The 104,247-nt window shown below is 44.0% G+C and overlaps 2 protein-coding genes across 4 annotated transcripts; both read left to right on the forward strand.

Moving 5' to 3' along the window:
* The first annotated feature begins 8,075 nt into the window (after positions 1 to 8,075).
* hspb7 (heat shock protein family, member 7 (cardiovascular)) lies at positions 8,076 to 18,070 on the forward strand. The gene is made up of 3 exons (XM_067970529.1): positions 8,076 to 8,437; positions 11,812 to 11,945; positions 14,800 to 18,070. The coding sequence occupies exons 1-3, from the start codon at positions 8,239 to 8,241 to the stop codon at positions 14,983 to 14,985; spliced, it is 519 nt and encodes a 172-aa protein (XP_067826630.1). The 5' UTR covers positions 8,076 to 8,238; the 3' UTR covers positions 14,986 to 18,070.
* A 21,591-nt stretch (positions 18,071 to 39,661) lies between these two features.
* plekhm2 (pleckstrin homology domain containing, family M (with RUN domain) member 2) lies at positions 39,662 to 103,543 on the forward strand. Of its 3 annotated transcripts, XM_067970530.1 has the most exons (21): positions 39,662 to 39,853; positions 61,189 to 61,295; positions 63,785 to 63,894; positions 64,300 to 64,399; positions 66,170 to 66,257; positions 67,252 to 67,438; positions 70,504 to 70,542; positions 73,562 to 73,621; positions 76,305 to 76,533; positions 78,348 to 79,202; positions 80,759 to 80,828; positions 81,906 to 81,996; positions 82,772 to 82,836; positions 83,902 to 83,990; positions 87,779 to 87,911; positions 88,588 to 88,778; positions 90,060 to 90,125; positions 92,787 to 92,946; positions 94,413 to 94,592; positions 96,206 to 96,316; positions 96,998 to 103,543. In XM_067970530.1, exons 1-21 carry the CDS (start codon positions 39,794 to 39,796, stop codon positions 97,133 to 97,135), a joined length of 3,129 nt encoding a protein of 1,042 aa, XP_067826631.1. In that variant the 5' UTR covers positions 39,662 to 39,793; the 3' UTR covers positions 97,136 to 103,543. The 3 variants fall into 3 exon arrangements, with proteins under 3 accessions (XP_067826631.1, XP_067826632.1, XP_067826633.1); XM_067970531.1 differs by lacking the exon at positions 70,504 to 70,542; XM_067970532.1 differs by lacking the exons at positions 70,504 to 70,542; positions 73,562 to 73,621.
* Positions 103,544 to 104,247: the final 704 nt, after the last annotated feature.

Consider the following 104,247-nt stretch of genomic DNA (forward strand, 5'->3'; position numbering starts at 1 on the left):
TAAACTCAAGGGAATACAAGCCAAGTCAAGTTTATGCAATGTTTCATAAAGGTCAAGGAGACCTTCCAAAATCAAAGAGGAGGAAATTGGCTGGGAAAGTGGGATCTTGGCTTTTTATTAGCAGATGATGAAAATTAATTGAAAACCTGAATAACCTCAGTAACTAATGCATCCACATGATACAGGACAGAAACAGAAGAGTGATCTAATTTGTGCATAGCTGAAAACTATAAAAATGAAAAAAAAATCTAAAACTGGACACAAGAGCTGGGATTTTCTGATTAGGTCCGCCCAATTAACACAGAAATCTAGTCAACCCAGTCAAAAAATTGGGTGGGGTTCTGTAATGCCAGATCTCCACTCACTTTTGTACCTGCCCAATTTTCTACCATCATTTCCTGTGGCTACATCAAGAACCTGCCCATTTTTTGGGTGGCTGCATGCAAATGAGGCTAAAATGACAATGTGACGTTACATGCCCAACACTTTCCATCAATTCCACCTCATTTGTACTGTTTCATCTTCTCACCTATTTAAAATGGCCATCGAGGATTGCTGGGCACTTAGCAGAAGGCAGAAAAGAATTTAAAGGGCCCAGTATCAATGTTTGGCAGGATCAGTGCTCACAATTCGCACTGCTTCAGGATCACACCCAATTGGAGAATCTTAGATCAGCAATCTCCCCTGCCCTCTCAGACTTCGCTGTTGTGTAGTCCAGAGGAACCAGCAAGGGGAGAAAATTTAGGGTGAGAAAAGGGTGTGCATATCTTCATCAAAGTGTAACGTACATTTAAAACAATAACTACACTAGAATCATTTTGGACAAGCTTCCACTACGAAGTCTGCAAAAAAGTGTGAAGGAAAAAGAGGCACTGTTTGCAATGAATTCTAATGCTGCAGAATCCCAGCTGAATGCCATTTTGAATTAATTCACAAATGTTTATAGAAACAAACAGAGGAGATGCCAGGAGATGTGTAAAATCTTTAATCTTTAAGATTCCAATCAAAAGAATAAAGGCAGAGTTCACCAAAACAAAAGACAGAGACATAGTAGAGTGGATCGGTAATGTGTATAGGATATCTGTTTCATGAGTATCAAGAAATAAATATCACACCGTAACAGTGAAATTTGGTCCACCACTTACAAAAAGTAAACAGCACTTGAAAATTATTTACAAAAAGAAAATTCCACACATATTTTTACAGCTTTGTCAGATTGCTATACTGATAGTATTTGGAGGGAGGGGGGCTCTGCTCTGGTATGAAGCAGCAGAATTTTCCACACATCCCAACATAATTCCCCTGATAGCACAAGATTGATTTTCCATGAGGTAGACTGGCGACTGGGTTAAGCACTGAGGCTGACCGCAACACAGACTAACCCCCTAATTATTAGGCATACTAACAATAATATAGGCGAACTGATCATATCCTGAGACAATGCAAGGATGACTAGAAGCAACTGTCACTCTCTGGCTGTTTTATTCCAACGTATGCTATTTAATGTGCTGCAGTCCCTCTAACTCAAGGATATGTCCTCTCACTAGCTCTCCTGACATGCTAATTCCAGAAACATTACCAGCTAATCTCCACATGGCACCAATATTTCTTAGATCCACTATTTATTCACCAGATCAGGGACCAAAGACTTTGCTCAAGCCCAGTCAGCCTTGTCTGAAAGTGTTAACATAAAACAGGCAATTGCTTAAAAATTGTGTGAGGTAGGTGGATTCAAGGATGATTGTGTTATGGTTAACCTTGTTGAGCATTGTGTAATGGATAACCTAAAAGTTTATTGTGACAACACCAGCTGCCATTTCGTTTAAGGAAATAACAACACCAGCTGCCAATTACTTAAACAAGCATTGATGGCTTACCCAAGGTTCTTTATAAAGCCTCCATAATGCACAGTTTGAATCATTTCCCAGTGAACTCGAAATATATCACCCAAATCCAGTTCAGACAAAGCAATGTCATTCCATTCAGGTTCAGTCCTCTCCACATGAATCTACAGTGTACAACTCAAATCCATACAATGTCCTTCTACTCCACTCTTGTGACACTACTACTCACTTGATCATTTCCACTTGCGCTGTCTACAACATATCTCTGGTATCAAGTGGTAGGACAGGGTGCCTAACACTGATATTCTCAAACGCTGCACTATAACTGGAATTGAGGCCATGATCAAAAAGGTCCAGCTGCGCTGGTCTGGACGTGTCATTCGCGTGCCTGACTGCAGAATTCCCAAAGCAGTCTCCTTCAGCGAGCTGAGATCTGAATATCATAACAGAGATGGGCAGATTAAATGCTATAAAGATAAACTAAACGCCACCGTAAAATCTTGCAATATTAACCCCGGTACCTGGAAAGACACAGCCACTGACATGCCAGTTTGACTGAATTTGAGGCAGCGAGATCTGGCTGCCAAGTGCCTGGCATGCAAGGAAACTCATCTGTCCACCTCATCTGGCTTCTAATGCGATATGTGCAGCCGTATACGTGCGTCCAGGATTAGGCTCTTCTTCCATCAGTGCATCCACAACTACTAAGACTCATCTATCGACTCAACACGAGACTGCATTAAAAAAAACTGTTCACTTAACACAGCTCTTTTCCACACCACTTCCCAGAATTTCACTTCCTTTGTGATCCACAAACAATCATCCTGAGTTTTGTTTCAGAAAACAAGATACATTTCTGTGTCGTTCCTCACATACAGGAAAAGATCTGTTTTTTTAACAGGGCAGTGGATAAAAAATGGACACCAAGCAGGAGGGAAAAACGGAGAAGAGCATTTAAGGACAAAAGCACAATTGAAACGAAGGGTTTTTAGGAGGCTTTTGATGCAGGGCGATGACATGGTTTTGTGAGGGATTCGAGGGGGTGAAGGCAGCGTGCCTGAAGGAGTTGCTGCCCATGGCGGAATGGGGGAAAAGGAATAATCCAGTGTCAGAAAAGGAGAGAGTGTATGTGGGGGATATACGGCTGGAGGAGATCTCTGAGGTAGGATAGCAAGAGGCCATGAAGGGACTTGAAGGTGAGGGTGAGGATCGCAAAATCAATTCGCTGGGACACAGGGAACCAGTCTCATCCTGATGACAGCACTTTTTAACCTTAACTGAGCATTATTTTGAATTGCAAAAATACTGTTGGGTTTTAGTGGTATTACTTTACACTCATGATTGTTAGTCTGTTTGTTAACAAGGTTGTCAGTCCCACCAGCAATTGGGCAGAAGCGATCATGGAGCCCTGGAAAACTCGAGGAGAGACGGAGAAAGATGGAGTGTCATGTCACTTAAAAGGAACTTAAAGTTAAGTATCCTCATTCCTTCATTGTCGCTGGGTCAAAATCCTGGAACTCCCTTCCTAACAGCACTGTGTGAGAACCTTCACCACACGGACTGCAGCGGTTCAAAAAGGCGGCTCACCACCACCTTCTCGAGGGCAATTAGGGATGGGCAATAAATGCTGGCATCGCCAGCGACGCCCACATCCCATGAACGAATAAAAAAATTTTTAGAAATGGAAATGGCAGAAGCATCAACATCCTAGGGGTCACCATTGACAAGAAACTTAACTGGACCAGCCATATAAATACTGTGGCTACAAGAGCAGGTCAGAGGCTGGGTATTCTGTGGCGAGTGACTCACCCCCTGACTCCCCAAAGCCTTTCCACCATCTACAAGGCACAAGTCAGGAGTGTGATGGAATACTCTCCGCTTGCTTGGATGAGTGCAGCTCCAACAACACTCAAGAAGCTCGATACCATCCAGGACAAAGCAGCCCGCTTGATTGGCACCCCATCCACCACCCTGAACATTCACTCCCTTCACCACCGGCGCACAGTGGCTGCAGTGTGTACCATCCACAGGATGCACTGCAGCAACTCGCCAAGGCTTCTTCGACAGCACCTCCCAAACCCGCGACCCCGACCACCTAGAAGGACAAGGGTAGCAGGCACATGGGAACAACACCACCTGCACGTTCCCCTCCAAGTCACACACCATCCTGACTTGGAAATATATCGCCGTTCCTTCATCGTCGCTGGGTCAAAATCCTGGAACTCCCTTCCTAACAGCACTGTGGGAGAACCGTCACCACACGGACTGCAGCGGTTCAAGAAGGCGGCTCACCACCACCTTCTCAAGGGCAATTAGGGATGGGCAATAAATGCTGGCCTCACCAGCGATGCCCACATCCCATGAACGAATATATTTTTTAAAATGGAAGGAAGAGACGAGCAGCTAATTTTACAAACAGAGTTAGAGTTTCTCTTAAGGCTGAGGAGGGATGCATTTTTTGGAGTTAAAGAGAAAAAGTCTCTTCTGGAGTAGGACTTAAACCCACAACCTTCTGACTCAGAGGCAAGAGTGCTATGACTGAGCCAAGAAAATGGCAGCGAGTGTCACAAGAAATATTTAAATATAAGTTTGCATGCAGCATGAGTGCAGGTACACCTCTGGGACATTTCAACATGTTGAAATGAAATAAAGATTTTTGCAATAAAAATCTTTGTGACAAAAGTGCCATCAATGCACAAAAGAATTAAAAGCATATTCTCATCCCCTGGTTAGATTTAAATCTGTTTCATTCTCTCACAACTACTTAAGTGAATATGTAGAGGAGCTCGGCTATCCAGACGTCAATTCGATCCACAGCGGTCAAGGTTGCTTACAGATTATGAGGGTCACTGTGCTCTGAGGCACAGAGAGCCTCACTGAAGTGTAACTTAATGCCTGGAATAATAAAAGGACAATTAATAATTAAACTATTTAAAATGCAAATTGAACAGGAACACACACACTGCGTTGGCGCTGCTGGCCTGATCACAACTTACGAGTGAATTTTCTGGTTTACACCAAATGCAGCATTTTTCAAAATTTGTCCACATGGTTTACCACGAATGTAACCATATTATGCTATTTGGGGCAGGTTGCCAGTAAATGCCTTGCCTTCTGATTTTCCACTTTAAAACCTGGTGTCATCATGGTCAAGAAACACCCCTGCATTATGCTATTGTATAGTGAGTATAAGATGCTCAGACGGTTTACTAGCACCACAGTATCTGAGAGAACAGGGAGCAAAGGCTAGCCAAACAACTCCTTTGTTCTGTGTAATTCTGTGGCTCTGTTTCACTATTTCTAACCCACAGAATAATTTTCTAATGAATGTGAATCTGCTGCAACCGTTATAGGAATTCAGTATACAGAGACGTCAAACCAGGTGCACAGATCGGTCCCTCCATTAAACCAATAATGACACCGAGAGTATGTGCACTTCCATCAGAGTAACAGTACAATCAGTCATCTCAATAGATTGAAGGAGCTTTTGAGTGACTCGCATTCCAATCATTGTCAAAAGTATGTTTTAGATTTCTTGTGTCTATACTCCTCTCCATCATTTAGAGGCGAAGAAACTCCAGGCTACGGAGGCCCCCAAATCAAGAGTGGCACTGAGGACCTAGATTATAATTCAACAATAAGGTAACTTTTTTTGTTTTTTAATCCTTATAATAGTATACATTCTACAAATTTACTTGACTGCTATTTTCAATATTTCTTGTTTCCATAATCGTACCAAACATTAAGAGGCTTAAAATATAGAGGATTGGAAAGGCAATGGGTTTGAATCTTACTGTTTCCAGGCAGTATTATTGAGACGAGTCTGTCTGAAAGCTCAGTATCACCACTGGTGGAAAGTCAAGGGTACTGCATATGTTTGAACCTGGATATCATTAAACATTACAAACGCATAAATAATGTGATCAATCCAGGGGTTCTCCACCATGCTTGATGCATCATCTGCTGAAAACAGGGGCAAAACTTAAGAAAATTAGTTTAGAGAAAGACTGGAGAAACTTGGGCTTATAAGCATGGAAAGGGGGCGCCTGAGGGGTGATCTTATAGAGGCAGATAAGATTGTTAAGGATATAGAAAAAGTTAACCCAGAATATTACATTAAATTAAACTGCCGGAGAAGAACTAGAGGACACCGTTTCTAACCAGAGAAGGGTACTTCCGTTGTAGAGAACTGCACAAAATTAATCCCCACAGTGAATAGGGTGGTTGTGAGTGCAGTGAGTACATCCAACAGCTTTCATATTTCACATTGGACAGTTGTACTGCTAATACATACACATGTACCACGATTCCCAAAACTAAGACAGACTGCGATCAGATACATTGACCTACAAAAGAACAGAAAACAAAGCCTGTGTTCTCAGTGTATTCTAATGCCCAGTAAACAAGTTTGCCCTGAGCTCTGATATTTTTTAAACAGCTTAAAAGACTGAAAGGGATTGAAATCTATCTTGGGAGGGCGATAGCAATTTGGCAGCCCATTTACAATCCCCATGATTTTCTTTTCTCTAGAAGTCAATGGACTTCAATGATACCTGTATCTGGGTCACTGTTGTGGGTGCTCTCCAGCATGCTGTTTGAACAATTTTGGTGGAATAGTAATGGGATGGCTAAACAGCAGCGAATGACAACATTCGTTTCAGCACTTTAACTTTGGCTTCCAATGTTCACCGTCTTCTCAAATCTTGACTGCCTCTTCTTACCCTGGTAATATGAAGCCGATAAAGCCTAACTGGACTCGTCTACTTCTCTTGAGGAAGTGTCCCATCCTTTTAGCTCAATGCTGGCAAGTAAAACTCAGACTGACCTTACCTTCTCTTAAATCAAGTCAGGGCGCCCTGAGGCCTAATAAAGTCTTGTCGTGAAAAGAAGCTTCTCCTTCTCTCGTCAAGTACAGTATTAATGTAAATAAACAAGCACTCATTTCTAAATCAATCTGTTTCAGTAAGAGTGCAATCAAACATCTTAATAGGTTGAAAGCTTTCTGTGAGTGCCATAAACCTTTATGATTGTCATAAGCATTTTACTTTTGCTTCTCCCATTTTTCCTACTTTGCCCCATGTAGGTACAGGAGATCATAAATATGATCTAGATCGCTAGGTTCATTCACAGCTATCTATTCAGGTTGGTTTACCTCTTCACACACTGTCCTTTCATGCATGTATGCCACCACTTCCATTTTCTTTTATTTTTAATCTTCTCCTATTTAACCTGGTCTAGTGGAAAGAGATCAGATTCCTGCCAGAATAGCCAGAATTAGCCCAATCTCTTTCAGACCAATATCCATCCATTTTACCTGGTGGTCATTTAGAAAATGTTGTATCTCCTGAGCTCTCTCTGGACCCCTGGCCCTCTAAGCACTATTCAGTATGATCACAATGGATATTCAAATTCAGCTTCACAAAGATCAGAATTCAAAACTCTAAGATCCAAGTTCAAATCCAACTGCTGAAGGATATCACATTCACGCTTCCTATGTTCTACCAATTTAAACGTAAGTTTGTTTGAAATAATAATGCTTTTGACAGCGTATTGCAGTTTGTGAAACATCCACGATAGAATGTAACGAGAGATTTTTCATTCTGCTCTGTAATGTAGGAACTGTTTAAACGGGGGTGATTTTAAACCCCAAGAACGGGTAGGTTGGGATTTGAAAACAGTTGTTTTTTCGTGTCGCAACCGCAAAATTTTTGGACTTGGCATTCCCAGTGGGAAGCCTGCACTTTTCCACACTGACGTTAAACCCGGAAATGAAGCCGGGTTGCGGTCGCAGCCCAAAAACAGCTGTTTTCAACTCCCACCCGCCCCCAACCCACCCGTTCTTGGGGTTTAAAATCACCCCCCAATGAGTTGCAACTTTCCTAACAACTTTATTGACTGAATGCACAGTTATTTACGTTCAAAAGGTCAAGTGTCAGACTTTTCTAGAATCTTCACAATTGTCCCAATCAGACACTGCAAGTCTAAATAAAGAATTTTCCAGTTTCTGGATAGCAGAGCTGTAGCTTTAACAAGAATTGCAGTACTGGGAGTCAAATTGCTTTTTAAGGTTCTCCATTGAGCTGGGCAGGAATGCTTGCTATGAGGACACATTCCTGGATCACTCCGTTTGTTTGGAGGACTCTGGCGACCTTTCATCTGTTAGAATTTTCACAACTGCATGCCTGATGTGGCCAGAGCTAAAATTAACATCAAGTTTTGACATCGGCAGTCAGTCTAGTTGGCAGGAGTCTGTATAAAAGCACAGTAGAATACCATCGGAGCACAAAAGACGATTCAGTCTTCGGAAGCTTATCCAGTATTACCTGACCAGTGAGGGTTGCTGGAAAGGAGCCGGTTAATTTGATATTTGAGATTAAAAAGTTATCTGTCTTCCATGAGTGTAAAATCCTCTACTGCTTTCAGATCTGAGCGTAGCTTTCATCAGAACACCACTTCCTCCTCCTCTTCCTCGGGTCCGAGTTTGGATCAGTGCATGGATAAAACAAGGGGTCTCTTTGGGGACGAGTTTGAGAAGTCCTCAATCCTCCATGGAAGCTTCTTGAGGCCACGAAATGAGCAACTGGGATTTTCAGGCAAGTGAGATCTGTCCTGAGCAACAAATACCTTTTACCAACACCAAAGGCGCCGAAGGATATATGTGCTGTCCTAGTTTGGTTACTTAAATTGATATTGCTGTTTAAAATTTGAAATTGTGTCTTATGTGTGTCTTACATCTCCTGAAAAAATGCATACACAAGAAAGATCTAATTCCACAGAAATAGAAAATAATGATCAATAAATCATAGGAAAGAATAATATTTTAAAAAGTGGAGTGATTGTGACCTAGAGTGTACTGAGGACTCCCATGGTATTAAAATCTTTGAAAAAAGGTACATATACAATCAAGAAAGATAAAATTAAATTAAGATTTCTTGCAAGATTCAAATTGATCAAATTCATACTTTGAAACGAGTGTTGTTGTACATTAGCTTATTTAGGCACTATGTGTTTGACTGTACACATATGGTTATGCATATGTATGTATAATCATTTAATTACCTGAATTAATTTTAGGGAACGAATTAAAACACCTAAACATAATTATGCAAAATAAACTGAAATTACTATGGATGTTAACAGTTTACCAACCTAGGGGCGGGAAGCTAGCTAAAGTACAAGATTAGACTAAGACTGTAGAGTATGAACCAGCAGGTCCCATACTGGAGTAGCAGATTAAGCGAGGACAGAGAAAAAGCACATGTTGAAAACTGAGCATGAGGCGATAATGAACAGTACTTTTCAACTGTCTTGATTTAATTTGGGCATGGCGGTTTTGAGAGTGAATTTCAATCATGCCTTGCTATCACAACCTCAGATTGACAGTCCAAATTTTAAAATGTTTGCCAAGTTTAAAACCTTTGGTCCTAAACTTCTTTTTGGAGTTACCGGTGTTTGGGGATAAAGCAAGTCTGAAATGTACTTAATTTGTTTTCTCACATTTCTCAGTTAGAGGGAACACTTTATTGTTTTTGATGGCATATAGACTTAAACTATGTACTATATAACCCAGGAAGATGTAAATCCTTCTGATTGTCAAGTGTAAAAAAAAACAAATTAAGCACACATAGCAGGCTTAAACTCCCTTAATCTGTAATTGTGGAAACCATAATAATGCATTAAACCCATTAGAATCACGATAGTACAAAATCTAAAAATCTGATGGTCTTTTGAATAATCATGGCACTTTTCATGGTAAAATAAAGACTCACTGGTTTTTAATCTTTGTCCCTGATGATTAAGGCCTGTGACCCTGACTTTCAAGTTTGCAGATTACGAGGTAATGTAACGGATGGTCCAGTAGGGATCGAGAAACCTTATACGCAAGAGAAGCCTAAGAGCACCAAAAGTTGCTCAGTGTCTTTCATGCACCGGCATCCAGTTAGAAAAGTCAGAAAGGAATTAGAATGAAATAAGTACAACATAATAAAGAATAAGAAATAAAAAGAGAGTAAAATATTTTTAAAAAGAGAGCATCCCCCAGGATTCAGTGGGTTAAGTTCACCACGTAGTGTAACAATCACACTGACCAGATAGGTCCTAGGTTTTAACACTAGCAAATCTCAATACAAGTGATGGTTGGGGTACTAGTTAGCCTCAGGATCCTCAAGTTTAGAGACTGATGAGGGGGGGGAAAAAATCAGCCAGGATTTCTGCTCCTGATCTCTTTCCTGTGACTCTGCGGGAAGAGTATATGTGGATGTCAGATAAGAAGAGTCAGCTATGATAAGCCTCACGATTCAATATCCCACTGACACTCATTGTTTAGGCTTACATGTAAAAAATGACCACTTTGATGGGACACTAGCAGCATGATTTTAAATGGGAAAAGCGGGTGGGTTGGCAGCAGGGGGGGGGGGGGGGGGTGGGGGGGAGGGCAGTAAAAAATTAAAAAATCTAAAACCTGCCCCCAACCGGCCCAACAGAGGCGGGTTGAGGGCGGGCGACCAACCCACTCTCAGGAGGCAGGTCGGTCATTGAGAGCTTTTAAGGAGGCTGCGGGCCCCAATTTTGGCAGTTTTTTTGCCTTTAACCCCTGGGGGCCAGGATTCCGGGGCCTTCTCTTTCACGCCATATGAGAAGGCCCAAAACTGCAGTTAAGTGCCTTTATAGCACAACTTGTGGGCCCGGTGGAGGTGGAGTGCTTCCCCCAGGCCCAAAAAGCCTACCTGCAGCAACCCAACAAACGCAATCGCCTGACTCCCTCACCATCTCCGACCCCTTCCCCCCGATGATTGACCCCCCCGGTGACCCCTGACCCCCCCAATGACTAAGCCCCCTCCCCCGATGACCCCCAACACCCCCCCATCTAACACTTACCTTTTCACATCCTCTTCCTTCCTCTTCTCCCATCCGCCTGTGCCCAGCCTGTCAATCAGGCCGGCCTGTTGGGCAGGAAACGTACAAAAAAAAGACATCCTTACATCAAAATCGTACGGGCGTTCTTCCGTACCCATACTTCCGGGTTTCCCATCAGGAATTCTACACCGCCCCCCCCCCCCCCAATAAAATCATGCCCTAGATGTCTGCCAGCATCTATGGAACCATACTTAACTGCCTTCAGAAAAGGGAAGCTGAGAGGATTTAAAAAAAACAAAAGTGAAATTGGAAGAGAAAATAAAAATGGAGATAAACAAGTAACTGGGACACAGAGAAGAACAAAGATAAAGGAACAAGCAAAAAAAGATTTTCATTACAAAGAAAACAAGCAAATTGCACTCAGAGTCAGGCCTCATTATAGACTAGCTCTACTCTACTTTGTTTAATTTTGTTACGTTTGTGGATGCAAATAGTTGGATTATAGTTTGTTTACCTCCACCTTGTCTCTGCAGCAGTCTACATCTATTGTGGTATGGTGGGCTCCATTAAAGGGCTTCTGAATTAGATTTGGATAACTCATATTCCAAATTCATCTTCCTGCTCATTTGCTACTATGTGTTACTGCTTCATCTGAATGAAAAGCATGGGTTCTCCATAACCTGCCTGTAGATGGAATGGTCACACAGCTGATTTTAAATTAAAAGTGTCTGAGTATGATAATGACTAAAACTATGCCCAATCTCACACTTCTGATCATAGCAACATACACTGCAAAGTCAGGCTCAATATTGGGAATTCATTCTAATAATTGCACATTCCAAATGGGTACACAGTCGGTGCTTCTTAACATATTGCTGTAAATATCACATTCACATGTTTGATAATAGCTTGGTTTATCATTGCGTTTATAAAGAATTGACCCCAGCATTAAGTCCCAATAACTAAACATCTACATGCAGTGATTTGCCCCTCTGAGGATTGCATCCACATTACAATGGACACAGTCCAACTCATCCAACAACCAGCACTGTCCATTTCACCCAAATACAAACGTCTGATGGGATTGCACAATGTGTTTTACCCCAAATAGGCCGTCCAGGAAACATGGGGAACGTGAAGACCCTGGGAGACAATTACCAGTTCACAGTAGATGTGAGCGACTTCTCACCTGAAGATATTATTGTTACCACCTCCAACAATCAGATTGAAGTCCATGCTGAGAAGGTAAGTCATCTATTATCAACCTCTTGATCTGTGTCACACCTGAAATTCACAGTTGAAGAGATAAAATTCTCATTGGACTACGGTTGAGTCAATTATGCATACTTACCTCCAGGATATATATATTGCTGTACCATTGGTTCTTCCAGTCATTGTATTTAATTCACCCAAGGACTTTCACTTTGACAAGTCTTGTACACCGTATCCTGTCATACAACATACGTACTGTATGATGCTCAAAAAAGACCAATTCTCAAACACACATTCACAACTTTCACAGCCTATTGCAATTGACACTAGCTCAATTGCTAAATTTAAATCTGAGATGGATAGCTTTTTGGCAACCAAAGGTATTAAGGGATATGGGCCTAAGGCAGGTATATGGAGTTAGATCACAGATCAGCCATGATCTTATTAAATGGCGGAGCAGGCACGAGGGGCTGAATGGCCTACTCCTGTTCCTATGTCCTATGTACTGTACAGCCTAATACCTGTAAACCCTGTCCTCTGGTCCCGAGGAGGTTTCGTCCTCTGTTCAGAGGAGGTTGCTGCAAGGTAATACCACCAGTAGCATTTACAGTGCACAGTGGTACTCTGCCCAGAGTACAGAGGTGTGTTACCTCCACACCCCTCACGATGAAGTTTGAATCACACTGGGTTTTTAATTATTTTCCTCAGATCTGGAACTCAAACGTGACATGTACTTTTTCTTTTACATATTGGGCTTAATGAGAAACAGAAGAGCTGTATTTCATCCCTTCTAAAAATAACTCTGGCTCTCTGCACACTGGCCATTTAAAACAAAAAGTCTAAACTAAAACTATGTTCGATCACAGCAACATGCTGGGAATTCATTCTAAGAATTGCACATTCCAAATGCATTTGAAGCCATTTTCAGCTGAAATAGGATTTTTTCCACAATGCCAAATACTCATTAGAACCAAGTATTTCCTTAAATTGATCAAAATATATTTCAGGAACTTTTGTCAGCTTAACATTTTACACCAAAAGACAGAAAATATTGGCTACATGAGGCACCCCATCGGCATCTGAAAGAACCATTTTTTCTGTATAAATAAATTAAGCTTCAATCCGCCTGGCAGCCACCGCCAAACCTGCGCCGACTTTCTCAAGCCTGGCTCAGCCTCACGGTGATTCTCCGCCGACACTTTACCCGCCTCTGCTGCAAACCCCCACCGGCGCAAAGTCTCGCGAAACTGGCCAGGAATTGCCAGCGTGCGGAGGGCGACGGTGTTTGCTGAGAGTGGGTCGTGGAAGGAAAAGTAAGCTACAGCAAGAGACGGCGCTAAATTTGGAGGGGGGAGAAACCCCGGAATCTACCTTGTGTAAACGCAATGAGCGTGCAGTTCCCAAGTGCTACAACTGTCATGCGTGAACATTCCCGCCCAAAACGCCCTCCTCTGGTCAGCTCGGCCCATTCCTCACTTGTCATGGGAGCATGTCCCACACGTTGGCTGTTGTATGGCTGCTGGTGAATCCATTTGTTTCCCATGGGCTATGCTCCCTTTTCCCTCACTCCAAATCCTGGAATTGCCTTAGCGATTTTCCAAAACCCATTATACATGGGTGTGCCGCCTTAAGATGCTTTATATTATCTCACTTGATGCATCTCCATTTTGTATACCAGTCCTCCAGTTTTGCACTCATGATACAATTAAGCAATCTGCTCACGTCTACATCATAACAACAACTTCTACAGCACCTGGAGAGGGAGCACGCGGTGTCTGCCGGTACGCTTGAGGCTTTCCGCGATCGGTGGGCACCGCAGGGGCTGGAGTGCATCCTGGATCCTCAAAATAAAATTATAAGTTGACAATGTTATTTGGTTTGATTTGTTTTATATAAAACACACCCTACTACCCCCCCACCCCACTTCTTAAAAAAAACTTCTCCAGCACTCCTCAATGTAGGAAGGGGTCTCCAAATCTTAAAGCAGTCAAAAACCAGAACTACCTGCTAAGTCAATCAAAGCACATTTCTCCAGTACCCCAGCTCACCAATTATAGCATCCAACTATATTTTGAAAGCCTCCAATGATTTTGTATCTCCAATCTCCCAACTTGCTATAGTGGGAATTGAACTCGCAAACTCTGGGTTACTGGTCTTGTCCTATAACCGCTAGGCTACTGTACCCACCGTATAAGGTAACTAGGGATAGTCAATAAAAACAGCCTAGCCAGTGTCAGCGGCATCCCGAGATAAAAAAGCACTTAAGGGTAGAATTTCTGCTTGCACACAACTGACGCAAAGCTTCATCTGCCGAAATCACATATTGGGAAATTGAACATGTACAGTTCACGATTTTCTGTCTATTAATTTTAATAGGCAGAAAATCATGGGCTGCCATACGTGATTTCCTAAAATGTGCTGCTGGTGGATGTGGCTCTGTGGCCAGGGCACACAAAAAGAAAATTCACCCTTTAGCATGCTCAGTCCTAGAATCACCCTCCTTGATCTTCCCTGGATCTCTCCAGCGTATCGGTGTCTTATAAAGGTGGAGTGAGCAAAGATCATCACATTATTCATTGCATTTGGTCCAAGAAACGTTTCTAGTTTAACACAAAAACAACTCTTATGCCTTTGGTGTGATGCCATTATGTAGCATTGAAAATGCCTTTAATAACATTTCTGCAAAATTGACAGCTCCTGTGCTCCCAAGAAGAGAAATGCTGCAAATTACCATCACTGTCAATACACATGTGAGAGCTCGATCTTGAGGCAGTATAGTACAATTTCAGGTGTGAGTCAGTCCAAATGTGGGAACAGGCCTGCAGTTTCCACATGCTCAAATATCTATCACTAGTACAAATATAAAGTAAATATCTTTCATTTTCAGCTTGCTGCAGATGGAACTGTAATGAACACATTCACACACAAATGTCAGCTACCAGATGATGTGGACCCCACCACTGTGACCTCTGCCTTGGGTGACGATGGGACGCTGACAATTAAAGCGAAGAGGCACCCAGCCAAGCACACCGAGCATGTGCAACAGACTTTCAGAACTGAGATTAAGATCTGAGCAGGGAGGGATGAGAGCTACATCATGGTAATGCGGGGAGGTGTTTGATAATGCCAGTAGTAGTGTATCAGTAATGCAGAATGCAGCGTGTGCTGGTGTTTGTTTAACACTGCACCTTACCAACGTACCATTGTAAAATATCATCTCAACTCTTGTAAGCATGGAAACATTGAGCAAAGCCTGTGCAATAAGATATTTGACACCTCTATCACATTATTTAGTAATTCCATTTATATTATGCATCCATTACTAATCTACGACTCACAATACAATGGCAGACTTGTTTGAATGTTTTCCTGTTCCAGAACGGTTCATTATATGGAGACAATTATAGTAATAATCAATATTCCGAGTTTGTGAATGATCTAGTACTATAAGGTATAAAGATCAATAACATTGGTAGCACATCTTATCAGTTAACCCCTCCTAGATTTAATTTTGCTGTATATGTGTTTTGTATATAGATTTGAATCATTACACTGCATTTTGTTATTTAACAAGATATTAATTTCTGTGACTTAAACAAGTGTAAAAGAGAGTGTATGTTGCTAATAGTATTATAGAGGAATGGTTCCAGAACATAAGGATATAGGGCTCTTCAGGAATAGGAAAAGGCCATTGCACCCAACAGTCCTGTCCCTTTTTAATAGGTGAAAATAAAAATTCTATAATATGCCCAAAAATCAATGTGTGACTCTCCACTTAAGTCATGATGCTACCACCGTACCACAAGCCTGCAGTTCTACTGATGGCGTAACTGCAGGGTGCTCCTCTGATGTACTAAATGCTTAGAAACCTTCAATAAACTAATTTAATCATCAGACCAAAAAGTATACCTGGCAGGAGTGCTAACCCTGTGAAGTAATAACTGTGGTCACAGGTGGTGGTGGGGGGAGGGTGGGGTTTGAGGGGAAGGGCCCTTATTCAGACAACTAAACTAAGCTGATGCCAACTGAGTCTGAGCCGCTCCTTTAATCATTGGCGTTAATGCGTCCAGATAAGCGTACAAGTTCTCAGTTTTTATTGGTGATTCTTTACTCCAAAAGCCATTTGCAATAAAAACAGCTTTATGTTCATTTCTGACGAGGGCAAAGTTCACTCTTTATAAATTACTGATTACAACTCAGAAGCTCATCTTTCTAAGGTGTTGGCCTTGCCTCTGGGTCAGACAGCCATGGGTTCAAGCCCCAACCCACAGACTTACTATACTGAGAATTGAACTGAGGCCCTGTCAGTCCTTTCAGTTGGACATAAAAGATCCTATGGCACTATTTGAAGCTGAGCAGGGGAGTTCTCCTGGTATCCTGGCCAACATTTATTCCTCAACCACCACCTCCACCAAAACAGATTATTTGGACATTTATCTCATTGCTGTTTGTGGGACTTTGTTGTGTGCAAATTAGCTGCTGCATTTCCCCACATTATAACAGCAACTACACTTCAAAAATAAATACTTCATTAGCTGTGAAGTGCTTTGAATGCCCTGAGGTCATGAAAGGTGCTATACAAGTGCAAGTTTGTTATTTCTTTCTGTACTACCCTAGCATTCCCATTATAGAGGCCAGTTGTATTTTGAATGCCCCAATGCTTTTGCCCTAATACCTTACCTGGCAGATTATTACAAACATTTATTACTTTTTAAGTACAGAAGTTCTTCCTAAATTAATTTTTTATTCATTTAAATTATGTCATCTGATCCTACTTTCTAGGTTTACTTTAAATTAGTATTCCACATTTATCTTGTCTATAGCATTTAACAAATGTATCTTGGTGAGGGTCCCCTCAACCATCTTCCTTCTACACTATAAAATTTGAGTTTCATTCACTTTCCTCATAGATCATCCCCTTTATACTTGGGATCAGTTTTATTACTTGATGTAGTTTCCTAGATGCTAACAGCTCTTCAGCAACTCACTTAAAATAGTAACACATATTGTATTAAGAAGTCCACCAGACCATTCTGTATAACAGCACTGGGCATTCTCTTATACCACAGCAGGCATTCTTCTGATTCACGCTTATTACTTAGAGGAATTCCAATTATTCTTGTTGAGAATGCATGGAGTTGTCATGAGTTCTCTTGAAAGTACACAATGGAGTTACAGGTCTTACAGGCTTTCCGTTATTTTATCCTTGGGACATTCATCACTTGTCAAGGCTCTTAAGGCTTCACAATTACCCCTCCCACACACACAATTTGATCAAACAAAATGACACACAACTATGCTATCAAGGGACATGGGGATCAAGCAGCAAAGTGGAGTTGAGGTCGAAGATCAGCCATGATCTTATTGAATGGCGGAGCAGGCTCGAGGGGCCGTATGACCTACTCCTGCTCCTATTTTTTATGTCCTTATGCTGCAGTTTCACATTGTTTTATGCTATTCAACATACTCAGCAAATGGTGCTGTCCTCTGTAAAACGTCTTTGGTCTCTTTTGGAGGGTGAACAAGGTGTTGTAAAGGAAAGCATCATCAATCCAATGCTGACATTTATAAGGGGGCAATTTTAACCTAATCCGCCCATTGGGAAACTGACAAGATTGGGTGCAACTCTAGTTTTACACCCAGCCCGATTTTACTTTCCATAATTGGGAGTAATATTGGGCAGGGTATAAAACCAGCATTCCACCTGATCCCGTGGGTTTCCCGCCCAATGAGTTAGGTTAAAATTGCTCCTTGTTTCCTGCTGCTGAAGTTCTTGATCTGCACTTTTAGCAAGGCCAACCATTGAAGCAAATAGCCACTTCTGTTAAACTCTACAAGTACAAGGGAGGATAACTATACATACGTTTGTCTGATAGAACAGTGTTGATGAATCATGGATGTTACAGGGTATTTGAGATTTATATTGAATCTATATGTGCACTTGAATCCACAAACAGTACAGAATGTGCCATTTTGGAAAAGAAATTCTGGAAAATTCTTCATAGATGCTCATTTTTACCCCATTGTAACGTTTTCCTCACCGATAGTACTACTATTGATGTTACTTTTACATAAATAAATTTGTTTCTTCCTTTCTATTGCATCTAACAGAATTCCACTGTATTTGTGTTTTAACGAATAAATATACTCCTTTCTGATTCTGTGGAAATTGAGTTTCTACTGTTCTGGAGGATATGCATAGCAGCATGTTTTCATGAAACTATGATCTTTACATACATTAACTTTCATTGCTTCAGAATAGTGTGCTTTCATGGTAATTAAGAGGATATCCAAAACGGGGCCATACCCTGATGAGTATTGTCTCCTGTCAATGAGTTCCACATGCTCCTATGCATCAACTCTGAAGCTGCACCTAACAGCTAGGAGCAGTCACAAAGAGGTAAAGCAGTCAAGGGATGAGGGGTTCAGTCTGAAGCTGAGTGCACAAAAGGAAGTGTGGTAAAACTCAGGTACCACTTAGTCTTTACCATGTTGTGCCAGTGTACTGTACTGTCTACCCCTATCTGGTGAGAATGGGAGTGCTCAGTACCATCGCATGATCTCAAAATGTTCACCATCTTCCCAGCACTTACACTTTTTTCCAGCCCTGTACTTTTCTATGGCTTGCTATCAAGCTCCCACTCTTCTACACATCCTTGTATGTCAACTTCAGTTCACTCCTGTTCCATACACCTCTCCAAAAAGTGGGTTATTGGCTTGTAGCTACCTCTCCCTCATTTTCTTACTGGAATTATTACAATTCCTATTATTGCTTGTTTTTGTACCTATTCTGAGCTGAGCAGGAGCTCAAACAATGCTCCCACTCCCTGGCAGGGCTTGCAGTTGCTTATCTATTTAAGGCTGTATTTCTATTTAAGGCTGTCCTTTGCTATCTGACACTTTTATAGGCAAACTGAGAAGCCAATATTTAAGCAACGCAATGGAGGTGTAGGCTAGGCCATGTATATCACTCTCACCAGACTCTACATGGAGAAGGATCCATTCCTCACCCCTGAGTCAGCCCCAGCAAACACACTGATAACATCATATCCTGCCTGAGACTATTACTAATAGCACTGGAACATTACGTGCCTGAACATTGAAGCCAGAGCTTAAATCTTGCATGTGAGGCCACTTGAACTTTGCTGAAGAAGTGAGCTAACTTCTGGCTAGATGTAGCCCTTCAATTGCATTTGCACCCACACTGACCCTTCCAACACTAGTCACACAAACAGATAATTTAGTCCTCACTCATTCCACTTCAGTAAATACCTAATAAGAGAACATTTCTGCTAAGCAAATCAATGACTGGCAGAGTGACCCCCACCTTTCCAACATGGCTCAATGGGTAAAGGCACTGCCACCTGTGGTGCAATGCTAAGCCTTACAGTCCTGAAACTTCCAGCTTGGATTCCATGTCTGCTCAGTTCGCTGATATCAGCCAGGATAGTAACTATAGTGCTCTAATTAATCACTGACCTACAGGAAGAAAAATCAACCAGCTATTGTTCACTATTGCTGTGATGCCCTCCATGGTAAAATAGCTTCCCAACGCTGACTGTCTAGGCTTAAAAGTGAAGAATGAATATTTGGATGAGGTACCAGAGCCAACTTCAGTGGCCCAGGAAGCAGCTGCAATTCATCTGCTGTTCAAGAGGTATTTTCTCTAACTTCTCATTAAGGTCAGTTCCTGCCAATGCTCGTGGAACTGTGGCCCAGGAAGGAATCAGCACTTTCAGGAAGAAGGAGAGAAAATCAGGGAAAAGAAATACAATAACTGGCTTGTGCTGATAGGAAAATACCTAACATCAGATTTGTAATATTGATATCTGTCACTGTGAAGGAAACAGTGGTCCAAAAGCATTCTGGTCCTTCATGTCAACTGGGATCATATTCAGTCTCTGTTGGATAAGATAGGTACCGAATATAATCAACAACACTACCTACCCTGATGGGTTTCCACTCTCTCTGCCTGCCGTGATAAGTTCTCCACACACTACCTGACCCAATCATCTCTCCACACACTCTATTTGTTCTGATAGCCCCTCTAAACTCTCCAGGTGGAGTGAGCACTTCAGGAGCCCAGAAAGCATCTGGAATCCATCTTCTGTACAGGGGTTATTTCCTCTAACTTCTCATAAGATCATTCACTGATTAGCCTCAGCCACGCCCTCAGAATTGCTTAGTCACCTGGGGTCCAGACCCCTGTCATTTTGTTCTAAAACTGTAGAGGAAGTGTTAATTGATTTGAATGTTAGTGAAGAATTCAATTTGCTCTGAAAAGGCTGATGAAATGATTGTTTGCCTGTGAAATCATCACAATCTGGTATAATGCTGTGTGAGAGGCATCGACCCATTTCTGTGGGTGGGAAGGCTGTAGGAATCTGGAACAAGTAGGAAACAGTGTTAAACAAATGTATTATTGAACAAGTTAAACTGCTCTTCCCGGCTTCACATTCAGGTAAATTACTTCACTTCTTTGTTGCTGGCAATCTCTAGGGCTGATTTCCCTGAGTGCAGCCCGCGAAAGTTGGAGGGGGTTCCTCAAGCAGGTGTTAGGCCCCTTATTTGCACATGCAAAGGAACTAATACCTGCTTCTGGCATGGGTAAAGGATGCCTCTTGTTTGTCCTTACACAATATGGCAGTCGGCGCACTTCCAACTGGAAGTGTGCGCAGGCATCCTGCCCACCATTTTGGGGCCTCAGTAAGCTGCATAACGCCTGAAAAATGGTAGGGTCCTCCTTAAATGTGCAGGTCGAGCTCCAATGATGACACTGGGACCTGATCTGTAATTGTAACTGGAGACCTAAATGGGAGAACAGTGGTGGTTTCCTTGCCAGGCCAACCCTGCTGGGAACTGGAACGAGGTCTAGCAACGTCATTTAAAATATTTTTTTAGGTTTCCTTGTGGGCCAGGAGGAGCAGGAGTGCTCCTCTGGGCCCCATAAAGAAACCTTGGGCCTCCCTTGTCCCAGGCCTCCCCCCCCCCCCACTTTCCCCGATCACAATCACCAATGACCCCCACCCCCCTCATCAATTACCTGACTGCCAGGGACCATTTCATGGTGCCGCCCGAAGTCCTGCTCCCTCCTGCCGGCCATGCAGTGATTCCAGCTGGCTTCGGTGGGAGTTGGAGCCTGAATATTTAAATGTGTCCCGGGAGTCAAAATCACTCCGTTTCTTGGCTTGCGAGTTTGTCACTCGCCCAGGACCCCCGCACATACCAATCCCACCCCAACTTAAAATCAAGGCCTCTATTTCAATTCATGGTTTTATAGAATGATTTAACGATGAAAAACAGTAACTATATAATAAAACATTACTAGTTTACACACATGCTCACAGCATAGTGAATTCCAAAGTGATGAATGCAATTCCAGGATTAATGCATGATTTGTGTATCTTCATGCAATTGCAGTTAGAGTACCAGCGATGACTACACCATCAGAAGTGCATTCTGATACAAACAATTGAACCTAGAGTCTTTCAAAAAGTAAATCTAAAAATATTTCCAAAAAATGACAGCGGCTGTTGGCTGTTGGCTGTTGGTAGTTTGTTCAGAAACTTGAAGTTAGATTTGTCACAAGCATAAAAACCACATCAGATCACCGCTGCACAAATCCACAACTTGTTAAACAGACAGTAGGAAGTATGATACTCAAGCTTAAGGGTACTGCAGCTATCAACAACAACAACTTGCATTTATATAGCTTCACAGGAGCGTTATCAAACAAGATTTGTCACTGAGCCACCTAAGGAGATATTAGGACAGGTAACCAAAAATTTGGTCAAAGAGGTAGGTAGGTTTTAAGGAGCGTCTTAAAGGAAGAGAGAGAGAGGTAGAGAGGCGGAGAGGTTTAGGGAGGGAATTCCAGAGCTTAGGGCCCAGGCAGCAGAAGGCACGATCGCCATTGGTGGTGCAATGAAAATCGGAGGTGCGCAAGAGGCCAGAATTGGAGGAGCGCAGAGATCTCGGAGGGTTGTAGGGCTGGAGGAAGTTATGGAGATAGGAGGGGGCGAGGCCATGGAGGGATTTGAAATCAAGGATGAGAATTCTAAAAACGATAAACCACTTGTCCTCTTGGTTTAAAAGATCAGAAACCCTTGATTAATTTACAGCTTCATGAACTCATTCCCAAGCAGACAGATTTTAGATCTTTATTTTTTATTAAATCCAACATAATAATTTTTCTGTATGACAATTCTGCAGTAGATGTACAAGTGACATTTCTTTTGAAAATAATTGGTTTAGCTCACCCTATAAGAGATTCCAATTTAGTGAGTACATAAGGTCTAATAGATAGAAATACATGCCTAAAAACTGGAAATGCGCCAGCCGCCATTTGTATAAGGACAAACAAGATGCGTCCTTTACCCACACCTGAAGCAGGCATTAGGCTCTTTGCATATGCAAATAAAGGGCCTAATGTTAATTGTATCCATGAGATTTATATCAATTAGTGTTAATTGTATTCAGGTCGTGCGTATCAATTGGGAACTCTCTTGTATCCATTTATAAGAGAGCTGATCTAGGGTGTGGTGTGAGTGTAAATGTGGAGCTCTGTGAATAAAGGCTTGGAAGCAACTGAGGACTAGGCTCTAGTATTCTATCCTTCACTACCTGGCTATCCAGTTTGTAACACCTAACGCCTGCTTGATATCCTGCTCCAACTTTTGCAGGCTGCACTCAGGGAAACCAGCCTTAGGGATTGCCAGCAACAAAGTAACTTACCTGAATATGAAGCCGGGAGTAGAAGTTTGACTTGTTCAATAATACATTTGTTTCTGTCTATTCCACTGTTTCCTTCTTGTTTTAGATTCCTACAGCCTTCCTACCCACATAAATGGGTCGTTGCCTCTCACACAGCATTGCAACAGACTGTGATGATTTCACAATCAAACAATCATTTCATCAGCCTTTTCAGAGCAAATTGGATTCTACACTAACATTCAAATCAATTAACACTTCCTCTACAGTTTTAGAACAAAATGACAGGGATCTGGACCCCAGGTGACTAAGCAATTCTGAGGGCGTGGCCGAGGCTGATCAGTGAATGATCTTATGAGAAGTTAGAGGAAATAACTCCTGTACATAGCAAGGTATTGCTGAGAACCCGGGAGAAAAGTACTTCTGTGCTCTGGTTCATGCCTAAGCACCTCCGACAGCCTGAACTGTCAATTCCCGAAGATAAGAAGTATTCCAGAATATTCTGTCCTGTGATTCTGTGTAAGTCCACATCCATAGTCATAAAACAAACTGCTTCAATATGGAGAATGTCTCTAAGGGGTATTACCCATAACAGTGTCCCATGTCCATGATGGATAGCTACTTATTGCAATAAATGTTCCACGCCATAAACTATGAAGCAGACTGCATTGTTGCATAAACCTGTCCGACGCCATGAATGCAGCAGAGAGTGCAATTGAATTTAACTCAAAGGCTGAAGTTAGTGACAAATCTTTCTTAATCTGATTTGAATGGTTGCAGTGTGTTTCCCGGAAGGAGGATTACTTGTTGAATTGTACACAGTGAACATTGTCAAACAGAAATTCTTTTGTTCCTACCTTCTTTTGTATACCATGGATAGTCAATTTAGTAAGAGAATCAACTGCTAAGAATCAATACTTCTAAACACAGTGTAGCCAGAGGACTGAGAATTAGTCATTCCTTCCTGTGTAAGGAAGTTAGGCAGTTAATATTAAGGTGCAATATAAATTGCTGGACTCCAACTAAAGCTATAATCATTTTATTGAAATGATTGAACATTTAAAATAACAAAGGGTTCAAAATGCGATTGTACTAATGGAGAAAATGGCACCTTCCTGCAGCTAGCTCATCAGATTTATAATGCACGATTAGAAGGGTAATTTTTTAACATTTATTATTGTGTCAGCCACCTTACAATACATTTGTGTGAAAAGGCATTTTTCTTTGTCAACCCAGATCAGATAATTGGATGCTCAGTAGATGTGAGTCTTCACTGTACAGTTATATGGAAAGGTGAAAGGAAAATGGGGAAGAGTCACTTGTTAACTGGCTCCTGAACCATTAAAGCAGGTTTGGCCTGAGCTTTACCACATTTTGCTGAAACTGTCCTGTCCAATCTCTGGAGTAAACTGCGCTGCACTGTAGGAATGTATGTCCTGGCATGCCCTGCGAGGCATGGGAAACAGCCACTAGATTGTGTTTCAGACAAAGCAGTAAATCATAAAGAGAAAGTAATTTTGATTTTTTAATTAAAAAAACAAGTTTTTAAAAATTGCCTAAGGGGAATGGACGATTATATGAAGAGAATGGGGAGGCACAAGAAAAAAATTGGAAAATGAAGGCAAAAGGAGGCAAAGGTACTAGAGGTATATGAGAGGAGAGCGGGAGCAACAGATTTGGAGAGGGGGAGGGAAACGAGACTGTCCATGACATGGCTGTGCCAGCACCAAAATATTTTCATCGGACTTACTGTGGAATTTGTGGCTTTCAAAATTTCTGTGCTGGTTAAAGAGATGATGTGGCTGCTGTCTATTTAAGAGCATTATTATCTCAAACTATTCTTATTAAATGAAAAATGTGTCATAAAATATGATTTTCCATATTAAGTTATTTTTTAACTGGGACTTCGCGTTGAAATATTACTACAGTATTTTGTGTCCTGTTTAGAAGCAACGGCAGGCATGTTCTCAACTGAAACTTTAAGGTGTGTAACACCAAATTTTCAGCTGCACAGGAGCAACCATGCAGCAAAAGGAGATGGTTCTGTGGGAGCTGTGAACTTGAGCAAAATGCTAAACCAGACATAAGAGCATCCAACAAGGTTTTAAAAAAATAATTCAGCAACTCACCCTGCCTGGTACCCCTGAGTTTTTTCATATACTATCTGACACCATTTTAAATTCTAATCTCAGTGTGTGTTGAGCACTTGTCTTTGTCAGTGTTGAGAGCTATTTTCAGACCCTGACTCACTTATTCCTTGCTCTATTTTAACATTATCAGCTGTGTTCTCAAGTCAGCTCAGGAATCCAGCAAGGAGACAGAGTCATAATAGAGGCGCTAGTCTTTTGTCTCAAGAGACATATATAAACAAAAGGGGGGAGAGAGAGTGAGAGAGAGGCAGACAGGGACAGGTCACAGACATTATAAGATGCTACCATTTGTAAAAAGAGACAGAGTCACAGAAAGAGAGAGGTACACACAAAGAAAGTGAGGGATGCCAAAAGTGAAACACAGAAAGTGAGAGAAAGTGGCTGGCCCTTGTGAAAGATGCAGCTTGCTGCTTTAAACCACTTGTGTGTTTTCGATGCAAGACACCTCAGGATTGCTGATCTGGTACAGGGCTCAGGATCATGGTTCAGGAGCCGGGCTCAGGAACCTGGCTCAGGAGCAGGGCTCAGGAACAGGGCTCAGGATCATGGTTCAGGAACTGGGCTCAGGAACCGAGTTCAGGTACAGGGCTCAGGTACAGGGCTCAGGTACAAGGTACAGGGCTCAGGTACAAGGTACAGGGCTCAGGTACAAGGTTCAGGTAAAGGATTGAGGTACACAGCTGGTGGCTGAAAATCACAAGGCTTGTGTTTATCCAGTATTGACGGCTCTGGCCAGTAAGCCCTGTTGACAGTGAATGGGTTAAAATCAATATGTGGTTGCTATAAAGGGTACATGCACTGTTCTCATGGTGGGCACAGGATGGAAAAGTACTAAAACTAGATAAGCTTAGAAGAACTGGAGCATGACATAGCAGTTATGTGCCAAAACATGTTATGTGGTATACTGCTGAACTGAGAACTGGTTCATCTCAGAGTTAGACAAGGGGATAGCACATGGTGCTAGGGTCACATCATATCTGACCAAAGTAGGCATATTTTAGTGAAACATATAAATATGGGATAGAGACGTGAATTCTTTGTTACTCAAAGCCAAGGGCTATATTGGATTGGGGCAGCTCTTAGTCCCCGATGAATATCCTACTTGTGAGTATAGTAGACGTATTTGCTTGCTTGTAATCACGTGTAGGTTCAATAAATCTCTAAAGTTAACTTCTCTCTGGTGTCCAAGACAATTTATCGCAAATGTACACGTCACGATTTTCTGGCTGAAAATGATGGAGAGTGCACCAGCAATTCCCCAATATGCACTCCCAGTGGGCAAGGCTCCAGGAGCACACATTCAGAAAATTGCACTTTTAGTGTTAGCAAGCTCTTTGATCGTGGGAGCGTTACAGCCAGGCCTGATCCTGTCCTCACCCCATATCCACATACACAATCTTTCCAGCAGAAGTCACTGGATAGAGATCAGGAGCAGGAACCCTGGCCTATTCTTCACTTAGCCCAGGGGCTCTGATGCCAACTCTAGTGCTCCTACTGCCACCCTAGCAGAGGTCAGCTAACTAAGCACAGACCAGAGAATCAAATTGGAGTCTTCCTGGTCTCTCAAGAATAAATTCAGCACTCCCAGCACTCGAAAGGAGCATAGGCTGGAAGCAAAAGGAGTACACCATAGCACCTATTCTTTGACCTACATGCCCTTAGAGCCCAGCTCCCTGCTGGATGCATTGAATTTACCCTTATATCTTAACATCACACTGGGCAGTGCATTCATTGAGCACTGGAGAGTGTTTTTAATTTAAATGTCAGTGTGTACGCACACACATTCTGTAGACAGGCCACATTCGGATGAATTATCAGATCTGTCTCATTTCTGGTAATATATTTCATATCCACAATGTGTTGTAAATATTATTTACTCCAGAGCCAGGCCGGCATATATTAGTGACATCCCAGATACCAGGCCTCCAGTGTTATAAATACATGCAACTAACCCCAACAGCCGGGCTATCGTGTTAATGGAAGGTCAGGCTCTGTGTCTATTCCTGACAAGTGTATATAGTTGCCTAGTAACATGTTATACAACATTAACAACACCACTGACTGACAGGCAGTCTAAAGAAGCCAGTCAGTCTAGATTTGCATTTTGTACAGGGGCCCTGTAATGGATTGGAGGAACCCCTTATTGGATTAGCTCCAAGGGAACAAATTGATGCATTAGGATGTGCACAAAATGTGTGGGGCACTGTGAGGTGTCAGGATTTGCTCAACACTGTTCAACTGCTGCAGTGGCACATTATTCTCTTCAACTAAATAAAAGGTACAGTTTCACAGCAACACCCGGCCCCAACTCTAACCAGCAATCCCAGCCCTACCGACTCTAACCAGCAACCCCATTGACTCTAACCAGCACAACCCCTGCCTCCACTGACTCTAACAAGCAACACAAGCCCCCACCGATTCTAACCAACAATCTCTGCTCCCACCAACTCTAACCAGCCACCCTAGCCTCATATCATTTGACCAGCAACCGTAGTTTTACCAACTCCAACTAGCGACCTCCAGCCCCCATCAACTTCAGCATCAACAACTTGCATTTATGTAGCGTGGTAAAACATCCAAAGACGCTTCACAGGAGCGTTATCAAACAAAATTTGACAAGCAACCCCATTCTCTCTAACTGTAACCAACAATCGCAGCCCCCATCAACTCTAACCCAACCTCAGCCCTGATGAACTCTAATCAGCAACTCCAATTCTAACCACAACCCCTATTCCACACTGACTCTCATAACCGACCCTCAACCCCTCCACCCGACCTATGCTGATTATCAACCCCAGCCATGATGATGCCATCCATTAACTTTTTCCTGTATTAGTATCCTGCTGATTTCCTTAAAGAAAGCCCCAAAGTATCTGCGCTGAGGTCAGTGACTATCCTGGAATAACTGCAGTGTTCCATGGGAGACTGTTACTCAGACAATTCACTCCATTTAGGGCCATCAGTTTAATGGTAAACCTGCCAAACAGCATTTATCTAAATATAATCCTTTGACAGAACTCCTCTCACTCATAGTTCAACGTGAAGCAGTAAGGGAGCCCGTCAGTGCAATGGGACAAGTGAGTGATTATGTTTCACAATTGCAGCCACTAGTTCTGGAAAATGAGGGTCCGCCAGCCTCAGTCCATTGCAATATCATTTGCTACGTGAGTCAGATGGAAACAAAACCCTCACGTCTGGTCAAAGGAAATTCATTCATTGGAACGAGTGTTCCGGGAAGGCCAGCTTCCCTATTATTAGTAATGTCTGCAAAGACGGGGCTATTTCAATGTCCTCATGTTTGTGTAATATACAAATGGTGGGTGTGCATGAGTATCAGTGTGTATGCATGAGTTTGAGCGCATGCATAAATTTGTGTTGTACGTAAATTTCAGTGTGTGTGTGTTTATGAGTGCTTGTACATATCTTTGTGTGTGCATACATATGTGTGAGTTTGAATAGTCTAGCTTTTCCAATCCCAGTGAAGTTCAGACCCAAGCTAAGTGATTCCACAACCAACGGATCAGATCAAAGCTCCGCAGTCCTGCCGCATCCAGTCGTGAATGGTGGTGGACAATTAAACAACTGACGGGAGGAGGAGGCTCTGTAAACATCCCCATCCTCAATGATGGTGGAGTCCAGCACGTGAGTGCAAAAGACAAGGCTGAAGCGTTTGCAACCATCTTCAGCCAGATATGCCAAGTAGATGATCCATCTCGGCCTCCTCCAGATATCCCCACCATCACAGAAGCCAGTCGTCAGCCAATTCGATTCACTCCACATGACATCAAGAAACGGCTGAGTGCACTGAATACAACAAAGGCTATGGGTCCCGACAACATCCCGGCTGTAGTGTTGAGGACTTGTGCTCCAGAACTAGCCACACCTCTAGCCAACTGTTCCAGTACAGCTACAACACTGGCATCTACCCGACAATGTGGAAAACTGCCCAGGTATGTCCTGTCCACAAAAAGCAGGACAAATCCAATCCGGCCAATTACAGCCCCATCAATCTACTCCCAATCATCAGCAAAGTGATGGAAGGTGTCATTGACAGTGCTATCAAGCGGCACTTACTCACCAATAACCTGCTCACCGATGCTCAGTTTGGGTTCCGCCAGGACCACTCAGCTCCAGACCTCATTACAGCCAAGCATGGACAAAAAAGCTGAATTCCAGAGGTGAGGTGAGAGTGACTGCCCTTGACATCAAGGCAGCATTTGACCGAGTGTGGCACCAAGGAGCCCTAGTAAAATTGAAGTCAATGGGAATCGGGGGGAGGAAGACTCTCCAGTGGCTGGAGTCATACCTAGCACAAAGGAAGATGGTAGTGATTGTTGGAGGCCAATCATCTCAGCCCCAGGACATTGCCGCAGGAGTTCCCCAGGGCAGTGTCCTTGGCCCAACCATCTTCAGCTGCTTCATCAATGACCTTCCCTCCATTAAAAGGTCAGAAATGGGGATGTTCGCTGATGATTGCAGTGTTCAGTTCCATTCGCAACCCCTCAGATAAGGAAGCAGTCCATGCCCGCATGCAGCAAGACCTGGACAACATCCAGGCTTGGGCTGATAAGCGGCGAGTAACATTCGCACCAGACAAGTGCCAGGCAATGACCATCTCCAACAAGAGAGAGTCTAACCACCTCCCCTTGACATTCAACGGCATTACCATCGCTGAGTCCCCCACCATCAACATCCTGGGGGTCACCATTGACCAGAAACGTAACTGGACCAGCCACATAAATACTGTGGCTACAAGAGCAGGTCAGAGGCTGGGTATTCTGTGGCGAGTGACTCATCTCCTGATTCCCCAAAGCCTTTCCACCATTTACAAAGCACAAGTCAGGAGTGTGATGGAATACTCTCCACTTGCCGGAATGAATGCAGCTCCAACAACACTCAAGAAGCTCGACACCATCCAAGACAAAGCAGCCCGCTTGATTGGCACCCTATCCACCAACCTAAACAATCACTCCCTTCACCACCGGCGCACAGTGGCTGCAGTGTGTACCATCCACAGGATGCACTGCAGCAACTCACCGAGGCTTCTTTGACAGCACCTCCCACACCCGCGACCTCTACCACCTAGAAAGACAAGGGCGGCAGGCACATGGGAACAACACCACCATCAATACCACCATCCCGACTTGGAAATATATCGCTGTTCCTTCATCGTCGCTGGGTCAAAATCCTGCAACTCCCTTCCTACCAGCACTGTGGGAGAACCTACACCACACGGACTGCAGCAGTTCAAGAAGGTGGCTCACCACCACTTTCTCAAGGGCAATTAGGGATGGGCAATAAATGCTGGCCTCACCAGTGACGCCCACATCCCATGAACGAATAAAAAAAAAGTCACACACCATCCCGACTTGGAAATATATCGCCGTTCCTTCATCGTCACTGGATCAAAATCCTGGAACTCCCTTCCTAACAGCACTGTGGGAGAACCTTCACCACACGGACTGCAGCGGTTCAAGAAGGCGGCTCACCACCACCTGCTCAAGGGATGGGCAATAAATGCTGGCCTTACCAGCGACGCCCACATCACATGAACGAATGAAAAAAAAGGAAGTTATGCTAAACCACACTTGTCCAGGGCTTAGAGAGGGTGCAGCGGAGATTTACTAGAATGATACCAGGGAAGAGGGACTTCCGTTATGTGGAGAGACTGGAGAAGCTGGGATTGTTCTCCCTAGAACAGAGAAGGTTAAGGGGAGATTTAATAGAGGTGTTCAAAATTAAGAAGGGTTTTGATAGAGTAAATAAGGAGGAACTTTTTCCACTGACAGGAGGGTCGGTAACCAGAGGACACAGATTTAAGGTAATTGGCAAAAGAACCAGAGGGGAGATGTGGAGAATATTTTTATGCAATGGGTTGTTATGATCTGGAATGCACTGCCTGAAAGGGCGGTGGAAGCAGATTCAATAGTAACTTTCAAAAGGGAATGGAATATATACATGAAAAGGAAAAATTTGCTGGGCTATGGGCTAAGAGCAGGGCAGTGGGACTAATTGGATAGCTCTTTCAAAAAGCCGGCACAGACACGAAGGGCTGAATGGTCTCCATCTGTGCTGCATGATTCTATGATTCTATGAAATGGTTAAAGCAACTGCAAAGCTGGCCAGAAATGCAATGTGCTGATTGCATCCAATTTTCTGTGGTTCAGTTATCTACACAACAATGACTTCCATTTATATAGCGCCTTTAACGTAGTAAAACGTCCGAAAGCCCTTCACAAGAGCGTAACTATTATAAATTAAAAATTGTGAGTGGTCTCAAAATTCCAAAGTTCCGACACCAGCAGGAGGTGCTGTAAGCATAATGTTATGTGACAGTTTGGCAACAATTGTTTGCCTCCCAATGTTAAATGAAAGACCAACCGCTACCCTAGTTGTATATTATGAGTTAATATGTTAAAAAAAATGGCTGAGTCTGCATGCAGCTGAAAGCTCTGGCCACCCAATGTCACTGTGGAGCAGCCTAAGTTTTTTAGGTAGCAGCCATGCTGGTAAAAGTCGGTAAAGGAAGGTAAGAATTTTAGTTTTTAATTAAATGCAAAATATTATGTAAATTATTTGGTCCCTTCTCGCTTTCCTAGACTGAGATCTTCTATCTTTCCCTCGCTCGCCGAACGGCTCTCCATCACACAGATTTGTGGGTGCCATCAGGAGCTCAATCATCCAGCCCTGGGAACCCCTTAGGGGACATCATCCATTAAAATGAGGTTACCCCACGCAGCCCCCTTTTGCCAGGCCCCACAGCCTCAAGTCTCTTCTGCAGACCATTTTCATACATGGCTCCCCCCGGCCTCCTGCTCGGCTGCTTCCCTCCCTCCCAATCCTCTGTTTGTCAGGCCTTGTGAACACAACCTTTTTTCATGGACCGCCCTGCAACACACTCACACCAATGTCATATCACTGGCCCGTTACGGGGGTTTCTGAATGGTGTTAGCTTTGGCTCAGTGGGTAGCAATCTTGTCTCTTGGAACCTAGAAGGTCATGGGTTCAAGCCCCACTCCAGAGACTTGCAGCACATAATCTAGACTGACACTTCAATGTAGTACTGAGGGAGTGCTGTACAGTCAGAGGTGTTGTCTTATGAATGAGATGTTAAACTGAGGCTCTATTGACCCTCTCAGGTGGATGTAAAAGATCCCATGGCACTTTTTCGAAGATCAGGGAATCCTGACCAATATTTATCACTAAAACAGATTGTCTGGTTATTATTTTATTGCTGATTGTAGGACCTTGATGTTTCCTACATTACTACACTTCAAAAATATTTAATTGGCTGTAAAGGGCTTTGGGATGTCCTGAGGTCATGAAAGGCGCTATATAAATGCAAGTTCTTTCTTTCTTCCTAACTCCTCTCTTCCCTTCGTGGCCATGGCACATTTCCGTAGCCCCCCTTGTTTTGGCCACTGTCACCTTGCCCTCCAAACACCTGTTTCCCCCCCCCCCCACTGAGAATCATTTTGTGTCTCCTCCCCAACAAGCAGAAATTTTGTTTCTGAATGCTCCCCATGTCACTAAGCAGAAAATCAGCACTGCTCCCCTCATTGATCAGCTTCTTGGCCTTCCACACCCCTCCAACTGAGAAACAATTCTGCTCCATTTCCCCACACACCAGGTAAATAGCCTTTACTCCGCACTTAGGATATCAAACCACCTAACTTGCAATGACTAACACTCTGGGCCTTCCTTCCCTACCCCACCCCCCACCATGAGCATCATTACTGTCCCCCCACCCACCAAGCAGAAGTTCTCCCCCTCCCACCCAATGAGCAGTGTTTTGGCTTTCGGACCCTGCTATGTGGCAGAACCCTTACCCTTGCATCTCCCCCACTATGCAGATTTCAGCTTCCCTATCCCCATAGTGATTAGCATCCACCCCACATTTCCCCATCCTCTCCCCCTCCCATGACCAATTCTTGGTCACCCTTTGCTCACTGATCCCTTGAGCGTTTGCTCTCCAGGCAGAGCCGGCAAGTTTGCCAATTAGCTTATTTTGGCTTTTGACTCTCTCAGTAGTTTTCAGTAGATGGTTTTTGTAGGTTAGTAACCAGTCGAGAGTGACGCCCATGTAAAAAGATTGAGCATCCTGTTTAAGAAATTGAGTTATTAGGATGATAGTGAGTCCACGAATGGCACTAGCATCGTGCAAGTGAATTACAGAGGGCACAGTCTTTGTGGCACTTGGTTGAAGAAGTACTCCTCCATAAGGTTTATATCATTAGTGAGTGTGGTTTCCAGAGTGGAAAAGTCACCACCTTGAGCAGCAAAGGCACTGTCATCAGCAGAGCAGAATTTCCACGATCTGGTCACAGGCAGGTCATTTATGTATCATTTTAAAAGGAGTGGTGCTAGAACCGATCCCTGAGGTAGGTCATTGCTTTGGCATTTCCACGAGTTGGTGCAGTCAGCCATGTGTGCTTTGAAACGGTGGCCTCGCAGCAGTAATTCAACCAAGCAGGAGGCCCAATATGGCAGGACCTACGATATTTTTGCCAGAAGACAGAAAGTGTTATAGGCTAATGTTAGACAGAGGAAGACAACACCAGTCTTAAGGTTTTTTTGAAAGCCATTTTCAATGAAGGAGGTTAGGACGAGTACTTGGTCAAAAGGGCTGTGACCATGGCGGAAACCAGCTTGGTCTGGACTACTGGAGATATGCTATGGAGAACCAGTTGATTGAAAACACACAGAAGGGAATTTGTCTGTAGCCCGCTACTAACTGTGGATCCTTGCCTAGCTTAAGTAGGTCGGTGATATTTGCTTTGCGTCATACTGCTGGAATCCAGCCTTCAAGGACAATACGAGTGAAGAAAAGTGATAGCCAATTACAAGCTTGTGGACCAAGGTTCTCCAACTATTCAAGGTCTATGTTGTCGTAGCCAGCTGCGGTACCAGGTTTCATATTATGCAGCACAGGTTCGAGATGTGATGGTGTGAAGGGTGGTGGCGAGTTCGGGGCAATTCGATAAAAGTGGCGTCATTCATTATGTACTTTCTGTTCGAAGACTTTGTTACGGAGGCTCTTGCCCCTTTTAGTAGGTGACTGGCAATGGCATTGGCTGAACAATAAAAATGTAACTTTGGCATATTCCTGATGGCTCAGTGACTTTATCCAGTAAGTAGCTGAACTATACAGAGAAGAAGGTCCCAGATTTGCTCCCTAATCTGTGTTGATCAGAGCTGGGGCAGCTGCAGGGGTGCTACAATTAGCCTCAGGGCCCCTGGGTTAGAGTGGGGTAAAAATCAGCTAGGATTCCTGCTACTGATCAGTATCTAGTGATCTCTGCAGGAAAGTGCTTGTAGAATCAGGGTCAGCTGAGATATCCTTCACGGTTCAATATCCTGCCGAAACTCACATATGGAGAATGGACTTTTGGGTGAGGTACTGAAGGACGCCTGGCAACCACAAGACCAGTAACCAGCCAGTACCTTCAGAAGAGAATCATAGAATCATACAGCACAAAAGGAAGCCATTCGGCCCATCATGCCTGTGGCAGCTCTTTGAAAGTGCTATCCAATTAGTCCCAATCCCCTGTTCTTTCCCCATAGCCCTGCATTTTTTTTTTCCTTTTCAAGTATTTATCCAATTCTGTGTTGAAAGTTGTTATTAAATCTTCTGCCAACACCCTTTCAGGCAGTGCATTCCAGATCATAACAATCGGCTGCATTAAAAAAATTCTCATCTCCCCTCTGGTTCTTTGCCAATTACCTCAAATCTGTGTCCTCTGGTTACTGACTCTCCTGCCAGTGGAAACAGTTTCTCCCTATCTACTCTATCAAAACCACTAAACATTTTTTTAAAAACTGCTGATGTTGGAAATCTGAAATAAGAATAATTTGTGTTAATACTTGTTTTTTTTAATGGATCAAAGGAAACCAAGTTAAATCATAATTTTATGATTGCTGTTGATGATGCACACCAGTCTATGCGGTGCCCGTTGGTCGTGTGCTCCCTCTCCAGGGCCAAGCCACCTGGGCGCGGAGACAGTCGGAGCGACCGCTCCCATGGGCCACAGAACCATAGAAAAGATACAGCACAGAAGGGGGCCATTCGGCCCATCGTGTCCGCGCCGGCTCGAAGAACAACCAGGTGCCCATTCTAATCCCATCTTCCAGCACCCGGTGGCCTCTATCCTGGACCTGTAGATGTGTGTTAATACTTGTTAGATTTGATATTTAAATAGCTGAATGGCACCATCTGGTGTTCAAAATAAATGGCACGGTGTCATAGAGTCATAGAGTTATACAGCACGGATAGAGGCCCTTCGGCCCATCGTGTCCGCGCCGGCCATCAAGCCCTGTCTACTCTAATCCCATATTCCAGCATTTGGTCTGTAGCCTTGTATGCTATGGCATTTCAAGTGCTCATCCAAATGCTTCTTGAATGTTGTGAGGGTTCCTGCCTCCACAACCCCTTCAGACAGTGAGTTCCAGACTCCAACCACCCTCTGGGTGAAAAAGTTCTTTCTCAAATCCCCTCTAAACCTCCCGCCTTTTACCTTGAATCTATGTCCCCTTGTTATAGAACCCTCAACGAAGGGAAAAAGCTCCTTAGTATCCATCCTATCTGTGCCCCTCATAATTTTGTACACCTCAATCATGTCCCCCCTCAGCCTCCTCTGCTCCAAGGAAAACAAACCCAATCTTCCCAGTCTCTCTTCATAGCTGTCCGCGTCAAAGGGTTTTGTTCTCTTTTTTTTCTGTTTGTAGGCCCCCCTTTTATAAGGCGGGGTGGGGGGGGGGGGTTCGGGTGTGTTTTATTCAAAACAAATCAAAAACCAAATAACAGTGTCAAATAATAATTTTATTGTGACGATCCAGGATGCACTCCAGCCCCTGCGGTGCCCACCAGTCGCGGAAAGCCTCAAGCGTACCGGCAGACACCTCGTGCTCCCTCTCCAGGGCCACCTGGGCGCGGAGAATGCCGTGGAAGAAAGGCAGACAGTCGGAGCGACCACCCCCACGGGCCGCGACTAACCTGGACCTGTGGATAGCCACCTTGGACAGGCCCAGGAGCAGGCCCATGAGGATGTCCCCCGACTTGCCCGCCCCCCTCCTCACCGGGCGGCCAAAGATCAGGAGCGTGGGCCAGAACTTGAGAAGCAGCCCCCTTAAATAGTGGAACAGGGGCTGCAGTCTCCCACACCCTGTGAATAAATGAAACACGGACTCATCCAGGCCGCAGAAATTGCAGGCGGTCTGGGAGCCCATGAAATGGCTTAAACGCCTATTGGTTGTGACTGCTCCGTGCAACACTCTCCACCCCAGATCCCCAATGGCTCATGTGAGGACCCCCGAGTAGAGAGCCCTCCGCTGGGGACCCCCGCCTCCGCCGGAGGGCAGGATGGTACGCCAGGGCATGTCCTGGCGAAAGACGAGGGCGAGGAAGTGGAGAGTGTGCAGGAGCAGCCCGTACAGGAAACCCCTCCATGCAGAGTGAAATGGCACGGAGGAGATTTCCGAGAGACGGCTCAAGTTGTGAGGCACAGCCTCACAACAAGGGAGGTTTCGGGGCCTGGCGCCGATGAGGAATTCTGTCTGAACGGGGGTCAGTTTGGACGGGATGGCTCCACACGCTTCAGCCTCCTCCACACACCGAGTGGAGTCAGGGCCGAGTGCCACTTTCAACGCCCGGATGGCGGTGGCAGCGTCCCAGACATGGCGCAAGGACATCCGTGCGGCCAGTATCCCTGGCGCTATCCAACCCGCCCCTCCGCCATCCAGGGCCCTCTCCTCCGTCAGCCACGTGCCACCGAAGCCAAAACCATGGAGGAGCGTATTCCTGAGCAGCGGCTCCTGCAGGACAGCCGCTACCCCCGACGGGGGAGAGCACCAGCAGGAGGCAACCATATTCCAGACCCCGATCAGATCCTGGTAAAAGCTCCCGCAAGGACGCGCGGCCGCTCGGCAACGTGATAAACAGGAGCTGCGTGTCGTAATTCAGGCCGTGCAGCTGGTGGAAGAAATACATCGCCAGCGCACACCATCTTGGAGGATCCTCAACGTACAGGTATCGCTGGAGGGTCCGAAGGCGGAAAGTCACTACCTGGGTGAGGACGCACACCAGCCCCTGACCGCGCTCCCTAAGCTGGAGACTCAGGACCGCAGCAGCGACCCAGTGCATCCTTTTAGCCCAGAAGAAGTCGACGAGCTTCTTCTGAATCTTGGCGACAAACTCAGGAGGAGGGATCAAAGTGACCAACCAGTACCACAACAATGAGGCTACCAGTTGGTTTATGACCAACACTCGACCCTGTCCAGCGCCCTAGGCCAGCGGTGACTTTGGCCTCCAGCTCTTGCCAGTTCGCCTGCCAGGATTCCTCGGCAGGGCTAAGGTAGACTCCCAGGTACCACAGGTGCGTGGTGCTCCAGGCAAAAGGCCGTAGCTCCTCCGGCAGGGGGTCCGCCCGCCACTGACCCACCAGGAGCCCGGAACATTTCTCCCAGTTGATCCTTCCGGAGGACGTGGCAGAGTGCACCTTTTGGCACTCGCACATCCTTCGCAAGTCAACGGGATCCGTGACCACGAGAAGCACGTCATCGGCGTAAGCCGAAAGGACGACCTCCACGCCCGGCTCGCGCAGAGCCAGTCCCGACAACCTCTTCCGCAAGAGGTGCAGGAAAGGCTCCATGAAGACGGCGTATAATTGGCTGGACATGGGGCACCCCTGATGCACTCTTCTCCAGAAACGAAGGGGCGCCGTCAAGGGTCCGTTAACCTTAACCAGACGCTCCGTGTCATCATACAGAAGTTGGATCCGGGCGACGAATTGCGACCCGAACCCGAATGCGCGCAGAGTCCCGAATAAGTACTCGTGATGCACCCCATCGAATGCCTTCTCCTGATCCAGGGTGAGGAAGGCTACCGACAGACCAGCTGTCGGGGAATAGTGGATCAGGTCCTGGACGAGGTGGATGTTATTGTGGAATCTTTGGCCCGGGACCGTGTAGGACTGGTCGTGGTGGATCATGTGGGCTAGCACGGTGCCAAGGCGAGCAGACATCGCCTTGGCGAAGACCTTATAATCCGTGCTGAGGAGGGAGACCGGGTGCCAGCTTTTAAGGTGATGGAGATCCCCCTTCTTCGGCAGCAGGATGACGACCGCCAGGACGTCCAAGAATGCCCTGAGGAACTCCACGGTCAGCCCGTCCAACTCCGGGGATTTCCCCCTAGAGAGCTGGTGGAGGGCACCGGTCAGCTACGCCAGGGTTAGCGGAGCGTCCAGCCAGTTGGTGCCCTCCGGGCCGACCTTCGGCAGGTCCTCCCACAAAACTGCGCGCATCCTCGCTGAACGGATCCTGAGAGAACAGAGCCTCGTAGTCAGCCCGTGCCCAGGCACTGACCCCCTCTGGGTCCGAGACGAGGGACCGGTCGTCAGCCAGCAGAGTAAGGAGCTGCCTACTGACCCCCTGCCGCTTTTCCAGCGAGTAGAAGGAGGGGGAGCTGCGGTCCAAGTCCCGAAAGAGCTGGAGCCGTGACCTCATGTACGCTCCTCGGGACACGACCAGTTGCAGGTCCTTCAGAGCGCCCTTCTTCTCTTCAGACTCCCGCTGCAGGGCCGGATCCTCGGCGGTTTGACTGAGACGGGACTCCAGGCCAAGCACCTCCTGCTCCAACCACCTGACCTCGGACTCCCGCCTCTTGGTCCACCCCCTCGTGTACTCTTGACAGAAGAGACGGACGTGAGCCTTGCCCACGTCCCACCATAGCCTCAAGGAAGAGAAGCCTCCCTGCTTCCTTCCCCAGTCAGTCCAGAATCGACGGAACTGGTCCCGGAATCGCGCGTCCTCCAGCAGCTGGTTGTTAAAGTGCCAGTACGCGGACCCCGCCCGAGCACGGAGTAGAGTGAACTCCATCCGCACCAGGTGGTGGAACGAGCACAGCAATGGCCGTATGGAGGCCAACTGGATGCAGGAGGCATATGCCCGTGAAACGTACAGGCAGTCAATTCTGGACCTCCATCCTCCAGCCCTCACAAAGGTGAATTGGCTGGAGTTGGGATGGAGATTCCGCCAGACGTCCACCAAGTTGAAGGATCCGACCAGGTCCCTCAACTTCTCCGTCGCCAACCGGCAGCGCGGGGACTGGAGCAGACCCTCGCCTCGAGGGTACGGTTAAAATCCACACCCCCCCCCCCCCCACCCACTCCGAGGACAATGCACTCGCCAGCGTCGACGGAGTTGAGGTAAGTGGACACTTCTTCAAAGAAGCTCGCTTGCTGAGCACCGGTACCAGGGGGCGTGAACGTTCACCAGATGATGCGGCACGTCCCCGAGGCGAAGGTCTACATGGAGCAAGCGGCCCGGCACCGGCTCCTTGACCCCCCCCCCCCCCCCAACAAGATCTCCGGCTGAAAAGTCGGGGCCAACAAGATGGCCACCCCGCTCGAAGTGCTGGCGAGGTGACTCAAGTAGCCCGGAACGAACGGATCAGCAGACCGACGGTGGAGGGCCAGCCGGACACCGTCGCGACGACAGTGGCAACCGGCCACAAACTCCCGGAGTTCCTCGACAGGGATGAGGGGAGACTCGGTGGAGGGCACGAGGGCATCCACCACCTCGCTGGCGATGGATTCCAAATCTCCCCAGTGATCAAAGGGTTAATTTCACCCGCGGATTTATTTACACTCAAACTCCCGCCAAAGCAGCAGCGACCGAACTCCGCTCATTGAGTAAACCCCGCCCGTTGAGAATGAATGGCAGATTAAACCCCGCCCCTTAAGGGCGGTCGCTAGCCCGCGCGTCGATGACGAGTACAGCAAGCCCCGCCCACTTGCCTGTCATGAGATGTAGCACGCTGCGCGAGTTGTTGTCACGTCGTTGTTTTTGGATGTTCTTTGGTGGTGTCACTTCCTGTGCGTGGCGCGTGGTCACGCGCGCAGTGCTGTCCCCGGGAGCGCGCGGCCCGGCCGCCGGAGGGAGGTGAGACGAAGCGCGGCGCGGCGGGCGCGGCGGCGGTGGCGGCCAGGGCCTGTCAGTGACGGTGAGGATGCGGAGGCCGCCAGGATGGAGCCCCTGAAAGTGAAGGACCGGATCCTGGAGAACATCTCGCTGTCAGTGAGGCAGGTGAGAGGTTGGGGCCTGGGTCATTGCTGTCCCGGGTGTGTCAGAATCGGGCGGACCCATAGTTAGTTAGTTAGCCTGGGCTGTGTCACTGCTCCCGGCCCTGCTGGTGCCCACAGGTAGGGTAGAGGCGCCACTGCCTGGTAGGGGATTGTACAGAGCTGGGGGCCAGTGTGCTTCCATTTTTATTTTGGAGGATTCCAGTATTTTCTGAATCATGTTCCACAATTCTATCAGTTTTCCCATGAAAACTGCAAACCAGTGCCCTTGGTTTAAAACAGCCCCAGCTTCCTCCCCGGTGGGACAGAGGATCTAGGATCAAACAGTCATGTGTGGCTTGATGGGCTGAATAACCTTTTGCTGCTCCCAACTTGGTGTGTGATTACAGCAGTTATGTACTATAAAAATGCTGCCTTTTCTGATGCAGTGTCACAGGTTGGGAAGCTTACCTGTAATTATTAGAAAAAAATCTCCCCTCATCATACTTTTGAGTATGAGCCTCAAATTGTATACAGTCCCCACCACTTATACTGTACTTGCTTATCAAGGGCACCTGCTTAGAACATAAGAAATAGGAGTCGGCAAGACTGCCCCTCGAGCCTGCTCTGCCATTCAATAAGATCATGGCTGATCTTTGACGTCATGCTTGCATTGGAGGCAGTTCAGAGAAGGTTCACTAGGTTGATTCTGGGTATGGAAGGGTTGTCTTATGAGGAAAGATTGAACAGGTTGGGTCTATACTCATTGGCGTTTAGAAGAATGAGAGGAGATCTTGTTGAAACATACAAGATTCTGAGGGAACTCGATAGGATAGATGCTGAGAGGATGTTACCCCTCATGGGGGAATCTAAAATAGGAGGCATAGTCTCAGAATAAGGGGTTGCCCGTTCAAGACGGAAATGAGGAGGACTTTCTTCTCCCAGAGGGTTGTGAATCTTTGGAATTCTTTACCCCAAAAAGCTGTGGAGGCTGAGCCATTGAATACATTCAAGGCTGAGTTAGACAAATTTTTGATCAGCAAGGGAGTCAAAGGATATGGGGAAAGGGTGGGAAAGTGGAGTTGAGGTAAAAATCAGATCAGCCATGATCCCATTGAATGGCGGAGCAGGCTCGAGGGGCCGAATGGCCTACTCCTGCTCCTGTCTCTTATGGTCTAACTCCACTTTACTGCCCGATCCCCATATCCCTTGATTCCCCTAGAGTCCAAAAATCTATCAATCTCAGTCATGAATATACCCAACAACTGAGCGTCCACAACCCTCTGGGGCAGAGAATTCTGAAGTTTCACAGCCCTCTGAGTGAAGAAATTCCTCCTCATCTCTGTCCTAAATGGCCGCCCCCTTATCCTGAGACTATACCCCCTAGTTTTAGACTCTCCAGCCAAGGGAAACAATCTCCCAGTATCTACCCTGTCAAACCTTTTCAGATTTGTATAAGTTTCAATGAGATCGCCCCTCATTCTTCTAAACTCCAGAGAGTATAGGCCCATTCTACTCAATCTCTCTTCACAGGACAACCCTTGCATCCCAGGAATCAATCTAGTGAACCTTTGTTGCACTGCCTCTAAGGCAAGTATATCCTTCCTTAGGTAAGAAGACTAAAACTATACACAGTAGCCCAGGTGTGGTCTCACCAAAGCCCTGTACAATTGCAGCAAGACTTCCTTACTCTTGTACTCCAACCCCCTTGCAATAGTGGCCAACATACCATTTGCCTTCCTAATTGCTTGCTATACCTGTATGTTAACTTTGTGTTTCATGTAAAAGGACACCAAAAATCCCTCTGAACAGTGACATTTAATAGTTTCTCACCATTTAAAAAATATTCTGTTTTTCCATTCTTCCTACCAAAGTGAATAACCTCACATTTCCCCACATCATACTCCATATGCCACCTTCTTGTCCACTCACTTAACCTGTCTATATCCCTTTGCAGACTCTTTGTGTCCTCACGGCTTACTTTCCCACCTAGCTTTGTGTCGTCAGCAAACTTGGATACATTACACTTGGTTCCTTCATCTAAGTCTGGTCTGGCCTATATGTGACTCCAGACCCACAGCAATGTGGTTGATTATTAATCGCCCTCTGAAATGGCCTAGCAAGCCACTCAGTTGTACAATCTCGCTACAGAAAGTCACAATAAGAATAAAACCGGACGGACCACCCGGCATCGGACCACTAGGCACTGGACATGACAAAAGCAAACCAAGCCCAGTCGAACCTGCAAAGTCGTTCTCACTAACATCTGGGGACTTGTGCCAAAATTGAGAGTTGTCCCACAGACTAGTCAAGCAACAGCCTGATATAGCCATACTCTCAGAATCAGACCTTTCAGCCAACATCCCAGACTCTTCCATCACCATCCCTAGGTATGTCCTGCCCCACCGGCGGGACAGACCCACCAGAGGTGGCGGCACTGTGGTATGCAGTCAGGAGGGAGTGGCCCTGGGATTCCTCAACATTGACTCCGGACCCCATGAAATCTCATGGCATCAGGTCAAACATGGGCAAGGAAACCTGCTGATTACCACTTACTGCCCTCCCTCAGCTGATGAATCAGTCCTCCTTCATGTTGAGCACCACTTGGAGGAAGCACTGAGGGTAGCAAGGGCACAGAGTGTACTCTGGGTGGAGGACTTCAATGTCTATCACCAAGAATGGCTCTGTAGCACCGCTACTGACCAAGCTGGCCGAGTCCCGAAGGACATATCTGCCAGACTAGGCCTGCGGCAGGTAGTGAGCGAACTAACACGAGGAAAAAAAGTCTACTTGACTTCGTCCTCACCAATCTACCTGTCGCAGATGCATCTGTCCATGACAGTATTGGTAGGAGTGACCACTGCACAGTCCTTGTGGAGACGAAGTCCCGTCTTCACACTGAGGACACTGTCCAATGGGTTGCGTGACACTACCACCATACTAAATGGGATAGATTCAGAACCGATCTAGCAGCTCACAACTGGGCATCCATGAGGTGCTGTGGGCCTTCAGCAACAGAATTGTATTCCAGCACAATCTGTAACCTTGTGGCCCTGCATATTCCTCACTCTATCATTACCAACAAGCCAGGGGATTAACCCTGGTTCAATGAGGAGTGTAGAAGAGCATGCCAGGAGCAGCACCAGGTGTACCTAAAATGAGGTGCCAACCTGGTGAAGCTACAACACAGGACTACATGCATGCTAAACAGCGCAAGCAACATGCTATAGACAGAGCTAAGCGATTCCACAAACAACGGATCAGATCAAAGCCCTGCAGTCCTGCCATGTCCAGGCATGAATGGCGGTGAACAATTAAACAACTAACGGGAAGAGGAGGCTCCGTGAACATCCCCATCCTCAATGATGGCGGAGTCCAGCACGTGAGTGCAAAAGACAAGGCTGAAGCGTTTGCAACCATTTTCAGCCAGAAGTGCCGAGTGGATGATCCATCTCAGCCTCCTCCCGATATCCCCACCATCACAGAAGTCAGGCTTCAGCCAATTCGATTCACTCCACATGATATCAAGAAATGGCTGACTGCACTGGATACAGCAAAGGCTATGGGCCCCAACAACATCCCGGTTTAGTGCTGAAGACTTGTGCTCCAGAACTAGCCGTGCCTATGGCCAAGCTGTTCCAGTACATCGACAATACTGGCATCTACCTGACAATGTGGAAAATTGCCCAGATATGACCTGTCCACAAAAAGCAGGGCAAATCCAATCCGGCCAATTACCACCCCATCAGTCTACTCTCAATCATCAGCAAAGTGATGGAAGGTGTCGTCGACAGTGCTATCAAGTGGCACTTACTCACCAATAACCTGCTCACCAGTGCTTTGCAGTTTAGATTCCGCCAGGACCATTCGGCTCCAGACCTCATTACAGCCTTGGTCCAAACGTGGACAAAAGAGGTGAATTCCAGAGGTGAGGTGTGAGTGACTGCCCCGATATCAAGGCAGCATTTGACCGAGTGTGGCACCAAGGAGCCCTAGTAAAATTGAAGTCAGTGGGAATTGGGGAAAATTCTTCAGTGGCTGGAGTCATACCTAGCACAAAGGAAGATGATAGTGGTTGTTGGAGGCTAATCATCTCAGCCCCAGGACGTTGCTGTAGGAGTTCCTCAGGGCAGTGTCCTTGGCCCAACCATCTTCAGCTGCTTCATCAATGACCTTCCCTCCATCATAAAGTCAGAAATGGGGATGTTCACTGATTGCACAGTGTTCAGTTCCATTCACAACCCCTCAAATAATGAAGCAGCCCATGCCTGCATGCAGCAAGACCTGGACAACATCCAGGCTTGGGCTGATAAGTGGCAAGTAACATTCGTGCCAGGCAATGGCCATCTCCAGCAAGAGAGAGTCTAACCACCTCCCCTTGCCATTCAATGGCATTACCATCGCCGAATCCCCCACCATCAACATCCTGGGGGTCACTATTGACCAGAAACTTAACTGGACCAGCCTCATAAATACTGTGGCTACAAGAGCAGGTCAGAGGATGGGTATTCTGCGGCAAGTGACTCACCTCCTGACTCCCCAAAGCCTTTCCACCATCTACAAGGCACAAGTCGGGAGTGTGATGGAATACTCTTCACTTGCCTGGATGTGTGCAGCTCCAACAACACTCAAGAAGCTCGACACCATCCAGGACAAACCAGCCCATTTGATTGGTACCCCATCCACCACCCTAAACATTCACTCCCTTCACCGCCGGTGCACCGTGGCTGCAGTGTGTACCATCCACAGGATGCACTGCAGCAACTCGCCAAGGCTTCTTTGACAGCTCCTTCCAAACCTGTGACCTCTGCCACCTAGAAGGACAAGGGCAGCAGGTACATGGGAACAACACCACTTGCACATTCCCCTCCAAATCTCACACCATCCTGACTTGGAAATATATTGACTTTCCTTCATCGTTGCTGGGTCAAAATCCTGGAACTCCCTACTTGATAACACTGTGGGAGAACCTTTACCACATGGACTGCAGTGGTTCAAGAAGGTGGCTCACCACCACCTTCTCAAGGGCAATTAGGGATGGGCAATAAATGCAGGCCTTGCCAGCGATGCCCACATCCCATGAACGAATAATAAAAAAATTAATATAGATTGTAAATAACTGAGGCCCAAGCACTGATCCTTGTGGCACCACACTAGTTACAGCCTGCCAACATGAAAATGACCCATTTATTCTTACACTCTGTCTTCTGTCTGTTAACCAATCCCCCATCCATGCTAATATATTGCTTATATTGGGCAAATGGCACTAACCATTTGCCATTACCATTGAAGTCAATTACAAAGGCACAGCTTATAACACATTAAGTGCACTGGCTATTTTGGGCAGCAGTATATCGAGTGGTGGTTATCACTGTGATATTAGATTGCTTGGCCAGAGACAGGATAGGGGAGGTTGGAGCCTTTGTCATGTTAATGTTCACAAGTTGCCACCAGTCATTGGGGTGATACTCTTAACTTTTGTACTCCTCCAGCACATTTCAGTACACTGCAATAAACTCAATGATTAATGATATCTGTTTTAACAATATTATTTAATTTGCCCTTTTTAAATGTTTTTATATTGATTTACTCAAAGTACTATAACAACGCCCGCATCACTTACTGATCTGTTTTCTCTCTATTTACCATCCACTTATAGCGGGAAAATCGTATTAACACCAACATAAACGGTGGTGACTGTTTTGTGCAGTTCATTGTAAACTTTCTGTGCAGCTCCTTTACTTCCTGTCTGCTGTATTGACATCTTTTGAAGTGAAGGTTGAGAGTGGTGGAAAGCAGGGTGCTTTCAATGTCTTGCTTCCACAAATGTCTTAAGTCTAAATTTGTTGGTATGTTTTTGTGCAACAGGAAAGTGTTGAGGAAAGTCAATGCTGGAGATTGGAACATTTTCTATTTCAGGCACCCAGTGTCAGCATCAAGCACTCCCAGGTCAGGTACAGCACAGGGTAAATACAGAGTAAAGATCCTTCTACACTATCCCATCAAGCATTCCAAGGTGGTACAGTGTGGGCTAGACTGAGAGTAAAGTTCCATTTACACTGTCCCATCAAATACTCCCACACAATTATTGCATGCGTTCCCAGGTCAGGTACTGTATGGATTAGATGATAAAGCTCTCTTTACACTGTCCATACAGTGTACCTTATTCCCAAACTCAAGAGCATTTGGGCCAGCCACTGTGACAAAAGTTCCTAGGTTAGGTTAGCTATGGAATGAAACTTTTTTTGTGTTGCTGTGATGCATGCCTTCCAGCAGAGATTTGATTTTTCTCTATTTAAGGATGGTCTGCCTCTAACTTTTTTAAGCAAAATACTAAGATGATATTTGAATGCCATCAGCCTCCAGGGCTGCCACCAAGCATTCATAACCGCACAAATACCAGCCATGGAACTGCCCCAAAGTCAGTCCTGGGTCTTCCTCTCTATCCTTCCTTCCTCCCCCCTCGCCCCTTGCCCCCCGCCCCACCCCCCCCCCCCCAAAAAAAAATGATGGCAGGTACCCATTTCCATCACCCATACCGATGGGAGTTTTCTTTCCATTTTGTACATGGTCTGTAATCATAGTTAAAACAACATTGTTGTACAATACCCACCCTCTACCACTGCTCATGGGGTAAATGTGCTGAGTTGTGAACTACACAAACCAAGAAGGTCATAGGTTCGCTCCTTGGTCTGTGCTGTATTATCTGGTTGGTGAGCCTTATAAGGATTGAGATCCAACATTTGAGGAATGGTTAAGATTTTTCCAGTAACAATCCTGCAGAACACCCCTTGTGTAATTACACAGAAATGCAGTTCCCAGATTGGAATCAGACTGTCTCAGAACAAAGCAATTGGCACAGCAGATGGAACAGAAGAATCTGGAACAGCTGCTAGAGGCTGAGTGCACATGTCCCTGAGTAAAGTCAGTCATGAATTAGTTTAGTTTCTGCATCAATGTTGTAGGAAAGCTTTCTGGGCATAAAGGAGAAATAGCCTACTTTAGAGAGGGGGATGTTTCTGAGCTTTTAACAGTTTGAATGGTCAGCTGTTGGTCTGCAAATGAGCACAACAGGTGAATGGCCTCCTTTAAACCCAGTCGATGAACAATTTTCTAAATTAACAAATGGCCTCCGTTCTGCAGTAGGGAACTTATTGTTACTGGGGTGAAACTCGCCGATTTGAATTTGTTATATTACCCCAGAGTATTGCGTCAATAAATACTTTAAGCTCCACAGGCTCTGCTGGTACTAGTTGTGTGTAAGTAGTTTGTGTCTCTGCAGATTGGAGTGAATGCCATTGCCACGTGGCATGTGTACAGATTGTAAACCGGAGTGACAAGAATCTATATAATAATACTCATATTATAAAAGTGTATCCACTGACTCACTATGAGCAACACCACAGGAGATTGGCTAGTAATTTAAAAAGTAGCAAATATGAATTGAATGACACTGAACTAAAGGATATGTGTTCAAAGTTGTACACACAAAGGAAACATTTCTTGTGCAGTTTAATAGTAAATGTGGATGATCTTAGCTGTGCAGTGGGTGGATGTAATTTGGAATTCATTGAAGGTTGCTTTGCAGGCTGCCAGGATGAGCATAGGTTTCAAAAGAACACAATAAGCAAGAGGACATAGATTGTACAGCACTTATATGACTAGATACAATAGTGCTGGTGACTGCATGTTGAACGACAGACTGTTTCATACAGTTTGAGTGGCAAATTCTTAGAGAGCTCTAACTGGGGAATAGTAACTATGAGGGGCAAATCATAAGCTATTCCACCACAGAAACAGAACATTTGGCCCATCAAATCTGTGCTGGTGTTTTTCTCCACTTGAGCTATCTAATCTAATCTCACTTTCTTGCTCACTCTCCATACCCTTTCGTAGTATTCGTTTCAACCAACTATCAAATTCCTTTTTAAAAGGATGTATGGACTCCACTTCAACGGTTTGTTTCAGAAAATTCCATATTCTAACCACGTTCTGTGTAAAGAATTTTTTTAACGTCCCCTCTAATCCTGTTTGTGATTATAAAATAGTGCCCTCTCATTATTGTCTTGTTGACTATTGGAAACAATCTGTCACTATTTACGCTTTCATAACCTTGAAGACCTCTATCAGGCCACCCCTTAACCTTCTCGGCTCCAGTGTAGAAAAAAGCCCTAACTTCTCAAGTCTCTTCATAACTGCAGCCCCTCATCCCTTGTAATATTGAATTGAATCTGTTATATCTTTTCCATTGCTTTTTTAGTCTTCCTTTTTAATAGGGTACCAAAATTACACAATACTCCAACTGCAGTCTAACTAATGTCTCGTACACGTTCAGCATTATCTCCTTATCTTTGTACTCTATGCCATGATTCAAAACCAAGGATGTTGTTTGGCTTTTTTATAATTTTATCTACTTACACTGTCCATTTGCCCTCCAAGGTCTCTGGTGTATTTTACTTCATTTTTACTTCTAAAATTAATTTCTTTGCATTTTTGTACATTGAATTGTATCTGCACCTATCTGCCCATCCTGCCAAAGGCCAAACTCCTCTGATAATGAAGCAACTCATGCCAGCCTGTAGCACCATCATTGCTGAGTCCTCACCACCAACGTCTTGGAGGTCGACATTGACCAGTAGCTTAACTGAACCAGCTGTATCAACGTTTGCTACAGGAGGAGGGTAGAGGCTGAGTACTCTGAGTGGCTCACCTCCTGACCTTTCAAAGCCTATCCACCATCTTCAAGCTTAAGTCAGGAGTGTGATGAAATATTCACCACTTAACCTAGATGGGTACAGCACAACAACATTCAAGAAGCTTGACACTATCCAGAACAGAGTAGTTTGCTTGATTGGTGTCTCTGGACTCGGTATACATTCCCTCCACCACTGGCACACTGGCTGCAGTATGTACGATCTCACTAAAGGTTACTTCAACAGCATCTCCCTCTCCTGCAGTCTCTACCACTTTGGAGGAAGAACGAGGAATGGGAGTATAGAAAGATGAAATGTGTGAATGAATAGGGGTTCAAGTGCATTATTCCCTGAAAGTTTTTAAGTACAGATAGATAAAGCCATTTACAAAAAAAAGCCAATAGTATTTTAGGTTTTATAAATAAGGACATAGAGTAAAGAGGTAATAAAGTTGTACAAGGCAATGGTTAAGCCACAGTAAGAGTACTATGTGCAGCATTGGCAGCCCATTATAGAAAGGACATTATGGTCGAGGCCATTTAGCCCTAACCAGAAGTTCAAGCTGCACGTTTAAAGTTACCTGGGCCCACTGCCCATCCCCCGACCCTGCCCGCTCTTTGTTTTCATCAGTGAGCACTGGATCTTTGCTCAAATTTGGCTTCCAAATTCCTGGACTTCTCTGTCGTCAAGACTACACTAAGACTCAGCTGCTGTGACTCTGATCTGCTATTCATTTGCTTAAGTTTTAAGGTAACTTTGTCTAGCCTATAGTTCACCCCCCACTGCTGCTGTTACCTGCTGAGCTTACGTCTGTCCTACTGATTTTTCAGCATTATTTTGCGACAGTGTGGTTCCTGGCCAGAAATTCATTCTGCTGGGCAGTAGTCCATTTCTCCGCTGCTTTTGGATCTTCTAGTGACCTCCAACTTTGCCACTGTTTTTTCTGCCTGGCGATTGATGCTGCCCACTTCCTGGCTCTTCATTCTGATGGAAATACCTCCAGCAGTGCATCCTCCGATACCCTAACCTTCAAATAGTTTCTGGACCCACTCGCCATCCACGTCTGTCCCCGAACCTGGACATCAGTTCGCCAATGCTCTAAGCTGACTGCACTTTATCTACGTCAACTTTATCCCACCACTGGATCTCTGACTTCGACTTTAATCTTGGACTCCTTCCTATTGTCTCCTCTCTCTTCCCTGTTTATTACTAGGACATATCTATCCCAATCTTGCTATGTAACTTGAATTTCCCTGTCTCCCTTCATGTGCATGTTTTGGCTGCTGCTCCAGACCCGAGCCCATTACTTCTATTTCCCCTCTTTTTTCCTTCTTTTCTCATTACCCGTCCTAAGCCCCCCTCTCCTGTCATCATGCCTCCTTTCATTTCTTCCCTCGGTGGGGGGGGGGGGGTGCCAAATCCCTATCCCAACCCTTCAGCAGTCCTCGACCATCCTACTCTCCTGCCGCTGTCCCAGGCTTGACTCCTCTTAGTTAAGCCTACACCTTCCCTCTGTGCCTCTCTTGGCATCCTTTGAAGGACCCATCAAGGTACTTGTCACTGCCTCCTTACGAGCAGCAACCCCAACTGCCCCATCCTACTCTCTCACCGACTTTCCTGCCCAGCGCGCCTGCTGGGGGCTAATCTCCTTCCCATTCCACTCACCCCTCCTGACGCTGACCCTGTGAACTCTGCCAGCGGATCAACTATCACCACCCCTCTCCGTATCTCCCTCCAGATGTCCGTTCACTTGTGAGCAAGGCCCTTGCCATCCATTAGCTTATTGTGGATGATTGCATTGACAAACACCTTCTCTTCCTTTGAGTATCTCACTTGTTCCACTCCTTTCTCCTTTTAAAATCCTTCTTCTCTACTGCCCACCCATGGACCACAGCACGTTTCTCACCAAGATATCCTCACTGCTCTCCTCCCTGAGCCTTTGCTCAACTCCATCTCAACTCATCATGCCCTCTTTCTTGAGCTCACTCCCCTCCTTTCCTCCCTTAATCTCTCCCTCCATATAAACTCCCCTGCCCATGTGCAAGGCCACCCCCTCAGCCTTGCCATCTCACGTGGCCTCTCTATTTCCAACGTGTAAATCACAGGTAAGGCCATCTTTGATCACTTCCTTATATCCCTCTCCACCCACATCCTGCTTTTCCCCCCTCTTTCCCCCCCCCCCCCCCCCAACCCCACTTCCTTCTGTGTTTGTCCCTGGAAAAAATTCTCCTCCAAGTCATTTACAACTGCACTTTCAAACTCCCAATTGTCTAGCCTTTGACCCTCCATTCACCGTGACATTTCTGCAGCTATTGATCTGCTCAATCAAATCCTCACCTCCACCTTTGATGCCCTTGTCCCCATTTAAAACCAATACTCTCACCCTGGGACGGCCCTCATCTCCGCTCCCTTGAGTCCAAGGGATGCAGACTTGAACGTTTATGGCGGACAACTGGTTTAGCCATTCTTGGCCAGATCTGGCTAGATCACATAAAGCACTATTGGGTCCTGCTCTCCTCTGCCAAAACTGGTCACTATTCCGGGATCATCCTGGAATGCAAAGATTAACCCCCAGCTTCTCTTCACTACAAACCGTCTTCTTAAACCCCTCTCCCCTGCCTCCTCCACCCTCCCCTCCAACAACAGGTGCAAGGAGCTCATGGACTTCTTTGTCACTAAGATTTGAAACCATCTGCTCAGCTGCCTCTGCCATGTCCCTCCCTTCCCCTAGCCCACCAAGCTAAACTTCCCCTAAGGATCCCCCCACCCCTAGCCCTGAACTCATATCTTTCTCTAGTTTCTCTCCTATTTTCCCTCATGCCCTCTCCGAGCTCATCTTGACCATGAGACCTACCTCCTGCTCCCTCGACCCTATTCCCACCAAACTGCTGACCACCCAACTTCCCTACTTGGCACCCATTTAGCTGATATTGTTAATGGTTCCCTCTCCTCAGGTATTGTCCCCCTCCCCTGTAAATCTGCTGTCATCACCCCCTCCTCAAAAAAACCCAACCTTTACCCCTCTGTCCTTGCAAACTATCGCCCCATCTCCAACCTCCTTTTCCTTTCAAGTCCTTCGACATGTTGTCTCCTCCCAAATCCATCTTTCCTGCAACTCCATGTGTGTATCTTCACCCCCCCCCCCCCCCCCCCCAAAAATCAGGTATCCACCGCTGCCACGGTACTGAAATGGCCCTTATCAAAGTCACAAATGACATCTTATGTGACCGTGACCATGGTAAACTATCCCTCCTCATCCTTCTCGACCTGTCTGCAGCCTTTGACATGGTTGACCACACCATCCTCCTCCAAAGCCTCTCCTCTGTCGTCCAGCTGGGTGGGACTACGCTCACCTGGTTCCATTCTTATCTATCCAGTCGTAGCCAGAGAATCACCTGCAATGACTTCTCTTCCTGCTCGTGCATCGTTGGCTTTGGAGTTCCCAAGGATCTATCCTTCTATCCTTGGCCGCCTCTTATTTCTCATCTACATGCTGTCCCTCGGCGACATCATCGGAAAACACATCAGATTCCACATGTACGCTGATGCCATCTAGCTCTACCTCACCACCACCACTCTCGACCCCTCCATTGTGTCTCATTTGTCACATTGCTTGTGACAAAAAATTTCCTTCGACTAAATGTTGGGAAGACCAAAGCCATTGTTTTTGGTCCCCGCCACAAACTCCATCCCCCTCCTGGCCACTGTCTGAGGCTGAACCAGACTGTTTGCAACCTTGATGTCCTATTTGACCCCGAGATGAGCTTCTGACCACATATCTGCTCCATCACCAAGACTGCCTACTTCCAGCTACGTAACATCGCCCGTCTCTGCCCCTGCCTCAGCTCATCAGCTAAAACCTTCATCCATGCCTCTGTCACCTCTAGACTTGACTATTCCAATGCTCTCCTAGCTGGCCACCCATCTTTCAACCTCCATAAACTTGAGCTCATCCCAAACTCTGCTGCCCGTATCCTAACTCGCACCAAGTCCTGTCCACCCATCACACCTGTGCTCGCTGACCTACATTGGCTCCCGGTCTGGGAATGCAGCAGTTTTAAAATTCTCATCCTTATTTTCAAATCCCTCCATGGCTTTGCCCTTCCCTATCTTTGTAACCTCCTCCAGCCCTACAACTTTCCCTGCACTCCTCCAATTTTTGGCTCTTGCGCATCCCCAATTTTAATCGCTCCACCGTTGGCAACCGTGCCTTCAGCTGCCTAGGCCTAAGCTCTAGAATTCCCTCCCTAAACCTCTGCGCGACTCTCCTTAAAACCTACCTTTTACCTGTCTTAATATCTCCTTAAGTGGTTCGATGTCAAATTTTGTTTGGTAACACTCCTGTGAAGCGCCTTGGGATGTTTTACTACGTTAAAAGCACTATATAAATGTAAGTTGTTGTAGATTCACCAGGATGCTGCCAAGAATGGAAAACTATAGTTATAAGGAGAGACTTGAGATACTGGGACTATTTCTATTGGAGCAAAGAAAGCCACGAGGAAATTTAAGAGACTTTAAAATAGGGAAAGACTATTTGCTCTGGTTGGGGAGTTGGTGACAAGGAGTCATCAATTTAAAATTGCAACTGAGATACCCTGGGTCAAATTTGCCTCCTCTGCTGAAAACTTCTAAATTTGTGTCCCCTCATAAAATTAGGTGAGGGAGAGGCTGGGTTAGAACATTGGGGGTTGGATAATATGGATGCTAGCGGAGAAAATAAAATCATGAAGTACAAGTTAGCACAGAATTTGCTGGCTGTATGTGTACAAATCCAAACATACAGATGACATTGCACAAGGTTTTCCTGGTCCCACGCCTAGGGATAATTGATTGCCTGGGCACAGCGAATACATGAGAGTCTGAATGTTTAAGCTAATGGGTGGAATATTGTGCAGAGTTGCCTTTTCTAGGTGTGCGTTCCTCCCTGCCTGATTTTCCTGTATTTTCTTTACCCAGGCACTCATACGCTCGGGTGTGGGACCTGGAAAATGTAACTCAGTATCTTTAGGGAGTGGAACATTCGTAGATGTTTTTTCACTGAGGTGTGCAATGATTTGGTGTTTGTGAACGTTTCATTGGCAAGACTGAAACAATGGAATAGATCTTGAGCAAAATTAGAACTTGTTAATAGTGAAATAAAAATGGAAAATGCTGGTAGTGCACAGCAGGTTTGTTGATATTTGAAAAGGGAAAAAAAGCCACATCAACAGATCTTTTCTCTGTTTAGATACTGATAGACCTGCTCTGTGTTTCCAGCATTTTCTGTTTCTATTTCAAATTTCCAGCATTTCAGTGTTTTCTTTTTAAATCTCTTGTTACTAGACACCACAGAATTGCAGGCAGGCAGACTGAGTGATTGTGTTTTTCCACCTAAGTTTGACTAATTTTCTATTGACTTGGCAATGAATTGCAGTAGTTATTAATGGTGACAGAGTTGGTGGGCAGTCTCTGCTACTGTATGGGGTTCCTTGAGTTGCAGTTCAGTGTTTAATGCAGGTTTTTTAAATTGCAAATTCCTCTTGTATTTTGAGAGTTGATGGAAAACTGACACTTTTTGTCCAATAGTTGCGGGGGTGGGGGGTGGGGGTGTAATAATAGCCCAGAATGGGCTTTGCTCTGGCAATTTCTGTGGTTTCTCCCTTTCTTCCATTTACCTGTGCAGAATTTAGGGAAATGACATTTGATTTTTTTTTTCCCTGCAAAAAGCAGTGTGCGGAATGGAGGGTTTCTCAGGAATAGGGATTGGAGCTAAAGTAACGACTTCAGCATTGAATGAATAAAGAACAGAAGGGGTCTGGGATGTGTACAAATCCAAATATATAGATGACATTGGAATAGATTTCCCAGTCCCACTCCCAGGGGTATTGCATTGCCTGGGACAGCGAATATAGGGGAGGGCTCCTGATTGACGAAGGCTGTGTTCCACTCGGGTCCTTCATTTGATTTATGCATGAAGTTTTATCAGAAGTGTGTGATTTCTTATGTGGAAACTCCACAATGGACATTGTCCAGAGCTTGAAGGATATTAGCTGGTGTCAGCACAGTCTGCCAGTTTCAAAAACTATGGGTGAGGCGAGAAATTCTTGTCTTGGCCTTAGAAGAATTTGATTTTAATGTAGTTTGAATTTTAAATCATTTCTAAATTGCAGAATTTAATAATGGATATAAGCGGTTGTGTTTTTGGTGCCTGAGTCAGGCCTTGCTGTTGAGATGCTTTTGGCCACCTGAATTAATTATTTATTTCTTGGAAACATTTCCACTAATTTTTTTGTCGGCAAGAACTGCATGTATTGGAAATCTGCAATAAAATCAGAAAATGCTGGAAATATATCAGAATTAGGAAAGAAAAGACAGTTAACATTTCCATTAAGACCCTTTGTCAGAACAGATCTACATCTACATTTACTCCTTTTGATCACTCCTGAATTATCTGTCTGATTAACCCCCCTCCCTTCCATGTTGCTCTTTGCTCAGCACTGAGCTTAGCTTCCACTTGGTTGCTGAAATATCATTTCTACATTACAACAGTGACTGTAAAGCATTTTGGGATGTCCTGAGGTTGTAAAAGGCGCTATATAAATGCAAGCTTTTTTCATTTGTTCCAGTTGCATGTGAACGGACAGCAGGGAACACAGACAGGAAGTTGCATTTTTCATCTCTGGCTGCTCTGAACCCACAATGTACCCTGTTCTATTTCACAGGGCAAAAAAGAAAGAGAATGGGACTTCTATCACCCAGTATTAAATTCCCTACCCCCATACAACCTAGGGATTTGTTCTTTTCCCTGCATGTTGAACTCCCATAAGATGGAGAGCTGTTTCTAGTTATCGTACAAAGCTGTATAAATATGTTTCAAATTTATCATTCCCCACCCCCCCCTACTTTTGACTTCCTGAGCATTACATATTTGGTTGTGGTTAAAGGATGGTTTGTGACGGAACATGCTAACTGTTCTTGCCAGTGTCAGCCTTTTTTAAAATGTTGGTTAGCTATCCCACCTCTGCTCAGAGCTGAGATCAGCAGCTCTCCAGCTGGGAAAGAGCTGAATGTCCTTGACAATGTCACTTGTTCTTTTTTGGTACCGCTAATTTATATCCAGGAGCATTTATCACGTGGCCTTGTTTGATGCAGACTGGGTATGCCCTTTAACAATGTGGGCTGGGTAAAGCGTTGTCGAACTTTACTTTTGTTTGACACTGTTCACCAGCATCAGAATTAAATAACTTATTTGACATAAGATCAACAATTGAACACTTGATATAACTGAAGCATAAGGCTAAGGGTGTAAGCACAGCCTGTGTACAGTTTCAGAGAACAAAACCTAATTCCAGTTCATATTGTATTGCGCTACTTTTGTGCAGGTTCTGGGCTGGATTTCGCAGCCCTCAAAGTGACAGTCACATTAAATGTTCCTGCAGTGCTCGTCTTGTCCTTGAGTGTTGCTGCAGGAAGCTTTACCACACACGTGGGAATCTTGGAATGGATTAGTGACTTTCTTAAGTACTGATGTAATCTGTACAGGTTGAAACATCCAGTACTGCTACAGAACTATGCACTGGCTGTAATCTGTCATATAATCTATATAGTGGAGTCCCTTTGAACAGTTGCGTTTTAAAACAATACAATTTTTAACATGGATAGGATAATGCACACGTAAATGCAGTGAGTCCAACTGGTCTCTGCATGATGTTTGATCAGTGCAGCAACAGACATGCCAAGCTGTTTTTATCACATCTGCCTACTGCCTTGGGAAAGAGGTCTGATAGCAGTCCTATGTGAATTCTGATTCCCACCATTGCTGACTTTTATATTGTGTGCCTAATTTGTTATAATTTCAAAGAGACATGTAGAAAGGTAAATTGTGAAAAGTAATTTAGAGGAAAGATCCAGTATTGCCACTCTTTGATTTGGTCCTGCCTGTGTTGTAAGATTCATGGAGAAACCTGTGAGATGATGAGGAGTGATCAGTGTTTACGGAATGGGTGTTTTCATTGTGTGATGTAGCGTGTGATTGTCGCATGATTATCAGTGTTTTGGAAGAGGCAGTGAGTCATGTACCTCTTGCCTATGCCTGGCAGAATAATAGGGTGATTCACATACTCTTGTGCTTGACAGAACATTGCACAAAAGTATATGAATGTTAAATTCTGAAGGGTGAGGTTATAGTGGCAAATATAGTTGACTGGAATCCAGAGTGGCTTTACTCCTTTAGGAACTTGCCTGGGTAAATGAGATGCTGTTCCTCCCGAGTGTTATAGGAACTTAGGAATTGCTAGACGAAAAAAGACCATGGTCCATCTAGTTTGCCTTCTGTCATCCTGGTAGTCGCATGATGCAATGATAATGGAGTAGTTGACTAATCATAGCAATCAATTTCTATCAATTAGTCTACAACAAACCCAGACATGAGGCAAGGGAAACCCCAGTGGTGGAAAGTTTTGGGAACCATAGGTTCCTCCCAAGCATACTTCATGTGTCAAATTACTCCTGTACTGTATCCCAAAATATTATTTTCTGAAAGAAATGGATCTAATTTACATTTGAATGAATCAATACTAACTGCTTTCACTGTCTCCCTAAGGAGCCAGTTCCTTCGATTGACTACTCGCTCACTGAAATAATGTTTACACAGATCAGTTTTGAACTTATCCCACCCCCACCCCCCCCCCCCCCCCCGCCAATGTCCTCTGGTTCTACTGTTGTGGACAAAGTGAAACAGCTCATCATAATCTACATTATCTAGTCCCTTTTAGAATCCTAAACACAGCAATCTTATCACTTCTCAACCTTCTCTTTTCTGGTGAAAACATGCCCGATTTACATAATTGCTCCTCAGAATCCAATCCCTCCATCCCCTCAAACATTCTGGTTGCTCTCTTCTATACTCCTTCAATAGCTGCAATATCCTTTTTTGTACTTCAGTGACCAGAACTGTACACGGTATTCTAAATGCAGTCACACCAATGATTTATACAGTGGCGGGATTACCTCAGTTAAAGCTCAATATTGATCTTTTAATACATGCCAACATCTGATTTGCTTTACTCACTGCCATCTGAGCATTTGTTGCGATAGCTTTAATTTATTGTTATTCAGGATCCCCAGATCTTTCATTTTCCATACACATTATTTGCTTTCTATTTAAATAATAAACACTTTGCATTTATCTACATTGAATTTCATCTGCCACCTGTCTGCCCAATTCCCAAGTATATTCAGTGATCAGTGTACATGGGGAGGTAACTGTATTTTTGATACTATTACAATAATCCTACTCTCATTGTCCTTCACAGGATAATCTAACCTACAGGCTTCTCCATTGCCACAGTTCCATTCCTAGATCAACTGATCAGATGCTTCAGTTGGGCAACACAGGAAGAGCTCGCCCTCCTGTGGGAGAAGCTCAGTGACCCAGGCTGGGATTTAGTTTCATTAGAGCCTCTTGTAGCTGGTGTGTCTCCAGTTTATAAAGAACAATTAGCTGTCCAGTGTTTGTCAGGAGTGAATCTGTTCAGCTCCCCCTCCTTTAGGGTTATTGCTGAGCACCTCCAATGCAAGGTCCCCTGGAGGGTGTGCTATACCATTAGGAGTGATCAAAAAGTATAGCTGAGGAATGCCATTTAGCCCACTGCCCAGTGCTGATGTTCTGTTGTATGCCAATTATAATGGAACCACTAACCTCTTGCCTGACTTGGCACAGTGTAATAATGAAGAGGCTGAGAGTGATATATACATGAGAAGCTCCACAGTACTAGGCTGAGTATTATCAAGGTTTAGTTTTTGATATATTAGGGAGGTTTGCCCAACAGCATAGACTTCAGCTAGTTATACAGTAATTGAATGTATATAGCTTGGCAAATAATTGCCTGTAACATTTATTGTAGGTTTCATTGGCTTGCGGTAGTTTCATTGGCTTGCATGCTGGACTGGGTGCCAAATAATGATGGTGTACAGGCCTGAGAATCTCATCTTTTAGCAGTGAAGTTCAGGAAGCCCTTGGTATTTTTAAACTGCTGAGTTTAAGCTGAAAGAAACTTGCTTCAGCAGTTGGAGGAAGTTATATAAGCACACGAATACACATACTCTGCAACACAGTGTGCTATCTTGATTTTACAGTAGCAATTTGGCTGGAGATAAGGAGTTTAGCAAATCTGAGAGATTAGAGTCAAAAGGAGGATGCTATTATATTTTGTGCGTGCAAGAATTTTGCGCTCAGCATATGAGGTTTGGATGCAAGTTTTCAAACTGGAATCTGACACTCCCAGGAAGTCCACAATGTTAATTGTATCCATATCAATTAGTGTTAATTGTATTCAGGCGGTGTGTATCAATTGGGGACTTTCTTGTATCCATTGATATGAGAGCTTATCTAGGGGGTGCACAGTGTGGATCTCTGTGAATAAAGGCTTGGAAGCAACTGAAGACCAGGCTCCAGTATTCTATCCTTCACCACCTGGCTATCCGGTTTATGACACATCCCTGAGGGCCCCACAAGAGAGAGAACTTGCATTTATATAATGACTTTCAGGACATCCTAAAGCGTTTTGCAGCCAATGAAGTACTTTTGAAGTGTAGTCACTTGCAATATAGGAAACGCAGCAGCCAATTTGCGCACAGCAAGCTCCCACAAACAGCAATATGATAATGACCAGATACTCTGTTTTAATGATGTTAGTTGAGGGATAAATATTGGCTAGAACTCCCTGCTCCTCTTCGAAATAGTGCCATGGGATCTTTTACATCCACCGGAGAGGGTAGATGGGGCCTCGTTTTAACGTCTCATCCGAATGACGGCTCCTCCAACAGTGCAGTACTTCCTCAGTACTGCATTAGAGTGTCAGCCTGGATTATGTGTTCAAGTCTCTTGAGTGGGGCTTGAGCCCACAACCTGAGGCGAGTGTGTTCCCAACTGAGCTATGGCTGAGATCATCAGATTTCTGTCCTGGAGCCGAGAGTACCCTGTGCCACGGTCACTTCAGCGTTTTATATTCAATGTTTTTTCTGCATTTTGTATCTGTTGACTTTCAACCATGTTATTTCTGTTAATGTATACTAATGTTTTCTGCAATAATAGAACTGTTTTCCTTTGGAGCTGGTGTCTTTCGAAAGTTAGGACAGGAAGATGTCAGTATTTGCAGGAGGGTTCCTGGGAGTGTCACTCTTTCCTGGGGTCCCCATGATTGTGTTGATATTCATAAGAGTCATTGAGGATGGCAGCTTGGTAGGAGCCTGTTACTGGTCAGTACTGTTGGGGTAGTGCATGGGTGGGTGTACTATTTATTAAAATGCCTGCAGAAATGTTGGCCAAGAACCACAGAAGTGGAGCAGTCACAGTTGCCTTGTTAAATGTTGTCTCAGGCCCTGCAACCATGTACGTGATATAAAAACAATGGGGTTAGATTAGGTCGAAGACAAGGAAGCAGAAATGAATATAACAAGCACCAGCGTGTGCTCTGAAATACCAAATAAACTCAGTTCTAAGTTGCAACTGGAGTGATCTCTGCTCATAAACAGAATAGTGCAAGGAGTTCATTTGTGTTTTTAATGCCATTAATTGCATCTCATTCTGCGGTGGCAAGTGGCCATATACTGCAGGAATGTTGGTGTTTATATTGTAATGTACGCACTTAAATTGAAATGCTCTTGTCACTGTGTCTGACCTGGGGAACGGTGGCAATTAGTATATGTCAAAGTACGAGCAACAGTCGTTTAAAGATTTTACGTGTGTGTTGTCACGGGTGGGGGGGTGGGGGATGAAAACTTCAGTTAGTTTTTTAATTTGTTTTATCAAATGGTGCTTTACAATCTTTGTCATAAGTGAACTCCACTCAATAGGCAACCGATGCGGGGCTCACTGAAAATGTAAATACTTAAATCGCTATTTGGAGACCTTGTCCTAATTATGCAAAATATGACTTGAGTTTACAGTTTTTTGTTAAGGTGGGTAGGTGTCATATCTTATGTCTATGGGCATAAGAAATATATACTTTGATCCTCTTTCTCATCTTTTACGGAGAGTGATTTTCAAAGATGACGCACAGGATTCACCTGTGACCCCCTGGTGCTGCTGAAAGATAGGCTCAGTGATCTTGGAGCCACTCGTAAGTCAAAAGGACTACATGCAAGAGATCTGATCCATTGCTTGAGATGGAATGAGTCTAAAGTTTTACTCCTATATTTGGCCAATGGCTTCCCATGGATGAAGGTATGAATGCTGGATTTTGGTGGCCAGTAGTCAGGAAGGTCTGTTTTTCCTGGGTCTTAAAATGTATCACAACGCATTTACAGTGAGACCAGTATCAGCAGCACAATTGTTGCTCTTTATAGGCATGCTCCTTTATGCCATGATCACCTATGCAGCCCTGACCCATGTTTGGTGTGTCATGATGTCATTAGTTGATAACATATTGACGCAATTGCACTACGCATACGTAGCGGTCAGTTTGTAACTGCTATTGTGTGTATGTGCTTCCTCTTCATTGCTGGTTCATGGGGAGACCAAAAATGTGATGTTAAAAATACATTTCAACAGTCCTGAATTTGACACACATTCCAAATGCTCCCCAATATTAGGAATTGATGGTCACCTTGTTTTCTGAGTAATCATGCAAACGTTGGCTTTCTCAAGTGTTCAGGGTTGGTGTAAGGAATGGTGTTCTCTCTTCAGCTCCAGGGTTACTTTGCTGCCTGTGAGGATGAGACGCCAGCAATTCGAAACCACGACAAGGTTCTGCAGAGGCTGTGTGAGCACCTGGACCATGCCCTGCTCTATGGGTAAGAAAGAACTTAATAGCACTTTATCTTGTGTCTTAGGACATCCCAAAGCATTTCACATCCAGTGAATTACTTTTGATGTGCATTCGCTATTGCTGTGTCGGGTAAGGTTACTGTTTTAAGTTTTACTCCAATTTCTCTTGTGCTCCATGTCAGTCCATTCCCATAAACAAGCCTTCGCTCCCTATAAACTAGAATGTGACTTTATATGTATGACATCTGGTAACGTAGTGTTGCCAAAGAATTGTACAGAAACCCTTGTTACTGTGATAGTTTCTGGAATTGACATGAGGCCTCTTGTATTCACCTAGTCTTTGGATAGCAGCAGAATAAATGCTATATCTGACCATGTGACTGAGGCTATAAACTTTGAATCTGGTTTATTAAAAGTTAAACAGCATAAAGTCCTTGCAACAGATTTCATTTAGTTACGGAATTTCTAATTTGCAACTCCTTGAGCAGACCCAAATAATAATTGCAACATTTTACTAACTTTTTTTAAATACTAAACCTGGACCAGTATCCATAACATAAAACTTGAATGTGAAGTTTTACCTACTTGCCACAATATCTCCAAGTGCCACTTTAACATAGGCTTTAGTACAATGGTACGAAAAGAACTGCAGCAAGGCTGTCCTAGATATGCTTTCTTTCCCCATTGAAGTTCAGCTAGGAATCTACCACTTCAACAGACTATTAGACATCTTCTCATCCATTGAATAATTATCTTTCTTGACTACATTCAGAACAAAGCAAGTAAATAAGGTTGCATTGAAATCATTGTAAACAATTTTACAACACCAAGTTATAGTCCAGCAATTTTATTTTATATTCACAAGCTTTCGGAGGCTACCTCCTTCCTCAGGTGAACGATGTGGAAACCTGAGGAAGGAGGTAGCCTCCGAAAGCTTGTGAATTTAAAATAAAATTGCTGGACTATAACTTGGTGTTGTAAAATTGTTTACAATTGTCAACCCCAGTCCATCACCGGCATCTCCACATCTTGAAATCATTAGCATACTTAAGAACACTCTTGCATCACTCCTAAATTGGCTCTAGAAGTGAATACACTGGCTTAATGAAATGCATAGTCCTTTAAATTAATTTTGAGAATCTGTTTTAACCCCAGAAATGCAGCAAAGGAAAATATTTTTTTTAAAAAAAGCATGGATAAAGTATTCAGTTTTCTGCACATTTGCAACTTTCAGCTGTCTGCCACTGGTAAGCCTTTAATATTTCAGATTCCCCCACCCACCCCAAATCCTGGTTCTGTCTCTCCTGACACTTGTGCTTGGGATTTTACCGTGTGCATGTCTGTCAATGCTGTGGGGGCAGTGTGTGACCCCCCCCCAACTTTCACCTCTGTTCATGTTCAAGCGGTTTCAACATTGGTAGCTAAACCTCTCCACACCTCATCCAAATTGGGTCCCGTGAGTCATTTCAGTCCCCTCTTTTTGTGGGTCAAATTTTAAACCCAGAAACCCGCAGTGAATGCAATTTACGATAGACCTGCTGTTCTTTCATAAAGGCCTGTGGCTATCCTGTGAAACTCTAGCCCAGGTTAACTTCTCTGCATAAATTGTAGCGGGACTAAAATGGGAAGGAATGTAAAACTTGCGAAAATGTTTTTTGAGTTCTTTAAGTCAATTTTGCAGGAATGAAATGGTAACAAACAGTAGGGTCAGAAGCCCAGTATTAAAAATAAATTGTGAACCCAAACAGGAAAATAATCAAACATTTAATAATTAAGTCTTTGGGAAGTCTTTAATCAGCAGTTTATCTCATTTATGTTGGGGTACAGGGAGTAATGTTGAGGAATCTTGTATTATTCTGTAGTTGCCAAAAAAAATCATAACTCGGCTGCAACAATACGATCAATCACTGCAATCTGAATTTCCACTAGCTACACAGCCAATTAAAACACACTGCAATCTGAATTTCCACTAGCTACACAGCCAATTAAAACACACCACAATCTGAATTTCCACTAGCTACACAGCTAATTAAAACACACCTACGATTGTATGATCTATTATCCAATTGGAGCATCTGAACTATTATATGATCACGTGGAACAAACAATTATCAGGTTTACATAAACACATTGAGACAAAACTAGACCTGCATCCCCAGCGCACTATTAGAGTTGGGTTAATTTTTACTAGTGAGAATTCCCTTTCTCTTTCTCCTCACCCACCACCACCCCCCTCCCCCCAAAAAAATATTTTAAAACAAAAATACATATTTTTGTATTTTGAAGTTAGTGACTGTAGATGATGTCACTGAAGTGTCCTACTGTGTAAATTGACTAACTGTCCATTTTGAAATTTCCATTTTTTCAGCAAAGGTGGATGTTTGGTTATTTCCGGTGCTTGACGTGTTTCCGATGTGCGCTCGGGCCTGAGCTGTGACAGTTGGATATTCTAGCTGATCTCTTTTGAGTGCCTGTGTTGTGCTGCTGATTACTGTCTTGTTCTTTCCCTATTCAGTTTGCAGGATATTTCCTCTGGATACTGGGTGTTGGTAGTGCACTTTACCCGCAGTGAAGCAGTGAAACAGATTGAGGTCCTGCAGCATGTTGCCACTAACCTCGGTCGTAGTGAGTATCACTCTCCAGATACACCTCTAATCAACATCTTTAATTTGTAACCTTTGGTGGTAAAATTATTTGATGTTGAAATGATTTACTTTAATTTTTTTTCTGCTAAGCTATGCACCGTTCTCTTTTTTGCTTTCTCATGCGCTCTCTTCTCCCCACACCCCCCCACATACACACCAGACTATTCCACCATGGGGCCATCACAGCTAAGTGATCCTGTTTTCACACAATGTTCGCTCAGCACTTTATAGCACAAGTCACTGGATAATGATCAGAAGCAGGAACCCTGGCTGATTTCACACACCCCTTCGCCTCAGGAGTGTTGAGGCCCATTGAAATGGCCCAAGTGCTGTCCCAGCTGACTCCTTTTTTAAGTATTTCAATTTGACCTTTTTTGCCCCTCAGGTCGAGCGTGGCTGTACCTTGCATTAAATGAGAATTCTCTGGAGAGCTACTTGAGGTTATTCTGGGAAAATCAGAACCTGCTTCATAAGTACTACTTCAAGTAAGTCCAACTCAGTCTGAGCAAGTGGAATTATCGAAACTGGCAGCAGATGATTGACAAGCCTGTATGGAACATGCCTGTGGAAGCACAGTTGGAGTGCAGCAGGCTCTACTATATATAATACTTCCTTGTGAGACGGGCCAATAACAGTGCTGCAATGAAAAGCATTTATCAGGGTCAGTGATGTTGAGGTGGTAGATTGTTTTACAGCACCCCTCACCAACTCCCCCAAAAAATATAGTGAAACTGACATCATTGCAAAGGAAATGCCACAAAAGATATCTGCCCTCAAGTTGCCTCCAACCAGCAGTTTTATGGTTTTCTTTTTTCTGTAAGGAAAGTCATTATTCATGCAATTCTGGACATTAGTGTTCAGGAGTGTAACATAAGGATGGAATTAGAGCAAAAGGATGTTTTTAAAAAAAAAATACCTGCATTGGATAAATAAAGCCCCTGGCTAGAAGCTGGTGATCACATAGTGATTGTGTGTCCGTGTCTGACCACAAGGCTTGGGCTCATCTGAGGTACAAGCCAGAGTGCTCACAGGAGAAAATAAATTTGCTGTCATCTGTCAGCAAGATGTTCAGTCATAACCGGAGCAATAAGGGGGATGTTGGAGGGAATCACCAAATCATTTCACAGGGGCAGGGGGTAAGCGAAGATGAGTTTACCAGTGTCTCAACCCCCTTAGCTCCTCATCTCCGATGTCTGGAGGATTTATCCTGATAAGAATGCGAGGAGTATGTACATTTTTCCAATTGGGTTAATGTCTTAAGCAGCAGTTTCATTGCGTAAAACACAAGGAAAAGAAGGAGCTAAGATGCCCCAATAAATGTATGCTGCCTCTTTGTAACTCGTACCATATGGAAAATTAATATTTCCACATTGTCATGTTTTGTGATTTGTGATTTTTTTCCAAAGAAAATATTTGTGAAAATAGGTACTTTTTAAAAGGTATGTTTCAACACAGTGTATTCACTTTTTTCAAAAAAAGGCACTGAAACAGTAAGTAGTTAATACTGTAAACAACAAGCCATTAGTTAGCTTGTCTTGGTAGTTAATGAACACCTCACACCTATTATGTTGGGAGGCCTCTAGTCCCAGAATTTGGCATGGGGATCTGACAGGCCCTCCCTTCCAGTTGTGAAGAGAGGAAAATTTTTTTTTTAAAAAGTGAAGACTGCAAGGTCAATCAGGTTTTTGAAGAGAAAGCTGCAAGGCCCTTCACTGAGACCAAGAAGTTAGAAATGCTGGAGGACAGTTAGAAGTCGTCTCGTTTAAGTCATGTGAAACGTCCACTGACGTGGGGATTCATAGCATGTTTGTTAATTTGTATTATTACGCAACAACAAGTAGTACTGATTGAACTAAAAGTGCATCTGCTCTTAACTTATTCTGTATGTTCACTCGCTGTGAATTAAAGCATCCTACCAATTCATACCTGTCCTCATTTCACCAAGTACTTTCTATCTTTGGAGAGATTGAAGAAGCACACGTGTGAATGGCATGACTATCAATTGGAGAACACAAAGGATACTATTGCTATACCCCTGAACCATTGTATAGTCTTATATTGGACAGTATGGGCGCACTCCTAAATGTAAATTGCTCAGACTGCTTACAGGAGTGATGTGCTCCACTGCACCTGAAAGACTATCTAAGGCAAAGCCCTACACTTGTAACATAACAAAAGGAAATACCTTATCGATAGAGGGCAATGGCCATGTAGACCTGTGATATCTTACTGTCTTTCTTCTCCCAAATCCTAAGGAATGCCCTGGTCTGTAGTCATGATCACCTGACCCTCTTCCTCACGCTAGTTTCCGGCCTGGAATTCATCCGATTTGAGTTGGAACTGGTAAGGAACGTGCCTTCAAATGACGTGATCCAGGTTTTTAACATACTGAAAGGAATCGATGTAAATAGGTTATTTAACTTAGCCTGAGCATGCAGGACTAAAGGATACGAGTATAAAATTAATGAGCTTTAAGGAAGAGACTAAAAGAAATATCTTCCTGAGTGCAAAATTCGCAGGGCTATAGAAATGGAGCGATGGAGTGGAACTAATTGGATAACTCTTTCAAAGCACAAGCACGATGGGCTGAATGGCCTCCTTTTGTGCTGTTGCTGGCTCCTGATGTAGAGGTCCCCACAGCTGGCTGCAACCTGAAAGTAAACTTGCCAAGATTCACTAAGGCCAGCTTTTACCTTGCCGTCTTGGCTGGTGGATTTAGTGATTCCTAGCACGTTTACTTCTGGATTGTGTCTGTCTGAGAGCCAGGCATCAGTAAGCAGCATCAAATGCACAGGTCTTGCACAATGTAAAAGTAGTAATAGTCCTGAGCTGCTAGACCATGGGAACATCAGGTCTAGAAAACAAGCAATTTCTTGCTAAGACGCAAGAGTAGATATTTATTTTGGAGTTTTGCCTGACTTGCTTTTTGGGGGTGGTAAAGGGAGAAAGTTTACAGAACCTTCCCTCCCTCGAGATTGACTGACTGTATCCAGTGGAATCAGTGATAAAAATGCTTTGTACATGGTCTCTGGAAGACCTGGGTATGACTGACTGAAAGACCTTTCATGTCCACGTTTAAAACATCCTGTAGTGCTATTCTGTACTAAATTAGAGATGTTAGTATTTATCACTTCTGAGCTACTTACAAATTCTGGAGAGCCCATTGATCCTTTTTTAAAGACCATCTGAGGTGTATACAGGGTGAACGAGCAGGTTTTACCAACTGGAAATTTGTTTTTATATCTGATCTTCACAATAACTTTGTACGGTTTTCTTTTCGGTTACCGGTCACTGCGCATTCACCGTGTTACTCCTCTGCTTGTTCCTCTAATTCCAGGATGTTCCCTACTTGGACCTGGCTCCATATATGCCTGAATATTACAAGCCACAACACTTGTTGGACTTTGAAGAGCGCCTACCCAACTCGGTGCACGGTTCCGACAGCCTCTCGCTCAATTCATTCAACTCTGTCACCTCCACTAATCTGGAATGGGACGACAGTGCCATCGCACCCTCCAGCGAGGGTAAGTTCTAGGCTTTTGCTGTATCCAAATAATCCAGTCAAATCTCATATTACAAACTACTTCTTACATGGATTCATGTGTTGAAGCTGGAGCACCGTACTGATCATGAACTTCTGGCTGAACAGGTTATAACATTCCCCCCTCTCGTCCCCCTTTTTGCAGGGATTTAAGGTTTTTCATGGGGTACCAGTATGAGATTGGGCTTGTCTGTGATGCTGACCGTGGTAAAATAGCCTATTGATACTCTGCGTCTAGGCACACAAGAGGAACAGGCACTTGGTTAAGGTCCTGGATTGTCACCTGAAATCATACTGCAGTAAGAGTCAAAATTTTCAGGAGAGAAGATAAATGGAGGGCTATTGATTTTTTTTTCTCGTATGCTGTGTATTGTCTTTAAGAGGGACCGGGGAGGGGGATAATGGAAATTATTTCTGTTAACTACTGTTACAGCCGAATCCCCCAAAAAACCATCTCTGGGACAGAGCTGGAAAGTGACTCAGTGGCAGAGCTCACAAGGTCTAGACCCTTTTGGCCCCCCAATTTAATGAGAGGACCTGCATGTACAATATGAACAACTCTGAACAAGTAGCCAAAAATCATTGAGCAATTTTTTTAAAATGTTTTTACTGAGACGAAAACTTCATCTTGAGTTAATCAGCACTATTCATGACAATGAAATGAAAAGTTGATGCTGTGCTGCAGTAAGTGCGGTGAAAATTCAGCAGCATCCAAGATATGACCCTTGTCATGTACCTTGTTCAATAGCTAGTAACTTGCACATATCTCATGGGATCTGGACGGCAAAGCACGTGCACAGTTTGTGTGGGAGATGTGGTTTTGTATTTGAGATGCTTCAAAAGCTAATGGTGGATGATCCATCACAAGCATGGGTTGTAATGTCCTATCTACCGTGTTGCTGTATTGCAGTAATGCAGCAAACCATTTGCATCCATATGCTGGAGTCATTTATTAGCTTTGCACAGTGGATATGCCACTTTGAGAGATTTGAGTAGAGTATGTCTCAATGTTTTAGGTATTGAATCTTTCCCATTTAAAAAGGAGCTGAATAAAATGATTTGGAATTGGATTAATTGTCATAGGAGCAATTGTAGACTGAAATGATCAAATCATGTGCTGTGGTTTCTGCTCTGTTGGTGCTCGGGCAGCAGATTAGGGTTCAATACAAGGATAGTTCTTGAAGCTTGTTTGAACTGCAAACATGATTTCATTGCAAACAGTAGGTCGTGATAAATGGACATTTGCCTTGTCACAGAACTTGTGCAGCAGACCCTCAGGGATGTGTGTTTGGAAGCCATCCCACGTGCTAACTGTACAGAATGGTTAGCAACTAATCACTGGATGCAGATATAATTAGAATTACTATACAGGGGGTTGACAATTGGTATGCTATTTTCAGCACTGAGAAAACAAAGTCAATATCTGTTGTGAAAGATGGACCGTCATGTCACCCAGTCACCATTAACTACAGCCACCAACAGGTCAGCATACTACAAGCTGTATCAATGCAATGATGGAATACTACAGCCCTGTTTATCAAGCTGCAGACAAAACCCACCTTTTGCTTCTGGGCTCAGCACAGTCCAAGTCATGCAAACCAGTGGAACAGGAAGAGGTTGCCCTTCACCAAGTCAAAGTCCATTCTCTACAAAATAATGACTGGAGCAGCACCATAAGAATTGTTAATGCTTCAGCCAGATCAAGTACATCAATCCACAAAGTATACCAACGGCAAGCTTCGACACATCACTGCAGCCTGTGGAACTGTCAGAAAAATTGATCACTTAGAACTTTGCCCATTCAATGCAGAATTATAAAGAGCCATCCATTCCTTGATTGGGTTGTGGGGCCAAGCATTGGGCTGTGGAAAGTTTATTGATACTGCGGTGCAATTTCTCCTGATCTTTCTAATTTTTTTAGCAGCCAGAGCCTTGAGACATCTGTCTTTGTTCTAGCTTTTGATTGCGTGCTTTGGGTGGCAGAACAACAGCATAATGGGTTTTCAATGTGCACTATTTAGATTGTATTTACTTTGCAGTCAGCAGCAAATGTCAGGGTAAATGAGGTTCATATTAGGCAGTACACACCATCAAAAGTGTGGTGTTAGCCAACGCTTCTGGCAGTGTCGTTTCCAATAGCAGTGTCACTTCTTCAGGCAACAACCTAAACACTTTGCCGGCAGCTGAAACACTCACTCTTACACCATATTGGCTGGAAAAGCAGTTTTGTTCCCACTAGCCTGTGCTGTTTTCCTTAACAAAATATTGCAAAAGACAGCATTCATTACTTCATAAACCACCCTGCAATGTAAATAGGCAGTTTCTATAATGGTAGGAGCTGCAGCAGGCATCATGGTACTGTCCGGAAATGATTCTGCAATATGAACGCAGCATTTGTCAGCCAGAATCATTTTTTTTGAATGTTTGATCTCCGCTGTTCTGATCTGTTAATAGGAAAGAAGATAGCATAGCAGGAAGAGTGAGATGTGTGGGGGTAGTTTTTAAGCAGTAACCAAACAGTCAAGAGTTATTTAATACACCAGTTATTTCAACAGAAAAGAAACTGCTCATAATCAGGAGATGGTGCAGATTACTAGAGAACTGAATACATACACCTGTTTATTGGGAGCTGTCACCTGTTATGGGACACAAAAGGGTAGATGGCTGGAATTAGGAGTCCTTTGGACCCCCATCTCCCTAAACATATTCTAAAGCGGGATAATAATGTGCTTCTCCTGTTGATGTAGCTGTTGCTAGAAATAAATTTGAGGAAAAGGAGGAGATGAGGCAGGGAGAGCCCACACACGAGAGATGGAGATATGCCTACAGCTGCATTTTGCCTGGATTGTTGCTCCCTGCCTTATAACTGAACTCATCCACTTCTGTTGCCTTGTGCCAACTACCTGGTGATTCTACAAACACATTAAGATTGAACTTTCTACTAAACGTTAGATATTTCTTTAAAGAAGTTTAGAATTAAAAAAATTAAGACGGCATAACTCAGTGGCAATCTGCATTGTGTGAACGTCTTTACATTTGTTCCTGCAGTGCGTTGGAGAGACAGCAATCTTACAGGGCTACTTACAGGTACGTCTTGCTCTTCGATTGCAAGTCTGCTCAACAAGTAATTGAAAAATGTTCTATTCATGTGCTGTGGGTAATTTGTGAAGAGACTTGTAATGCTGAACACGCTGTCGTTGGAGAAAAGATGATTTGAAGGGAGCAAGGTCCAGTTTGTTAAAATGCTGAGAGGCTCAGACAATATAGATGTGAGCAGGTTATTTGACTTCAGACCGAGCACAATGCCATGTGGCACAGGTTTGAAATGAACCACTGTCGAGTGAGATTAGAAGAAACGTTTCCCACCAAGTGGCCGATGCAGAACAGACTCTCAGGAAAAACAGGTGATTCTGTGTCAACTCCATCAAAAAGGAGCAAAAACAGAAAATTCTGGAAACACTCAGCAGGTCAGGCAGCATCTGTCAAGAGGAACACAAGTCAATGTTTTAGGTATTGAATCTTTCCCATTTAAAAAGGAGCTGAATAAAATGATTTGGAATTGGATTAATTGTCATAGGAGCAATTGTAGACTGAAATGATCAAATCATGTGCTGTGGTTTCTGCTCTGTTGGTGCTCGGGCAGCAGATTAAGGTTCAATACAAGGATAGATGAATATTCTAGTTTTGCTTGATAATCGGGGAGTATTTATACAGAACTTTCCCTCAGGAGATGAAATGGCTGGAATAGAGTCCATGATGGGTAGATTGTACATGGTGTGTGGAAGCAGTGATCTTGATGTGCTAAATGTCCTTTTTCTCATTCTGTGCTTTTGTCTTTTATGTGATGGGGAAGAAGTGTAGGGTTGCAGAGGTTTAACATCCTCCTCATTACAAAAATAGCGATGAGATGTCATCTATTAATTTGGCATCAAGCAGTTGCTTAAAAAAAGCAACATATTGTGAATTTGTTGGGGGAAGTGTGAGACGGGTTGCTTTTCGGGCAGATTTTGTTATGGTGTCATCTGGAAAATGGCCATGGATCCTGGGCCATGTTCTGTATTGTATTCTGGCCCTGGTTATGCTACTTGTGCACAGCCTGATATGTCTCGCCAAAAAGATGGATTCCTCGTACATCGTGGTTTGTATGTTTCTCTTGTATTAGAGTTTCAGCCAATGAGCACACTTGACTAACGAGACCAGATCCACTGAGAAACTCTAATTGTTACCCCGTCAAGGAAAGGTGTGTAATACCGCAGCTATTCATTTATATAAACACACAAGTAATGTATGGGGTCTTCAAAAGTGGAAAAGAGCGACAGTCATAAAAACATTATGTTCAAGCTCTCCTGATGGCCTTGTGGGTAAAGGCACCAAGTCAAACAGACAAAGACCTATATTCTGTCCTGATCTATTGAGTTAACTGATCTTAGTTAGGGCAACAATTGACTGCTACAGTTAGCCCTCAGCACCCCTTGGTTAGGGAGTGGAAGAAATCAGCCAGGTTTCCTGCTCCTTTGACCCCTGCTGGAAAGTGTGTATGTGTGGACATTGAATCAAGCCTGTCCTGTGATTTTCTCCATGGTAGAATCGCCTGCCTACCTGCTGTCTATTTGCACATGAATAGGCATGGGTGAGGCACTGAAGGATGTCCAGCACCTGTGGAGCTATAGGCCGATATGAGTCTGCACTTTCAGGAAAGGGAACAAAAAATTGCGCGGGGGAAAAGAGAGGGATTAATTCAGATGAATTGTGTGTCATTGAGGTAATCACTAGACTAGTTTGAGGGGGGTTAATTCTGTAATTTTATTCCTCCTGTTTGAAGCTTTTTTCAAAAGTGCATGCAACAGGTCAATCTCTCTCTCTCTCTCTCTCTCTCTCTCTCTCTCTCTCTCTCTCTCTCTCTCTCTCTCTCTTAATTCAGTCATGGGATATGGGCATCACTAGCAAGGTCAGCATTTATTAACTTGTTGCCCTCGAACATGGCTTGAACTGCTGCAGTCTGTGATGAAGATACTCCTACAGTTTTGTTAGGTAGGGAGTTCCAGGATTATGACCCAGCAGTCTGTATTATACCATGTGTTTCTGGGCTGGGAAGTAGTGGCTGAATTATTAGGGTCTGGCTTGTAACTAGCTACACCACACCCAATAATCACACTGATTATCACAAACACTGATCATTACAGATGCCAATGCTGGATCTATGCCAATTGCAGCTCTCCAATTTCAAATGTGTATTTTTATAGCACAAATCCCAGCTGGACTATGGGATGCAGAGCCCTGGGGATGGGAGTAGTGATGTTACAGTATTGCTCTGCATTGGTGGACTACCATCAGCTGTGATACGTACATGAAAAATTAGTCACTGGCAGGATCCATGTCAGATGAGAGTCCGAATAATTTACAGCAGGTGGAGTGAGTGAAGCTCGGCTGGCTGATTAAACGGCAAGGTCACAGACTTGCCCTCAATATCACATTGCAGTATGTGCACAAGGAAATTGATACTCAACAGTATATTTTAAAATATTCAGTGCCATTAATAAACATTTTTTTTTCTGTAACATTCTCTTGACTTTTTTTCCTTCCAGTGAGTTTTAGACTGGTCATAGTAAGGAATGTTAGTGATGGAAATGGAACATTTTACTACTTTCAGTACTCGGGTTAGATGCAGACTAAACTCTTCCACCTGAACCAGAGTGACATTTTTTCCATTTACCAACCATTCTGTGGCCCCTGAGTGACTTTGCCAATAAGGGCCAGTTTTGTATAGTAACATCATGCTCGATAGGAATTGGGTTCAGACTGCCTCAGACTCATTTTACATGGGTCCCAGAAGATCTTTGGGTTTGAATCATTCAGTTCCCCCAAAGCACTGTTTTTAAAAACTGATTCAACCCCAGACTGAAATTGTATGGGGCAGCTGCCTCATCTCGCACATGAAAGGCTGTTCAAAAGATAATCAGAATGTGGGATTGTCTGCAGATATGGTGCATAACCGTGGATATCTCACAGTATGTATGACCGGGATATCATCTCATGCAGTTTGAATATCCGAGAACATGATTTTCATTGTTACCAATTTTGTTTTTGTTTCTTCCTTCCATTATAGATTATGATTTTGGAGATGTATTTCCTGCAGCACAATCCATACCCAGCACAGACTGGGAAGGTGGGACTCTCTCAGGCTTGTGTTTTGCACTCTGTCGCTGCCTGCTGCATGCTCTGTCCCTAACTGTGTCAGTCTCACTCACTGCATGCCTGCCAGGGCTGCTTCCAGTGCTTGTGTACGTGTGCATTTGGTGACAGAGAAAAATAGGTCATGGTTGGGAATCATGAACTGAAATCTAACATGATTGCTTCATAATCCTATGGTGGTGGGTTTTACATTATAATTTAGAGCTGGTATAATCTGGCTTTCTTGCAGAAATCTTGATTGAAATTCATGTTTTTTGGGCAATAAATGCAGCCTTGCTAGTTTTGCTCACATCTCGAACAAATGTTTTAAAATTCCATGGCACAGCGCAGGAGAACTGCCACCAGCCACTGTCATTAGCATCTCGGATGGGTGATTAGAACCTGTCAGTCATTGGGGTGGGCAATGCCAGATCTCCACCATGAGGAGCTACCCTATGCATTGGCACAGATTTGTTAAAGGAAACCTCCAATCTCTCACATGTACGAGTCACTTATTAATCCACTAATGTTACCCATTACTAAAGTTCAACGTATTGAAGAGTGTGATTTGATTGCTACTGTATAATGACTTTGGCTTTACTATTCAGGGTAATGTTTTCACTTTGGATTGACTCCATCCTCATTTTAGTTGTATTTTTACTGTGGAACTGTTGCCTAGAGCTTTAGAAACCTGAGTATTGCTGCACATAATGGAGTTCATCTTTTACTTATGTCAGAATAAGTCCAGCTTACCGGTGGAGAGAATTAACATGGTCCCTTTTTAAGATGTTTTTGATGTGACTGTCCTTTATGCAGTGTGGCAAAGCAACCAATCTGGACTGATGAGTTTCCCCAATGTGATTCCTGTACAATCACTCCCTGCTGTTATTTTTTGCCAATTTAATCCACATTTCATGCAGTCTTAGGGACTTAAAAATCTTGTTTGAGTCTAACTGGACCTTCCCGATTCCCTTAGTGACTTCTGTCAAAGCATGATTTGTTGTGATACAAAGTGTGCTCGCATTCTTTACCAGATGGAGCCACCTGGAAAGATGGTATATGGTTTTTCAGGAGCAGGTGTCCTAGGACTGAATTAGGTGCTTCCATCTTTGAGTACCCATTGTCATGACCATCATCAAACTGGAGTCACACTGTCCAAAAGACACAGCACCACCCAGATCATCATCATCCCCACTCTGGTTCTACTTCAGCATATGGATTTTTGAGAACCTGGGCAAGTACGATACCAGCTTGATGTTGGTTGGTTCCAGGTGTGAGGAGTGAGCTGTTTGTGGTCATCAATCAACCCTCTGTCTTTTGGTACCAAGTGGTGACAGCCTTCCTCACACGCACCCCCACCCCCCCCAAACCGTTCTCCTTTCCTAATGTCAGTGGGTCCCTTCAGCAGATGCTCACTAATGCTCACTGATGCTTAGTGGTGGCTCATACTGAGGTAACCAGAACAAGTTCTGGTGATTTGTATCTCACCTGATGGCTATAACTTTGCTCTTTGGTATTACCCAGCATTACTGATTCCTACCTAATGCTCCTCTATCTGAGAGTGAACCAGGTACCATTTAATGAAGTGGGACCTAATTTTTAGTGGATTATTTTCTTCACATTTCCTCGAGTGCTGAGTGTTCCTCTGAATGCTCTTGTTTCTCAGTACTGTTCGGATTTGGTGGCTTTTCCTGAGATGGTCATCTTAACCTCTTGATTTGAGAGTTGCGTAGTCTCTTGTCCCTCGTCCCTCACCAGCCAATTCACAGCAGTCATTTATGGTGTTGGATTCTCCTTGGTGAATGCCTTGATTCAGCAGTAAGCAGGAGATTGTTTCTGTTGTAGCTGTGGATGTAAAACATGTAGTGTCAGGAGATTCTGTAATCATCCCCTTGAAGAAAATGAGGATGAAGTTGCTCTGATCCAGAGTCTGGGTAAGAGAAGTATCTATCCTATCTATCTATCTATCTATCTATCTATCTATCTATCTATCTATCTATCTATCTATCTATCTATCTATCTATCTATCGATCATGAGCGTTGCATGGTTGCCGCTGTGTACCAATGACGCCAGGCCGTAGTCCGAAGATCGCAATCACAGAGGCGCTTGTCTCATGAATGTAATCTGCTAAACGTTTGGGGGGGTGGGGGTTTGCCTTACTATTGCTGCTTCACCCAGACCAACCGCCTGTGATGGCTACAGTGGGCCCTTCATTGGATCCATATTGCTTTGTTTGTTGTACATCATAGTTTCTTCATTGCACCTGAAGTGTGACTGAACCCTCAGGATATCTCTCTGATAGGAACCCTCTACTTCCAGAGAAGAAATTAAAGCAGCTGGATTCCTAGGACTGCACATCTTTGAGAAATTCTACAGATGTCAATTAGTTAATGTACCCGTGTGCAATAGATGCTAGTGTCATGTGAGTGGACGTGTGCTCATAAGTGTAGGTTTACAGGTGCTGTTCTAATCTTTGCTAGGTGATCACGGGGAAAGTAGCTTCACTGTATACTAATGAATTTGTCAATCTTACTTAAAACACTGTTTCAAATAACTCATTCTCCTTGCTGGTTTGTCATTTTGTTAATTTAAGAAAAAATATAATTTCAGTCAAATGAAATCTAGCCCAGAAATAAATATTGGCCCCTCCACTTTGATTTTTTTTTTCTTTCTGTAGAGGGTGAACTGACTGACACACTCAGCAGCTGCCCCCGATCTGGGACCTCTGAGAGTTTGCCTTCAAACAACAAGCCCAACACAAAGAGTCCAACCCTGCGCTACAACCCCTTCAATAGTGAGAAAGGGGAATCTCCACATACACCGGAGGACACTACTGAGCCTGAGAGAGAGAGCACACCAGATCTCCAGGATTCTGCCGAGAACAGCACAGAGCTTGAAGTAATTAGGTCAGTCATTGTGATTAGAGCTGTACTGGGGAGGTGAGAGAAGCCGACAGTAATTGGTGGTTAGCTTTCATCTGAAAAATGTACCATTTCATTAGAGATGGGCACTAACTTTAATACTACTTTACTTGCCTTTCCTGTGATTCCTGTTCTAAGCGCCTGTCAGCTGTGACCTCCTGGATCTCTGTAGGCTGCTGTGGACTAGTTTGTGAGGAGCTGTGACCGTGAAATGCTACAAAACTGTGCCTGGCCACTGCTGGAATTCAGAAACCGGTGTGTTTGAAATGCAATGTAAACCCATGGTTTATTGGGCCATAATTTGCTGTAGCAGGGCATCTAATGGCATCTGCTGTTAGTTAAACTTACCACATTTCGTTTTTTTAATTTTCTGCATGTCAAGTTGCTGAAAGTGCGAGCTGATAACGTCGCAGCGAGGGAAACGGCATCTGAGACCCTAGTGAACGGGGCAAGCAGCTGTGTATCTCCTTAATCAATCAGATTGAAGGATTGTGAAATAGTGCAAGGACTGAGAAGGAAGTGTAAATTAAAGTGGGTGAATTCAATGTCAAATTAGGTTCAAATAGAGAAATGAAAGGGAGAGAAAAAAGAGACTAAGGAAAAGTTTTTTAAAAATTTTAAATTTGACATTTTTAAAATCTCCAACAATTAAAACCTGAAGGAATAAGACTCCACACTTGTAATAGTTAATTTTCAGTGTCAAATAGGTTGACTGGCAGTAATTAACACTTGTCACTTGTAGTTAAAAGGGAACTTAGACTGAAATGGACAAGACTTAACTTTCTGTGGTGAGTTTAGTTTCTATCTATTGCGCAAATATAGGAACTTCATGCCTTTCGATGGTGAGGCAGACAGTGAGATGCCGTTTTCACAAAGCTAACTGCGGAGCGGCACATCTCGGACAGCAACTTTTGGATATCTGTGTTTAACCGCGCAACTGCTACCGCCTGAAGTTGCTGTACCATTTGCGCATAAATAACGGCGAGTGCCATTATACGCAGTTATTTTGACAGCAAATTCTGGCCTAATATATTATTGCACATTGAGTTGGTACAGCCACGTACCATGCTGCTGTACGGTCATTGGCTTCTACCAGTTTTATATTTTCCTTCTGAGTTGTCATCCTTCCACAGTGAAATGTGTTATCAAGGGACCGGTCTGAGAACTGGTAAAATACTGTCCATGGAGGAAGCTAATGATCATGATTGGGAAGTAGCAGTGTTTCACTGCTTTGGGGTGTCGGGTGACCAAAAGCAGCTTGGCGATAAGGTCAGTGCTGGTCCTTGATGACTTAAGTTTGAAATTCATTCTTCCAGCCCCATAGGAGTGCTGTTCATGGGACTGTGCATTGGGGAGAGTTCAGTCTAGAGCACCGAAGGGGCAAGCTGGTGAATCTGATGCTTTCTTTCTCACTGAGATACAGTTCCATTGGTGCTGAGTGCCCTCTGGTACTTTGCCCAAGTGGTCATTTTTCATCTGAGCTTGGATAGCGAGTGTCTCTAGAATATTTGTGCAAGGTATCACAGCTGAGTGTGATCATGATGTCCAAGCACACGTTTTCCACAGGAGTCAATGGAGAGCAATGAGGAGTAAGAACCTTGACTCATTTTTCCTCTCCCTAGCCCAGGGCTCTGAGGCCACTTGTAGCATTCCCAACTGCTGCCCCAACTGAGATCAGCCAACCCTGAACAGACTGAGGATGGAATCTGGAGCCCTTTGCTCTGTGTGGATGATGCATTTACCTCCTGAGCCGTTGAGGGAATTACTGATTCTAATTGTTTGTGGTTTCAACTCCATAGATTAGCAAAGAAGAAGAGAACCCCCAAAAAGAAGAGAGCAAAATCTGATGAGCAAAATCTTGATGCTAAAAATACAGAAGTGCAGCTGTCAAAGGAAGAAGGTGCAAAGTCAAAACAGGGCTGTGATGCCGAACCGCAAGAAGAACAGAGCTATAAAATGGATTTACAGAACTCCAAAGGGATTGCTGCTGGTGAGGAGGACTGCACCCCACAGGACAAGATGTTACGGGTGGCACGTAGAGAGTCTGATGCAGATGCCCCCCAGCCAGGTCTGCTAATACCACAGATGAAGGACACCTCTATGAACAGTGTAGGGAATCCTTTGAGCAAGGTGATGGAGCAACTCAATGGAACACTGGATGCCAACACTTGGACGTCAGATGGTGATCACCCTGAGCAGCCCTTTCGGACTTGTGTCCCGGGTGAAGCCCCGGATGAACCTCCGTATAGCCAGTATAGTGACCGGATGCCACCTGCCATGGACTTCTACAGGTTTGCCCTCGAGAGTCCAGGCGTTAGTGCAACAGGTAGCAGCAACTATGACCTTGCAGGGAATGGCCAACCAGCGCATGTTTTTAGTGGCCATGAGACTGCTGGCACAGAAACGTGCAAAGGAGAAAAAATCCCTGGTGCTATAGAGGAGCCTGGGACCCCAGAGGAAGTTGCCATCCCAGAGAGCCACAGAATAGAGAATGCAGAGGTTCTTCCAGGGCAGGATAATCAGGCTGATGTAAATGGCAAGGTTTGTGAGCCTAGTTTGGAACAGTTGGAAATTCAGAACTGGTCTTCTGAGGGTACGGAGGAGGCGAGAGTTCAAAATAGCCCCTCTGAGCTAACCCATCCAGCTGACTTCAGGTAAAGTGGTGTGATTATTAAATACTCCTAACTGTTTTGGAAATACTTATTTCCAGTTACAACTAAAGTGCTAAGGAAATTACGTTTTTTTTAGTATTTGCCTAATGGAAGCTGTGACTATTTGTTTATTAACTGCTGTAAACAACTCAGCAAAACCTCTCTGGGCTGGTGATTGGGTCCTTGATCTCTGTACTTGAAGTTCAGATGTGGGGTCCTCAGGAAGGTTTGGTGATGCCCTTAATCCCAATCTCTCCAATGGGTTCTTTACATTATACACAATGTACATAGTGAAGTTCTGAATATACCAGAGCAACAGTGTCAGTCAGAAACACAGGACTGGAAAAGGCAATTGCAGTCCACTTGGCCAGTGCCAGTTTGAAAAACCCCACACAATGTTTTCTCTTTAATTTCTTTCATCAAACATCTATTCACCTCCCTCTTGAATTTGCTGATACTATCCACTTCCATGTTCTCCGTTAGCAATCTGTCCCACACATTGACCAGCAGTAAGATTCTAATATATACTGTTATTTGTGTATGTGTAGAGTTTCCCATTTCCCATCGCTGATTTCATTGGGTGAGGGAATAAACCAAATTTCTAAAGAGTTGGGGGGCTTGGATAGTGTACTGGATTAAATCCTGGCCTTTCACCTCTGGAACCTAGGTTTGAGTGCAGCCCAAACCGATGAAATGAAAGTCTTCTCTTATGCCTGGCTATAAAGGTCCTACTTGAAAAACATTTAAGCAGTATCAGCCCAGTTTGTGTGGTCATGGACAAAACTGTTAACCTTACTTGGAGAAGTGACGATATTACAGAGGGAGACCAAGCTTACACCCTTTCATTGTTGCATCTTGATCCTGTGGAGATATCTTTAATGTATAAGATCTAATGTTTATCATACACTGACACACGTGTTGAAGAAAAGTTGAGTTTCATTTGTGAGGTGCTCTCCCTGGTAATTGGTGTTTAGAGTAGGTTTACACTTTGTTCAAGTGGTGGTATGATGTGCCATGTTGTATCCATTTGCTGTGTCACTCGTGCAACTGTCATGCTTATTGTCAGACTGGCCCGGCTATTCATACTCTTTATCTCCCTCTCCTCCCCATAAATCTTTACTTTCCAAAGACAAACGTAAGCCTTTAGTTAAGGCCAATCTGAAGTGAGTTAATTGGCTTGTGTGTTCCCATTTTTGCATCTGTCTTCAAGGACCTCAGAGTCTTCTTGTAGGATTAAATGTGAAGCTGGTGGTTGGAATAGGAGTCGCCCATCAAGCCTGCTCTACAATTTTGTTAGCCGTAGCTGCTCTTTTGCTTTTTAATCCTGATTTCTTCACCCTTTTTACTATATCCCTTTAATACCTCAATTGATTCTGCATCTGGGGCCATGTGTTCCACATTTTAACAATACTTTGTGTAAAGACATTTTTTTCTGAATTTTCTTTTAATCGGTTTGGTTCCAATAGATTCCTGGTGAGTTGCTCTAATGCTTTAATACAGATGGTACCACAGCTGGAGGCAACAGTCTCATGGTTCATGTTTCTGCTCTCTCCCCTCAGGGTAGATAATAATCTGCTGCTTCTGCTGATGATTCATGTTTTCAGGGAGAATGAAGAACAGCTCTATAAGGTAAGGGAGCTGTGGTAAGGTTGTAGAAAATTAGGCTTGAAGTGTTTTAAAATAAGTATGGGCATCCTGATAACTCACTGGGTAAATGCACTGTCTGGTGTGATAGAGCTGTATCGACCAGGAAGGTGCCGTGTTCAATCTCCAGTCTGTTCTGACCACAGTAGTGGGAGCATTACAGCTGAACTAAACATCCTGAGTTAGAGAGGGGTAAATTATCCAGGGTTCCCGCTCCTGATCGCTATCCAGTGACCCATACTGGAGAATGAGTGTGTCTGAATGTGTGGATGTGGAATGAAGACCAGATCAGGCTCAAATATCTTGCTGACACTTGCCATCTACCGTTGCCCAAGAAGAATGGCCCCTTGGGTGAGGTACATGGGTAGCTGCTGGCACCAAGGAGTCGGGAGAGGAAGGGGAATGATTCAACTGTTTGGTGTTGATGCCTCTGAGGAGTTTGGCAGTCCCTGGTGTGGGCAAGTGGACCCCTTTTAACAGCTCTAATTTTCCTATATAGCATCCTAGAATCTACTGTCTCAAAACAAAATGGGAAATGATGAGCCAGTGGGTCATGAATAGAGGAAAGCTCAGGGTAAAATATCAGGAGAGGGGAATATCAGCAACTAACAAAACCAAGCTATGAAAGTAAAAATGGGACTAGTACAACAGGAGAACAAGCCTGAGCCGGAGAAGACACCCGTTGCCAGATGTGGCCTAATGCTGCTGCTTGGGTAGGAAGTAGAAGGGAACCTTATTTCAGACCCTAATGATTGGTGTATACAGACAGGTCATAGTGTTCGTCTTCAGACAAAGGATTTTGAAAGTTGTTGAAAACCTTATGGGCTCCATTGAGTAAAGATGAGGGCAGTGCTGGTTAATGAAAGTGTTGGTCATATAAAACTCTTACTGAAGTTCAGCAAGTGAACGGGGCTATTAAACTGAATTGTTAGTTATTTATGGCAGTCATTTATTTGGTGAAGTGCATGGTGTTGCTCCAATCTTCACTTTTTTTTCTTTCTATCTCCCCCTCCTCCCTTTCGCCCCTCTTTCCTCCCCCCTTCCCACCTGTCTCTTCCCCAGATGATGCGGATGTGGACAGGTCACATGGAGGGGAATCTACAGTTGCTCTATGTGCTATTGACAGACTGTTACATCTACCTGCTGAGAAAAGGTAATTCTGTTCATTTGGGGGTCATATACTGAGTGAAACAAGATCCCCTTGAAAACCACATCCCACCCTTTTTCTGTTGGAATGGAAGCTTCACACTGCTGTGGTCAAGGCCACTGGTTTATGGTGACCAAATAAGTCAACTTCTGTTTTGTGATATTTACTTCATAACCAGCATTTTGCAGAGCACATTCCACAATTCTGTGGTTTTCAGTTTAAAATCAAATGTCAGTGGCTTTGGCCGTGGACACTGTGTTAATTGTGCAGCTGGCACAAATAGTGGCAGCTCTGTTTTCTGGATTGATCATGGCTGTTTTTTCCTCAGTTCAAGTTTTTGCTATTTTATCAAAAGACAAGCGGAGAGCAAAAGGGGGAAAAAAATAAACTGACTTACAAAAGGGGGAATGCAGCCACATTACCCTTCGTTGAATACCCGGGCAACACAATATTGAGACTTACTATGAAGTAGGGCCACTTGAGTAAGGTGCTAACAGAGACAGACACCCATGGAGCTGTACACAGCAAGAGTCAGTGCTTTCAGTTTAGGAGGGAAGAACAGGGGGAAGGCACAAACAATGCTACTAGATTTCTTCAGAATCCTGGTAGCTGAGATATTTGGTGTATAAATGAGAAGAGCTAAAGGTTCTGCACCATTCGGATTGACTCAAATAAAGCTTAAAGTTGTATACAGACAGAAATGTGTAATAGGTGTTATAATAACGATGCTGTGAGCTGGAGTGCAGTATCTATGTCTGACTCAACGTGTTGGTCTGTATAGGAGCCGCAGACAAGCCCTATACTGTGGAAGAAGCAGTGTCCTACAATGAGCTCGATTACATTTCGGTGAGTTGTTTGTGCTTTAAAACTGCATCCTTCAACTGGAGAGCAACTATCAAACAGGGTTCGATTGTAGCGCATTTGTTTACCACGGATGTTGCGCTGTCTCCCGTTGGTCCTGTTCTGGAAGATGGGATGGAGACGAGTTTTTTTCATGACCTCTTGCTTTGCAAAATAGAATGCGCCAGTAATGGTGCTGCTGTTAATTTATAAGAAATATTGCCATGTGTGAGTAGAGGTGCTGCAGTTGGTCTTACTGCCCCTGGGGTAAGAAGGGGAAAAATCAGTCAGGATTCCTGATGATTGTCCAGTGACCTGTGTTGGAAAATACACAGGTACTGGCGGAGGGCTGCTGCGACCTGTGGAACTGGACCCCAGTAAGACTGTCTTCAGGAGAAAAGGATAAAATTGGAGGGGGGAAATTGCTGTAAAATATGGCTGTATTGTGTACCTTATGGGATCCTATTGTGGATCAGTGACCACCCGGTCAGTTATATACAAATGGTTTGTGAAGCTGAAGTAGGAAATTCTACCTGTTGGGGGAGATGAGTTACTCTCCAGTTCTGGCACGTTGGGAGGCAAAATGAATCTGCTTATCTTTTTGGGGGCAGGGAGAAACAACACACGAGCTGAATGTACCACAGTGTAGTACCGAGAGGTGGTGGTGTCTGGATGTTCACACGGGTGGGCACAGGTTTGGTGGGGGGGGTAGGATTTGGCTAGTTCCTGCACATCCAGAAAGCATACCTAGAGCCATGCAGAATAACAGGGAAAGAGCAACTTTGGAAAAGAGCAGATTTAATTCTATTCACTTTGTTTTCAAAAACAAATTGTATAGCAGTTTTGTAATATTAGATCTGGGCTGTTTTATTTTCCTGCTAATTGTCAAATATGGGTCTTGCAAAACCTTTTGTGGAGTATTACGCAGTGTAACTTAGTGTTGGCTTGTAATTCCCAGTGTAATGTACTCCTAGATAATGTACTCTTAGATAATCCGCGGTGTTGTATACTCCTACCACACTCGTAATTTGCAATGTTTCACTCACTCATGCTCCTCTTCACTGTCAAAAGGTGGGGCTCGGCCAGCAGTCCATTCAGCTTGTCTGTACCAACCGGCGGAGGCAGTTCCTGCTTGACACGACGGATGAGTCTCTTACAGAGTAAGTAAAAAATGTGGTGACGTTCATAAATAGGTAGTGCAATCTGGCATCACTGTCTCTATCTTCTATATTCCTCCTTTGTTCCCTTCTTTCCCTCCACCCCCCAACCACCAGACATTGTGATCATAAATCGTCTGCGTTCATGCAGCAGACCAGTTACTTTGAATGTTGAGCCTCCCTTTTGTTTCCTGTGTTTTTACAATGTCTGTGTGTTTTGAGTTTTAAATAAATATTGATGTCTGCTGCTTTCAGTCATGCTCTGTATCTTTAATTACATTGTGTCTTGAGCCTCAAACATTAGCTATAATGCATGAGCCACTCTCCCAGCTGACCTTTTACCCTTCTGTCACTAGCGTTTTCTGCTTTTCTCTACAGTTTGGAGATTCTAGGTTCAAACTAAAGATTTTTTTTGTTGTAGCTGGTTGGTGATCAATTTTTTAAAAATCCTTCAGTCCCCAAAAGAGTAAAGAGATACTTGTACAGCTAGTCAGGTACTCCCTGCAATGCCAGCTAGCTTCTGAGATCCTTCAGTGCTGATCATTATTGAAATGCACTGATAAGTCTGCCCCAATGGCTCATTGCGTTCATTATATATTGCCCAAAGTGGAACTGAGCCATGAGGACTAGAAGGTCCCAGGTTTGATTCCCAGTCCATGCTGAGTTAGCTGATATCAGCCAGGACAGCAATAAGCATTCTTCAATGCCCTTGGAATAGAGTTCTAGCTCTTAAATGCAATTCAGTGAACCCTCCTGAAAATCTGTGTATACGTGGATATTGGACGGGGAAAGATGAGGCTCAACTGTGATGCTGTCCACAGTCAAATAACCTGTCGCCCCTCAATATCTAGGTTTGCCAATGCCACTTGAGTGAGGGACCAGAGGGTGTTTGGCAATGTGGAACTGTATATTAACACAAGCCATAGTCTTCAGAACTGGAGGGAAGAAAATTGGGGTGTGGAAAAGGGAAGTGTTAAGCACTGCTGATTATACAGATATGTATACAGCGGCAACTGGCATGTGGCTAAAGTGGTGTGGTTGATGTGTACCTGTAATGGTGTTCATAGAATCATAGAATTATGCAACACAGAAGGAGGCCATTTGGCCCATCATGCCTGTGTCTGCTCTTTGAAAGTACAATTCAATTGGTCCCACTCCCCTACCCTTCCCTATAACCCTGCAAATTTTCCCCCTTCAAGTATTTATCCACTTCCCTTTTGAAAGTTATTATTGACTCTGTATCCACCACCTTTCAGGCAATGCATTCCAGATCATAACAACTGGCTGTGTAATTTTCCTCGTGTTGCCTCTGATTCTTTTGCCAATTGCCTTAAATCTGTGCCCTCTGGTTATGGACCCTATGCCAGTGGAAACAGTTTCTCATTATTTATTTTTTTCAAAACCCTTCATGATTATGCACACCTATCAAATCTCCCCTTAACCTTCTCTGCTGTAAGGAGAACAACCCCAGTTTCTCTAGTCTCTCCACATAACTGAAGTCTTTCATCCCTGGTACCATCCTAGTAAATCTCCTATGTAACCTCTCTAAGGCCTTGATATTCTTTTGAGTATGGTGCCCAGAATTGGCCACAATGCTCCAGCTGGGGTCTAACCAGGATTTTGTAAAGGTTTAGTATAACTTCCTTGCTTTTGTACTCTATGCCTCTATTTATAAAGCCCAGGCTCCCATATGCCTTTTTAACAGCCTTCTCAACTTGTCCTGCCACCTTCAAAGACTTCTGTACATACACCCCCAGGTCTCTGTTCCTGCACCCCTTTAAAATTGTACTATTTAGTTTATATTGCCTCTCCTCATTCTTCCTACCAGAATGAATCACTTCACACTTCTCTGTGTTGAATTTCATCGACCATATGTCTGCCTATGTCCTCCTGGAGTTACTATCTCCTCACTGTTTACTACACTTCTGAGTTTTGTGTCATTTGCAAACTTTGAAATTTGTGCCCTTTGCACCCAAGTCCAGGTCGTTAATATATATCAAAGAGCAGTGATTCCAGCGCTGACCCCTGGAGGACACCACTGTATACTTCCCTCCAGTCTGAAAAACAACCGTTCGCCACTACTCTCTGCTTTCTGTCCCTTAGGCAATTATGTTTCCACGCAGCCATTGCCCCTTTAATCCCATGGGCTTCAATTTTGCCAGCAAGTCTATTATGTGGTACTTTATCAAAGGCCTTTTGAAAGTCCGTATACATATCAACTGCACGACCCTCATCAACCTTCTCCGTTACTTCATCAAAGAACTCAGTCAAGTTAGTAATTTGCCTTTACAGATCCGTGCAGGCTTTCATTTATTAACCCATATTTTTCCAAGTGCCAATTAATTTTGTCCCAGGTTATTGTGTCTCAAAGTTTCCCCACCACTGACCATAGGCTGACTAGCCTGTAGTTGCTGGGTTTATCCCCCTCTCCCTATTTTTGAACAAGGATGTAATATTTGCAATCCTCAGGTTCTCTGATACCACTCCCATATGTAAGGATGATTGGAAGATTGTGGCCAGAGCCTCTGCAATTTCCACCTTTATTTCCCTCTGCATTCTAGGATGTATCCCATCCGGATTGGGTGCCTTTTCTACTTTGAGCGCTGCCAACCTTTTAAGTATCTCCTCTTTATCTATTTTTATCCTATCCAATTTCTCTCCTACCTCCTCCTTTACTATTGTAAACAATTTTACAACACCAAGTTATAGTCCAGCAATTTTATTTTAAATTCACAAGCTTTCGGAGGCTTCCTCCTTCGTCAGGTGAACGATGTGAAAATGAAATCCTCGAAATGAAATCGCATTTATAATTCACAGAACAATGCTTGGTGATTACAGACAGTTTTTTCAACTGCCCGTTGCCAAGGCAATCAGTGTGCAGACAAACAGGTGTTACCTGCCAGGTCTCACAGAATATACAAATCACCAAAAAAAACAACAAACAAAAAAAAAACAGAGATAGAGAGGTAGAAACATAGAAAAGACAGCAACTGACCCGTTATATTAAAAACAGATAACATTTGTTCGCTGGTGGGGTAACGTGTAGCGTGACATGAGCCCAAGATCCCGGTTGAGGCCGTCCTCATGGGTGCGGAACTTGGCTATCAATTTCTGCTCGACGATTTTGCGTTGTCGTGTGTCTCGAAGGCCGCCTTGGAGTACGCTTACCCGAAGGTCGGTGGATGAATGTCCATGACTGCTGAAGTGTTCCCCGACTGGGAGGGAACCCTCCTGTTTGGCGATTGTTGCGCGGTGTCCGTACATTGTTAGCATCCTCTTCTTTAGTGAAGACTCATTTAATACTTCAGGCATGCTCTCTGCCTCCACAAGATGATCTTCTGATCCCTAATCGGCCCCACCCTTCCTTTGACTACCCTTTTACTATTTATTTGTTTATAAAAGACTTTTAGGTTCCCTTTTATGTTACCTGCTAATCTATTCTCATAATCTCTTTGCCCCTCTTTGCTTTTTCAGTTCCCCTCTGTACTTTTTGTATTCAGCTTAGTTCTCTACTGAATTAATAAACCTGACATTATCGTAAGCCTCCTTTTTCTTTCATTTTAATCTCTGTATCTTTAGTCATCCAGGGAGCTCTAGCTTTGGATGCCCCTCCTTTACCCCTCGTGGGAATGTGTCTAGCCTGTACCCGAACTGTCTCCTCTTTGAAGGCCTCCCATTGCTAATGTCCTAGTGTTGTAGGTATGTGCCTGGAACTGTAGTTACTTTAGCCTATGTAGTCACGAGTCTATTTCAGTACCAGTTATACAGTGTATTTTTTTCCCGGTGTTTAGATTTTTCCTCACCGCTTTGAGATCCGCCATGATTAAGGGCTGCAGAGAGCCCCCCTATCCCAGCATCCTTACAGATGCCACCATGCAGAAACTGGCACTGACCAAATTTTTGGCCCAAGAATCCAGATGTGAGGTAATGTTATTCTGCTTGATGGTGTCAGGTTGGGTTTTTCTGCTAATAAACGAATGATATAAGTGTTTGCTGTCCAGTCACATAATGCAAGGGATGAGCACAACTGGGTACAGCTCCAAGTCTTGTGTTGGGGGGCATACAGGGTTCCATTTAGTCCAGGATGAAGTACCAATCGCTTGACCTGCCTTAGCAATAGGGAAAGTGAGTGGAGGTGGGAAAGAGAAATGGGGGGAGGAGGATGTTATTGAGACACCAAGATGAGGGGCCAAGGCCCATAGTGCAGGACACCACCACCATGGTTGTGGTAAATTGGAGAAGCGGTAGCGTAGTGACACACAAAATCATATAGCACAGAAGGAGGCCATTCGGTATTTAAAAGCCTGCGAGCGAGGGAGGTGAGGAGGAATTTTACAGTTTTAAGATCTTGTATTGGACAAGGAGACGGTGCGATGAATGAGGATGCAGAGCAGAGGAAGATCATGTAATGCAGTGTATTTGGAACTTGAAGGAAACAAAACAGGAATGTGGCAATGGAGGTGAGACTAGAGGTGAGAAGAAGGATCACCTAACAGACGAGAGTTTTGAAAAGTTAAATGAAAATTGTTTTCTGTCACGTGTCTGCGTTTTCCACCAATTTTCCATCTCCTGTGCCTGACTGTAGTGGATGTGTTTGTAGGTGTCTGAAGTCACCATCCACCTCTACAGTTTGATTCACTGGGAGGATCCCATGGATGTAACAGCAGGACCCCAGAGGAACCTCTACATGACTGCTGTAAATACAGTTACAAAAGAAGGAATTCTGCATTACAAGGCTGGTACCAGCTACCTGGGCTCCCCAATCTGGAAGGCCTCCTATGTAGTGCTCAGGTGAGGCTCGATCTGGCATCTTGTCTCCACATTTAGGTTTGAAGCTCACGTCCAATTTATCTCCTGGTTTGGGTCAATAGACCTTTAAAACTGTAGGGTATATTTAACGAGACCTTTCTCAAATGCCTTTTATGGTAAATATTTATAGACTAACACTATTTTTCCTTTTATTTAATTTTTTTCCCTTTCTTCCCCTGCTGCCGTGAAGGCACCGACTTGCAAGGTGTTAGCTGACATCTGGTACCTCTTTCCCCCCTCCCCCCACCCCACCAAGTGGCTATGCTTATTTCATGAGCCTAGACAAGTAGTCTAAATGAGCTGTTAGACCATGGGTGGCATCATAGCCAACCCAATCAAAGTCCTCAACCAATGTCCACATGCGCATTTCTAGCATTGGTTGAGAGTCTTCCCCTTCACAGCAAACGGGCGGTTTGTACCATGACTAAGATTGGCTAACTCAACTCAGGTCTAGATAGAATCAGAGACCTACCTTTTTTTAAATATTTGTTCTCTGGATGTGAGCGACACTGGTACTGCCGCATTTATTGTTCATCCATAGTTGCCCTGAGTAAATGGTGGTGGGCCTTCTTGACCTGCTGCAGTCCTTGTGATGGTGCTCCCACAACAGTGTCAAGAACGGAATTTCGGGATTCTGACCCGGTGACCATGAAGGAACGGCGATTATGTATCCAAGTCAGAATGGTGTGTGACTTGGGAGATGATGGTGTTCCCACAACATTGCTGTTCTTGTCCTCCTCCTTGGTAGAGGTCACTGGTCTGTTGTCTTCGCCGCCTGAGCCACTGAGAGTAGACTATTTTAAATGACGTCAAATTAAATAACGACTGTGTATAGGACACTGGCACAAGGTACTTGAGGCAGTGTCCTATACATAGTACCTCCAGCCCAGTAACGCTATCCGCCAGTGCTGTGCCTGCCAAAGCCACGCCTCACTTTCCCTCGCACGCTCACTTCCACATTACGCTGTTGCTATCCAGCTGAGATTAGCCATTCTACACCTCCACCAAAACTACCACTCTGTTCTAATTAGCTAACGTTACAGGAAAATTTGGATATTGTGACACAAAGTGATGCAGTTTGTAGCAATAATAACAATGCTGTGAAATGGAATATTATTGGAGGGTTTGAGGTTTTCAGTAGAAAGATCAGTTTTGGGAAGTAGGTTGTAAGTGATCCATCCCTCGTCAGCATTTCCATTATCTTAGTGTTGAGGTCAGTAGCCAGCCTCTGCAATGCTATTAATGAGTGTTTTATTTCTGCAGCAATGGGATCCTCTATCAGTACCCGGACAAGATAGATATGATGTTGCTCATGTCAGTAAACTTGGCGTAAGTACTTCTGTGAAAACATGTGCACTTGATTCTCTGTTTTCACTCCTCTATTTCTCTCTCCCCTCTACTGCACCCCACTAAAGATGTTAACTCTTGCTCGGGTACAGTTTCACAGGCAAGAGACATCCTCTAGTACCTTACACAAATGGCCATTCTTCACACATGAGCCTAGACAATGGTTCTTGATTGACTACTTGACATGAAACGCTTCGCACTGAGCCTAATCCTGCCCTAACCTGTCTTCCACACATGCACTTTGCAGCAGTAGTTACACAATAGTGATCATCAGCAGGAACCCTGGCTGACTTCCTGCTCCGTATCGCAAGAACACACAGACCAATTAGTGCCCCTATTGTTAACTCCATATGCATCAGATATCAAACCTGGGACCTCGCATTGCGCGTTCCACTTGACAGTACACTTAGCTCTACTGATAACTCAGTTGTTAAGTGTGTCTTTTAAAACCATCGGAGTCTCTCTAGGTTGAGCTAAGCTGTCTTAATGTGAGGTGGGGCATTGGCTTTAAAAGTTAAAGGCAAGCAGTAATTTGAGGCCAAAGAATTCAACAGTACCAGAAATCATCACCACCTAACTGGAAGGGTATGCTGTTCACTTTATAACCACTTCAGTCCCAAGAATATTAGTTTTCATTAAGAAAGATTTCTGGCCTAATTGAAGGAGAAGCAAATCCAATCCCCAGCTTTACTCTCTGGCTGCCACAAGGATCAATATTGCTGAAGATCCAAGCTTTTGAAACGGGATAACTTGTGTTGGGTGTATCATCTGGTGGTGTTGGCAGAGTATAGAATATAGCTGGGTTAGCGAGATAGTGCTATCCCAATGGGTCAGCTGATTAAGATGACGAGTTGCTGAACTTACAGACCAGGAAGGTCCCCGCTTCGATTCCCAGCTTGGGCTCAGTTAGCTGGTCTCGGCAGAAGTGCTAATTTTTGCATTCGATACCAAGCTAGGAGGGGCATTTGAATCTGAGGAAGCAGCTTGGGAACTACAAAATTAGTTAGACCAAAGATGTGAGTTGGTGGAACAATGGAAGATGAAATTGAATATGGGCAAGTGTAAAGTACTGCACATAGCAAGAAAATACAGATAACACAAGCATTTCATGAATGGTGTTGAAATAAGAATGAAGTTGAGAGATTTAGAATTCTTAGTTGACCCGGTACTCAACATTCCAATCATTGCAGAGTAGCAATCAATAAAGCCAATAGAATACTCAACTATAAAGCCAAAGCAGTTGGATGTCTTACTCGAGCTGTAGTGCTCTGGGCAGGCCACACTTTGAGTACTTGTGTCCACTACTAGTTACTGAGATACGAGAGAGACATTCAGGCCCTGGAAGCAATGCAGAGAAGAGCTTCGAGGCTGATCCCTTTTGTCAGTGGGACTGGGCTTATCAGCTTTGAAAGGAGATGACTGAGAGGGGACCTCATTGAAATATATAAGATAATCATAATGAGCCTTTATAAAACACTGGTTCGGCCACAACTGGAGTATTGTGTCCAGTTCTGGGCACCGCGCTTTAGGAAGGATGTGAAGGCCTTAGAGAGGGTGCAGAGGAGATTTACTAGAATGATTCCAAGGATGAGGGATTTAAATTACATGGATAGACTGGAGAGGCTGGGATTGTTCTCCTTGGAATGGAGAAGATTGAGAGGAGATTTGATGGAGGTATTCAAAATCATGAAGGGCCTAGACAGAGTAGATAGAGAGAAACTGTTCCCATTGGCGGAAGGGTCAAGAACCAGAGGGCATAGATTTAAGGTGATATGAGGAAAAACATTTTTACATAGCGAGTGGTTAGGATCTGGAATGCACTGCCTGAGGGAGTGGTGGAGGCAGCTTCAATCATGGCCTTCAAAAGGGAACTGGATAAGTATTTGAAACGAGAAAAGTGCAGAGCTAAGGGGATAGGTCGGAGCAGTGGGACTAGCTGGATTGCTCATGCATTGAGCCGACGCAGACTTGATAGGCCGAATGGCCTCCTTCCATGCTGTAACCTTCTATGATTCTAGTAAATGGTATAGGAAAGGAGAATCTGGAATACTAATTCAAGCTAAATCCTGACAACAGGACAAGGCAACCTTGGGTTCAAACTAGAAAATGGCAGATTTAGGAGCGATGCCACGAAGTTCTTCGCACAGTGATCAACATATGATCTAGACAAAAACCCTGGAATCATTGAAGAAATAAGTGGATCTTTCTGGACGGATGAGCTAAGACAGGCTGAATGGCCTTCCTCATCTGTATTTTTATCTTGTGATCATATGAATTGAGAGCAGCTATTTCAGCACAGACCTGGGATTGAATGTGAACCTTCTGGTCTGTGGTTCAGTACCACATCAGGTAATGCTATAACCCATGGAGCCAACAGGAAGGAAAGATTTATTGGACTTGCAGAAACAGAAATTTGTGTGTGTATCTCGGCAATTTTCACATACGTAAGAGTGCAGAATGTCATTTTTGCTTGGTAGAAGGAAGCCAAAACCCTGAATACACCAGGCGCCTTTTGTAGCAGAAACCAGATCCCAGTAGAAATCTCTTCCGGTGCCATCCAAATCTTATGTTCATCCTAGTTGTTAAATTGTTTTAGCACCATCACACTGACCCCAATGGACCCCCTTGTTGTTTCAATTGTAGTGGAGAGCAATGCGGAGGCTGTCGAAGGTCCAGCACAACTGAGCGACCCCACACATTCCAGGTGATTCTGACAGAGCGCCTGGCTTTGGAACTGAGTGCTGAGAATGAGGAGGAGATGGCAGACTGGATGCAGCACCTCTGCCAGGCAGTGTCAAAAGGGGTAAGTGAGCTCGAGCTGAGGTGAGATGCCAGTTATAAAATGCACAAAAGCTTTTCCTGAGATTGAATCAGGTAGAATATTCCATCCTTCATTTATTGCACTCCACCCACTGTGGGCTTTGTTCTGTAGCACTATCTTGATGCCTTTTGTAACTGGCAGCATTATCCTAGTAGGTACAGCACTGGAGGAGGCCATTCAGCCCATTGTGCCTGTGCCGGATCTTTGAAAGAGCTATCCAATTAGTCCCATTCCCCTGCCCTTTCCCCATAGCCCTGTAAATATTTTCCCTTCAAGTATTTATCTAATTCCCATTTGAAAATTACTATTGAATCTGCTTCCACCACCCTTTCAGGCAGTGCATTCCAAATCATTACAACTCGCTGCATTTAAAAAAAAAAGTTTCCTCATGTCGCCTCTGGCTCTTTTGCCAATCACCTTAAATTAGGTATTGTATGTCTACCTTTAAATTACTCTGCTAATTGGGATTCTTCTTTCTTTCTCCCTTCCTATTTTCTCCTGAAGGCTGGGACATAGTCTACAGACACTCAGCCACATGGCCGTTCTTCATGTGAGCCCAGAAAGTGACTCGGCATATTATACTGTGAGGGCATCACAACCAACCCCGATGCTGTTCTTGTCCAACATCGAGACACTTGCATTTCAACAGGAATCACTGGATGGTGATTGGGAGCAGGATCCTAGGGGTCCTGTAAAGATCCCTGGCTGTTGCGCTGGCTGAGATCAGCTAACCCAGCACATTTTCTGAGACTTTTAAAGTTTCTGTGGTCTCCCATCAGCCTTTGCTGTGCAGTAAATAGTGGCACAAGCATAAACTGCAAAGTGTTTTGTTTTGCCTGTTCTTAAGATGGTCAACAGCTGTGGCTGCATTAGAATTGTAGAAAGGAATTAATGCACTGATTGTGAGTACTCTGAAAGGTCTATAATTGATATGAAAATTCTGTCTAGCCCAAGTTAGGAGTAGCAGGTGAATAAAATGGCAATACCACACTGCTGCTGTCAGGTAACCACTGTGCTCACTACCTGTGCAGTTGCGGACATGACTCAATCTGAAGTGCCCGGAGCAATTCCTTTAGTTCCTGTTGCCTTGCCCAGGGGATTTTCTGTAGTGGATAACTGTGCATTATCTGCCACTACTGCTTTTCCAAAGGCTCAATACTTTTCAAGTACCTGCAAATCCATCTGCTGTAGTGAGACTGGCTTCTGTATTATTAATTAACAAGTAGTTTGTGGTGTCAGGAATATCATTGTGAATGTGTGCCAACTGCCATGGCAACATCCATGATGAATTTGATCCTTGACTTGTAGAGAGGACTGACTGGTTGATTCTGGAGCCTCACATTCTGACTCTGATGCTGTTTTGTTTGCAGTTGAGTCAATGGCCACAAGACAAGGGGTTCCATAGTGTTATGCTCGCTGTTTTAGTATAATAACTGTTGTGTTGTCAGATCGTTCCCCAAGGTGTTGCACCCTCTCCGTGTATCCCATGCTGCCTTGTTGTGACGGACAGAATGGTGTTTACATGTCATGAGGACTCTCAGACCAGCTTCTTCCGATCATTGGGCAGCACTAAGCTAACGAGTGTCAGCAGTGTGTCCACCAGCCCCAGCAGGGAGTACTGTATGATGGTGAGTGACAGTGTAACATCCAATACTTACTAACTTCATTGTTAGACTTTTTGTTTTTGCAAATTTTGTTCCTGAAGGTGCTCACTGTTATTGGGGTGCAGGTCCATGGACATCCTCTGGTATCCCTAGTGTACATCATGGTGGGAGGGACAGACCTCCTATTCCAGTGTACTGTGGAGTTTTGGGGGTGGGGGGGGGCGCTAATCCTTTACAACTCAGTGAAAACTGTATCCAGAATTCTAGAGGTTTTGAGACTGTGTTGCTCCAGTTCAGTGCTGTGTCTGCATGTTGTTGAAGCTGTAAAGCCCATGTTGGTTACAGTGCATAGAATAAAGAGTCAGATCCTGATAATTACAGACTTGTATATTTCCCTTCCTAGTGCTCCAGATCAAACACTAATAAATTTTGCCCTGTAATTTCAACCTCTTTCAAGGTCTCCCTGAGCCATGAGTGCTGGTATGCAACCTGCCCCTGGCCAGTGCCTGTCTGGAACCAGCCATTGGGAGTGCAGTCCAAGGTTGATCACCCTCCCTCCCAGATGTGAAGTGTCTGGTCTCCACTTTGCTGTGGTTATGATCAGAACTCACCACGTAAGAAATTACAGGCAACCCTGCACCCTACTGCCCCATGGAACAGTGCATTGGGGCTTGAAGGCACCATGCCACTATGCTCTCTGTTATTTGTTTTTAATACCTGTTATATCAAGGAACCCCTGCCAGTGTAATTGGTTCAACTAAATGATCCAGTTCTTGTGCTGAATTAGTAAAAATGACTTTAAAGGAATTACACACGAACAGTTTTACTATGTAGAGAGAAGGAATATACAGGCGAGCAATGAACTGCGTTGCTGGTCTTTACAGGCCAACTGACAGCTCAGCCAGTCCGCAACCAGAATAGACCCCAGCAGTAAGCAACAACACAGTAAAAACTGCTAGTTGTTTGCCACCACAGACAGGAGCCTAGGAATAGGAGTAGGACATTCAGCCCCTTGAGCCTGTTCCGCCATTCTTTTAGATCATGGCTGATCTGTATCTTAATTCCATTGACCTGCTTAATGGAGGAGTGTAAGCCAAAAGGGGGCTGTAATATAAACGGGGTATAAAATCCAGTTCATTAAGAGTATTCTGTAACTGTTCAGACACACACTGCCCCCACCCTGTTCATAGGTTTGAATGGTGCCCCTGCCACTGGATCGATATTTACTCCCTCCATCACCAACGCACTGTGTCTGCAGCAACTCACCAAGGTTACTTCGACAGCACCTCTCTACCCCAGAGAAGGCCAAGAGCAGCATTGTCATAGGAGTACTATCATCAAGTTCCCTTCAAGTCACACATCATCCTGACTTAGACATACATCGCGATTCCTTAATCAAAATTCTGGAATTCCCTTTGGAACGTTGTCAGAGCAGCATCATCACAGGGACTACAGCGGTCCAAGGAGAAGGCTCACCACCTCGGGGAAACTAGGGATGGGCATTAAATGCAGCCTTGTTGGTATCAGCCTATGGTTCAATAATATATTTTAAAAAGGCTAGTTCATCACAATTTGCTTGTATTGCTACCTTGCACATTATTCTCGTTTATTCCATTGTTTCTCAAATTGTGTTCCAGGAGCTGTCTGATGATCAGAAGTCTCCTCCCTGGTTCCTGTATTTCAGCTGTGCTGAGGAGATGCAACGTTTTCTTGCTGCGTTGAATGGCGCCTGGAGAAAGACCTACCAAGTGAGTTGGAAGTGTGCATAGGGTAAATAACCTGACTGCATCTTTTGTTAGCAGTACTGAGCAGTGTAAATGGCAACATTCCATGTGGCACCACACTTTCCTTTATCAGTGAGGTGATCTCTCCTTATCCTTCTGTGGTCATGAACTTCAAACTATCTGCCTGAAGCTCCCCCGATGACAGCAGGTTAATGCCCTATGTGATGCAGTACTGAGCCATACAGACAAGGAAAGTCTCCAGTTCAATCCTGCTGCATTGAGTTGTTAGCTGATTTCAGCCAGGATAGCAGTAGGGGTGCTATAGTTGGCCTCCAACACCTCCTGGGTTTGGGGTGGTGAAAATCAGCCTGGGTTCCTGCTCATGATTGCTATCCAATAACTACTGCTGTAAAGTACACATGTATGGACTTTGGATGAGGACAGAGTTGGACCTGATGTGATCCCTCCATAAATAAATAGCTTGTCGACACTCACTTGTTAAGGCTCATGCACGAATAATGACCACTTGAATGGGGTACTAGAGGAATGCCCATGCCCATGGAGCGGTACTGCTGTATGAGAAAACATCTTCGAGAGAACGAGGGCAGAAATTGTGGGTGGGGGAGGGGAGAATCTTCTCTGGAAAGCAGGTTTTTGTTCATTGTTGGTTGCTGCAGTCTGACTTACGCTGACTCTCCTGTTCAGGTGGATCTGCCTCAGAAACTGATTCTGGACCCCAGCATTCAGAAGAAATGCGATGATGCAGTCCTACTTATTCGGACCATGTGGCAGCGAAGCGACAGTCTATCTCGAGGACGTGCCGAGCGTGATCCGTGGTGTTGAATGCCTTGGAACCCTAGACAATATGGCGTGAGAATGCTGTAGCCATTGCTTATTCGCTTGCTCTGTCTCTCTGGATGTTGCGTGTGGCTCAACGCACAATGTTACTGGGGGTATACAGAGGAACACTGGCACACAGGAGTGTAAAGGAACTGGCACCAATCCAAATGTACGTAAAATGAACTCCAGAAGACCACTCACGAAAGTCTTTGCAAATGCCTCAACAAAGTCAATAATTGGGGGGTGGGAGGAGAAACTGAATATCTGCCCATTCAGCTAGGTAACAGGTGTGATCCTTTTTCCCTCCACCTCCCCGATTGCGAAACATCTGCATTCTCGCACAACTGTTTCAAGCTGCTCCACTACAATGTATTCAATGAATACCCCATCTCAGAGCTTGTTTTCTTAGTCTTGGTGTGGCACTTTTGTGACTAACTGCATGAGTGTCTCCTGTAATAAGAATTTTTATGAAGAGACTACTGGACGAAAACCAATTTCTTTCCCCTTGGGAGAAGTAAAAGGACTAGAGTGTACAAAGACCGAGGAAGCCTGGGAACCACTTCTCTTTGACTGCCTTTTGTTGCTGGGAGACACATTTGTGCTTCTAATACGGAGCAATGTGACCATGTTGATTGTCATTACATCCCAGGCTCTGAACGCCAACCATGAACTCTAGTGGTCAAATGTCTAGCTGAAGGTTTTAGTGAGTTTTTTTTCTTTGCTTGTCCCTCCAGGAGAAGCAGTTGTGACCCTGGTGTCAGTAACTAAAAGAACTGGGTATCAGCATCTGATATATAACCACCTGCATGGAGCACAGAGCCTTTCTAGAACTTTAGAAAATCCAATTTATATCAGTGCTTTTATTAACAATAGTTATACTATTTAGATCTGACTGCACATCAGCCACTTTTCAATGACACTTGATGTTTAATCTGTAAATAAGTTTAGACTGTGTGCAGTCCTGAGGTCAGTGTCTACAGTAGCCCAGTTTGTGATCTCTTTCCTGGTAAATGGAGAATCTTGCACAAGATAGTTTTTATGATGGGGATTCTATGGACAGTGAGTCCTGTCTTCCAGTCTGGTGAAGCAACCATTGTGCACGCTCCTTTAAGACCACAGAGTGTAACTCTCACTGATAACTGTTTAAATGCAAATCTACAATGGCATATTGTACACACCGTTACAGATTTGTTACTGGGTAACATCAACATCAGACTGAAAGCCTTTTACTTCTCAGTCAATTGAATGGGGCTGGATTTTCCCAGTATATATCTGAAAAATTGTATTCAAGAAATCACAGGAAGGTAAGGGCTGTTAATCTGTAACTCTAGGTAGATGCTGCAGTTTGTTAGTGAACTGGAGTCAGGAGGACTGTTGTGAATTCAGAGTTCTCTCCAGCAACATCTTGTGTATTTTCTTACAGTTCAGTCAACTAAAGTTGCAATTCTAACCTGGAAGCAGCTCCACTGCTGAGATTGTAGTCGGTGTAATAGTGTGCAAATGACACAACTGCCTGCACTACTGTTTACATGAACCGGTCATGCTCCTTGCTGGATAGTCACCTTTACAGCGTGTCTGGGAGGCTCCCTGATGGCCTTTTGGGTAAAGGCGCCAACTGGTGTAACACTAAGCCATACAGACCAGAAGGCCCAGGTTCAGTTCCAGCTCTGTGCTGACCTAGCAAATCTCAGTGTTGTTCTCAAACAGCCAGTTATTATCTATGTAGTATAACCGTATAAAGCTCTAATTCTTTTACGGCCACTAGATGTCTCTAGCATATGCTCAGCATACGCTACAGTATAGTTTTTGCCCCACCTACCTAGTGGCACTATCGCAATGTTGCATTAACTTTTTATAGTCTACCTCTTTTGCTCATTTAGGGCTTCCTAGTTCCTGTGAACCTTGCAGTGAATGTGGACATGGCCTCCTTATTCTTGAGAAATTAAATAATATTGTGCAATCTGTAAAGACTGTTTGGGAAGTTAATAAGAGTTTTGCAGTTGTATGGAAACCCATCTCTGTGTGGCAGCACATTAATCGTGTGCAGTCTTCTGCCTGAGCTCTATACCAGCTCTGTAGTTCGGGATTATATTTCACTCCCCTGATGACAACAGTTGACAAATACACTGCATGGTGTGTTACTAAACTCACATGATTGACCACCTAATGAGTTACTAGAGGGCAGCCAATGCCTATTCAATCATACTCAGCTAGAGTTGGCGCCCATGGAACCGGTACTGTAGCAAGAACCTGCACCCATGAAACTAATACCCTCGCAAGAATCAGCATCCTTGGAACCTATACGCCTGCGCCCATGGGAATCTGTACCCCATCGAGTGTCTACGCCCAAGGGAATCTGTACCCCAGCAGTTAATCACCAAATACCATAGAGCAACAGCAAATGGGTGATAGGTACAACAAACCCAATATAACTAGAGTAAAGGCAAACAAACTATAGGATTGATAACTGGATGTGTTCCACAGAGGTTAGTCACCGTTAATATAGCTTTGAATACACCAACATTGGAAGTGTGGAACAGCTGAATACTGTTGAGTTGCATGTTAATACTGGATTGTAAATCTTCCAGAAGGGTGCAATTACAAAAATAATACAGCATCTCAGACAGTTTATAAAATTAAACAGACATGCTATTCGATGCCTCTGTTTTAATGAACTGTGTAGTGCTCCATCTCTTTGTAAATCCTAATGTTACACTGCAGAAACTGAGCAGGGATGGGTTGAGGCAGGACCTGATTCAATGACTGATATCTTATATAAATGTTGAATCTGAATCTGACTGTTGGAAGCATTTGACATCAGAGTAGCTAAAATGCTCACTCTAAACTCTTGTAGTTGAGGGTATATTTCTCAAACGGATGGGAACTTGTATCTGTTGCTATCATTCACTTTCAGCTCGCTGTTCATTTTAACTTCATTTCGTACTTATCTAAGTGAGGGATGTTGGTGATGGGAAATGGATCGCAGTATTAAAGCAGGCAGTGTCAGTGGTGCCTAGTTTTTTTTGCATATGCTTGGTGATTTGGATCTGATTCAGGTACAGGACTTTGATTCCTTCAGAGGACTCTTATTGACTGCTGTGAACCTCGACATCCCAAATGTAAAGTTTAGGTTTAGATTTTATTCTGGCTGTAAGATACTGTTGAAAGCTGACTGTCAGTCTTCACCTACCCCACCCAGTGGTTCAGCAAATTTAACCATTGAGTAGCTGAGCCACACAGATCAGGAGAGTCCCAGATTCAATCCCTGGTCCATGCTGAGTTGGCTGATCTCTGCTCCGATGGCAGTAGGGGTGCTAGAGTTTGCCTTGGTGTCATTTGGATTAGGGAAAAATCAGCTGTGGTTCCCACTCCTGACTAGTGCTGGAAAACACGTGTCAATCTTGGGTGAGGACAGAATCCGAATGGCTATAGTCAAGTAATCTACTGATTTTACTGTCATGACTAACATGTATAATGGTGCCAACAGCAACTGTTGCAGATGTAACTACCCAGGAATGGATCAATACTGCCCATGGAACTGTACCCAACAATAAGTATGCCAGCGTCCATGGAACTGTATCCTGCAATCAGTCCATGCTGGCACCCATGGGACTGTACCCAACAATGTCTCAACAATGGAGCCCATAGAACTGTAAGCAACAAGAAGTTGACGCCTTCATTATATCAGCTTGGCTCAGTGGTAGCATTCTCACCTGAGTTAGACCATGGTGGGTTCAAGTCCCACTCCAGGGCTTGAGAACATAATCTACAATGACACCCCTGTGCAGTACTGAAGGAGTGGTACATTGTCAGAGATGCTGTCTTTCAGATGAGATGTTGAATCAAGGCCCCATCTGTCTATACAGGTGGATGACCTTTTTCAAAGAGAAAGGGGAGTTCTGATGTCCTGAACAACACTTATTCTTTACCAACACCACCAAAACCAATTGATTGGTCATTATCTCATTGATGTTTATGGGACCATGCTGTGTGCAAATTGGCTGCTGTGTTTGCCTACGTAACATCAGTGACTACACTTCAAAAAGTACTTCATTGGCCTTGAATTTCTTTGGGACATCCTAAGGATATAATGGCAAGTTGTTTCCCCATTTAGGAGGGATGGGGAAATATTGGCAGAAAAAATGGAGGAGGGAACTACATAAATTGTTGGAGTGGAGACTCCTGGATAAGAAACTTGTACAATAGGGTAGGAGGCTAGCATTCTAACACACTCATTACTGATCTTTTTGGTGCACCACTGCACCACATACCTCAATGGAGTCTACAATTATTTTATAGAAGTAAAAATAAGAAAGAGGACAAATGCTAGAAGTGATATTGGATCCAAAGATAGCAGGTCTGGGGTTGGTTTACATATCCATGGGGCTCAGGTCAGGTTGGGATCCATGTGGGCAAGGCTGATTGTGTGGCAAGGTTGAGATCTTCTACAGTGAGGCTGGTTCAGGCTGAGTCACATGGTCACGAAGGTTGCAGTTTTTACTCTCTACGTACATATACAACCAACCACTACATGTGCAATGTAAAGTGTTTGAGAATTTGTAATGTCCTTTCCAGTCTTTTACTTTACAAGACTCTTCATTCTTGTACGAAATTCATGTAATGCAGGCTGGCCGAGTCCTTCACTGTAAAGCTTTGCACTGTAGCACTGGGAGTGTCCATGTGCAGCCTTGGTTGTAATTTGTGGTGCGTGTATGATAAACACTGGTACTAACTTGGCCCATGCTCATTTGTTACTGAATGCAGTCGTTGAGTGAAATGTGCAATCCAATAGTCACCTAATAATCTTTTTAATGAGATTTAATTTTATTTGCATTGTAAGATTTTCTTGTGACTCAGATCTGGAGGTCAGAGTTTAGCTGATTCTAGAAGTAGAAAACTCCACCGTATATGTCAAACCAATGTGGACTGTATAGTTCTGTTTAAAACAAAATTGAATTATCCGTGCAATATAGAGTAAGGGTTTTTTCTTTAAAGACATTGGAAAGATGATGGTAACCTAGTAATTTTAAAATGTTTCCAAGTGCTTTAAAAAGGGAGTAGTTGGTTTCCTGTTGTAGGAAGTGATGGTCACCGTGTTCCAAGTATTTCTGATTGTGATCACATTGGGTTATTAATTACTGTGATCCATTAGGAGGATAGTTACCATTATTCTTGGTAATTCTAGCTCTTTGCTCATTAGCTGTGCACCTATCCTTTGGTGTGAGAATCTTTTACTCTAGAGTTTGGATCAGGGACAGTTCAGAATCTCGCAGAGTTGAAGTCAGTGTAGCTAGCGTTTAAAATATTTTGCCATTGCCCTTAACAAATTCTCTAGTTGTCTGTCTTGAGGTGTATTGAAGTTGAACCTTTTTTACCTCCTGGGTAATAGGTTCTTCAGTATGCAATCTAAAGAAAGGTACTTTGTGATACCTTCAAGTGAGTGCTATGTTATCTTGTTCTGTTTACAGAAAAAAAACAATTTGTTATGTTATATAAAAGTTACTCATTGTATTTAATCAAACAAACCATTTAACTCTGCCTTCGATCCAATCCATTATCTATATTTGTAATAATAATAAAATCCCTCTTAAAACCAGAGGTCAAGTGATCCTGGATTTTGCTGTAACTTTCAATATTTAGAGATTCTTATTGATTTAGCTGTAGGATTGTGAGGGGATATAGTTAATAAATTCCCCCAAGGTCTGAGCCCCAAAACAGTTTTTTTTTTAAAAATCCAAAAATTGCATAATTCCAAGTAATCAAAACTAAATTCAATCACCATAACAGTGGCCCTGGTCATGATGAATTAGCCATTTTCTCATTGATATTGATTGAAACTATTGTGGAGTAGGTCACTCTCTCTGACTGGTACAGATATATCAAAATTGCCTCCCCCCCCCCCCCCCCCCCCCAAAAAAAAAATTGTATAAACAATATAAATGTGTATTTTGTCAATTGGGTGCAAGTATTGGCTGCCAGCACTGGCCAATCAAGGCTCACTTGACTCATCTTTCCTGCTGTTAATCCACAGATTTTTACTTTTCCACTTTGTTTCTCTGTTGCTGTAGTACCCTGATATACTTCACTACATACCAGTATTAGTACTGGTATGTAGTGAAGTTAAACAGAAATAGACTGGATGAGACCAGTGTCCATTGATACATTAATAATATTGAATGTTACGACTCAGTTGAGGCATAAATAATGCTACGATTTTTGAGGAATTTCACTACTTGTACATTGTACTCTAACCTAATAGTGTGTATATTAATGTTGTTGCAGCCTTTAGGAACCCCAGTACTGATGATGCTTACAAATGCATGTTTTGTGTTTACACAATGTAAATGCTATGTTTATTGTATATAATAACAGTGTAAATAGAATGGAATTAATAAAAATGTATTCGTCTCCCCTCTCGTCTCTGTAAACATCTGCAAAGTTAATGAATTGCTTGCCATAGACATAGTGCAGGACACCAGCAATATTGAGAAGATGGGGTAATTGAAGAAGTAGTGATTAGGTTACACCAAGTTTGAGTTTTTAAAATGCCTGTAACAGTAGAAGACAGAAGGTTCACTAGAATAATACCAGAAATTATAGTTATGAAGAAAGGCTTGAAAAGTTGGGATGTTTTTCTCTAGGGATCCAGAGGATATAATAGAAACTATAAAAAATTCTGAAAGATTTTCAGGGGGTAAATAGTGTAAGATTGTTTCCTGGTTAGTGAATTAGGTAACAAGAGAACTTAGATTCAGTTTGACCATAAGAAAGGAGGAAGTTAGAAATGTTTTCACACAGAATTATTAGAATATGGAATTTAATTAAATTAATATAACCTCTGTTCCAGTAGAGAGAAATTAAGCCCCCCCTCCAACTATATCCATTCATTCTTGGTATTGTTCTAGTGAATCTTTGCTATAATATTTAAAAGGAAATTGATAAGTATTTGACATGGCTGAATATAAAAGGATATGGGGTAAGGGCAAGGAAATGAGATTAGAATATACAGTTCTAGTTGATTGCAACTTGTCTTGCTCCCTGGCAATGGAATGCAATGCTTCATATTTCCAAGTCTCTAAGAGCCCTGAGTGCATCTGTTTTAATGGAGCAGATGT

This window comes from Heptranchias perlo, chromosome 32 (assembly GCF_035084215.1).
Source record: "Heptranchias perlo isolate sHepPer1 chromosome 32, sHepPer1.hap1, whole genome shotgun sequence".
Lineage (NCBI taxonomy): Eukaryota > Metazoa > Chordata > Chondrichthyes > Hexanchiformes > Hexanchidae > Heptranchias > Heptranchias perlo.

Excerpts from the sequence above, each read along its gene's own strand:
- plekhm2 (XM_067970530.1), top strand. The coding sequence starts at position 39,794 with ATGGAGCCCCTGAAAGTGAAGGACCGGATCCTGGAGAACATCTCGCTG. Across the intron at positions 73,622-76,304 it reads ACCCAGCACAGACTGGGAAG|AGGGTGAACTGACTGACACA; the intron begins GTGGGACTCTCT and ends TTCTTTCTGTAG. Across the intron at positions 92,947-94,412 it reads GCCAGGCAGTGTCAAAAGGG|ATCGTTCCCCAAGGTGTTGC; the intron begins GTAAGTGAGCTC and ends TTGTGTTGTCAG.
- hspb7 (XM_067970529.1), top strand. The coding sequence starts at position 8,239 with ATGAGTGTAAAATCCTCTACTGCTTTCAGATCTGAGCGTAGCTTTCAT. Across the intron at positions 8,438-11,811 it reads TGAGCAACTGGGATTTTCAG|GCCGTCCAGGAAACATGGGG; the intron begins GCAAGTGAGATC and ends TACCCCAAATAG. Across the intron at positions 11,946-14,799 it reads TTGAAGTCCATGCTGAGAAG|CTTGCTGCAGATGGAACTGT; the intron begins GTAAGTCATCTA and ends TTTCATTTTCAG.